A 138,658-nucleotide genomic window follows, 5' to 3' on the forward strand; every position below is an offset into this window, starting at 1 on the left:
TTTAATTTATTATTAAATTATATAATTTTAATTATTTTTTAATTATATTTTTAAATTCTGTAAAATAATAAAAACGAAGAAAATTCGTAGCTAATGTACGACCTCTTTACGTGGAAACCTTACGAGGAAATGACGAGAAACAGTTAACGAGTATTTTACGAGGAACCATTTACGAGGAAAAGTTTACGAGTATTTTAAGAGGAAATCATTTTGTGGTTGTTACGTGTATTTTGCGAGGAAACTCTTTCAAGGTATTTACGTGTAGGTTACGAGGAACTCATTTCGAGGTATTTACGAGGAATTATAGCGCCGTCCTTACGTGGAATATTGACGTGGTCTTTACGACGAATCGCCCTACTTCGTCTTTACGACGAAATATATTCCTCGCTAAGTTACGACGAATTAGCGAGGAAATATGTGTTACGACAGACGAGTAACGAGTAAACGCGCTTCCTCGTTAATTCGTCGTAAAGCCTCTTTTACGACGAAATAACGAGGAAAACCGCCCTCGTTAAGATTATGTTTTCTTGTAGTGAGTTACGAGGAATTACAAAGGCCCGCGTTGTACAATACGAGGAAATAGCGAGGCCCGCGTTTTACTATACGAGGAAATAGCGAGGCCTGCGTTTTCAGATTACGAGGTCTTTACGACGATTTTGCATTACGTGGAATTAACGAGTCATCCCTTTACGAGGAATTAGAGAGCCCCACTTTTCTATAAATACCCACAAGTTTCCTTCTCAAATCACACACAAACTCACAAATCCCACACTATCACAAATCACACACTATCTCAAATTAGAAAGATTTGAAAGAAAAAAAAGAGAGGAGAAGAAAGATATTGGAACACATGTGGGCTAGACTTACGTAGGTCTCGCCACATGTGATTCCAATATCTTTCTTCTCTTCTCTTTTTTTTTAAGGTTTTATTCTCCGAGGAATTAGCAAGGCCCGCGTTTTCCGATTACGAGGTATTTACGACGATTTCCTGTTAGGTGGAATTACCGAGCACCCAGTTCTTTATTTTTTATTTCGTCGTTATTTCCTCGTTAGCTTAAGAGTTGTTTACGACGATTTCTGCTTACGGGGAATTAACGAGTTCCGCGTTCTTTATTTTTAGGATTCGTCGTAAGTTCCTCGTTAGTATACGAGGAAATAATGAGGATTATGTTTAAATCCCTAAAATCCAAAACTCAAAACCCCAAACCCCATCTTCCTTATCTTATACTTCATATATTCCAAACCCCAAACCCATCTTCCCTTTAACCTCAATCTATTCTTTAACCTCAATCTATTCTTTCCATTCCAAACCCCTAATTCTAAAACCACAATTCCTTAACTTATAATCTCAATATATCTTATTTCTAAAACAAACACCCAATACCGTACAGAAAATCAAATACATCTATCGGATACATCGACATTCTTGTCATCACTAGAAACATCATCATTTTCATTAAACTCGTCTTCAACAGCTTCGTCTGTGGCATCGTCGGTAAGATCTTCGTACTCGTGATTATACGGATCAATGAGAAGGATGTCATCAATTTCTTGTTCAGGTTCCTCGACTTCATTTATCTGTTCTTCTTGCAGTGGTGGTTCTTCTCCACTGATGATTCGTCCTGGAGGTGTAACTTTGATCACGGCTAACCAATTTATACCCAAATCTCTCATCCGAGGGTATGGAAGGAAGCTAACTTGGTCTGCTTGTGAAGCTAAGATGAAAGGCTCGAATTTGTTGTACTTTCATCCACCGTTGACATCAACTACACCAAATTTGTTAAACCGAACACCTCTGTTGACGACGGGGTCGAACCATTCATATTTGAAGAGGACGCATTTCAGCTTCAATATCCCTGGGAATTCGACTTCAATAATTTCTGTCAAGATCCCGTAGAAATATGTTTCCCCTTTCACACATATTCCATAGTTACTGGTTGTCCGCTGTCTACCATACTCATATGCGTGAAAAGTATAGTCTCGTGTGAAATACATCTGTGATGTGCTGACTTTTACAAGTGGAGATTGAATTACTTCGTGTAACCACATAGGATAATCTGCATCGTCGTCATAATCAACCTGCAAAAATAAAGAGAACGTTGAAATACAGATCATGTATGAAAAAGAGTTTGAGTTAATACCTGATTTTTCAACCACTTAATAAAGTATTGATCTTTCCTTTTGTCTACGTCACTTGTGGATATACCAGAAAATGTTTCTTCGACTTGAGAAACAAATAGGTTGTAAAATCACATTTTATATTAATTAATATTTCGCAATTGTATACTTATATGTGTTTAGAAGTGTCCACATATGTTACCTTTCAAAATAACACATCAATGGATCCCGCAATTGAGTAGAATATAGGTGTGTGCACTATGAGCGTCTTGTTCACTCAACCACCAAATCTCTTTTGATTTCCCACCGAGTCGCCCAATCTGGCTAAAGATGTATGGAACACCAGCAACTGCATATGTTGGCGCAACACCACCATCATCATATCTTCTTGGAGCTCTTCTCCGGGTACGTACTTTTGACGCAAAGTAGTACGATGTGAAGTGAGAAACTTCTTCCGTCAAACTTCCAGCAATTATAGAACCTTCAACTTTGGCGAAGTTCTTTGCTTTTCCCTTCAAATATTTCATGGCTCGCTCATACTGATACATCCATCCGTAATGTACAGGTCCATGAAGCAATGCCTCATATGGGAGGTGGACAGCTAGATGCTCTTGACGTCAAAAAATCCCGAAGGAAATATCTTCTCCAAGTTGCACAATAAGATGGGAATGTTCTCCTGAAGCTGTTCTACAACTTCTTCTTTAAGAGTGTGTGTGCTCAGATCCCTGAAAAATGCTCCAATGCCTATTTTATATTCCAAAAAAAATTAAGCACATTATTAGTCATATATTATTGCAAACTAAACCATTATAAAATTACTGCGCTATAATATACTACCTGCAAGTGTTTCATGTACGTTTGTTGGAAGTAGCTCCGCAAATGCAAATGGCAGTAGTCGTTGCATAAAGACATGACAATCATAACTCTTCATCCCGGGGAACTTTTGACCCTTTTCAACACATCTAGAGAGATTTGAAACATACCCATCGGGAAACTTCACTTCTGATGCCACCCACTTGAACAACACCGATTTTTTTCTGAAGACAATCTGAATATCGGAACGGGAACTTGTCCATTGCTTTTTATAAGAAACTCACTTCTTGAGCAAATATCCGGTAAGTCAAACCTCGATTTTATGTTGTCTTTTTCTTCCATGGGACATTCAATATTGTATTCATGATGTTCTCAAAGAAATTCTTCTCTATATGCATCACATCGAGGTTGTGGCGGAGATGAAAATCCTTCCAATATGGCAACTCCCAAAATATACTCTTCTTGTGCCAGTTGTGATGAACACCGTAAGAATCAGGCATATTACGAGGGACATGCCAATTACCGCCGCAACGAACTGTTTCGTTAGCTCCGTAGTAGTCGATTTGCGCTTCAATTTGTTCTCCAATTAGATATGGAGGAGGAGTGTCTCTCACAACCCTTTTGTGCCTAAAAAAATTCTTGTTTCTTCGGTATGGATGGCCAATGGGAAGAAATCGACGGTGACAATCGAACCAACTTGTCTTCCTACCATTCTTCAGTTGAAACGCATATGTCGTTCCATTACAATATGGACAAGCTAATCTCCCATGTGTAGTTCATCCAGACAACATCCCATAGGCAGGAAAGTCACTTATGGTCCACAAAAGGATCGCTCGCATCATAAAATTCGTCTTCGTTGAGCAGTCATACGTCATCACCCCTGTTGACCACAAATCCTTCAACTCTTTTATCAGTGGTTGTAGGAAAACATCCAGAGACCTTTTTGGATGGTTCAGACCAGGTATTAATATGGTCAAGAATAGCAACTCCCGTTGCATGCACAGCTCTGGTGGCAGGTTGTATGGCGTAAGAAAGACTGGCCACAATGAATATTGTCTCCCTGACATTCCGAATGGACTAAATCCATCTGTGCATAATCCGAGATACACATTCCGACTATTGCTAGCGAAATCCAGATATACTTTGTTAAAATGTTTCCAGGCTCTTGCATCTGATGGATGAGTCATCTCACCATCCGTCTGAGTATGCTCGGCATGCCATCTCATCTTTCCAGTAGTCTCCTCTGATTGGTACAATCTTTTCAATCTGTCTGCAATTGGTAGGTACCACATCCTTTGGTATGGTACCCTATTACGTCCCCGTCCTTGCGGCTTGAATCGTGGCTTCTTGCAGAATCGACATTCTTCTAACTTTTCATCATCTCCCCAGTAGATCATGCAGTTGTCGATGCAAACATATATCATCTCCGAAGGCAACCCAAGACAATAAACCAGTTTCTGAATCTCATAATAAGAATCAGCAGACACATTGTCTTCCGGCAAATACTCTTTAAGCAAGTGTGTCCATTCATTCATGCAACTTTCAGGTAGATTGTGATCAGTTTTAATATTCATCATTCTAGCAGCCAACGACAATTTAGAGAGACCTTCTCTACAACCACTGTAAAGTGGCTGATTCGCCGCGTTTAACATTTCATAAAACTTTTTTAAATCTATATTAAGTTCTTCATCTTCATCATGAGCTACGAATGCATCAACTACCATATCATGAACCCTATCATAATCTACCATCTCCTCCTGATGGTAACTATGTTTATTATGCCAATGATGATCAACCGGTTCTTCCTGGAAATTGCTATTACTACTACTAGCTTCATTCTGATCATAAATATAACCTTCCCCATGTTGAAACCAGATATAGTAATTTGGCGTGAAACCTCTATTTATTAAATGCTTCCAAACATTTTCACGGTTTGCCAATTTCGAATTGTTGCATTTCCGACAAGGACAGAACATCTTACCACTTTCTTGGGCGAGCGGTGTCGAATCTGCTTGATGCATAAATGTCTCCATTTCCGCAAGGTATTCTTTCGTCACTCTCCCGTTAGCATCTCTATGCATATACAACCACTTCCGCAACTCGAAAATATTCCCGGAGCCCGCCATTTTTTCTTTCACGTTTTTGGTTTTTGGTGTGTTTAAAATGATGTTAAAACGTCCATATTTATAAGAAACTTTTGAATCTGGTAGTTGTAATTTTCTTAGGAATTTACGACGAAAATTAGTTAGGTGGCAAAAAAAACGTGTTACAACTAAAATTTCCTCGCTAAGTACACGTAAATTATTTTCTCGTAAAGAACACGCTAATTTTACGTCGAATTTACAAGGAAAGCGTATTTCCTCATAAAAGCCACGTCACTTTACACCGACTTTACGACGAAACGGTTTCATCGTTAATTTACGAGGAAATAACGCTGATTTTATTTTTCCACGTAATTTCCTCGTAGACTCGACGTAATTTTACGAGGATTACTTTTCCTCGTTAATTTCCGTCGTTAAGCTTGTGTTTTCTGGTAGTTAACCTGGAAATTCATATAACTTAACGTATCTATAACCACCTACGCATTGTGGTGATGACATGCATGTTTTAGATTGTTAGGCAATGATTGAGATATATTTGAAGTCTTCCACGATGATAATCGTTTGGGAGAATATGTGAGAGATTCTAGTTGCAATTGCAAGTGTGGAAAGTTTTTTGGAAGAAGATAACCGCCGGAATGATAAAGAGTTCTCCAATAATTCTATCTAACCATGCCTCATGTGTCACATAAGTGCTCGTTAATTAGTTTTCTCGCACAACTACAGAAGTTCTATTTAGTTTAGTTTAAATCATGGAAATTAGGTCTAGTTAATTTAGCCGTATCCCGTAATCTACACTTATTTCGATTTTTGAATGTAGTTTATAAAGTTGCTCTGTTTTGTATAAGTTTCCATTATAAATAAAAATGAAATATGCTTTTAATAAATATATTGGAATTAGTTAGAAACTTTCTAGATATTATAATACTCATCATACATAGGAGTATTTGGTTTTACATATCCCACTTGCTAATTGCTATAGTGGGTTTTTTTGGCAGGTTGATGAGAAAAAGTAATCGGTTACAGGTTTTCTTCTAACTACAATTAATATAGGTAATGACACCAATCACTAATTTTTCTGACCAAAAGTGTAATAGGTAATGTCTCCAATCAAGAATAAGCAATCCTGGTTACTACGTGCATGGGATATCTATGTTGTTCACAATTTGCTAGTTCTAAGGGCATCCACGATGGGAACTCTCGAGGGAGTCCTTAGGGAGTGTGGAGCCTATTTTCTTAGAATTTGTGTAAAAAATAATGCTTAAAATCTTTTGGTACGGATAGATCGTTACACTGTTCACGGGTTTCATTGACTATGTGGCGGTCTGTGAATTGTCATCTTTTTTTTTTTTTTTAAATTTAAAATATCCAGGATTAATCCGATGTTCTTGTCGCTAAAGACTCCAATGAGTCTAACCGCTGCGCATGGTCTAAAATGTTATGTTATTCCTGAAGATACTGTTTTAGCGTTTTTTATTTCTTATATAGACGAAAACACTATCTTGAAAAAAGCAAAATCATTCCTTTGAGATTAATATTATATTTGAAACAAATCTCAGCTTTTACTTTTGTCTTTGCATGGTGCTTTCAAAAGGATGGACTGATAATCTGCATTTCTTCTTATCTTTAACCCTTGGAACGTTCAAAGAACGATCAACTACTTTATGTCGGTCTCAAGTCTTGATTAAATAATGATATATAAGCTATAATCTAGCTCTTTTTAATCTACTGGAACGGGACAAAATTTCATATCTCGTCCAACTGTTGAATGGAATGTATTTTGGAATTACTTCAGTAATGTTGGTTCGATGGGAACTCATAGAACCATATCCTTAAGTAGTCAATGTGTGACATCCGGCCAGAGGATAAATCACAAGATACCTGTCGAGAATATCCAGGGACAGATGTAACGTGGTAGACTGGTAGGTAAATGATGATGCCATACAACATTAACATGGTCAATGCGATTTTGGGGAAGACATAAAAGGAGCCAAGGAGGTAACACTCGAAGATTCTCCGCACAAATTACAATGGGACCACAAAACTTAACATGGAATCGATCTCTTGGAATTGAGGGATATATCGCCTTAGCAATAGGCTAGATCGGTATTAATACAATCCGTTTCATAATACATATGTTGATCTTATGGGATTAGCAAGATAAAGTAAAGAAGGACAAGGAATTATCCTTTAATTCCAAAGGAGTTGATCGGTGAAAGTCTGGTGGAGCCTATTCTAAAGTGAGAATATAAATACCAAAAATACTCTTACGGCAGCGGAAAAAAATTGTAATAATTTACCCAGAAGTGGTAGCTCTATTGGTAAAGCTTTTTTCCCTCGTAGCCCATGAGCTACAAAAATACAACCCATAAGAAGTAAAAACAATGCTCGCAGAGTCGCAGTTGTGTAAACATAAAGTTAGCTCTCTCATGTGATCCAATTAGTTTTGTTGGTACTTGTTCTGCATGTTCGCAATTTATAAGTACAGATACAAATATACAATACTCTCGTTAACTGATCACCATTAATAATTATCCATTTTATACGAAACACACTTTATGGCAAACTTACAAAATAAGAAAAATTAGAAAATCACGAAAAAGACACGCACATATATCACAATACGTAGTTACGTACACGCTACATGTTATTATTCTATTATTAGCATCATCGTGGTAATATTTCAATCAACATATATATATATATATATATATACATGATCAAATTCAAGTGATCATGTGGGATTCGTCAGAAGATTCACTCATGCAAAATAGTTACCAATCTCTTCGAAATCGTCTTGATATTCATAGACCGGCGTCACCTCGACGTCATTGTTCACATCCTCCTGAAGAAACCTCGTAAGTTCATTCATGACATGTTGCTCATTCAGAAACCCTGGGAATCCGATATTATCAACACTACGGTACATTAAAGGATCGTTAACGGAGGAATCAGAGAACATGGATGGAGGCGACGTAGCGTTACCGTTATCATTAACGGTCATCTGGTTGAGAGGATACGAAGTTGGTGTGAAGGAAAAATTCATTGACTTATCTGATATAGAGTCAACGGTGACACTTGTAGTAGTAGTGAGTGGGCCACCACTTCCGATAATCTCCGAGAGAACACTCTGATTGATTTTCTTTCCAACCCTATTTGCTACCTTGTTCAAGAACCTAGCTGATGATAATCTTGACTTCTTGTCTTCATTCTTGACCTTCTCATTATTACCAAGATCATCGTTACTCGATATAGTTGTCTGAATAATGTTTTGATTATTCAGAATCTCCGGGAGGTTTTCTGATTTGCTGGTTTCGGAGATCAAACTCTTGTGTGTAACCGGGTCGACACCTTTCTTGATCAAACGTTTTTTTATATGAGTGTTCCAGTAGTTCTTGATTTCGTTATCGGTTCTTCCCGGTAATCCACGAGCTATATCAGACCATCTGATTTAACGCCATAAAATTGTACAATATATTAGTCATCGTCACATTATGTATAACATATAATTCTCAAAACATAAAGCTTTTATTTGCAAATCCTTTTGTTTAATCCTAGAAATAAGAAAATTATGAATTTTTTTTTGTAGTTTTTTTTATTCTATCAAGATTTCACTCCTGGGAATATAAACAATGGGAAAATATTCAAAACATTTTAAAAAGAGGACGAGTGAGACTAACTTGTTGCCGTGAAGGGCGTGAAGAGAGATGATAGAAAGTTCTTCATCTTCAGTGAACTCTCCTCTTTTGATGTCAGGTCTTAGATAATTGGCCCACCTCAGTCTGCAGCTTTTGCCACATCTCTTCAGTCCTATACCATGTAAGGAATTATGTATTATATTATTGATCAATAATGACCTGAAAAGACTTCAACTGATCAATATTCAAAATGACAGAATAAATAATATAAACAAAATATAAATACCAGCTTTTTCGGGTAGAGTTCGCCATCCACCTTCACCGTGATTGTTAAGGTAGGAGATAAGCTTCTGATCTTCCTCGGGAGTCCAAGCTCCTTTCTTTAACCCTAATTCAGGTTTGCAACATGGTGTCCGCACCATTCTTGATTCTTGATTCTTGATTCTTGATTCTTGATTCTTCACGGAGTCTTGGCTTTTTTTAATGTAATGATTTATCTTTGGTCGAATTCAAAAGAATTGTTCTCAAGTGAAAACAACAAATAGAAAAAAATTGAAAACCTGAGAGTTGAAACAAAGTGTGAAGAGGTACGTATGATCATAAAGATCGAGCACATGATCTTTTGATTAAAGCATTCAGACATCGGTAGATTCTTCTTATAGACATCTTGCTCTTTTGGGGTACTCGAGAATGTTTTGGCACTGAACAAGAAGAACACAAGGAGCAAGAGAGAGAGAGAGAAAGAGATATCTACTTGCTCTATGTTTTTTACCACAAGAGAAATAGAGAGAGATTTGATAGAGATAAGTTTAGTGTATTTTGGCTGAGAGTTGTTTGTTTCACTTGCGAAGTGAGAAAACCTTGTGGTGGAGGCACCATCTTTATTTATGCATGCTTGTGGCTGTATGGCTGCATCCAACGACATCGTTTTGTAGGTGATTTACACGTGGCTCGACATGAAATATTTTATTTGTATTTAATTTATTAGAAAGAAATGCCAACTTTCTCAGTGGAATTTCGAGATAGACGTCTGATCTTTTTCATAAGATAATTGTATTCTGGCTAAAATTTGGTGCAATTTTAACAATTTATTATTCCTATTGTCAACAAATATTCTGACCAAGATAGCTATTATATAGTATTTATCCCATGCATAAGACCGAAAATTATTTGATTATTTCCTCAGTTTTTTTTTAATAAATGTTTGAAAAAGCTTGTATTTGTTGTTATACAAAAAAAAAAAACTTGTATTTGTTTTGGCAAAAAAAACGTTTGTTTGTTCTACAAAACCAATTCAAATTTGTATATATAATGTACCTATTTTATTTTCTAACTTTTTGGCTAAATTCATTCTGTAACTTACATACCAATTTGATTTGATAAAATATAATTACATAATAGAATAACTGGTACACAGAATATGTTTAAAAATTCCAAAAAAGGATGGAGTATACATTTATTAAATGAATATATATATATATATATATATATATACATATACATTATATATATCATGAATTTTAAGTAAGCAAAAGAAAAAAAGACGATATGAATGTAACATTAACATTAGTTATCATGGGTGAATAGTTTAACCGAAAATTTAATTGCTACTAGTTTTTGTTTTTTCCTTGCCAATGCTAAGATCTGAAGTTATTCAACAATAATCTTTGGAATTTTTCTTTTGACTAAACAGGTCAGTCCAAGTAAATTAAATAGTATACTTTTAACTAATATACAATCTGATATTCTTATAAAGAATGAAAATTTATTTTCAGACTAGCAGAAAAAAAAAAGATAATATATTTGAGGAAATTTGAAAACAAAAAAAAAATTATTTCCATATGTTATATTTTATTTAAATTATTATTGATAATTTATCAATTACAATAGGGTGAATTAATCTAAATGTATAGCAATTCAATACACAATGAACTCTAAAACAACAAAAAAAATATATACACCACAAAATATATGATAATCAAAAATAATTTTACTATCAATATGGGTAACTGCCATGAATAGTTCTTTTCATATTTTGCTGATAACCTCTAATATATATGCTACGCTCTCTTCCAAAAGTTGCTAATAAACATTTTTCTAATGGTTTTGCAAACTTTGCCTAATCGAATTCGCAATATCAAATGAAAATATCAGTAAACTCTTAGCTAATTACTTCACCTGGGGATCAGAAAGTACTCATAAAAGAAGAAATAACAAATATGAAATTAGGATAGTAAGAAAAAAGTTAAAAGAAAAAGTTTCATGGGATGGGGAAACAAATAAAAAATGAAACCGCAAATATACGCCTCCTTGTCAGAATGCATTCAACTGTAAAAGATGGAGTGCGAGACTTGTCTAAATACGACTGACACCTTCACAATTTTGTTTACGTCAAATTCAAAATATATTAAAAATCATTAGGCGACAAATTCTTGTAGAGAAAATAGGCAGACGAACACAACATAATTGAAAATTCGAGGAAGGTAGTATATTATACACACGAAGTCGTCGTATTTGAATTAGATAAATTAACCAACAACTTGGTCACTCAAACACTGGACTTTGGACATATTCGAAATGGATGCCAAGAAAACTATAAGGAAAGGAACGAAGAAAGAGATAATTTCGATTTCGTAACAATTAATTTACATTATTTAATTTGGACAAAACCCATTAATTAGTCAAACATCGTGTTTCTGGCTCACTACGACTTTATCCATTTAGGCATTTGAAAAAATGTTGGTCTAGTGTTATTTATCAATCTAGTTCCCTACACTGTATAATGCTGTAGCGCCTATGGTTAACAATAATGGTCCTATATCCGGTCTCTGGCTTTGATACTAGAGCTTCTTCTGCTGAGGATTTATTAAATCCATGTCCAATTTAATATTGTTTGATTAGTACTATATTGTTCATTTTGGACTTTATGCAAACTCACATAGTTTTACTTTTGGTTTCTTTCCCAATTTCAAAACTCATTCTCATCTTAAATCTTCGGCAACCCGTGTATCATCTCTTGTGTCGCCATAAACCTTATAGTTTTGAAACTAATGTGTCCGAGCCTAGCATGCCATCTCCAAGTATCCTTTTCCATTCTCGTGAGCAAACAGGCTGGTCTACCAACTTCAAGTCGCAACTTGTACAGCCGGTTAGACGACCTTAACACTTTCGCCATTAGTCTTCCATTAGGGTCTTTCAGTGTTAGGTAGTTATCCATCATCCTAACATCACATCCTTGTTCAGTAGCTTGTCCTAATCTTAATATGTTGCTTCTCAGCTCTGAAATATAGTAGATGTCGGTCAAGAGTCCATGTTCCCATATCTTTGCTTCAAACAGTATCGACCTTTTGCCATTGATGTCGACACAAGAACCATCTCCAAATTTCACATTTCCTTTGATGTTTTCATTAAGTTTAGAGAAATATGATCTCTCGCCCGTCATATGGTTACTTGCTCCATTAACTAAGGACCACACTCATCTCGTGTGTTTCTTTCCTTTGAAAATGCACCTCCCACAACATCTCGGACCTTTGAGAATGTCATCACAGGTTCTATGATCATCTTAAATGTTTCTTCCGAACCTCTCTTATTCTTACTTAAAGGGTATTTTGGTCTTCTTGCAGATCTTCGGCAACCTGGATCTGATACCAATGTTTGGATTTATTAAATCTCATGTCCAATTCTATATTATCCGATTAGTACGATATTGTCCACTTTAAGCCTTAGAGACTGATCCGCATGAATTTACTTTTGATTTTTTTACCAAAAGACCTCGTACTAATTAGAGTTGAACATTTCTTTATATATTAGACTTTCCTTTGTCTAATTTTCAATGTTGAACTTTGTTTGATATTTCACATCTTATTCTTCAATTCTTGTGTTAGAAAACGTATTTTATGAATTCGTTTTGTTAAATATTTGTTCTACGGAAATTGAAATGTGGATAAATTTTGAGTGTGGCAAAGTATGATGGTAATATGGTATGGAACCAAAGCTTATGTCTAATCAGAGTGATGATATAATTCTGACAAAAGCTATACAAGATGTGAATAACTGGTTAAATATTACATAGCCTATACAAATGAAATCTTGTAACTGGTTAAATATTACATAGCCTATACAAGAGTGATGACTTAAACCTTTTTTCAACTTAAAAAATGACAAACAAATCAAACTGTCGAGACAATCACTGTGTTAACCATTAACTTTCCAACTTTTGAATGTTGTATTTCACATTTGGATGGAGTCAGCCGTCGAGAAGAAAAAACGACTGTTCTAAGTAAATAGGTATGGTATATTTGAACTAGATTCCTTTTTTCATTGGAGCTGAATAACCTAGTAGATGATCAATGTTTCATCCAAAACATTAATAACACTGAAAATAACCAAATAGAAAACTGTAAATGAATTCATAAGAGATTTATAAGTAAATTATTTAAAAAAAAATCTAAAATATATTGCAGAGATATTAGAATCAACACACATAAATTTTCTAAATGATTTCAAGATTTAAATTTTGAAAATTACAAAAATAATTGAATGAGTAAAACCAAATCTCAAAATGTTTAAACCATAAATTTCAAATACAATTTTTTAATAACACTGAATTTTAAAATATAATTAAGAACATTAATTTGATAACTGAATTATACTGAATTTAAATTCAATTAAAATCTGTCATTAAATAACATCCATGTAATATGTATGTTTTTAGTTAAAATTTTTGAGAGGTGGATTAAGAAGTAAAAATACACATAAACGGGCCCGAATATTTTGAAAGGTGGATTAAGCCCGATATTTTCAAAACAATTGCTAAAAAATAGTTTTAAAAAAAAGGAAAATCTTATAAACTGTTAAGATTTGAGAGAAGATTTGTGAGAATGTGTTGTATATTTCTTATTGCTTACACCACTATATATAGTGGTTCATACAAGGTGGAGTCAAATGGAGAATTGATTCCAAAGATACTCTACATAATGACATGGTCAAACTCATAAAGACATAAGGTTGAATGGATATTCCATGTGGCTGGATGTAAAACCCCCAATGGACTCTAGTCTTGAACTTGTATGGTCTAGGTTATAGACCATCCACTTCATGATTCATAACACTCCCCCTTGGATGCCATAACCATATAGGATTTGTAACATGCTAATGTTGCCTCATTAAAACCTCTCCCGGAAAACCCAAAACCCAATGTGGTAAAAATGGAAACCAGAGAAAGGAAAAAGAGTACAACACACATTACTCTCCCTGATTTAGACATCACTGAAGGTCCTTGAGTCTACGCGTGCCAATCTTGTTGCGTGAACTTCCTGAATGTGCAAGAGGGCAATGATTTGGTGAAGAGGTCGGCTGAGTTTTCAATAGACTGGATCTGAAGGACGTTGACCTCTCCAGCTTTCTGCAACTCATGGGTAAAGAAGAACTTGGGTAGAATATGTTTGGTTCGGTCACTTTTGATATACCCGTCTTTGAGTTGAGCAATGCAAGCTGCATTATCTTCATATATGATGGTCAGACCCGTTGGGTCGCATATGGACGCATAATGTAGTCCTATACCTTTTGTTCAAATATGAACTTCGATCTTATAGCTTATCTTTATGATAGCTTATTCATTCATACCACAGCTTGGTTGGTTCATGCTGACAATTCGACCAACCATAAGTATTACCAAAATTTGGGTAATTTGTGGTGATGGTCTATAACATTTTCTAAGGTTTAATGAATAACCATTTAACCTATCTTAGGCTGGTTAGTATAAAACACAAGGAATTTAAAATTCCTCTATGGACTGATTTGAATTGTTCTTATAGAACTCTTCACTTGCTTACATGTAGTAATTTAATTCAGTCCATGAACAACTTTAGGAAAATGCTGTTCAAGAGAACTTCTTTTCTCATCTTTTGATTCTGAGCTCAATACCGTTTGGTAAACCTTTTGGTACCAATAATATTATCATCATCATCCAGTGAGTCATATATAGCATACTACATCTTTTGAATTTCTTCCAGACATCATATGTAGTGAAATATGTAGTAGTATCCACCACATTGGATTATATAGACCTTTCCCGGTCTGTCTCACGATTTATCCTTCGTTCAGGATTTATATATTCACTGGGCATCATATGACGTTTACATATTCATGGCCAATACAATACGCCTTTTATATATCACTTTAAACCCCACGTTTCTTTCATTATTCATTATGAGTACTCTTGTGTGGGTTTATGATCCTCGATACATATCTTTGTATTCATGTGCTACATACTTGCGCATTTTCTATGAATGTATGTGTCGACACACTTATATATATATATGTAAATATATATATACAGTTCCTTTTAGTTCCAGACATGGTATAAATCAATTTGAGATTTCATTATCTAGGACCTTAATAACCTTATAACTTGGCGTCCCAAGCTATATGGTATGGTACCTAGTTGTTCAGCTGGCCAGCCTTATATATCAATGTTTGGAATGGTTTCCTTTAATAAAACTCGGATTTTATCTCATGCACCTTTCTTTCTTTCCGAGGTTCCTTAGAATTTATGGAACTTTATTTGGTCTATCTTATATAGACTTTGTAGCAACTTGGTTGTGTCTTTAAGACATCAAAACCGTGTGGTGATAAGCTGGGATGACATAGTCATTCTTTCTCTCTGGTCAATGTGTCTGGCATTTTATTTTGCTATCATTGTAGCATATGGATGTCTATAAATTATTTTCTAGTCCGAGGATCTTTGCCAAGACATTGATGGTTGATACCAGATGGTAGATACCATTCTTTATCATTCTTTATACCAGCTTATTACTTTTCTCCTTTCATTGTTGGATATTCGGATTCATAAAACTTATGTAATCCTTGTTCCTTGGTCTATAATTAGATCACCCATTTTGGCTCAAGGTTTCTTTTAAACTTATGGAGAAAGTATATTCATAATATATATCCAACATATATTCCCAATCCTCTTTATGAGATTCTAAGATCACATGATCTTAGATGGCACATATATTTGTGGTGGATTCTTTCATAATATCTTAAGATGATATATGTCTGGACTCATGACCCGTATAAGTCTGAGGTGAGAATATCTATGATCACTTATATGGCCTGATATAATTACTATGGCCTGATGCAGGTTCATTCTTTTATAACTCATGGTGTCCCCAAGCATATGGACTTTTAGAATTTGAACCTTATAGGTAATGGTCTTTATATCAAATTCAACCAATATGTAATATGGTTGTGGACCATGTTCACGGATTTTAGTATGGTCATGTATCATGGGATTTTTCCTCACTCCCCCTCATGAACATACTCAAATTCGTGGTGCTTGGGACAATAAATTCCCTTGTGCATAGATATATTGCACACACATGAGATCTTATGGGATAACATTTGTGCCCTTTTAAATATTTGCATCATAATCCGAATGGCTAAGTATGGTAATGCCATATAAGTGATAAAATTCGTGGGTTAATCAAACATGATTGCCCTGGCTATTTGCCTAATATCATATTGATCAATAGATCAATAGAGAATGTAGTCTCGACCACTTAGGCAATTTTAATTTAGGTACTTTTATTCCCTTTTGTCCATTGTTGGAAACTATTTTTTCTTCTTAATTCAATGGACCTTATAAGGTGAATATAATGCCATTTAGGCAAAGCCTTGGTCGAGCTTCTTTTCCTTTCTTTCAAGGAATGTCCAGTTGAGTTCAAGAGTATTTTATAACTGAGCCTGAATGGCAGAGCATGTCGTGCCATTTGTCAAAGGCTTCTTTGAACTCTTTGGAAAAGTGAGTTGGGGTATTAATCCTCAATCATATTTATCTTGGCACAATAAAGACATATAGATATAGTTTCTTATCAAACAACAGTTTGAATAAGATAATGATGAACTCAAAGTAATTCATTTTATTAATGAAGTCATGTATAAAGCAAAGTATCAAAGCAATTCATGAAACATAAACTCAGGAAACATGAAAATGAGAATGTCAAAAGACAATTTTATAATATGGCCTTCACAATGCATGTGTTGCCATATGGCGCTCAACTTCAGCTTCATCAGCTATAGGAGGCCTCATCTCATTATTCTTTAGCTCAATGTATCTTTTCTGAAGCTTGTCAAATCTGTTGATGGTATCTTTGATTTTCTGCTTTCTTTGTTCAGAAGCCAAAAGATATGACAAAAGGTCATTATAAGTGGTGAACTTCTTAGCCGTGTGTAGCAACAGCACATCCTTTGGATGGAATGTGGAGTAGGTTTTATATAATAAAGAATAATGTGTTATCCTTTCACCACATAGTTCAAGACTATAAGCAATATCCATCAGAGCAGAATTATATTTGTCCACGGATTCAAAATCCTGGAATCTGAGGATCTCCCATTCATGGTTGGTCTTTTGCCACGATACCGGTTTGAACATTTTCCTTAACTGTAACCAAAGGTCACAAGGATCCTCAACATGGAGATACGAGTCTCTTAATTCCTCAGTGAGATGATAACGAATAATCGTTATAGCTCTATGCCTTTCACTGTCAATGATATCATTGTACTCATTGATGCATTGTCCGAGTCCTCTGGATCTCAGAGCAACAAGAGTATTCTTTACCCATTCTATGTAATTATCTCCAAAGAGATTTAGGGCAGAGTAATCTGAGGGTTCAAATCTCGACATCTGAATATTTAACGAGTAATTCAAGCACTCAGAATTCTACGTAAGCAATAGAATAAATCAATGTATATGATTTCAATAAGGCTTTCCCCCAAATCATATAATCTATTTGCTTAAGCAATCTTAGTATGAGAATGATCAATTGATCATTGCATCTAGTAATCCTTTTAATTATAATTCAAATTGGATTGATTATATATATAGGGTATTAAGGCCCTTTAGAATTTGAATAAAGATCAATCATCATTTTATTAAATGAGATCAAGCAAGATGGATGAAATCAAGCAAATGCATGGTTCAAGAAATAGCTAAATGCATGTTCAGAACTAAGCATTGGACTTAAACAATCTATATGTGATTCATAATGCATGAGGTTATTTGGTTTTCAAAGATCATAAAGCAAAGACAGATTCCTTCCCCCTTTTACAGGGTAAACCAAGACAAGAAAATTTTATAATTTTCAGGATATGTCTAGAACAAATTCAATTAGATTTTCAATCAATCGGTTTCAAAGCTGGTTTATGTTTTCAAATTAAACAAAAATGCTTAACTTTAAAAATAACCGATTTAATCTAATTAGATGCAAGCAATATGAACCAATTTAGATTTTATTTTAAATGCCCCATGATTAGAATGATCTATTATATGTATGCATGCTCAGTTTTAATAAAACTATATGACAAGCGGATGCATGGAAATGATCAGTCCATGATATGTGTATGATCTAACAATTTACTAATCCATGTTTGATCTAATAGATGCTATCAGGTATGTATATATGATAAGTATATAATTCAATCATCACAAAATCAGTTTTCAAGGTTGGTTTTTAGATCAAGATAAATTTATATAATTTTTTCAAACTATAATGAACTGATTTCAAGGCCGGTTTAGATTTAGATAAATTTTGACAAACAACTATGTGATCAAATGATTTCAACTTACTATTTATTTTAGCCTATGTCATAACTATTTAAATCAAGACTATATGTTATAATATTTTGATAAATGATACCTAGTCAAAAATATGCATTTAAAACAATCATAAAAGTTTTAAATTTTGATCAGTTACAATATAAAACATCAATGGTCAAAGATATGCATTGATTAGGATTTAAGTTTTGATATCTTTGGGTTTGACTGAAAGATTATGACTGAAAAGATTGTGGCCGGAAAAGGTCATGGCCGGAAAAAAAAATCATGGCCGGATTTGGATTTAGGGGTTCAGCCGATTATTGCTTAGAGTTTAGGGGATTGATAAAAATCAAGAAAAAATGATTTAGGGAATTGATATGTATAATGGCCATCAAGATACATATCCGGTTATAAAACAAACAAGGGGATTTGAGAGTTTGATGTGGATAAGGGCCGATTTGGATCGGTAAGCACATCGAATGAGATTAAGATTTTGATGGCCAGCTTATTCATCCGGCTATACAGCCGGTAATACGACCAAACAAAGATTATGGGTTTCAATCCTTTAGTCAATCCGGATTTAAGGCCGGATCAAAATAGGAGAAAGGGGAACCGATTTTAAGGCTTGCTAGCTAAAAGGGGTTTATGATTTTCTCTAATACGTTTTATAATTTCAAATAGTTCTTAGAAACAAGATTCATATAGATCTTAGATTATTAATAAGTTTTATAAGTTTTTAGAGATTCTTAGATCTTTAGAGATTCAAATAATTTTAGAATCAAAATTCATATAGATCTTAGATTCAAGATTAATATTTGTGATAATTTTAGATCCATAAATTTTTATAAGTTTATGATTCAAATAGATCTAATAATCAGGATTCAGATATGTGGTGTTCTTACATTTTATGGATAGATTAGTTTACCTTTTTAGAAAACACCAAATTGATCTGAATGGACCACCGTGAGAGAGAGCTAATCCGCGGATGAGCTGGTTGAGAGAGAGGTGGAGGAGCTGGCCGAAAAACCGTGAGAGGGATAGACTTGGCCGGCGGAGCAAGGCTGAGGGCCGGAAGAAATGGCCGGAAAAGAGATGATCGCCGACGGATGAGATTGCTCAGGTGGAGAGAGTCTCGTGCTGATAACGTGTTAAGATTTGAGAGAAGATTTGTGAGAATGTGTTGTATATTTCTTATTGCTTACACCACTATATATAGTGATTCATACAAGGTGGAGTCAAACAGAGAATTGATTACAAAGATACTCTACATAATGACATGGTCAAACTCATAAAGACATAAGGTTGAATGGGTCTTTTATGTGACTGGATGTAAAACCTCCAATGGACTATAGTCTTGAACTTGTATGGTCTAGGTTATGGATCATCCACTTCATGATTCATAACATATAAACTAGATAAATATTAATGTATTAACAAAACCAATGAACTATACAATAATTATACATTTAAGTCTTTTTATTATAAGAAATAGTATAAATTTTAAGGCCTAAAATGTTTGTTACCCAATGGTCTAAATTACTGCTGGGCCGAGTTGATAAAGAAAATGAAAAAGCAACGATGTTTACCGTGCCACACTGTCACCAATATATCTTTTAAAAAGAAATAAAATAATGAAGGTGGGCCCTCAAAGCTAAATCATCGGGCTGACAAAGCAAATTTTGACCGTTACAAATACATTTTTCAAAAATATCTTTTTTTTTTCTATAATTTTTTTGTTGTCTATCTTCTTGGATCCAAAAACAAAGACTGAAAATACCAATTTTAGCATCATCTACACTTTCAAAGCTTCGGGGTTTTGACCAACACACTCCTTCACAGTCTAACCAAACAGCGATTCATCAGTCTCTCTAAAAGATCCCAAAAACACACTAGAGTGAAAAGAGAAAAGAGAAGGAAGAACAATGCCTGTATCGACCCGATCCAAGGCGATGATGAATCACGAGCAAAGCAGGAGGCAAGAATACACGAATCCACATCAAGGGCTCAAGGAAAAGATGAGAGCTTTGACTCTCTTGTACGAGCAGCAAAAGCGAGCCTCTTTCTCTCTCAGAAACAACCCTAACCATCTTCATCATTCCCCAAAACCCCAAGATCTGAGGTTTAAGCCTCACGACGTGCTCGATTCTTGCAAGAAAGGAGATAAAGATCCAAACTTTGCTTACGATGAGACCAAAGAGAACAACAATGTAGCTGACGCAGATCGGGTTTTTGGTACGAACACGGCCCCGGTTAAGTCTTCTACTGTGATAAGAAAGCTCTCGATGGGTAACGGAGCTGAGAAAGGTGAGAACTTTGAGGCTTGTGGTGGGAGTAGGATCATGGTGTTCGTTAGGCTTAGACCAATGGGGAAGAAGGAAAGAGAGAACGGGTCAAGATGCTGCGTCAAGGTTTTGAACAGAAGAGATGTTTATCTAACGGAGTTTACTAACGATAACGATTACTTAAGGCTTAAACGGCTCCGTGTTCGCCATTTCACTTTTGATTCTTCTTTTCCTGAGACAACAACACAACGAGAAGTCTACTCCACCACGTAAGTATATCTCAAACATAATGTCTATATGCTGCGAGTACTTAACGTTGTGTGTGTTTCCTTTACAGAACAGGAGATCTGTTGGAAGCAGTGGTTGAAGGAAGGAACGGTTCTGTGTTCTGCTACGGTGCTACGGGAGCAGGCAAGACTTATACAATGCTGGGGACTATGGAGAATCCAGGTGTGATGGTTTTAGCGATTAAAGATTTGTTTGCTAAGGTTAGAGAGAGGAGCTTAGATGGGAACCATACTGTTCATCTCTCTTATCTTGAAGTCTATAACGAAACCGTTAGAGATTTGCTTTCTCCTGGTAGACCTCTCATTCTCCGTGAAGATAAACAGGTACACATAAAAAACTTTAACTTATGTTTTTGATATATGAACACAATGGTTTCATTCATTAGCTTTGCTTTTCTTTGAATGTGATCAATAATTAGGGAATTGTGGCAGCTGGTCTCACTCAATATAGAGCTTATTCCACAGATGAGGTTTCATATTCTAATCTTTGAGAGTCAAATGCTAAGCAAAGCTTAAACTTTTTAAGTTATGGTTCATTGCAGGTTATGGCTTTGCTCCAAAGGGGAAACCAAAACAGAACCACTGAGCCTACTCGTTGCAATGAGACATCTTCACGCTCACACGCCATCCTTCAGGTTAATAATATCACATCTTCCTCAGATCTCACACTGCGCAAAATGATAGTATCTTAATGAATATAGCATCTTCTTTAGGTTGTAGTGGAGTATAAGACTAGAGATGGTTCCATGAATATCATCAGCCGAGTTGGGAAGCTATCCCTCATTGATCTCGCTGGATCAGAAAGAGCGATAGCTACTGATCAAAGGACGCTTAGATCTCTCGAAGGAGCCAACATAAACAGATCGCTTCTTGCGTTAAGCAGCTGCATTAACGCGCTTGTGGAAGGGAAGAAACATATTCCTTACAGAAACTCAAAGCTGACGCAGCTGCTGAAAGACTCGCTAGGCGGTTCGTGTAACACGGTGATGATTGCTAACATAAGTCCAAGCAATCATTCTTTCGGTGAGACGCAGAACACTCTCCATTGGGCAGATCGAGCCAAGGAGATTCGTGTGAAGGGATGTGAAGTGAATGAAGAGGTGGTGGTTCAAGTGAGTGAAGGGCCTGATCAGGCCAAGCTAGTGTTGGAGCTTCAGGAAGAGAACCGTGAGCTGCGTGTAAAGCTAGCGGAACAGCAGCAGAAGGTTTCGACTCTTGAAGCAGAGACCTTAGCAGATGCTAACAACAACATATCTCCAACACCTCCATCAATCTCATCTCTAATGACTCCACCATCAGCATTAACAGCGCAACAGAAGAAGAAACCGAGGCACTCGTTGTTGTCAGGAACATGCTTCACACCAGAATCATCCAAAAGGAGAAAAGCAGAAGATGCAGTGAAGGAGCTTCAGCTGACTGTCAAGGCGTTGAAGATGGAGATGGAGAGAATGAAGAGGGAACATGCGGTGCAGATGAAGAAGCAAAAGGAAGAGCTGATGAAAGAACTGTGTAGTAAAAAGAGCGAGAAAACTCCAGAGAGAGGCAAAGAGACAACAACAACAAGGAGGATTGTGACGAGAGGGAGCTTGAGACCAAAGGAGAGAGAGAAGGAGCTGATAAAAAGCCCTAGTCATAGGTTTGCATCTCCAGCTGCAGCAGCTAAAAAGAGAAGCTTTTGGGACATAACGGTAGCTAATAGTCCTTCGTTGGATAGAAGGAAAACGAGAAGCCATGTTCCTCCTGTTAATCAAGAAGCTCCTTCGATGCTGCTTCAGGTAACCTTTACTATAAAACTTGGTCAACAAGAATCTGTTATTCACTAATATATATTTGTTTTGGTGCAGCCGGGGTTTGCTCGTCCAAGGACAACAACAACAACACACATGAGGCATTAACACACGAGTTTAAAAGACTGATCAGATTCAGATGTTATCAGTGTTTTTGTGTTTCTTGTCTGTTTCATCCACTGTTTGCTTAGCATCTGTATTCTATAGAAGCATAATGACAAAAAAACACAATAATTTGTTTTTGTTTACTAATTTATTTTTACAATTCTTTTCATCAGTTGTACTTCATGATTCTCATTGTTATGTTTAGTCAAAAAAAAAAAAATGAAGAGATCATGTTTTGTTTGAGAGTCTGTCTGAGACTACTTGGGAGGGATGTGTGGCTTCCCCAACTTGAACATAAGCTTAACATAAAAAACCCATATTATATTATTAAACCCATATAAGGCCCATTAGATTTATTCTAAAACACAAATTAGGCCCATTAGGTTTTATTCGCTGCTTACCGTCTTTATATTTAAAAGCCATCTAGGGTTTACGCCTCTCTGAGAGTTTGTTTTGTCACAGAGAAAAAAAGAAGAGAGAAAAAGATGCCGGCGGCGAAGCAGAGGACCCCGAAAGTAAGCCGAAACCCTGATCTGATCAGGGGTGTAGGCAAATACTCTCGCTCGCAAATGTACCACAAGAGAGGTTTGTGGGCAATCAAGGCCAAGAACGGCGGCGTTTTCCCTCGTCACGATGCTAAGTCCAAGGTTGCAGCTCCCGTTGAGAAGCCGGCTAAGTTTTATCCGGCTGAAGACGTTAAGAAGCCGCTCGCTAACAGACGCAAACCTAAGCCTACCAAGCTCAAGTAAATTCATTTTCTTGCATTTAGTGTTTTTTAATTAAGTTCAAGGGGGAAATGTAAATGTTTTGGTTGGTTCCGACAGATTTTTTGAGTTAGAATTGATTTGTCGGTAAGGTTAGAGATGGTTTTGAATCAGTGGTAGCTAGTGTTTGTTGAAATGTAGGTTTCAAAGTTTGATACTTTATGCTATTCTGTTATTGATGGTGTTGTTTTGTATGTGCTTGCAGAGCAAGCATAACTCCAGGAACTGTGTTGATCATCCTTGCTGGTAGATTCAAGGGAAAGAGAGTTGTCTTCCTCAAGCAACTTGCTTCTGGTTTGCTTTTGGTTACAGGTGCGTAACAGTGTTTTGTTTGGATGTGTTTGGTTGTCCAAGTTCGAAATTTTGTTCATGTAGTCTTGTCTTTCTTTTTTGGCCTTCTTTTAGGACCATTCAAGATCAATGGTGTGCCATTGAGACGTGTTAACCAGTCGTATGTGATTGGAACCTCAACCAAGGTTGACATTTCTGGAGTCAGCATTGAGAAGTTCGATGACAAGTACTTCGGAAAGGTTGCTGAGAAGAAAACCAAGAAAGGAGAAGGAGAGTTCTTTGAAGCAGATAAAGAGGTATTTAACATCTCCTTAGCAAACATAAACACTCTTATGAATCTGAGTATCCTAACTTGCTCTAACCTTAAAATCAATGATGGGTATCTACAGGTGAAGAAAGAGATCCCACAGGAGAAGAAAGAAGACCAGAAAACTGTGGACGCAGCTTTGGTCAAAGCCATTGAAGCAGTGCCAGAGCTCAAGACTTACCTCGGCGCCAGGTTCTCATTGTCACAAGGAATGAAACCCCATGAGCTTGTTTTCTAGATTTCATCATCTTATCTTCTTGTTTCCCATCATATCACATTTCAAGAATCTGTTTTCCCCTGAGATTTTGTTCTCTTTTAAATTAAAAAGACTATTTTCTCTGATTTATATATCAATAGTCAACAATTATCAATTCTAAGAAACGAAAAAAAAAAAACATAAAGAAAATGGATCATCATGAATTAATCTTTAAACCGAAATATTCAACAGCAGATTTAGCCATAATTGAAGCGAATTCACCAAAGCTTATAACACCATCACCGTTTGTATCAGCTTCTTGGATCATCTCCCTTAGTTCTCTATACGTCAATGGTTGTCCCATCTTAGCCATGGCTCCAGCCAATTCAGCCGCGCTGATGAATCCATTACCATCTCTATCAAATGATTTGAAAATGTTCATTAACTGCTCGGAGTTGATAAGGACCTCTTCGTTCAGGTCAGGAAGAATGGCTCCTACAAGCTCATCAAACTCGACGAAACCGTTGCCGTTTGCGTCCATACTTGCTAACAAAAGGTGGATTTGGTCGCCTGAAGGTTTCAGACCAAGGGACCGGAGAAGCGCCGCGAGTTCTAAGATGGTTAGGCTTCCATCTCCGTCCATGTCGAACCGGTTGAATATGTCTTGTAATTGTCTTAGCTGACCTTCCATTGTTCTGTTTTTTCTTCGGGAACACAAACTCCAAATCGATCAATCAATTGTCCGGGAGAGAGGTTAATGATGATTAACGAGAGGAGATTAAAATCGATTTAAATTATGAAATTGTTTTGTATGTGTTAATGTTTCCTTTGTGGCATTAGTTAATTGTTACTGACTAAAAATAGGAAATAAAGAACCAAGAATTTCTTGTCCTAAGAAACCAAAAGATAATTAGAAATGTGACATGTTTAATACGTACTTGCGAACTGTGAATAAGTTCACGATGATAGGTTCGAAACAAACATTACATTGTCCTAAGAAACCAAAAGATAATTAACAACAAAACAAACAGAGAAAAGAAAACAAGACACAAATGAACATAAAGTGATCATGCAGAATCACTTTTCCTAGCTGTTTGATTGTTACGACGAGCACAGCAACCGCAAGAATAGACGGTGATGAGGAAGATGAGGAGACAGATGTTGAAAACAAGAAGATGCCTCCACTTCTCTCTTATGTTCGCCAACACACCCGCTTTGCATGCGTTGCAGTTAAAGCACAACTCCGTTTGCACGTTACTCCACGCACCGCAGTCGCCGTTATTGGTCGCAACCGCCGTTTCGTTTTTGGCCGGTGGTATCCAAAACGTCGCGTTTCTGAACGTAAAGTTGCAATCCGACGGTGGCTTACAACAACCCGACTGCGAGAAACATTGAGTATTAATACGAAAATGAAGGAGGTTTTGTTCATGTATTATGGTAATAAAATTACGTAAAACACTATTAAACAGAACGATGCATGTTCTTGGATAATTTTTTCTTTCAAAATGCTTGTTTTTAATTAAAAATATGCATTTTATTATACAATAATGATAAATTATAAATTTCAAAAAATTAATTAGTATTTATCAAATTTCTATTAGTTTAAAATTATGAAAAATAATTAATCACATAAAATAAAATGTTTAAAATCAAATTAAAATATTTTCTGAATTTGTATAAGAACTCTAACATTTCAAATAGAAAATATAAATGTATACTATATACCTGGATGGGAGACAAGTTCTTGTGATAAAACGCATCAGCGATCTGACTAACGCGACCATCACTCAAATCATCACAAACTCTAGCCTCAGCCAGACAAGACCTTATACCAACCCATCTCTTCCCCCCAACAAAACTGTTAAGCCAAGTCGAGAAATCAACCGTCTTGTATTCTCTATACCCTCGACCAGACACCACATGACCGGCTCCTTTGTTAGTCACAAAGAAGAGAAACACCGAGAAAACCATCAACGCAGCAATGCCCGCAAACAGTATGATCAAGTAAGAGACCATGGCGAGATTCTCCTTGAAGCAAGATCCTATCACTCCGATTAAAGACACAACAAAGAGGACGATTCCGGTCGTGAGGAGTGGTGCACGTATCGCTGATTCACAGTCAGTCACGTCTTGGTGAACGAACATGTAAATGGAGTAGCCTATGGCTGATACGCCCACTAACATCACCAACGTGTTGGCTAAACCCACCACGAAATTGCTTACTCTAAACATTTGTGATCTTCTTTTCTCCTAGAGAGGTTTTTTTTTTTGGAATTTGATAGTTATGTTCTGTAACGTTTTAGTCTGTGCGGAGTCGTGGTTATTATGGGACAGAGTAGTGAACGGTTGATTTTTGAGGTAGTGGGGGATATTGGTGGAGATTATTACTTTGTGCCATTGGCTGAAACTTGTAAATAAAGAAAGGAATACATGGAATAGAAAGGAATAGAGACTCCGATTGGTATGATTTATAATTCGATGTAATTCGCAGTAAAAATTATATGGTAAAAACTGTAAGGGGGGGGGGGTGTATTCAATTGAGAGTTTTAGGTGATTTGTTTCAAAATGACAAATCCACTGTTATTGAAACATGAATTTTAAAAACTCATTTAAAATCCAGTGTTATTGAACTTGACATTTTATAAATTACTCTGAAATCCATTGTTATTGAAAATATTTTAAGTTGTGGAGTTTTAAATTTTTCAAGTGATTTTAAAGTGTTTGGGTGGAGTTTCTTAGTTAAAAAAAATAAAACTCAAATCCCATGGTTTTAGGTAATATTCTAGAGTGGTTTAACAAAAATCATTTTATTCTCTGCAATTCCTTAAAATCATCTAAAACCTCATTAAAAGTTAAATCACCTCAAATTTTAGATTGAATACACCCCCCCTAAGTTTATGTGGTAAGTTTGCAGTAAAAATAAAAGTTATTATTTTATTAAAACTTTTATGACTCGTAACACTTTTGATGTATAAGTTGTAGTAAGGATTTTTAACAAAATAATTGAATATATAAACATATAAATAATGAAAATATTTATGATAAACAAATGAACCGTTAAGCTATTTTGAAATAAATAAATTAAAAAGTATATTTTAAATTAGTATAAAATTTTGAAAAAATATTTTTCAAAAATTATTATTTTCTAAATATTATCATCACTAATAATACTATTTATTATAATATCAATATTAAAATAAATTTATGAAATAAGAATAATAATATTAATAATAATAATATCATGAACTTTAAGCTAAAAATCTAGTAATAGCAAAAAATTATATATGTTCAATCCAAATCATGGTTGTAATTTCAAACAAAATAAACTTAGAGACATTACTATAATTGTGGAATTGTAACCATAAATAGTAATATTTAAAATTTACAAAGCAAAGAAATATGTACGTAACTAACTTGTCACGTCAGTTTTGAAACTCATTATTTTCCTTTTTATTTTTTGACAAAAAAATCAATTAATTTTGTAACTCAAACTTCTACAACATGGAATTTTGGTTGATGTTAGTTTAAGTTTTGAGTTAGCAATTTTATAAAGGATTTAAGTCAAAGTTGTAACTCAAACACAACACATGTTAAATCAAACTTAAAACCAAAAGGTTAAATTTTATACATGATTGGTAACAATTTTGAGTTATCAATGATTTTTATTCCTAAGTCAAAGTAAAACAACTATACCACATGTCACCAGTCAAAGCCATGAATGGAATGTAGTAGAAAAATGGAATGAATTCATTTCATTTATTACTTATCAAAATTGTTTTGGAATGTTTTGCTTTGTATTTTGATTAGTTTTTTTTGGAATTGATGGAATGAGCATTCTATTTCATTCATGTTAAATGGTAAATTTTTTTATGGAATTAATGGAATTATCATTCAAAAAATGGTCGATCCAGTTGGAGCCTAGAATTAGAGAACGTGTGGGGGTTAAGAAGATTATCTAGTTTAGAGAGGAGTTAATAGTGAATTAGATTTTGACAATGACTAATTGACTATCTAGAGACTATAGTATTGTTTAGTCTGTTAATATGCAAGTGGAACGGTAGATTATAGCTATATAAATTGGAACTATAAGGCTATTTTTGTTAAGTTTATGTTAATATTATTTTTGATATAGCTTAATTTGAGGCATTGTTGTTAGAATGCACACAAAAAAAAAAGAGAGAGAGAGACATGGTTATATTAATAAAATACATCTATTGAAAATACTAAAGTATGAATACATGATAATGTATCAAAATGGAAGATTAAGAATCAAGAATAAGAGCCACGATAATCATCGGGTTCATCGAACGTGTCAAGAATGAACTTGGCAATGACGAGGCTGAGACAAACGAGAAAGAGTGAAGGGTAAGCGAAGATGGAGAGATACTTCCATTGATGAACAATGGCTTTCAAGATGCTGAGCTGACAGCCTCTGCAACTAAGACAGTAATCGTAAGCACATTCTTCAGGGACTTTGTTCTCTACGTGTTGCCGTTTCCAACTCCATTCTCCTGGTGCACCGAACATTGTCATCTCTCCACATCCTGGTGGTTGCGCGCAGCAAAACTTCTGTAACATACATTTTGTTTTAATCATTAGAGTTTGATCTTTTATCATTTGTGCTATATAAAATGAATAAAAAGACCTTACCCAGACATTGCTGTTTAGGCTGGCGTTGAAGTTGCAATCATGATTATGAATGATACAGTCGGTGGCTCTAGCGAGTTTTTCTGCAGGGACTAAACGCCCTACCAACTGCTTGACGGTCCTGGTTTCCTGGGAAGGATTCTTGGCGATACCAAAAGTTGTGTTGTAGATGAAGCATTTTAAAGAGTAGCCACTAAGGACAATGAAGACGAACATCATCGCGTAGATGTAGAAGGTGAAGATACGTTTCGATCGAAGACAGATTGCATAAAGACCAAACTGAGGAAACACAAGCAAGAGCAGGCCAATGAAGACGAAACTGCCATCGCTTTCTCCGATGCATTTTGAGACTATTTTCTTGTGATATAAACCTGTTCCCGTCATCGTTAAACCTAGGCATATAAGAACTATCGTCGCCATTGTTAGGAATCCGGTTCGTAGCTCCGACATTTTCTTCTTTCCCTTGTTGTTCTCGAATCCGAATATGTAAAAAGATTCGCAAAGAAAGTTATGTTTCTGAGTCTCGATAAACCAAGAAGTTGTAACAAATAGAGAAACAAAATCCCAAAACAGAGGTGTCAGGTGCTTTTCAGTTTTAAGACCTTAGTTTAGTAAGGACAGGCGTCTTAGGACAGGTAATGTTTAAACTGTTAACCGTTGGGTTAGTTCTTATGCTAGCATGGTTATTTCTAAATATAGAGGTTTAAGTTATGTATTCAAAAAAAAAGGAAAAAGAGATTTAAGTTAGATAAATATTTTATAGTAAACAAACTCTTTCAGCAAAGATACTTCTTTAAAACAATATGCAAACTTTGAACTCTCGTTATTACCAAACTATGTACCTATACCAGAAAAGACTAACTCTGGTCTGACTCGATTTTGATTCAGGCAGGTACTTTGTTGTTTTGAGAAGGGATTTTTGTTGTGGAGTTCTCTTTGAAATCGAGCATCTTGTTCAGAGCTCCGACATAAGCTTTGACGCTCGAGACCACGATGTCCATTCCTGCTCCGGTTCCACTGCCAAAAGACAGTCTCGTTCCGTGTTATAAAAGAATCAGAAAGGCAATAAAAATAAGCTGGGTATAAGTTGAATTAGATATGAGGGAAGACGATTTTTTACCTAAAGGTCCTTTGAACTTCTTCACCAGTGATTGCGTTTGTAGTTGAGTAATTGTTGTTTCCTCGGATAAGAACTCTTGTGGTTGCAATGGCATCGATGCCTTCTGTTACTGCATTCATTGAGTACTCAAGCAGAGTCGCTGGTTCCTACAATGTGGAAAATGAAGTTTTTTTAAATAACCGATGATATAAAGGTGAAGTTATATGTATATGTAAGCCACAATTGTATAATACATTAATACCTTGACAACAAGATCGACTGCCTTATAAGCTGAATCGACAGGCCCGGTTCCCATAGAACAAGCAACATGCTCTTTGCCATCAGCGTCAGCAAGTTTCACGGTTGCTGTTGAAAGCCCCAAAGTCCCACAAGTTATCTGCATTCCAGTTTCAACTAAAATGAGAATTGACTAAAGACAATGAGTAAGAAAACGAGTAAAAGAAAGATCATCTTGATCCCAGTTTCACCTGAATGTCCAGGAGTTTCCACAGAGCTTCTGGCTGGAAAACCTCATCAGAAACCAAAGCTATTATATCTGCGTCGGTAACTCTCTGGATCATGAGAATAACACATACATCAGTTGGGATTGAAAACTATAAGTTTGAACGAATAACGCATATAAAACCAACTACCTTTTTCCGCTCAGCCACAGATTTGAAGCGCCAGAAAATGGAAATTAGTTGTTCATCATCTAGTACATAACCAAGCTGGTAATACAAAATACAAAAGGACATTAGTGTCTCCCACAAAGATGGCAATAGTGAGTATGTGTTTGGGTAAAGATTGATGTGTACCTCAGTCAAACGGTCTTTCAACGCATGACGCCCACTGCATATCCAAGCAAAACAGAAGCCAACAGTTAGACTTCAGGTTTCAAGTATATACGTAGTGTACACTAGCTTATGAATTGCTAAGTTGTCAAATAAAACCAAATGCCTAGTAGTGTCTGGAAATATTCAACGTCAAAAGCAAATTATCCTAACTGTAGAGTATATCCACCAGTTACAGGCATGTCGGCTTGTTGCATTGTCTATACAAGAAAAAGCTTTCATACCTAAGCTTCCCCAAAACAATGCCAGCATCATTAGATCGTTCAAGTCCAATTTCTTCGGGGCATATAATTTCATATGTGCCCTTGTGTTTGAGCATTCCATCCTAAAAGAAGTATGAACAGTCATTAGGCGAAACTGGAGAAACAATCATGTAGATAGTTGTACAAGAAAGAGTGAACATGCAAGTCAAAAGAGTATATAGCTTAAAGTTTACAGCCTACAAGGAAAGTTATACTTTGCAAAAAAGGGGGAAAGATAGATCATGTGAACAACCTTTAATATTTATCAAAAAGAGTAATCAAAATACGTATTACAACGATTTATTTCATCAGCTGACCTGATGAATACCACTTTCATGCGCAAAGGCATTCACTCCTACAATAGCCTTATGGGGCTGTGTTTGCATTCCTGTGTAATCTTCAACCTGATAAATCAAGCCACACGTTATGAGACACCTTATCTTAGCAAATCTACATACTCTTTTCCCCTTCTCAAGACAAGAAAACTAGTTTGTCTTCACAGCGTAAACAAAGTTTAAAAGTATACCATCTTGCTTGTCATAACAATGTGCCGAGTATCGATTCCAGTATACAGGCCTCCTAATACATGATCTCCACGGCATTTTATGGCCATCACAACCTAAACCGTTACAAAGACAATCTTTAGGTAATAAAATAAGTATTCAAATGCAACACTAGATGATCATGAATTGAATGCAACAAAATATAACCTCTTCTAGTGAAGCGTTTCCAGCTCTTTCGCCAATGCCATTGATAGTCACTTCCAGTTGCCTTGCACCCGAATGTGCACCCTGAATAACCAAAAACGATGTGACTGAGAACATTCTGAGAGCTAAGCTAATCTGATCTAAGCCGAAAGGAGAAAGAAAAGTTGACAAATACAGATAAAGTGTTGGCAGTGGAGAGCCCAAGATCATTCTGACAATGCGTTGAGATGATAACATTCTCGATCCCAGGAGTATTGGCTTTGATATCAGCAATCAACTGACCAAACTCACTAGGCAACGTTATACCAACAGTGTCAGGTATATTAAGCGTAGTCGCTCCAGCTTTTATCACTTCCCCAAGAATCTGATACAAAAACTCTCTCTCCGATCTAGAAAAATCCCAAAAAGAAAAAAAGAATCAAACAATAAGAAGATTCTCTTATTCACAAAAAGTAAAAAATCTCGAACCTTCCTGCATCTTCAGGACTAAACTCAACGTCCTCACACCCCAAGCTCCTCGCGAACTTTACCATATTCCTAGCGATCTCGATGACCTCGTCTCTGCTCTTCTTCAGCTTATACTCCAAGTGAATGTCACTCGTGGCGATGAACGTATGGATCCTCGGCCTTTTGGCGTACTTCACAGCCTCCCACGCCGTCTCGATATCTCTCTTGTTGCATCTCGAGAGTCCGCAGATGACGGGGACGTAACCGTCTCCGTCGACGGCGTTTCCCACGGTTTCGGCTATGGTTTTCACGGCTTCGAAGTCGTCCTTGGAGGCGGCGGGGAACCCGGCCTCGATTACGTCGACGCCCAGCTTCGCGAGCTGGCGCGCGATGTCGAGCTTCTCCTTGGAGGTGAGGGTGGCTCCGGGGGACTGTTCGCCGTCGCGGAGAGTGGTGTCGAAGACTCGGACGTAGTTGGGGTCGGAAATGCGGTTGGGGATGTACTCCGGGCGGCGGCGGCGGAGGGGAGGAGAGGGATCTGAGAGGGAGCACGAGAGGCGGAGGGATTTGATGCGGAGGGAGGAGCGGTGGTGGGAGGGTGGGAAGCGGAATGAGAGAGGTGAGGGTTTCGAGGAGAAGGAGGGAAGAGAAGGGGTGGTGATTGTTGTTGGTGATGAGAGCATAGGGTTTCTGAGAATCGAAGACGCCATTGTTGAAGGAAGAGTGGTAAACCTAAAGGGGGACGACGAGAGAGAAGAAGAAGAAGGTTTTATTAACGTGGCGGCGGTAACTTGATCCAGCTCTGTTTGATCGTCACTTTCTCTTTTTCCAAACAGTAAAAAGTTAAAACAAAATGGTCCCACCTGAAAGTTCCCTCCTTAAATAACTTCCTCTGTTATAATTTTAACAGCACTGTTACCAGGTAAAGTAAATAGAAAAAAAGTTATAAAAACTTTTGAGTTTGGACTTTCAAATTGAAGCCAAAAACTTATGTTAATAAAAAACAAAAACATTTAAAAATTAGAGAATTTTTTTTTCAAACACTAGTTAAAATTTATTTTAGTTTTAATTTGAAAGTTCTAGATTTTATTGGCAGTTTTCTCCGGGTAAATTAGTTTACAGGCCACTGTTAATTACGAGGAAGAAAGATCAGTAAAAACTGAAACCATGATAGCGATAGTACTATTTCACTATGATAAAGATACTTATGGTGGATTAGTTTTGCTGATGCATCAAAGCGTTATTGGGGATGTAAAGTAATCGCAGGTCACTAGCAAAGAATTGAATTTGAACTTGAGTACCATATCTCAATACCGACTTTTATGTACATTTATTAAACAGTTTCAATAGTTTATAATATAATCGTGTGAAGCAGACATGCACTGATGAAGGAGTATCTTTAACCCGAAACTGTATTTGACATCTTCTCCAGGAACAATGATACAAGAGTACTCTCTACTTGGCTACAAAACCGACTTGCAACAATCTAAACTTGAATAGTTGGACCCGTATACGATCCGGGACGCATGTGAAGCTCATCGGGTGTGTCTATCTGCACAAGCCAAGCGTACTCGTCTTCCTTTCCTTCCACGCTCTTCACACCTTCCTCCAGTGCTGTAAACCAAAGAGAATTACCCATCGGCCAAAGAAAAACAGAGTAAACATAATGTCCTTCTGAAGAAGGAGAAAGTTTGCATACCGAAAGTGGAGAAAGGATAGTCCATGTAGTAACTGCAAGACCTGCCAGCGTTTTCGTTGTAAGGAGGTGTGAGAATGTCGAGCACCGCACATGGAGTCAGCGCAGTGAAACAATGGAGATTGCCTCCAGTCTTTGGGTACAACACTGGTAGTTCAGACTGAGGCGTTATCACTTTGTCGGTAACCAGTTTCGCCAACCGTGCTGCTACAAGCAATTGCAAAGAAATCTTTATATTATCAATCACACAAATGAACCAAAACTAGACACCGAGATGAGAAGAAAATAAAAATCGATAACCTTGTGATTTGTCATGTGTGATAATACATGGAGGTTCGACCCAGTCGTAAGCTTTAACATGAAGTGATCCATAGAGGATTTTGCTAAAGACAGTCATCTCTGGATGGTCATGCAATGGAATCACTGAGGATGTTGGGAAGCAAAAAACACACATCTGAAGAAACAAACATATAATTTAGATTTCATGATTGTATCACCAGTATCAAAATCTCAAAGACACTTACTGTAAAGGTATCACATTCATGAATGTCTAAGAATGTGATCGGCTGAGCCCATCTTCCTACTCTGTTGACGCGGCTAACCCCAGAAACTCCATAGCCTCTATCATCATCTTGAGCTTCCTCTTCAAGCCCAACATCTCCAGGACTCACTGAATCTGCATGATGACCAAAAACCCAAATCACATCTCTGCTTGTAAACGCAAAACATTCACAAAGTTTCTACCTTTAACCACCAATTCACCACAACGAGCCCTAAAATTCAACCCTGATTCGATAAAATGTTACACTGATTCGATCAAACCCAGACGAAATTGCAAACCCTAACGCCGAAATGAAGCAGAGAGAAAGGGAGAAAACGAATATACCCAAGAGAGAGCATAGTTTTTGGACAGGCGTGGAACCAGGAGAAGGAGCTTTCCCAGTGAAAGTGGATTTGCAGAGCTCGTAAAGCTCTTGCACTTTGGGAGGATTCTCTGTATTGCTCGACGCCATGTGAAAGTCTTTCTTGTTAACAAGATTGGACAGAACCTTCTCACCAGCCTTGAACAACCTCGACAACATTCTTCTTCTTTCTTTTGTGTGTTGGTATTTGTTCGAATGTTCTTATCCGGGACTAGTGTGATTAACATTAACATATGTGTTAAAGATGCTCTTAAGTCTCAAACCATTAACGTTTTTTTTTATTGAAGCAAATGGATTCCCTAACATTGACCCAAAAACAAAAAGAAGGATTCGGTCAAAAAGATATACTCCATTAGTTTCAAATTAAAATAAAATATGTTTAGGAATTTTCACATAAATATATTCAATTTTAATATAGATTTATTATTTTATGATTAACTAGGATTCAGACCCCGCGAATTCGCGGAGAAGCTATATATTAAATTTTATATATAAAGTGAGATATTTTAAAATAAACTATAATTGATACTAAAATTAGATACTAAAATTAGATAGATAACAAAATACAACACAATTTTTTAATAATATAAAATTTTATTAAAATTAAAATTCTAATAATTCTTTCAAAAATTAGTTTAATGCTATAAAGAATATATAAATATTCTTAAAAATCAAATATTTTGTCATCGTTTTCCATTGCACTATTATCAACACTGAATTGCTTAGAGTGGTTATATGTGAAAATATATAAACTAAAAATGATGATAAAATACATAGTTTTATAACATTCAACTACAGAAGGAAAAATTGTAAAATAAAATATAGTGAAAATACATGAAAAGTAATATATATGATCATAAAACTATTAAAGTGATCATAAAACTATTAAAGTAAAAACGTATATAACAAAAATTGGTGAAACAATAATATTTATATAAAAGAGACAAGTGTTAAAAGATGTTACCCCAACAGATGAATTTGTTAGAATGAATATATTCATGCGAATATTATATTGGATAAACATAATTGTAGGGTACGCTGCTGGCTTTTGTTTCGTACATGTTCGGTTGAAAATTGAACATATGTAAAAAAATTGATTACTAGGCTTTGATTGGTAACATGTGGTATCATTGATTTAGTTTGACTTAAAAGTCTAACTCATAGATAACTCAAAAATGTCACCAATCATGCATTAAATTTAGTTTTTGGATTTTACTTTTGAGTTATCATGTATTATGATTGAGTTACAATTTTGAGTTATGCCCTTTGTAAAATTGTTAAATCAAAACTTAATGCAACATCATTCCTAATCTCATGTTTTAGAGTTGAGGTACAGCCATAATTAAAGTTTCTATCAAAATTACAAGTGAACATAATAAATTCCAAACACACCACATAAAAAAAAGCTTTCATGTTCAATGTTTTGGAATTTTTTGTTTGTAAATAAAATGTTATTTATATTTCTAAAACCACCATGGCAATATCTTATTCTTATTTCTAGAAATATTTTGGGAAAATTGTTTTTTTTTAAAGCAAAAAAAAAATAACTATGTCCTTTTAAACTAATATCTATTTTGTGTCATTTTTATCTATAATATCCTTTAATATTTTTGAAAATAAATTTAATAAATAGTTTTACGAACAAAAAAATTTGGAAAAATAGTAACTATTGATAAAATACCTATATGAACTTAGTGGTATTTTTTCAGTTTTAAAAATGTTTAAATCATAATTTTCAGATTATGTTCTAAATAAAGTAGAAATGACATTCTACGAAGTAGAAAACGAAATCCATTTTTTTCATTGAATGTACAATGTTTAGAATACGTGATCTACGTAAATAAGAGTATTCTAAAAATATTTAGAATACACATTCCGCGCTTAACCTACCTATTTAAAATCTTTAGAAATCAAAATCTACACATTAATATAAATCTAAAACACGTAGAAACTGACTTCTACAGATTTACTGTAAATCTAAAACATGTAGAAATCAAAATCTACACATTAAACCTATAGAAACCGATTTCTACATATTAGATGTATTCTACGGATAAGAAATCAGTTCCTAAAAATATGGAAACAAAATATTTGGAAATATTCACTTTCTTATTTTGAAAAAATCGATCTTTTTTTTTAAAAAACGAAAAAAATGGTAATCTTCTTCTCACGCCGTCTTCTATATTCCATTAATTGTTCACAAAATTTTCACATTAATTCTACCATGATTCATATCTATACTTCCACTAATCGATCGGTCTATAATTCGAGATCGGTCGATCCGTATGAAATGGACCTTTGCCGATCGAGTGAAATTGACCAGGTCGATCAGTACATGCTCCGCGTTTTTTTTGTTCTGCATAATGATCAGGATCAATCGATCAGTTCGACCTTGTAATTTCGGATCGATCGATCCCGCTTGATCGAACTCATTATTTATTATATTTAAAATTATAATTTTAAGGGAATTATTGCCATTTTGAAAATAATTAGCCTAATGAGACATAAAGTATATGAGATTAGTCTAAAGGGACATAGTTATCATTTTTTTTGCTTTTAAAAAAAAAATCCAAATATTTTTAACAATATTATACAACTTCACCTAATTTTGTGTTAGTCAAAGATTTTTTATTCTATTCCTTTTTCTTATTTTTGTATTATTAACTTCTTCTTTTTAATTATTATTTTACAAAATCTTATTAGTTGTAAATTTTATTTGTAATAGAAATTTATAAATTATTTTGTTATTGATAAATATTATAATCCGTAAGTATAGTTCTTAGAAAAATATATACTGCAACATAATTTTTGTTAAAATTTATTTTTATTATTTATTTATTTTTAATAGGTTAATGTTTTTCTTGTTATTAATAATAATTCATTGTCTTATGTTTATATTTATTTGATTAAACACCATACTTTAAATTGTAACTTTTATTTTTACTGCAACCTTACCACGTAAAGTTACAGTTTTTACCACATGATTTTTACTGCAAGTTACATCGAATTGTAATACATATTGCAACTCGATTTTAATACTACATGTCACCAATCGGAACCTTAATATTTTTACTCATACATAATATCTTTATAACTCTTCATAAAATAATTGGTTATAGTCACAAAACTATATGATGATTATAAGAATTTTTTTTTATTTTCAGTTTCAAGATTCAAACCCATGATTTTTTTCATAAAATTGTTGATTGAAATTAAAAAGCTTACTTTCCTAGAATTTCATGTATTTTGCAAAATCCAGTATGATCATTAATCACCATACTTTCTATGAAATTATAATTTTATAGTGAACTAATTTGAAAAATAAAATAGGCAATTGATCTGGTGTATCCAAAGTGATGCTACTTTCTTGGCATGTTTTCCACTCTTCACTTATTTCACATATCTATACTATTAAAACACAATTTTTACTAAAATTATGTCCTTATTTTTCAACTTATTTACAAGATTATGTCATTTCATTATTTAATTTTTAATTTTTAATTAAAACTGTATGGGTAACACCCACGATTTAATCTCTTTATTTTTTTTACTTTTTGTTATTAACTTTTAAAAAATAGTTGAACCTATGGCTTTTTTTCACTCATCGTTCATAAACTAATTGTAACTATAATATTATTCATTTTTATACACAAATATATGGTAACATAATTCACACATGATTTATTCTGAAACACACTAAATGTCAATACGTATTATATTTTCTAAATTCTTGATATTACCCAATACACAACCCTAAACCATATTTACAAAATCTATACTATTATGTCTAATAGCCGACTGCAAAAAATATCATTATTGTAAAACTCTCTACAAAAAGTATCATTATTGTAAAACCCTAAATTCTTGATATTACCCAATAACGTTACCAAACCACTAATATTCTTTGTAGAGAGTTTTACAATAATGATATTTTTGCAGTCGGCTATTAGACATAATAATATAGATTTTGTAACCAAATGAAAATACAATCTACTATTTATTAATTGAAGGAATCGAGTAAGGGATGAAGTCATTGATCTTAAACAATTCTTAACAAAATAAAGTAACTTCCATTGTAGTTAAGAATAACTTAGGAAACAATATAATCCATTAACTACAATATCTATAATATTTAATTCGTTGGATTCAAATCCCCATACTTCAGAAACTTAATACGATGTTAAGCCGTGTAAGAGAAGTTCGGGAAAACACCGTCATGTTAGCCAAGGTTAGAGATAATGAGAAAATGCCTCGCCCAACAAAGCTTGTTTAGGTTTTAGAATAATAACATCCAAAGCTGCATGTTTCCTACGCATGAAACATTTAGCTTAAGCTAAATATGTTGCTTGTAACACAAGTAACAAGAAGATAACACTTAGCTGCTACACGGCTTGGACTACGGTTGATGATGGTGGCTGGCTCAAACTCGGTGATCAAGAAACGACTCTCAGGTGACATGGCTTTCCCCTCCTATGTCTCACGGTTAACGATGGTGGTGGTTGGTGTTTAACGCCGCAACTCCAATTTAGATCGTGCCTCCTCCGCATCTCTCGGTTATGATCACGGCTACGTCGAGAGTTGATAAAGGCTCCGGCGGCACGGCAAGGATCTCGGACCCTCCTCCGATGAGATGATGACTTGGTGATCGGCACCGGAAGTGCTCTACGTGATGGCTCCGCGTACGTGCGTCTCTTCTCTACATCGAAGCCTCTCGGATCCGATGCACAGCGACCATAAGAGAGAGGCGATGGATCTCTAACGGCAAGGCTTGTCTCCAGCACCGTGTTGCATCTCCTTCAGTCATATACTGAACTTGATGACAATATATAGAACTGGTTTTTTGAATTTGATGTTATTGGGAGAGTTGGTAAGTTATTGGACTGGTCATTCTCCTTCAGTCATATACTTTCACACATGATGTTGCAGAGGGAGGATCCCTTCCAGAGTTTTGGAGAAGTTAGTTTGTAGTAAGTTGCTTTTCGGATCATATAACAAGACACCGCAGCGTATAAACAATTCACTTACTTCTTCTCCTCTTTGGTCTGGAGTTTCAGGGTATCTAATCGAGCAAGCAATTAGGGATTAATCTTTGACATTGCCTTGCCTTGTAATAATGTGAACACAGCAAACTAATGAGCTTTAGGTATAATCCATTGCAACCTTTCACCAACCTCATTTATCAAGGAACCTTCAATATCAACTACGTGTCTGTTAAACGGGAGAGACTGGTGCGGCAGTAAAGAATGTTGGACAAAATAAAGAGAACAAAATACATTTGGAAAATTTATCTTTTATTGTTGACACTTTTTACATAAGACAACATGACTTACATAGATTTCTTAAGTAACCGTAGAGAAAACTACTTGTGACTCTTCCAACAAGTCACGACTTTACAAACATGAAACTAAAAAATATAATCACAACTTTTTATGAACTCATCGTTGGTTTCTTTCTTCATCTGTTTTTACAGTGTTTCTTTCTGAGGAACAGAACAACACAACTATATGAAATCTTTTAATCACTCAAAACTCAAAAGCATAAAATTTACATTAATACGTACCTTCTATTATGAATAGATTATGCTTGTATTTATAAATTAATGATTTGTGACATCATAAAGATCAGGTTCCCATAGAAACGCACGGTTGGAGTCTCTCTACTTCTTTTCCAACTCCAAACTTCTCCACTTCAAGGCACACGAGTGAGTGATGCACTTATGGATGTTATTAAGGCTGTGCTGGACCATACGAGTAAAAATACATTTTAATCAACTGCAGTAAGAAATACTTGGGAATTTTCCAATTTCAGAGACAAAATAAGTCGAAATCTATAAGTAATCTGAGAACATAGATTGTTCTTCGGCCAAAAAGAATACGTGATTCACTCCATCTCCTCCCACGCAGTACCAAACAGTTAAATTTTTTTTGAAAATCTGTCCCTTTAAATAAAACAACGAACACTGGATTGATTTATTTCCAGATAATAAACGAAGTAAAAAAACCAAAGACAAATACATGTACTACGATGGTGATGAACTGTATGAGAGAAATTCTTACATCTAAAACTGGATGAGGATGATGGACAATGTAAATGGACAGAATGATGATGGAATATGCAAAGGGATAAGAAATCTGAAACTTCAATATATAGATAGATTTTAGAGACGGGTTGAATCCGAAAGGAGGCAAATGAGGTGTCCTTTGCAAAGAGGATGTATAAGGGGTGCTCGTTCAGAGAGCAGTTGATTGAGACGCCTTTTGGTGAAAGAGATTGATGACGTCGGATCTTATAAATAAGAGATGATCATGTCCGTTAGATTACAAAATATTGTTAAACTAAACCGTTAGATTTAAATTTTATTTTCCTATAAAAAAATGATTAGGTCATCTAGCATCAAAATTGAGTTTGCTATTATATATAGATTATTTTTCATAATTTTTATTCAGTTGAATTTAATAAACATAATTAATTTTAAAATTTATAATTTATCATTATTACCAAATAAAAATACCTAAAAATGTAAATATATTTTTTAAACGAGTTTTATATAAAGATCATTTTGAAACGAAAAGTATTAAATGTATAATTTGTTTTCTTTGTGTTTTGAAACTTATTAAAATACCTATATATTATCTTTTTATTATTGTCATAATTAAAGTTTGCTTTTTCGTTTGTTATTCTTCCATCATTTTTGTTAATGCATATGATATGTAATTCAGATGTTGATTGTTTTCAGTTTTTGAAAGAGATATTTATTTTGAAATCAGTTTTTACACTTCATTACATAGTAAAATACGATGTGCTATTTGGATACTTTCAGAAGGTCAAAGATCATGTTGATCTTGAAAATGCAGAACTATGAAGCTTTTTCTCATTACTTTATATACGCAAAATAGTTGAATCGAGCTGAAAAGTATAAAAACAATATAAAAACATTATTTAATAGGTGCTGCTTTAGACTTGTAATACTATCTTCAAGCTATACATCAATGAAAGACACAAGATAAACTAGACACGAGCTTCGGACCTCCCAGTCCCAACCATATCTTCTCAACATACTCCTTCACTTTCTTCTCATCATCTCCAAACACATTGCACATCGCCTCTACATATTGAGATGGGAATTTTCCGGTGATCCTCACATGGAACATGACTGAACGAGCCATGTCTCTGCATATCATTTCCGCAAGAGTGATAAATCTTGATGCCGTTTTGGTTTCGAGTGAAGAGCTAGGTGGTTGCGACCTGTCGATGTTTCTTCTTATGCAAGTTTCATGGGAAGGGGCAGCAGAGATGGCGACGAAGGTCGCAAAGAAGAGGACAACGATGATGCTTATGGAAACCTTCATCGCTTCTGTCTTCTCTTGCTGTTTCTATGAGGATAAGAAGTGCATAGACAGTTTATATATAGTGAAGTATAATATGAGAGACTTGAAACTTGTTTCGCATTAAAAGAAGGTTTCAGTTTACTATGTAATAAATTAAATTTGGGGTTCCAATGTTCCATCAGTTTCAAGTAAAAGCTTACCATTAACATGTATGACATGATCTATCACAAATAAGTAACGAACATAAAGAAGAAAAGTTTATATTCACAGGTTGTACTCAACTAGTCTTTGGTTGATGCACATGTTCTAAATGATCTTTGGAAAATCAATACAGAGCAGTTTAACCAGTTCCACAACAGAGAAGCTTCAGACAAGAGGCAAAATCATCAACTAACCAATTTTTTATTTTCTTTTTTGAATACCGGGTGGTTCGGGGCCCTAGGCCCGAAACCACAAAATGTAATATTAGTTTCTGTACTTTTTTTTTAGCCATTAGCCAAATTTTATCAGCTTTCAGGAGAGAGCAAAGCTTTGTCATAGCATTATAAATTCCTTCTTACACAGAGTTGCGTAGATGTTTCGGTACAAGAACTAAGTTCTGCTGATCTGTCTTTACCGACTTGATTTATATAGAGCACCACTGCACCAGTTACCAGTAGTCTCCACAAGAACAGAACCCATTCTTGAAATGATGAAATCTTTTGTTGTCCCTCACAACTATCTCCCTTTCCATAACCTTTGAGATTAACTTAGCCGCATTGTGGCAATCCACACAAATCCTTAGGTTCTTGTAAACTCTAAGAGTTGTTCCTTCCGAAGTTCTGATCAACCCGTAGGTAATGGCAAGCTTCTCGCTGTGTCCCCTCAACTGTTCAGTCTTCTCCTCTTCACTTAGATCATGTTGTACCGAACTTGTGTCTGGTCTGTATCCCATCTTCCCTATCTCTCTCTCCAGTACACTCCAAATTCTTTTGATTTCTTCAAAACCATCCAAGGAACTTTCACCAGCAACAAAGCTAAAAACCTTCCCGTTTAGTTCAATCCAGGAGCATCCAGCGTCCTTTCTCAAACTCATCTCTTTCATTCTCTGCCTCACTTTCTTCACCTCATCCCATTTCCCTGATCCTGCATATAGGTTGGAAAGCAGCACATAGTTCTCAGGCTTTTCTGGTTCTAACACGAATAACTTAGCAGCAATTTTCTCTCCCATCTCCAGATTCTTATGGATTCTGCACGAGCTTAGCAGAGAGTTCCAAATCCCAACGTCAGGCTCCTCAGACATCTCTTCAGTGGCAATCTTTAACGCCTCGTCTAGCTTCCCAGCTCGGCCTAACATGTCGATGACACAAGCATAATGCTTCAAAGTGGGATTCATCCCAAAAGAGTGCTTCATCTGATCCAGATACCTCAGCCCTTCATGGACCAGACCGCTGTGGTTACAAGCCGTTAGAACACCCAAGAATGTTAACTCATCAGGACTATGACCTGTTCTCTGCATCTCTTCAAAGAGTTGGATAGCTTCTTTTGCTCTCCCATGTATTCCATATCCCATTACCATAGCATTCCATGACGCCACACTTCTCTCCTTCAAACCGTTAAAAACCTTAAACGATTGCGTTACAGAACCGTTCTTGGCGTACATATCAATGACTGAACATGCGATAAACGCATTGTCCTCGAGGAGGCGCTTCAAAGCGTAACCATGCGCTTCTCTCCCCAGCCGAAGAGACGGTAGAAGCGAACAAGCACCAAACACGCTCATCATAGAGATCTCACAAGGTTGGACTCCGTACAAAACCATTTGTCTGAAGAGACTCAAAGCTCTCTCAGAAAACCCGTTCTGAAGGTAACCATTGACCATAGTGTTCCAAGATACTAAGGTTTTATCTTCCATTGCGTCAAATAACACATGTGCAGTGCTTAACTCCCCACAGTGAATATAAAGTGAGAGTAACGATATATAAACAAACGAATCTCTTTCTAACCAGTTTCGGATTATAAGCCCATGCACTTCCTTTCCCAACTTTAAGGATTTTATCTGAGAACAAGCTGAAAGAAGACTACAAACAGTGAACAAATCAGGCAACAATCCAGAACTTTTCATCTGAAAATATGCATCCAAGGACAGCCTAGGATCACTGCTCTGAGAGTAGCCGCCAATCAAAGCATTCCAAGAGTTCACTGTTTTACTCCTTATGCTACAAAACACACGGTGTGCATAACTCAGCGAGCCACACTTTGCGTAAGAAGCAACAAAGGCATTGGCTACTAACTCATTATTATGTACAAACTCTTGTTTCAAGGAGTAACAATGAAGTTCCTTTAAGTTCGGTAAGACTGATTCTTCGAAACAAACTGGTACTGCGTTTAGAATGGTTACTTCATCTGCTCTGAGATCTCCACCTCCTGCCAGCATCTGTCTGAGAAGATCAAAAGTCTTATGAATATCCCCCGCTGCTGAGAAACCTCCCACCATTGTATTCCAAGAAACCACATTCTTGTTATTGTTCAGTTTAAAGATAACTTGTGCATCGTTTATGCAACCACATTTGGAGTACATGTCCATTAAGGCGTTGTTAACGACAACTTCTTTGTCCAAACTCAGTTTCATTGCCAGCCCATGAACACCTTTTCCTACTCCTATCTCTCTATCCCTAGCACAAACCGGTAACACAGTAGCGAGTGTAGCAACATCCGGCGTAAACGCAATTTCATCATCTTTCTCCATCATTTCTCCAAGAAGCAAGAAACATTCTTCCGAGAGACCGTTGTCAGAGAACACTCGAATCATTGAGTTCCATGACACCAAGTTTCTCTCAGGCATTATTTTAAAGACTCTCAACGCGTCAGAAACAGAACCGTGTGTTCCATAGAAAGACACCAACGCATTACTTACGAAAACGTCTTCTACCAATCTGGTTTTCACTACCAACCCATGAACCGCAAGCCCGACCTGGACTTCCGAAACCCCAGCACAAGCCTTAACCACACAAGGGAAAGTGAAGTTATCCGGTAAAAGACCACTCTCTGTGATCATCTTCACAAACATCTCTAGAACGTTGTGGTAAAGCTCGTTTCTTGAGTAAGAGCTGATGACAGCGTTCCACTGGAAGAGATTCTTCTTCCGCAAGGCATCAAACACAGACCGAGAATCATCAGGAGAACCGCACATGGAGTACATGGTGATGACACGTGTGCAGAGAACATCGTCATTGCTTAACCGAGCCGACTCAGAAACAAGCTGGTGGATCTTTCTCCCTAGTTGAATGTCTTTTCTCCTTCCGGAAGCTTGTAGGAGAAGCCCGAGAGCTTCTCGGAGAAGAAGAAACGCATCAGATGATGATTTCTCCTCTCTGTCGAACTCCTCGATGACCTGAAAGGACTCGTGGAGGTTTCCGGTTTCACATAAACCGGAAACCCGACGAAGGAGATGCTCACCGTTGGTTGAAGTGGAAGAAACGGCGACGGCGCGAGGAATGGTCGACTTTTTATGGCTCCGGCGAGAGTCGAACAAAGTGGACAGCTGTGGGAGTGGCTGGAGAAGATAAGCCATCAGATAAGTTTCCTTATCCGAACTGAACACGTGTGTAGTTTACATTACTTGTCTGAGAGTGACTGATTAGTGATTACGTTACTTACCTCACACGCCAAGAATGAAGTCGAATCACTCTTTTGAGTCAAAGAGACATCAAAACAATAAGAGACCCTTAGCAAATGTATTGAATCAGATACAATATTTGAACAAATACTTCCCTATAATTGCTACAAACATTGTGAGAAACAATCATCTAAACAGAGATTATGACTTCAAGGTCTTTAAGCTTTGACTTCAACTTGCGTAGTGACATGTTCAACTGGTACCAGCAACCCGAGACCCGTTTTACTCTCAGGAACCAACTGAGAATTCGGATTCTCCTTGTACAAGGGATTCGACGTCACAATCCGCACACCAGAGTCCTTACGGATCTCCAAAACCTCAGGCAACCCATCAGAACATCCCTTGGACATACCAACATCAATCCTAATAGCCTTATCACCACAAACACCATTGATACCAGCCTCCTGGATCGTATGTCCCATGATCATCCTCTTAACCCCAGGAATAGTGGAAAGAGCATGTTCAAGAGCTGCACAGTCACATCTGTGAGGCCTCTCATCGGAAAATTTCCTCAACCAAACCACAGAGTTCCCTCCTCTACAATACCCAGGTGCGTATCTCCCACCTCTAAACCCGTTAATCCAACTAGTAACCTCCTCGTTCATCCTCTCAAGTCCATACTCAACATGCTCAGCTAAAAGACCACCGTGAACAAACACGGAGTCTCCAACAACAGCAACTGTCTGGTTCTTGGACAAGAACCTCTTCGCAATCGGACCTTCTGGTCTCAATGCAGCAATCCTAGCTCTCATTCCTTCGAAACATTCCTCTCTAGCACGAGGGAAGCTCATAGGAATCCCTTCGTAAAGATCTTTAACTTTATCAAGACCATGACACAATCTCTTCATCTTGTTCCCTAGAGAATACCAATCCGACCAAACTCGAAACTCCTCTAAACCCTCCTTAGTAACAAACCTAAAGTCACCTTCAACGTTCATAATCTCATGGTTCCCGTTCATAGTCACAACCTTACCTCCTTCCCTCTCCGCCTCTCGCTTCAGCCTTTCGAGGAAAAAAACAGTATCTTTAGCTCGTCTCCGCCTCGGTCGAGCACGTCTCCCACTTGAACAACCACCGTGGATCCGCCCGTCCATCGGTCCGACGAATCGATCAATCCGGCGATGCGGAACGCTTCCTTGGACTTCTCGAGATCGCCGTGGAGGTCGCCGATGGCGACGAGACGGTCCGGTTTCTCGAAACGCGTTTGGGGAGTGTCGTTGAGTGGAGTGGGATGGTGCGGAGAGAAGATGCCGGAGAAGGAGTAGTCGACGAAGGCGTCGACGAAGGAAGAGATGAGATTCGGAACGTTTTTGCAGATTCCGTTGTGGTTTTCTCTGGTTGACATTTCACTGTGGCGGCCAAGAACAATGCGCTTTGTTTCCATAACTAACTACTTCATTTAAAAATATATAAATCTACATTATAATAGGGCACTTGCATCAGTATGTGATGCGAACCCGGTTTATTGAAATCTAAACAACAACATTTATACCACTGAGTTAAATGATTCTTTATACATTAATGACTGAAACAAATATATATTTATGAAGGTCGGAAACCTTTGCTTCTTCAGTTTTCTCTGTGGAACCCACACTTATTTATTTTATCTAATGATTTAATAAATACTTTATAACTCACGTTTTGAAATGGGATTCGTTAAAAAGAAAAGTCAATAAACCTCTTTGGTCTGTAAGCGTTCTCTTCAATGGAAGTTTAGGGCTTTCAATTTTTAATCATCGGTTCATGACTCATCTAAGAAACACAGATTGCCTCTTGAGTTTCATGAATGAGTCTTTCTTCTTTAGTCTCTACATCTCCCCATCTTTAATAAATTCATCATCGATTTTTTTATTTTGCCTGATAAATCATAATTGTGTGGTTTTAATTTTCTTTGGTCATCCTTAGCTTGCACCTTTTGATCTAACCAAAAAGAAAAAGAAGACATTTGTCGTTCATGATGCCATCGAGGACTCAGCTGAGTCACACGGGAGACATACTATCTGTTGCCTGATAGTTCAAGAAGAGTTTATGTGCTGTGAAACATATTTGTTTCTTTTCATCAGTTGCTTTGTTTAATCTTTTTTCCTGCAAATAATGATGGCTTTGACTGTTCATTCACGGGAGCCAAGAAGTAAAAGAAGAAGAAGCCAGTGAGTGTTTGACATTTTCTGTCTTCCTGAGTTTTTTTTTCCATTCATTAAACTTGGATTTTGAAGATTATGCGACTCACATTCTTTTTATTTTGATGGTTGTTAGGTTGAATGAAGATCATTGAATAAAGAAAATGTCGATGCTCTTGAAGATTTGGAGGGTACTTTATATTTATTTCTCTGATAATTCTAGCGACATAAATTTGAACCTTACAAAGGGTATATTGCATAGCATCCTAATGATGAGGAAGAGGTGGAGGGAATTGATCTGCACCAGCAACGTTACCCGTGGGAGGGAAGTGACATGGATTACTTATATGACGAGGTAAGCATATTATTAGATGATTTTCGGTCCATCTTTGAGAGCCGTCGATTGTAAGTGTCTATCGTTTTGAAGTTTTACGACACTAAGATGTAAAGAATTACTAATCACGATTACCTTACTAAAAGAGTTTTTTTGCACAGCTATTGTCAATGAAATTAACACTGGAAATTGATGGTGCTATATTTCATTTTCCAAATGCTAACGCAAGCTCCAATGTTGATTCTCAGCTTTAACATGCCAAAATCACAATGCAGTGGGTGTTGTAAGGTAATTCAGTAGACACAAATGTTCAGTTGAAAAAAATTCTAAACTGTATTTATGCATCAAACTTATCATCCGTAACATAATAATATGTTTTTTCTGTGCTAGGAACCGTTTGTAAATAAATGTCTCAGATGTATATGACTGCTTAGTTTATTGCTTTTGACAGTGAAATCACTAAGCTTGCAATGTGTCAGGACAGCAAAAGCATCTCAGCTGATGGTTAGCTTTACAATTTCGTTGGTTTCTTTTTCCTATTATGTTGGATGAATTATTTTAGCTAACAAATATCGCAACAGAGTGCTGGCAATAACTCTAATAGATTTATATATACATTTAGAATTGGAAGTTTGGTGAGAACAGGAACAAGTACTTCTGTCACGCTATTGGACAGTTATACGCTATTTCAAGAGAATTGATTTCTTATATTTCCCATAATCAATAAGATTTTAACTGTTTTGTCTACTTTGCATTCATACCTCATTCTCCATCTAACTTCTCGGTGCTACTATATAATGATTAAGTCATTTTCTGCACAAATATGCAAGTGGGGATGTTACGTTGGGTGCTTGGTTTATTGGGTTTGGCTATACAAAGTCTGTTGTGACTCTAAAACTTTTACCTCATTTAAAATTGATTCTGGTTCTTGGGAGAATTGCAGATTGTGAATGAAAGGCACAAGCAGGGAACATATGTGTAGCTGCGTTCGACTCGACATGTAGTGGTATATGCAGATCCGCTGATCCCATTGTGGAGGTTAACATGCAATGTGTTGACCTGGAAATCATTATTTGGAAGCTACATTTCGAGGCATTTCCTCAACATATAAATAGACCATAGACAGAGTTTGATATTTATAATACTGATATTTATAATACTCAGTGATCATGGAGTCTGCAGAAAAGAGTCCTTTTGCATATTCTATATGGAACCAAGAGATATGTCCTTTGTTTGATGATTGTATTATGATAGCTACTAACATAGGAGATGACTAGAGAAAGAGAAATGAGTATGAAACTCTTATATGGGTAGCTTTTGTAAACATATTTGGGTTTATTAACAGTTGTGACAAGCAATTATGTTTATAGTAAAGGAAATCTGCCGCAGTGTCAATAATAAATGCGCCTGTTTTTTGGTCTTATGGGGTTTCTAAATCAATATAATTGATTTGACTAAAGTTATCTTGGATGACAAAAAGAAGGATTGCAAGTTTAATAACTTCTACTTTAGACTTTAATTTCAACTAAATTATAATCAGTCTTTTATCCATATCATCTTAGTTATAATCGTAAGGATTTATTAGAATAAATAAACAATTTCAACAATATTTAATATGTGATTTAATAAACAAAAGAACATGTAGGATTTTTAGAATTTAAATAGATTGGAGACAATAGTTAATGAATATGAAAAAAATACGAAGCTGATGATGAAAAATGATTCGAGCAAATTAGTGGCAACACAGAGCTAAGCGAGATAAAAAATATCAATCAATAAAGAATTAAAGAAGAATAAGCAGGGTTAAGTTATTACATAAGCCAAAACTAAGACAAATCAAATGACAGAACGTGAAAACAAATGTAAACAAGACAAGAGGAGATGGTGAAGATAAAATGCATTGAAAAACTGAATGCTAGATTAGTAAGCAAGAGACAAAAATAGATTAAAATGCAAAAACTCCGCGCCGTAACTATTCCTACTTAAATTAAAGAGACAGGCTAAGCTAACATGTAATTATGTATTTTGTTGGGCTATGTATCTTGATTCATTTAGGAACTGGGCTTGTATTGTTTTGGGCTTATACTTGTGAGGTTTTCCTTTGTTATCAACTTTGTATGGGGTCGACTATCAGGTTTACAAACGACTTGACAGTTGGGTATGTTTTTGTCAGTATGTTGGAGTAGTTTTCTGGAACGAGCAAACTCTTTAAATAGAGAATATATTAGTTCGTAAACCACCACACATGTTTATTATGAATATTGATATCGTTTTATATGAACTTTTGAGATGTTTATAGCAAAAGTTAGACGACCATAGAGCAAACTACTTATGATTTGCTTAAAGTAATTGTCAACTTAATTCACTTTGTTTTATGCTAAATATTAAACATATGACATATCGTATAATAACCTCCAAAATATGTAAGGAGACTAGTAGTTTGTATGTTTTGCCTTCTTAATAGAAAATCCGTTTTGTCAAGAAAAAAAGAAGTATGGAGAACTTCGTACTTCGTTCTCTTCGTACTTAAGACGTCACCTATTCGCCAATATAAGTTGTGTCAGTATTACCGCGACCATGCCTTTAATATTTCTGGCACCATCAACGTTACATTGCTATTAGTACTTGTTAATCTTCAATATTGTTGTAGTATTAATTTATTCTCAGTTTGTAGATCATGCATTTACATGTTTTAAGACGTTTCCTGCTACATACATTTATTTGTAACTAGTGAGATTCAATGTAATTTATTTACCCCATATATGTAGAAAGAGATACTAGAAAGCTACAATTCTAATAAGTCAAATGCAATTTTACTGTTTCATAAGTCGCAGTCACGAAAATATCGAGATTATGATAAGTCACGACTTCCCAAGCATTACGTATTCGGAACACACTTGGTTTTAAATTAAACAACTGTTTGTAATTTTTAAAAGACTCCTTACTTTTAACAAAGAGAAAAAGCCAAAAATAGCAATAAATCAAGTTTTTGTTCTCAAAATAGCACTCAAGATCAAAAGTCACAAAAATATCACTTAATGTTTTATCGAAAGTCACAAACTTATGGTTTAGAGTTAAAGGGTGAGGTTTATGATTTAGGGTTTAGGGTTTAGGGTTTAGAGTTTAGGGTTTAGGGTTTAGAATTTAGGGTTTAGGGTCTAGGGTTTAGGGTTTAGGGTTTAGGGTTTATAGTTTAGGGTTTAGGATTTAGGGTTTAGAGTTTAGGGTTTAGGGTTTAGAGTTGAGAAATGAGGTTTTAGGGATAAGATTTCAAATTTTGAAAAATAAAAAAATTAAAATTTTCAAAGGATAAACTTAGAAAGGTGCTATTTTGGTCATTTTAGTTTTGGAGTGATATTTTTGTGATATAAACTTAGAAATGTGCTATTTTGGAGATTTGCCCTTTAACAAATTATAAACATGTGGTTGTAGATTCCTTAATTACTTTTGATGTGTTTTATAAGAACATGAGATTATCAGAATCATTTAAAAAACGATATTGAGGTTACCTAACTTGACATTAAGCTCTTGTTTCCCATTAAATCCGAGCGGCCCAGTACGATATGAAAGATATTTATTACGTAATTAGTTAACGAAAGTGATGGTAAGTGCGTTTGCGTTTCAATAATGGCGTCCAAGCAAAGCTAAAAATAATGATTTTGTTTGTTTCTTTCGTTAGCAAACAAAAATAAAAATAAACTGCGGTTCAAATGGTGACCTAGAGTTTTCTTTAATATAAAAATATTTTAGGTTATGTAATAAAATATATCAATAAATTAAGAGAAAAAGACAAAAATAGCACTAAATCAAGTTTTTGTTCCCAAACTAGCATTCAAAGTCAAAAGTCACAAAAATAGCACTTAATGTTTTATCAAAAGTCACAAACTTAGGGTTTAGAGTTAAAGGGTGGAGTTTATGATTTAGGGTTTAGGGTTTAGGGTTTAGAGTTTAGGGTTTAGGGTTTTGAGTTTAGCGTTTAGGGTTTAGAGTTTAGGGTTTAGGGTTTAGAGTTGAGAAATGAAGTTTTGGGATAAGATTTCAAATTTTGAAAAATAAAAAAATTAAAATTTTCAAATGATAAACTTAGAAAGGTGCTATTTTGGTCATTTTAGTTTTTGAGTGCTATTTTTGTGATATAAACTTAGAAATATGCTATTTTGGAGATTTGCCCATAAATTAATATAATTTGGTGTTATATATTATCTAATTTTATAATAATATTCATGTGGCGTATAATATTATTTCTATAAAATTTATAAATTTTGCATTTTTGTAACAAAAATGGAATTTGAAACATTATTATGTAACAATACTGATTTACATAGTTTTTATTTTATTTCTAAATTTGAAATGTATGTGAAAATTAAATTAAGTTGAACCTACATAATAGAGAACTTGTTATATAGTGATTAATTAAACCAATTTAGTATAGTTGTTTAAATAATAAACCAAATTGGTTTTTAACTCAGGGGAATACACAGACGTTAATAACAGTAGACTAAAGTCTTATATATATGATATGAATAAAAATCAAATATTTCATATACGAAAGGAGGTGTAAACTAATTGTATTACATGGTAAAAGCATATAAAGGTATGACTTCTAATTAATGGTCTAGATTAAAAAAAAAAAATCACATATGAAATAAGTTGTAATTTATGTGCTAAATAGATAATATATTTTTATTTTTAAATTAGAAATAGAAATGAATATTTTTTTTTAAATTTCAAGATTTATATTTTTTTTTTAAAATTTCAAGATTTTTCTTAAATTTAATTTTGAAAATTAAATCAATTTAAAATTGTTATTATCATTAAAATATTATTAAAAGTATTTTATATCATCATTAATTTTTGTTTACAATCAAAACTAAACTAAAATTATTTTTTAACTATACTTTGTGACAATTATAATTTTAATTAACTAATTTTGAAAATATATTTTTAAAAAAACTATAAAAGATATTTGAAAGATTTTGTTAGACATTTCTTTAAGATATTTATTAATATTTCAAATAAAAATAAATATATTAAAAGATATTTATCATTAAGTTATGTAACATTTTAAAAAAATTATAGAGATTGTCCAAATAAAAAATCATACATAAAAAAAGTCATGACTTCTATTTTAATAGTATATAGATAGTCAATTTCTAATCATTCCTTAAAAATTATACTATATAAGGAAAATTTTTGGTGGATTTGATTCCTTGTCAAGATTTTAAGAAATTATGGAAGAAAAACTATCCTTATCAAAATTGATATGGAACAAAAATCAAAATTGATATGGAATAAAATGAAGAAATATTTATTTTGATTCCTTTTATTTTGTTCTATTCATTGCTTTCTATTCTTATTTAGAGCCGACTAACATAGTAACAGAGAGGAAGGAGAAGAAGCAGAGGGGGTCCATCAATAACGTTGAAGCAGCTTCTCGAATGGCGTTTTCTCCAATAACTTTACTTTAGAAACAGAGACATAAAAGAGAACAGAGATGGATTCAAAGGCAAAAACTTTTCGTTAGAGAGACAAAAAAGAGAGAGAGAGAGAGATGAGTTGTAGGAGAGTGCTGAAGTCGATACAAGCCTTGGCTGCTCATAGCTTACTCTTCTCTTTCACGCTCTTGCTCGCTCTTAAGCTCGATCACACCCTCTCCTGCTCATGGTGGTTAGTCTCTATCTCATGAGTCTCTCAATTGGGTGCATGAATCATTTTCGTTTTGTTGGGTATCTGATTGGTTCGATTTCGATTTTCATTCTCAAAGGTCCTGCTTTGACATTTGAAGCGAGAGGTCGTCTCTCTCGAATAAAAATAAGGTTTTTCTTTTGTGGTTCACTCTAGGGAAAGTTTCAGTTTTTTTTTTTGTTGTTCACATGTGTAGCAGTTTCTTTGAGAGGTTTGAAAACAGTTTCAGATTCCTTGTCTTTATTCGCCCTTAAAGAGAAAAAAAAACAAACAAACAAAAGAAGCAATCACATCAAATAATTTATACTGAATAAAGTCATTGTTTGGAAACTCATGTATGTACATACCCTCTAGAGGTATGCGTTTGCTAATGACTCACTGAGTTTATCTCAAGAGACCATACAAAACTTGATTTATAAGTTTCTGTGGGTTATGTAGGATGGTGTTTTTCCCACTGTGGGCCTTTCATGCTGTTGTTGCAAGAGGAAGGTTCTCCCTTCCTGCTCCTATTGCTCCTCGTAACCGTCATGTATATCCTTCTTACCTCTTTCAGCAAACTATTACTCAAACAGTCTTTTGTATCTACATTTCCAGTATGTTTATGATTCCTTTTGGTGTACAGTGGGCTCCATGCCATGCTGTTGTCGCCACGCCCTTGCTTGTAGCGTTCGAGTTACTCCTCTGTATATACCTCGAGAGTTCTGACGGTAAATAACCTCTCCTTCAAATGCCAAAATGATGGCTCTGATTCTCATAGTTTGGTCTTGCTACCGTTTGAGTTTGGAGAATGCAGTTTAAGTTGGAGAACATTAACAAAAGTAGTTTGATTCTGTATGAAGGATTGTTTTTCGTTTTCTCCCATTTGATCGGATTAAGACCTATTTTATCTTAAATGGCAGCTAGCTGGCCACCAGCTGTGAGTTTGAGGATTGCATCCCTACCGTTACTGGCGTTTGAAGTAACGATACTGATAGACAATTTGAGGTATTGAAACTTAATATGTTTGATACTTTGATTACTTAGCTTCAACAAATTCTCAACCAAAGACATTCTTTTCATGTGACTTTTTAACACATATCAAACTGAATTGGTATAAAGTTATTAATTGCTGTTACCTTTATCTTCAGAATGTGTCGAGCATTGATGCCAGGAGACGACGACAGCATAAATGATGAAGCAATATGGGAGGCACTTCCTGTAAGTCACTCCACATGTGTTACGTAAATATTTTAAGGCTTGATCGTACAGTTAATGGAGATTGGTTCAGCTGCTTTAGGCTTGTTGCTCTTTTAATATGCAATTTGTTTTAGTGTTTAGGTAAAGATCTATCTGTTACATATGAATGGCAAACGGTCTCTAATTTTCCAATAACACAAGTACACAACATATTAGTACTGAGATTATCAATTCAATGAAGTGAGAACGAAGAATCTTATGAACATTTAAGATGATTTTTGCCTTGTTGCCTGCAGCATTTCTGGGTTGCTATTTCCATGGTGTTCACGTTGGCTGCTACGTTCTTTGCCCTCCTAAAGCTTACTGGTAATATTGTGTTTCTTGAATACTTGCCTAGATAGTTTTCTTACTTGGTCTCTTTCTACTGGAATCCTATCTTCCCAAGATGATGTGATTGATGGAGTTACTGTTTCATTCCTTTCTTATCAGTCGCTCGTTGTTTTATTTGTGATACACAGGTGATGTAGCTGCTCTCAGCTGGTGGGACTTATTTATAAATGTTGGGTATGCATTGTCTTTCTTTGCTTAAGACGTAGTTATCATGAAGGTAATATGTGTGAAAATGTATTGCCTGCAGAATTGCCGAGTGCTTTGCTTTTCTCGTTTGTACAAAATGGTCCAACCCAGTGATCCATAGAAGCTCACGCCCTCGTGAAACGGGGTCATCTTCTACCCCAATTAGATATCTTGACTGGAACAGTGGGCTCGTAGTTACTCCAGAACAGGATAATCACCAAGACAGATACTGTGGTCTACAAGATATTGGTGGTCACTTGTTGAAAATCCCCGTCATTGTATTTCAAGTTGTCCTTTGCATGCATTTAGAGGTAACCACCACATGTCTCTCTATACTTACCACATTGTCTTTGGACAAAAACCAAAAATTCTGATGGTTTGGACTTTCAGGGGACTCCTGAAAGAGCTAAGGATATATCTATCCCAGTCCTGTTTTCTCCGATATTCCTGTTGCAAGGCCTTGGTGTTCTCTTTGCTTCATCTAAACTAATAGAGAAGATCGTCGTTTTACTACAAGGGGAAGCTGGTACAGGATTGTATTTTAGAGTTTCATCAAGGGCACATGATTGCTTGGGTTTCTTGCACCATGGTTCCAGGTGACAATCAAGTTTGTCTATTTCCCCAAAAGAGTTTGGTTCACAATAGTAAACGATGCTCTTATTTGCTCAGGCTATTAGGTTGGTGGTCGATTGATGAAGGAAGCCGGGAGGAACAAGCTCGACTGTATTTTGATCAAGAATCTGGGTGAGTTAGTATAATCCAAACTTATGTGGTCTAACAAAAAATTGTTACTGGACCTACTGAAGATACATGATAATATGCGTGTGCAGTTACAATACCTTCAGTGGTCACCCGCCTGAGATAGTCAAGAAAATGCCAAAGGAAGATCTTGCTGAAGAGGTAACTTTTACTCCTCGAGTATTGTGTCTTCTAGTTTCAGTACTACTTAACTGTTGATAATTGATACCCTCTAGGTGTGGAGACTTCAAGCTGCTCTTGGTGAACAAACCGAAATCACAAAATTCAGCCAGCAAGAATATGAAAGACTGCAAAATGTAAACTTTCTCCTATCCTCCATGGGCTTGTGTATCCATTGTTTCCTCTATTGGTATTTTTTTTTACTCTTTGGCTTAATCCTGCTCCAAATGTGTCTGTACTATAGGAGAAAGTGCTGTGTAGGGTTTGCTTTGAAAAAGAAATCAGTCTGGTACTGCTTCCATGTAGACACCGTGTTCTCTGCAGGTATAATCCAATATTATACTTGCACAAGTTTGATTTATCACTTGATTCGTCTGGAAATAGTATATGAATAAACTAGGAATCTACATAATGGACAGACTAAGAAGTTTGAAAAGTCTATCCGGCCATAGCTGACTCAGTTCTCATGTTCATGTATTATTTATGTGCCATTTTTGTTGTTGCAGAATCTGCTCAGACAAGTGTACAAAGTGTCCGATATGTCGTGTAGCCATTGAAGAACGATTACTTGTATACGACGTTTGAATGTATCCAACTTTGGCCCATGCTCGAGATTAGGATTTGAGGTTGATGTTCTAAACAATCCTTCCTTTTCTTACCATACTTTTGATCTGTTTTTGCTGAATCTTTTTTTATTTGTCTGGATCAGCATTAATACATACAATCTCTTACGTACTTTAGCAATAGCATGCCAAGTTTGTATAAATATCTGTCTCACTTTTTGTATTATATTTCTTTTGGGTGAAATAACTTCAGTTCATCAGGTTCTGTTTCCATGAGTCCACGACTTCCATGTGTTTCCATTGCCTTTTATCCACCACTAGATAGTTTTCTAATAGATAGCGCTTAAAAACTGAAATGTTGTTGATGTGACGATGTCTAACACGCAATGAAGATAAGGTGAAAAGTAGCAAGAACAACAATGATAAACCATTAAAAGTAACACATCCGCTTAGTTTTCAAGTTTTGTTCTTCTCAGGTTCAACAGATTCAGAAGCTGTTTTAAGGGCACTTTCTCTGAATGTACGAAGCGCCATGTTCCTCGTACCTTCATGTGTGTCACCAGAGAAATTAAAAATCAGTTTCTAGTTTGAGAGTCTGCGATCAGTGGGACGAAGCAAAACAGGAGGGAGGGACTTACTCAGATTTGGAGAACCACATCTGTTGGAATGAGCCCAGTGATGCCAATATACTCCCTCCTATCCATACACTGCACATATATAACATCACATTTTCAACGTTTATCAGATCCAAAATCTTAATGGTCAGTAAAATTGCAGGAGATTAAGTTCGCAGTAAGGATCAATCAATGATCTGGTAACACTCATAGAATTGAATTAAACAATAAAATGCAGAGGAAGAAGTGAAACTATAAATCCAACCTGAATCTTCTTTCTGTTGTGTTACCGCTCGCCAACACTTTAACTCGAGCCGAGTGAGGAGATTCCTGAAACGAACGAAAGAGAGCAGATGATGAACCATTTTCGAAATCAAGGAATGTTAACAAGCGAGCACAAAAGAGAGAGGGAGAACACAATACTTCTATCAAGTCCTTTTCGAGGCGTTCTTTCAATTGTTGCATCGATGATGTGCCACCAGCAAGCTGCCATAACACAAAGAAGAAAAGTACTGAATATCATCGAAGAAAGCTAAAGGGACTTGAGAGTTGATATTGATTTTTATGTTACCAGTATGCTACTATACAACTCTCTCCGGATATCCACATCACATTTGTTGATGCTCTCCATGACCTGTACAATTTAATAAAATGGAGAGCGGAGTTAGAGACAGTAAAGAAGCGAAAGCTGTAATGACTAGAGAGTAGAGACTGTGCGTATATACCATGTGTGGCAACCCACGAACAGTAGGAATCATGTCTCCATACTTCTCCATCCCAGGAATTGTCTGGCAGATTCCAGTAAACACAGAGAGTCACTTTATAATATCTTTGAATAGCAATTTGAGGCTCAAAAGAGCTCAAGAGAAGACACAATCCGTAGTTTAAACGGTGCCGGGTTTTGGTACCTGAACTATTGACGGGTTGAACATCACATCAGGAATCTTGAACCTATCAGCACCGATCTCGAGCGTCCTGCAGTGGACATGCTTATTAAAATATTGAAAATGACTAAGAAACGCAATGGTTGAGCTTCCAATCTTCATCAAAGCTTTTGCCCTTTGATAGATCTAACTTAATTCTTAATTATTACATTAGATTCAGATTCCATGCAGGTTTCCAAAAGCAATGTCTGACTCTTCAAAACTTTTATTCCAATGGTTTAACGACTCAGATCCAGCTCAGGACTTTATTTCAGATTAAACAAGGTTCAACCACGAATCTTAACTTATATATGGAAAGAAAAAGCAACTGCAGCATATAAAGAAACCACAATAAGCATATAAACTGGAGCTTACTGGCCATCAGGAAGCTCGTATGACGTAGTTGGGATGTTTGCATACGATTTGTCTGCAGATAAAATCATCACATCAGGTAATCTATGGCTACAAGACCATTGAACATTTAAAGATACAAAAGTACTTAACATTCAACTCTTAAACCACTCTAAACTTTGAAGAAAAACAAATTTACCAAGAAAGACATAACATACCGTCATAAGGAGTATCAGGAACACGACAAATAGAATCCTTGATATCACCCACTATCATCCTCTGTTTAATAAAAACCCACTAAGTTAAAATACAACAAAAAAATTCAAACGAGGTGTCATTATCAATTACGGACCTGACAGAAGAGCTTGTAGCTATCCGTGGTGTCAGGAACACCTACATCCTCAACCTGCAAGGATCCGAGGGGATGGAAATAAGACAATATTACACTCCAACGATAAGAAAAAAAGCTCTAAGGAATTTGCTAGTGTCAACTATCCTAATTGAAAATGAGTCAAACCCTACAGTTGCTTTGCCATTGCCAACTAAAAACATCAAATGTACTATGTCAAGAGCACAAAATCAATGTTCAAATCCCTCTCTCTCGTTTTCTCTCTCAATAAATGAATAATACTCATATAGTAGCTTCATCCACTGATCCACATACGAACCTGGAATTCCCCTGGTCGTACTTCCTTTCTCTTGAAAGAGTATCTAGGTCTTATCTGCAAAAGAAATGACCAGCAAAACTCAGGTAAAATGGCTCCAAAGATATACAACAGTGTAAAAATAGTTTTAACTTACTTTGATTCCTTTACTCTCCAAGCTTTTCAGTAGGCAGTCAGTGAGAAACTCCCCTCCAATTGGAGCAGATACAACCGCCTGCGATATAAAGCATGGTCAACAATCGGATCATATGAAAGCAGTTCTACAATCTACATAAATGCTGTAAAAGTAAAACTAGTTATCATGCACATGGATGCAAATTTATATTAGCTAGAGAATGACACTTTTGAACCCAAATATAAGAAACTCTCTCTTGCAGCAGAAAATTTAAACCAAAGGAAACAGCATCACAAAGCTTGAAATCTTAATAAACTGAGAAATGCATATACCTTTTGAAGGACATAACCTTCATGAACCGGTGATATAGTTGTGGATCCTCCACCGCTGGAACACATCAAACAGAAACAAGGTAAACTTTCACAGCAGATACGACAGAAGTGGAAGCTCACACATACTATTGAAAAGTTCAATAATTTTTAATAAGTACAGAAGTCTGACCAGTCCACAACCAATGAAGTAGCACGCCCAGTAGCAAAAGACGTGAGAACCTAGCAACCAAAAAACGCCAAAAGTCATGTACATAATTAGAGATCTGGTTTCACAAGAGGGAAACATAAGACCAATGACCCAAGGTAGAGGTAATATACAGGATTCTTAGCCATAAACAAAGCTGGAACTTTGTATTTTTCAAACATTAGCTCTGCCGCCCTGTTAAATAAAATGATTTGAGAAAATCAGTAACACACTCCAAGATACATCAATATAGAAAAAAAGAATATCTATAAAGCAGATAAATCAGACTTCTCTCTCTGCTGTTGGGTGTTTAAAGGAGGCTCAGCTAGCAGCATGGGGTGCTCCTTAGGATCAATCATCAGACAACCCCTTCAGATCATAAACAATATTTTAGAGATAACATCAAACAACAACTAAGAGAAAACTAAACGCTCAACACCGTTACCTGAAAGCATGTTCCCATATATTGTCCACCAAATCCCAATCAGAAACTATGCCATCTTTGATGGGTGACAATATCTGTTGACAGAGAATACAACTCATAGTTCACTAACCACTTCACAATGTTAACATTAATCAAAAGAGGAGAAAGCAAATAACCTCCATATGATCCCGGCGGTAATTCAAGGCCTGAGATCCCACATACAGCTTACGTTTCCCCTTTTCTTTGTCAGACTCGTTGGTCTTCGAATCCTCAGAGTTCGAATTGTTCTTCGCAGAATCAGCATCCACATCCATCGCCTCAACTCCATCTACCGCCCCAACAACCTTATAAACAACACATGCGAAAAAAAAAAAAAACCTAAGTTGTAATTCATATCCCAAATCGACCGTAAGAGACATGAGGCTCATAGAAGCGGGAAAGATGGAAAAAAGGAGGGAGCTTTACGGAAGGGAAGACGGCCTTGGGAGCATCTTCGCCGGCGTAACCAGCCTTGCAAGTGTGCGAGCCCAAGTCAACCACTATAGCTGACACTTCATCTGTGGAACAAACCCAACACGGAAAAATTCAAACTTGAACCCCAGAGATGGGGCAAGAGCCGAACGAGAAAGCAATTTTAGGGTTCGGAGAGAAGAAACTCACCTCCCCCGTACATGGCTGCCGGAGAGCTCGTCGGAGGGTTTAAACACGGGCTGTGTTCTCTGCTATCTAGGGGTCAAACCGAAAGGAGTCAGAGATTTGAGTACTGAGCTCAATTTTTTTGTCGAGACTAGTCACTAGAGAAAATAGAATCGAGTCGAATCTGCTCACTGGAGAACTTTCGTAAGGTAAAATATAAATAAATTGCATAATTATACTACACCACAATTTTATTTTGTTTTTTCTTAGACAAAGGTTCCTCCACTTTTGGATGAGATAATTTTATTATTTTAATTTTATTATAATCAACAGCAAATTTTATAGACATAATTATTTGTTGTACATTATTAATTATAGTATTTACCAATATTTTAAAACACAACAGTTTTATATGCAATCATTTAATTTATTTATTTTATATTTTCAATGATAGCATATTTTAAATCATGTGATACAAAATTCTAAACCGAAAAATCTTATTTGTTAAGGATCAAAAATTTATTGAAAAATATTATATTAAATTTAATATCGTAAATCAATACAAAATTGTACATGAATTTAGTTATAATTACAAAATTAATTAGATATCTACGAAGTTTGTTTTAGTTAAAATGAAATATAAATTTAATTTTAAAATAAACACAACATTAACTAAATATTTAAAAGTTTTTTTTAAGTGAAAAATGAAACATACAGTTATTTTAAATAAATACAAAATACTTAAATATTTAAAAGGTATATTTTAATAAAAAATGAAATATATATTGATATTGTAAAAAAAAGATATGAAATGTTTTTATTTAGATATAATTTTAGAGTAAATATAGGAATATCTATTTGATTTGTTTTTTAGAATCATTTAAATATCTATACAAAAATTAAATGAAACAACTTTAGAGTGGTCCAAATTAAAAAATCACACATGAATTAAGTTCTAACTTCTGTTCTAATAGAATATATTTAAATTTTATTATAATCAAGAGCAAATTATGTCAAAGCTAATAAATTTGTTTTTCTTCTGATATAGTACAATTTGCTCAAATGAAATATGAATTGAGATTTTCTAATAATGAATCGGCCTGGAAACTCTGTAGTTATGTGATGGAACAATCTCTCTTCCTCTCTCTTTTTCAACTGAGTTGTTGCATAGATTTTTGAGTGTTGACAAAGGTTGCACTTTTGTTGAAGCCTTCAAGCAACATGATCCTTATAGCCTCTAACCCTGTTTGAAATGTATAATCCAACTGCAAAGACCAGAAACAATCTTTACTTCCTTTTATCTTATCTAAAACGTTGCGGTAAGTGTTGGGATTAGTCTATACCTCTTCCTGTTCTTGTTTATTAAACTGGCGAAGAACATAATTGGCTGTATCCATCTTCCCTGGAGGCCGTCCAATCCCTGAAACATGAAACATGAAACATAAACCGATTTGCAAAACTAAGAAGAGAACAGAGACATTGGCTATATCTTGAAGTGAAGGAAGATGAAAAACTTTACCTATTCTTAGACGAGGAAAATCACGGCTCCCTTTTAGGCGATCTATAATGCTTCTCATCCTGCAAGTAAATGATCAGATCAGTTTCATCAATGTTCTCTTCTTTGAGAGGTTGAAAGGTTTCTATTCTCTATGATTTTTCTTTTATAAGTGAAAACAATCAAAGTCATCCATCTATATTGCTTCTTAAGACAAGTAAAAACATCTTCCTTTTTCTTGGTCAAAAGTAAAAACATCCTTAAGCAGGTAAAGATATAGAGAAAAAGGCTCATGTACCCATTGTGCCCCCCATGGCCACCTTTTGGCAGTAAACGCAGTTTACCAAAGGGCAAGTCTAAATCATCGTAAATCTGTACAAAGACGCAGAAAGTTCTTTTAGACCGCAGATGCACTCTAAATCCAGTCGGAGAGAGTGGGAGAGAAGATAATGTATACCACAAGTACTTGCTTTAGCGGGATCTTGTAAAAGGAAACAATTTGTCCAACCTTCAAACAATTCCAGCAATCACAATAAATACATAAAAAATTAAAAAGAGATAATAAGTAGAGAGGTTGTTGGTTCATTATATAAAGTAAAGTTCTTCCTCTGAGCTTCACTTACAGACTCACCACTGGCGTTCATGAAAGTTTGAGGTTTCGCCAGCATAATCGGTATGTTTCCAATAACGCCTATGATAGACAAAACCAATAACCAAAGTTAGAAACGACCCAAGCACAGAAGAAAGGCTGTTTCAATCACTCTGCTAAAACAATTGCAGAAGTGTATAACTAGGAAGCTAATAGTTATGTACTATCAAATAGGATTCTGAAAATACAGTTAACTACTTAGCATGGTTTCAATTCAATTCATCAACAAAAATTCACTTTGACAAAAGAAAAGATGATAACTTCAAAATGGAGGATGAAAGAGAGAACCTTTGCCAAACAAGGCCTTGAAGTTAACGGTGTTCATGGATATCCCTTCGGCTTCAGCCAAAGCGTCCACCATCTCAAACCCAACCTGCCATAAACACAAAAAAAACGTTAGCAAGCCCAAAAAGGAGAACATTAAGGGATGCTGCAGCTTAGAGAAAGATAGATATATACGTTGTGGCGAGTGCCCTGATACTTTTTCCCGGGATTGCCCAAACCGACTATGAGCCATGGGAGCTGCGGCGGCGGAGACTTCGGCTTCGGAGAAGGTAACTGAACCTGAGGTAACTCCGATTCCGATTGAGAGGAGAATGAATTCGATAGAGACGAAAACGATTGAGAAGATGACGAAGACTGAGACATCAATCCTCCACTACCCCTTATTCCTCTTGCCAGCTTCCGACAAGGAGTTGTAGAAAACGAGGAAGACAATGCGGGAGGTGATCGGAAGAATAGTGCGCAACGGTGGCCAGAAGGGAGGCCTAGGCTTGCGATTTTAGAGGGAAAGACGGCAGCTTTCATTGTTTGTTTTTATTCTGCTGTGAATTAGGGTTTAGTTCATCTCTCCGACAGGATTGGATTCGTTCTCTTTGTCTCAAGTGTCAAACTAAAGATAACTGAAAAGTAAAGAAAAGTCGCGGGGCCAAAACATAAAAATTCCATAAATAAGGGGACACATATTCAAAAAGGAATAAAAATGCGCCGTTGCCGGGGATCGAACCCGGGTCACCCGCGTGACAGGCGGGAATACTTACCACTATACTACAACGACTTAGTTGCTCTTCAAACCAAGGAGTATAATTTTATTTAAACAATAAAACAAACGGCAAGCCATTGAGTGGAGGTTTCGTTTACACACGCACTCAGGCAACAACAGCCTCTTTGAAATTCGCAATCTCACACAGCTCATCGTACGCATTCACCAGATTCTCCAGCCTCGCGACGAACTCAATCAGCAGCGAAGCGAACGTAGCTAGAGACAGAGCACTCGCGCTCCTGTACATCTTCGCCGCCTCATCATCTCCCGGTGCAATCAACATACTTCCCGGCGTCAGAGAGATCCGACTAGGCCACGACGGCTGTACCTGTATCCCCGTCCTCGATTGCTGGCTCTGGATCGTCGCCAGCGTCGCGGGATTCGGATTCTTCGAAGTGGTTGTTACAACGTCCCAGTTCTTAGGCGGACGGATCGTGGCTTCGCTCTGTGACTTATGCGCCAGGATCCGACTCACGTCCTCGTCGAGGTTTTTGAGATCGTCGGTAAGATCTTTCGATCGATTCCCGATCTCCCAGGTCTCGGCGTTCACGAGGAGGTACGATTTCTTGTCGATTTTGCTCTGGAGTTCCTCAGCCGCTTGGTGAATCTCGTGGAGGATGTCTTCTATAGGGTTTAGTCTCTCCATCATCTTTAGCTTTTCTCCGATGGATCTCAGTACTTTAGCTCCTTCCACGCCGACTCTTTGTAGCTCGTTACGAAACACGCTTCGTTTATCCTCTGCAGCCTGCGTTCCAATGAGTACTCTTAGGTCTGTAGTTCTTAGTAGGGAATTAAAGCTAATGTACCTGAATCTCTGAGAGAATGCATCCGTGTAATGCCATAACCATGAAAGCACAGTGCCTCAATGCGCCACCTACTTTCACGTACGCCTTCCATGGGTATCTGAAGGATCTGTATGGACCGTGTGGTGGCTCCCACGAAGCAAACCCCATCTTCAACCAAAATAAGAGATGACAATCTGAAGTAAGTTATGTGTTTGATAAGTGAAGAGAATCCTACCAGAGTGTCTTCTTGGCTTGTTGATTGGACGGCTGATCTGTAACCACTGTACACTGGATCGTCCGTGACTGCTTCATAGACCAGCATCTTCGATGGGATCGTATCATATGCTACGCAGTTGAGATATGCGTTCACACATCCTGCATAAAGGAATTGGCTTTGACAGAGATTTTGACTAAGCTTTTTTCAACTAGAGTCAGAGAGGGGGGAGAGAGAGAGAGAGTGTAATGAACCTTCCAAAGAAGTGGCGACATTCACAAAGTTCTTTGCGATCAAGTTGTGGAGATCATCCCCTGCCCATATGGGGTAAATGCAAGTGTTGACAAGGAGGCCAATGCCACCACCAAGGGCTATCATAAGGAACCTTGAGACAGCTGTTTCCATGAATTCTCCTGTTCTGTATCCCGACACTATTACGTAGCAATAGGTCAGTAAGAACACCCGGAATCCGTACTCATACGGCTTCATCGTTGGGTATAGTTTTGCATAAGTCCCAAAAAAGGCTGATACAAGAGCAGGCAGGCGACTATTGTTAGAAATCAGAATGAGTTTCAACGGTGTGGAAGGTTTCTGGTAGATCAGATGATCCATGTATATATATATATACCTACTACGAAGATGCTAACAGAGTTGAAAACCTCTGCCCACTGTCCAGTCAATGCGGATATCTCAGCCATGCCAAGCGCCAACGCTCCTGCGGATAACGTTCCTAGTCCCCGGTTACAGCCTTTGCTAAATGTGGCTCCTACACAAAGAAGAGATGGTTTCACATCAGGTATTGAATTTGTTAGAATGTTGTTAACTCTGTTGCATTTACCTATGCTGAACTCGAAGACAACAACTATTGTCAGAATTGCCCAGAGATAGTGGTTGCTGAGCTCTGATCCTGGGAGCTTAAAGAAGACGAGAATGGAGACGAGTGTCAGAGCCAAACCCATCTTAGCTGAGAATATAATCTTCCTCGGGTCAGATGTTCCCATCTCCCAAGCCGTAACAAAAACATCCTGTGATTTCGTCACAAACCCAGTGATCTTGTCGGAGAAGTACCTGCAAACACCACCCATGGCATTTCAAGTCAAACCATTCTCAACTGTTGTTACACGACTCAGATTTTGGTTCCAAGAGGCATCAGATTCGATAAAAGGGGTTCCACAAAATTTGGTCAACATAGTTTCTGGAGAGAAAGAGAGATTGTATGTAGATGATATATAACCTGTAGGAGCAGCAACGGACGGGAGTTTTGTCCTCACCGGGATAGAAAGAGTCTCTGGTCGGATGTGGGAGAAGCCTATCCTTTATGCTTTGTCTAAACGAACCATCGAACATACTACTTCGCCTGAAAGATACGTCAAACATGCTGCCCCTCCTGAAAGATTCCAGCTTTGGTGCCGCCATTTTCTGGTTCGTGATTCTGATGATCTCTCAAGAGAGGAACAGGGACGGGAGGTTTTCGAAGAAGAGGTTATATTGCTTGTGCATTGTGGTTTTAAAGACGCCTAACACATGATTTGTATCATTACACGATGATGGCATCATGAATAAAAACCCCAGATTCCAAAAGTGGAACTTTCCGATATTTGTAAAGAAATGGTTTGCAAATCTTGTATAGTTGGTATGCACGTCTTTGAACACGTTGTCGTGTTTAATTACAGTTATTATCCACACATAATCTCAATAATGTTTATTATAATACCAAAAAAATAAACAGTCAAAACGGTCAAATTTATAACAGCAACGACCTCACCCTTTAAAGGTTACAACATGAAGAACTTCAAGTGTTGCACAGAACACATATTTTGCATGATATATAAGTTTCAGTTGCACAATAAACCCATCGAATCCAACCTTAAATACTGCTCTTCTTCTATGAACCCTAGCACTCTCCATCGTTACAGAGAGAGAAATAAGAAACTTATTTTCCAAGTAATTGTTAAGACAATAAATTTCAAAAATGGCATCTTCAAGTGTCTTTATCACTGTCTTAATTTCCTTGGTTCCAGTCTTCCTCCAACCAGGTCTTGCTCAAGGTCAGAGTCCTCCAGCTTCTTGTGCTTCTCTTCTGCTAGCTCTGGCTCCATGTGGCCCATTCGTGCAGGGATTTGTCCAGTTCCCCGCTCAGCCATGCTGCAGCAGCCTGAGCCAGATCTACAGCCAACAACCGACCTGCCTCTGTCTCTTCCTCAACAACAACTCCACTCTATCATCTGCTTTTCCCATCAATCAAACCCTCGCGCTGCAACTGCCCCAGCTTTGTAGCGTTCCAGCCAATTCATCTGTTTGCTCCTCAGGTTTGTAAATCCTCCAGTCGCTTCTTACACACACAAATAAAACTCAATGTATAGATTTTGTGAAACTCATAAGAAAATTTGTTTTCTTGCTGGAAGGAGCTTCCACTGCTTCTCCACCATCTACTAACTCAACCGGCTCTCAAGTATCTATGGGTGCAAAGAACAATTCTGTTGCTGCAGGTAAGTCAATTATTAATTTTCAGGCCTAAGCTGAACCACAAACATTAACTATGAGGAATGGAATACATGAACCATATTATAAGAAAAAGTGTGAAACCTTCATTTGGTAAATAAAGATGTTCTGTGTCATAAGGACTCTTAACGTACCATTTTTCCTTTTCAGCAACTCCAGTGGCTCAAGTGGCACCAAAACCAAGCAATATGATGGGATTAGGTGATGGTCTTAGATCATCTGGTCCAAAGTCTAAGATTCAGGTGACAATCTTTGTGATCGCAGCAATTCTAGCCGGCACACTCTTCCTCGTCTAACTTCACCTGCGTAATAACCACTATGATCTTCCGCCTAGTTTACAGTATCCTCTTTTTTGCTTTTCTTACTGAACTCGGGACAACTACAAAATTTCTATAACTTGGCGAATGAAGTTATTGTAATGTTTCTTGGAACCAAAACAGAACAAAGAAACAAATGTCTCTTTCAAAGTTTCAATGCCCTTGTTACCGTCTTTGTTTGGTAAAGTGTATCACACTTACTTGCTTAAGAGAGACCTTGTAAAACAATTGTCCAACCTTCAAAAAAATAACAATCAGAAAGGGTCAAGTTATTGAACAAAAAAAAAATGAAATGAAAGATTCACACTTCGAGAAAAAAATCATAAAAAGATGTGGACACGTTTGAGAGACTGAAAATAGCAAGTTTCCCCAAGCAGGACGTACTTGCCGTTGGAGTTAACGGTTTTAATGGATGGAGTATCCCGTTCCCGTCCACTATCTCACAGCTAACCTGCAAGTCAACTCTGGTGGAGAAGGACTGAAAACTAAATAAGTTCTAATTAAATCTAAAATCCCAAAAAGCTTTTGAAACTCTCAATCCAGTAAGCTCCCCTAAAATACAAAGTTAAGGGACTAGAGTTTAACCGACATTAACAAATCGAATTGAATAATCCGAATAAATAGTCTGTAACATACATGTCAAAATGTTAAGAAATTCATTCAGTTTTGTATAATAAAAGTTTGGCATGAACATTTATAAATGAACCTAAAATCCAGACTGAAAAATCTTAATCAGCATTCTAATCCGTAAAATTACTCGAATGAAAAATTTAGAGTTGTATTCGATTTAAATCCGCCAAGAAGACCCCCTTTCACCATATATCTTCATTCTATGTGGAGAAGTTCTCTCGGGGTTGTGTAACCGAGCACAAGAAAATGGAGAAATGACGGGGGTTCGAGTGGCTCGGGGAAGCCCACAAGTAAACCACCTCCTCTTCGCGGATGATACGATGTTCTTCACTAGAGCAAACGAGGAGAGCGCATCAGCACTAAAAACCATCCTGAACCGGTATGAAACTGCATCGGGCCAGTCCATAAACACAGAAAAGTCGTCGGTTACTTTCTCCCGCAAGACTCCGGTCACACTGAAGACAAAGATGAAAGCGATATTGAATATCCAGAAGGTGGGGGCTTAGGAAAGTACCTCGGTCTATCCGAACATTTTGGAAGGAAGAAGAAGGACCTATTCTCCTCGATAGTAGACAGAATACAAGTTAAAGCGAGCGGATGGTCGAACAGGTATCTTTCACCAGCCGGGAAGATGGTCATGCTCCACAGTGTGCTGACCCCTATCCCTTCCTACTCCATGACCTATTTCAAGCTACCGTCTCACTATGCCAACGGATACAATCTGCGCTGACACGCTTTTGGTGGGGGGGATAAGGATGAAAATAGGAAAATGGCTTGGGTCTCTTGGGATAAAATGACCCAACCAAAGGTCAAAGGAGGCTTGAATTTTAAGGATTTCCAGAGCTTCAATGATGCTTTTCTAGCAAAGCTCAGCTGGAGATTAATCCACAACCCATCATGCCTTTTGAGTCGGGTTCTGATGGGAAAATATTGCCCAGAAACCTCTTTCCTGCAGGCCACACACAAATCAGTGGAGTCTCACGGCTTGCGGGGACTTTTAATTGGCAGAGACCTTATCTACAACAACTCGGGATGGGCCGTGGGCAATGGCAAGTCAATAAAAATCTGGAGCGATGCATGGCTAAGCTACACAGACCAAGCTATACCTATGGGACCAGCGCCGGCAAATAAATTGGACCTCACAGTAGACTGCCTCCTCTTACCCGATGGGTCCGACTGGAACAGAGAGGCTATAAGAAGCTTGTTACCGCACGAAGAGAGCAGAATCCTAAGCTTAAAGCCGAGCAGAACCGGTGCCCCAGACAAGCTCATCTGGTTGGGAACTGAATCAGGAGAGTACACGACCAAGTCAGGATACCAAAAGGCACTAGAGAACTCAGCAGACCCGGAAGAGGTACAACCTGCAGAGACGTTTGACTGGAACTCTGGAGTTTGGAAACTGCATATAGCACCGAAGATCAAGATGTTTCTATGGAAAATTTTCCGTGGAGCTTTACCTGTAGGAGAAAGCTTGGCAATATGCAACATAACTAGCGCCCTCAACTGTAAGAGATGTAACACCCCAGAATCTACCAATCATCTGTTCCTTCACTGCGGGATAGCACAAAAGGCATGGAAGCTAGCCTCATTCTCAAACTGCATTGACACTAGAGGAATGGTAGATTTAGCTGGTGCTTGGCCTACGCTTTGCAAAGAGACCTGCCTTCCGCCTACAGGCATAACATCAGGCCAACTGGCCCCTTGGATACTTTGCTTTATTTGGTTGGCAAGGAATGATCATGTCTTTAACAACAAGGACACAACCCCGGAGGCAATCATCACCAAGGCTACAGTAGCGGCTCGAGAATGGCTGACAGAACAGAGCCCAACCCAAGGGGATCAAACCAAAGGAGCTCCCACTCCAACAAGTCACTCTGCTCTCAACCGTAACGCCAGCTCAACCCGAATCCAATCTGATGCTGCTTGGCCCCAGGATCTACAACTAGCGGGACTAGGCTGGGTGATGGATAGGGGTGAGAATAGAAGCTCATTCCTAGCTCATTGCCATTATGTTAATTCCCCACTGATAGCCGAGGCATTGGCCCTTCGAGAAGCTCTAATATGCTGCATTGAAAAGGGAATCCTTCATGTATACTGCGAGTCAGACTCCCTCAAACTGGTTAAAACGCTCAACAAAGAACCTCCGACGGTGGAACTGTATGGCATTGTTGCTGATATACTCTATTTATCAGAAGCCTTTGAATCTATTTCTTTTGTTTGGATCAAACGTTGTAAGAATAGAGATGCTGATGCTCTGGCAAAGCAGGCTCTCTGGAATGAATCCTCTGTAATGGCTCCCCTGAATTTTGGAGTTTAAGTTTTAATGAAAAGTTTGTGTTACAAAAAAAGAATATTATCCGAACTAATATCTAAAGAAAACCAGAAAAAATCAATTTGAAAATTGGCCCTAATATCTAAACAAGTATTTGAAACATAAATAACTATCTAAAAAACGTCATGAGTTTTGTTATAATATTTGATTTATTTAAATCAAAATATTATTATATCACAATACTAAAAGGGGGATTTCCTCAAAATCTAGCCATGCCACGTCATCATAAATAATCATCCAATCACAACATTTCATTTTCGGGTTTGGACTTAAAATTTGTTCTGAATGGACTTAGTGTGTGGGTTTCGTTTAATTTGGGTTTGGGCTTCTTCGATTATCTAAACCTAGATCTACGAAGATGAAGTCGCGAGTCTCTTCTCCTCTCCCACTTCCACTTCCACTTCCACTTCGTCTTCTCCCCTTGAAACCGTAGCATCTGACTTTTGATCATCCCCTTCTTCACAATCAATTCTCCACAATCAATTTCCTCTCCATTTGTATATTAAATCTCTTCTCTTAGCTTATGCGTTGATTAAAATTGAAAAGCTTCTCTCAGACAATCATCCGGATGGAACCCAAAGGAAACTCTTCAATCTCCAGCGATGGCAAGACTAACAAGATGACCGTCGCCTCCTCCGCGACTGCGAAACCAGACCAAATGGGAAGTCCACCGCTTCCTCTGCCATTGTGATGAAACCTAACGGGAAGTCTGCTGTTTCATCTGCCATTCTGATGAAACCAAACGCTTCTACCGCTCTCTCCTCCGCGCATGGCAATCAAGTGATGTTCTTCAGAGCTGTTTCACTCCTCCCACGATTCGTCATTGAAAGCTTCCTCAATAACTTTCTTTCTATGAATCTTTGATTATAAATACATAAATCACATCCTGTGAAATTCGTCATTTCGATCCAAAGGCTTTTAGAACTTTGGGAGATGATTTCGTTTTCGTTTGTTGATTTTGTTTATGTTTGTTGGTGTATCGCAGGCCACAATCGTGGAAGCTACCGTTACCGTACAATGTTTCACCGTCACCGTCAAGCTGATTGTTTAGAATCGTCAGCTGCAGCTTTGGTCATTCAGGCGTTGAAAGAGCCAGAGAGAGACCGTAAAAAAATTAAGAACTTTACTATGATGAGATTGATATTCCATTTGATTATTTCATTGAGATTGCTAGGATGAGGCATAAATATATTGCTAGAAAGCTGAGTTAGCCATATTCTGGAAACATGTGTCGGTGTTGGATTCACCGTTGATGAAAAGGATCCGAAGTATCCTAGACAGTATATTCAAGGTGAGTTCGATATTCATGATTACCAAACGCACACAGAAAAATATTTAATGGGAATTGAAAGATGTTGTCTTCTCTTTTTCATTTTTTTCCAGGGTGAGCTGCTATGTTTCTTCTCTTAGAATGACTCAGGTTTTGATTAATGTTGGGTTGCGTTCTTCTGTTTAACAATCCCAATCGTTTACCAATCTCAATATTATTTCTGATTTTGTTGAGGTAAAAGAAACAGAAAGTTACATAGATTTCTTGTATATCATTGTTTTCTATTCCTCTCATATTTAACCCTTCTCCAGTAATGATGCTATTATTTGCTTTCTCCACTATTATGATCTACGGCGAGGTGAATCGTTATTTCTTCTCCTCTTCTTTATCTGGATCCTAATTTATATACGATCTTTGATGCCCATCAAAATACTTTGGGTTACATTTTTGCTTTTCTGCCTTTTTTTTTTGTTTTCTAGGAACTGACCAATTTGTCTTGATTTGGTTTTTGTGTAGAGCTTTTGTAAACTGGGAAAACGCTGACGTTGTTCGAGAAAAAGAGTAGCAGGGCTAAGGGTCTGACCTTCCACCTCGAAAGACCAAGGAATCACGCCACTTTTCACAGAGGTTTCATCCAGCTCTGGTATTATCAATGGGTTCGTTCGTTCACTCCACAACTTATCTTCCTCTAGAAGGTAAGATAGGAAATCTATGTATATGTAAAAAAGTTCACACTACAGAGATTTAATGGATTTTTCATTACCCATGAGTTTAGATGTTCTATAGTCTCCATAACTTCCACTCATATATCTTTGTAAATATTATGTTTACGTTCGTATGTATGTGTTGAATATATGAATAGTCTTCTAGATTCACAAAGTTGTTGAGATACATAATCAGTTCACATATAGATTCTAATTTTGTTCATGATCCATGCTGTTCTTGATGAACATATACAAATATGATAATGTTGATGAAGAAATGTGGATCAGTAACTATTTTAAAACCTCAGGAGAGTTTGGAGCACCCTAGGATGAAAAGAGAAGCAACCACATACATAAAGAAATTGATTGTTGTGCTTAAAGATGTTTACATATCTTTGTTTCTTTTTGCTTCTTCATTCTATTTAATAACAAACTTTGAATTTCAGAGAACCATATTGTCTTCAATCAATTCCAACTTTGTAAGTTATTCAGCTGATTTTCTCACTACATGTTCTTGTTTAACGAAAACTCTTGCGCACCAAGCATCCTGTAGTTTAGTACAAACCATTTTTTTATGCTGGCTTCTATTCATTTTTCCAGGAACATAAGAACTTTCCAAAGCCAAAATCTGATAATGTGCATTGTTGGTTTATACAAATAGAGAGAACTGTTTTACTACTCTCAGTAAAACATAAAGAATGTGGAGATAATCATAACTACTTTAACGTTATGTTCCATTTTTGTTATTGTGAAAAAAATATTGAAATATAACGTGCAGTTGAATGGTGGGCACAAGTCTCAAAGATAATATATAAGGTGTGGAGAAACTGGAAGATCGAACATAACATAAAAGAGTAACTATTTCATTCAAAATTTGAAATGTTGGAAGACAGGAAATATAATATGGATTTAAGCTGTAAACATATTGCGAAGAAAGAAAAAAAAAAGCTTTATCTACATGAAACAAAGTAATATCAAACAAGTAGTAAAATGAGGATATAAGCCTTAGATAGAGTGTCCACGTAGCAGAAAATAATCGGCCAATGAGAAACTATATTTTTGCCATGTCACCTACTCTAATTGGAGAAAGAAAACAAACAAAAATCAACTGAAGACTTTAAAGGTATATGAAACAAAAATTGGAAATAACAATTCTCTGCAATTAAAGAATAAGACAATAAAATTGTAAAAATACAAAATAAAACAAAAAATATACACAAAAAGAAAGATTTAGTAAAATAAAATCATAATATAATTTTCACAATTGATAGTATTCAGTTACACTAAAAAGTCTAAATTTACAACATACACAGTTTTATCCACAATAATAAGTCTTGGACAATTTTTTTGTGAAAATGTATGTATAGCCAAAAAAGAACCATACCTAAAATCGGGTCAAGTTTTAATTGTTCAAAGGGATTCTGTAGTAATAAGTTTACATCTTTAAACCTATTATGTAATTAAAATGATTCTAAAAAAGTGCCAGCATGAAGAGTTAGAAAATATACGATAAAATATAATACACTAGTGGTTTTCCGGCGCTACGTGCCGGTTTTTCTAATATTATTATGGTTTTGTTTTGGTTTTATAATTCAGAACATTTTTCAATATTATTTGAGAAAATAAAGTATGTATAGATGATATAGAAATCAATTAATTTATTATATTTGATTGTAATCTCTGCATAGTTGATTTTGAAGTTATTATAAAATAAATTTAAGTTTTAATATATGCATATGACACTTTAAATCTAAATATATGCATGACAATCTAAGTTTAAACATATGCTTGACAATTTGAAAGTGTAATAGCTGAATTGCTTATTGTTTGATTGAAAATAATTAATTTTAATTATGTATAAGATTAATTTTAAAATATGGACTTCATTCTTTATTTATTCTTTATTTTGCTTATTTTGCATCATCATTTGGAAATAGATGAATTCTTTTTTTATTTTTTCATTTTTCATACTTATCAGCTTTCTTTTGTTAGCCACAAATATTTTTCCGTATCCTCTTCTTTTTAGTATCATAAATTTTTACAGCATATTAGTAACCTATTAGCCTTATGCGGTTACAAAATTTGTTGAGACATGGATTAGATGTTCCTAAGCATGAAACAAACTATAATGCATCTTGTTGTGAAGATAAGTAACAAATATCGTACATTGTTCTTTTAAACTAATACGTTTTTCTACTTTTGGTTTGTTAATCCTAACTTTAAAAAAAAACTTATTTCATTATTGTTAGTGTTGTATACAGGTCATCCAATCAGTTTTTTTTTTCTTTTTGAGAAAGGGCCTTCATATCATCAAATCAGTTAATTTCTTTTATTCTTCGCAACATTGACTTGCCTCTGTTCCAAAAAGAAAACATTTGCAAGTTAAATTGTTTTTAAAACTGATTAATATATGTGTGGGTGCTGGGTGTATTGGTCACTTTTTCAATGAAGACCAACACACCGGCCACGTTTTAGCTTATAATTCATTATAACTTTGCATATATCTAGGTTTATAGATTTCTTGATGGGAAGTAATTGACCTGTAACAGAAGCTTCTTGTAAGATAAAGATATTCTAGCTTCAAGTTCAATATAAATGTACTGATAATGTAAAGAGGCATAAACATAAAATGTAAAGAGCCATAGACATGCGTTTAGATGTTTTCATGTTGAGTGGTACCCTTCTTCACAAGTATACTGTAAACTCAGTGCACTTTGGTCGGATCAATCTTCAACAGGCTGTATGCATCCAACTTTTTCGTCATATTCCCTTTGAATATCTCATTGTAGATCATTTGCTGCATTCTACAGATGCTTCTCCTGGAAAAACAAATAAACAACTCATCTTTCAGTTACAACACAAAACTCATCTCACATTTGTTCCACGTATTTAGTGTCTCAAACACTTACAACTGTGAGACAGCAGCAGCAACTCCATGAAATCTATCAGGTCCAAATCATTCACATAGCTTGAAAAGGCTTGAGGTGTAGACCCCATTTCCCTTTGTTCTCTCGCTTCCTATTCTTCCCCATATACCTCTCTGCTTCAGCCATCGAACAACAATCTGCCACTTAAGCTCCATGCTCCACCCAATCCTATATCCTGTCACATCCAAACAACCAAACATATAGATAGTAGCAATGTCTTTACCATGAAATACTTGAGCCGTTTGACCATGTAGCACACACCCACAACACTTAGGAGTAGCTCATCATGGTCTTCTTTTGAATGACCAAAGACTTACTAATTTTCTACTACAACATCAGTGTGCAAACCATGCGAAAGTAAGATCATTTAGTCACAAGCAAGTAAGCAAGAAGGACGTTTCTTACTTAAGCTTGAAAAGCGTACCCAATAATGAACAAACTCACTAATATGACTATCAAGAAGGTTTTGGTTTTAACAAAATGATGGAAAGACATAAATATGTTATCAAAATCCATCCAGTTATATCAATCAAAAGCATTAAAAAACTAAGCTCACCATAAAGAGCTTATCCAGAAAAAGTTGAAAACGTTGCAATTGGGCTTTTATAAAATATAACAAATAACTGATAATTTGTATTCAAATCCATGAAAGAGAACCAAACCCATTGAATTAGCTAGAAAATAACACACACACGATGCAGGAGCTGAAAAGTTTGAACCTTTAAAGAGTGGAGATAGTAACTTACACGAACACGGTCAGCGAAAATAGGCTAGATCAATTTGAACATAAGGGCTTCAGACCGAAGTTTGTCGGTAGTTGCCTGATCGAAGAGAAGCTGTTGTTCACCTTCTAGTTTTGCTTTCCTTAGCTCCATCTATGTCGAATCAAGAAAAGAACATATCAACGTAAGCAAAAGAAAATATGATTCAAGAGAAGATGAGATCTGATAGGAGGTTACCTTCTTCTGCGTTCCACCTCCGAATTTGGCAGGTATAGAGGATGGCAGAGGAACTTTTTGCCTGCATCAGCAAGAGAAACCATTATCAGATCATTAAAGAAAAATATCAGTAGCGGCGATAACATGGAAGTAGCAACAAGTACCTAAAGAGAACGTTTTGTAAATAGTAACAAAAGACTGCATACTCGACTTTAATATACGGAAAAAGTAATGAGGCTGCAACGTTTTTGATTGAAACCGAATCGATGTAAATGCTTGATTTTAATGCGACAGAACAATGATGAATGTAGCTGTTACTCAAGCTTGGCCGGAGCCGATGTTATCTCAAGAGGCACGACTTTTCTGCAACAAATCTCCACCAACGACTGATGATTAAAACCCTAAAGATTAATGGATCTGTCTGCATACTTTGTGAGGGGCTCATGTAAAAGCCCAAGCGTAATTTATCCATATTAAAAACAAAAGGCCCAACTCAGACAAAAGCACACAATCGTCGAAGTCAGAATTTTTTTTACATGGCAAAAAACGCCCCACCCTCTGCGGTGACGTGGAACACTGAGGTGAGAGAAAACTATGTTTTATTATTATAGATAGATAACGTTAAAAATGCATTATCACTGATCACTAAAAAATCATGTTAGTAGTAATAAAAATGAAATGACAAACACATTTATTAAAACCATAGAACGGCACGGAACAAGGTGTTATTAAATATACAAACTACAAATTAAATATGCCTAACGCAAACACACATAAAAATGAGACATCATATTTGGATATTTTAAATAAATAGTTTTAAATATATTATATTCTTGATAATTTTAAAATTGCTTAAAAAGAAACTAAATTATTAAAAAATTAATATACAAATAAAACTAAAGCAATATTTTGTAACGTCAAAATAATAAATGAATAAAAAATATATTATGTTAATAAAATAGATTTTAGATTTTAAAGGCTTCTAATTCATGTAATATTACAAAATTCAAAATTTGTTTATAACAATTAATATTTTACCATTAGATATATTAAAATAATATTCTAGATCGATATTCAATTGTCAGTTTTCAACTATTACACGTAAAAAAATATTATTAAATACACTTTTTTTTTTGAAAATGGGGTTTTACATTTTAAGTAGGTTATTGAAGTAATTTTTTCTTTTCGTGAATTTATTCGAGATGAGATTCCGATCTTTTAAACTAAGAAATTTATGTTATATACATAATTATACTTTTTTTTTACATAACTCTAAAATCTCGGACTTGATTCTTCATATTTTGTTAGTTAATTGTGTTACATATAATAAAAATACTTACTTCAAACTAAAAATATAAAAAAAAACAAATTAAAAAAATTAGTTATATATAATTTAATATACAAAAATTCACATACAAATAAAAATGATAAAGGTAACAAATTTAAATATATTATCCGTGCTACGCGCGGAAAAATGATCTAGTAAATTTAAAATGAATTCGAATCCAAAATAAATGTTAACACAATTATTAATTTAAATAAATCCTGATTAATTTGCACAAAAAAACCTCTGCCTAGACATATCCGAATTAGAAAAATGTAAATAGGCAGATCTGTAATAAACAGAAATGTAATGGTTTTGTTTAAGTGAGATTTAAAATAAAGACCCGACTAGCCCGGACTTGACCCGAACGGACCCGGTATATAGTTAACGATCGGAGGAGAAAGAGGGATACTCGCGCTTCTTCCTACATTCGCGCTACAGCAACAGCAACAACAAAAATAGAGTCACAAAACTCTTTGACGTGACTAATCAAATCAATCCCACGTTTCCTTCTCCGTCTCTATGTTTTCTCGCAGGTTAGACTTCCCCCTTTCCCGATAAAGACATCTCCTCAGAAAATTGCTTCTTTTTTTTTTTTTCCTTGCCATGATCCGATTTTCTGATCGTGAATTTCTTTCTACTTATGTGTGTGTTTTGACTTAGATTCCTCAATGCCGTTCTTCTCGTGTTGCACCAAAGCGAGTCTCTGCTACTCTCCAGGTAGGTTCGTCTCTAACAGCTGTTTTCTTCATTTTTATTCGCATTGTCGGAACTTGGAACATGGTGGTTACGTCGTTGTATTTCTCCAGAGATTTGATTAGTAATTAGATCCAACTTCATTGCTTTAGATCATTTTCGTGATTTAATTTACAGATTGAAAAACGAATAGATAGAACTTAAATATACAATATATTATCATGATCGATCGGTTGATATGCGATCCTGGTGATTAGACGTTACACATATATAGTAGCTAGATCGAGCTTTAACATTAAATGTATAATGATGCTAAGCACGTAATGTGGTCTTAATGGCTCAATTAACTATGAAACACAATGGATTGTTTCAGGCGTTGTTGATAGAGAATGAAGGATCGTTCATAAGTTTGGTTTCGACCCATCCATGCGATTGATGATGAATTCTCTCACTGATCAATCAGGCAGCTCTCGTGGAGACTCCACTCCTCGTAGTCCCTTCTCTCCATCTTCTCCTTATGAAAGGCGCAAAGCTTATGCGGCGGATTCCAAGTTTCAACGTCCCCAAGCCACTTCTTCTTCCCCACTGGGTACATTTATTTTTATTTTATTTTCTCTCTTCACATATATAGTTATTCTTTAATGGTTTATTTTTTAAACCCACAGATCCATCATCCCCTGCATCAATGCTCCATGGAGGCCACAAGTTCCACGAGGCTTTCCAAATGAAACAAGGCCGTTTTGATCTCCAAGCCGCAAAGATCTCGGAGATGATGAAATCTAATAATTTAGATGTATTTTTCTGTATATCCTACACTCTGGTTTTGTTTCTTTTGTAATAGTAGTTTCTTTTCAACGTCATTTACTACTGGATGCAGAATGCTCCCACGCAGTCACTTTTAAGTATTGCAACTGGAATTCTTGATGACAGTATTGAGAGAAACAATGGTGAAGTCCCTCAGGTACTTTGACTCTTAACAATTCTCATCATACTTTTTAGATGGATGCTTCTTTGCTTAAATGGTTTACTGCAAAAGCAAATGCACACACTTGGGAAACCTTCTGACCTAATCAGTAATGATCAGCGTGTAGCATGTCTGTTGAGAAAAGTCGTGCTGGAAATTGAGCGACGCATTTCAACTCAATCTGAGCATCTACGAACGGTATTTCTTGTTTTTCATTGACAATATAGTAAACTGTGTTTTAAGTTTTAAAAACTGTGTTTTAAGTTTTAACATGATTACCAAAAAAAAAAAAATCTATATAGTAAACTGTGTTCAACTGATTTATGTTCTGATATTTCTTTGTGCAGCAAAACAGTGTGTTTAAAGCTCGTGAGGAGAAGTATCAATCGAGGATCAAAGTTCTTGAAACCTTAGCTTCAGGAACTAGTGAAGAAAATGAGGTATCATTAAAAAAAAAACTTGTGCCCTGAGAATTCTTTTTTGTTTCATGAAACTTATATATTACTCTTCTGTTTAACTTATATCTTACCAGATTGCTACGAAACAACTTCGACGGATAAAGGTAATGCTTTTTGCATCTGTCCACTGCAATCATGTAAAATTACTTACTGCGATTTGGCCGTGATAAACTTGACTTTGGTAAGATCTTTAATTTGCTTGAGATGACTATAATAGACAGAAAAGTCAAAGCTGGAAGAAAAGAAGAAAACCAAAGAGGAGGATATGGTTAAGCTAGAGAAAGAAAATGGTCAATATAATCATGAAATTTCCACTTTAAGGCGAGAACTAGAGACAGCCAAGAAAGCGTATGAACAACAAGGCTTGCAAACGGAAAGCCATACAAAGCTGGAAGAAGAGAAGAAAAACAAAGAGGAGGATATGGTTAGGCTAGAGAAAGCAAATGGTGAATATAATCTTGAAATTTCCACTTTAAGGCGAGAACTGGAGACAGCCAAGAAAGCGTATGAACAACAATGCTTGCAAATGGAAAACCAGACAAAGCTGGAAGAAAAGAAGAAAAACATAGATGAGGATATGGTTAGGCTAGAGAAGGCAAATGGTGAATATAATCATGAAATTTCCACTTTAAGGCGAGAACTGGAGACAACCAAGAAAGCGTATGAACAACAATGCTTGCGGATGGAAAGCCAGACACAGGTCGCCACAACGGGTATTGTGGACAGGGTGAAGGAGCTTGAACAAATGACAAAAGATGCAAGCGTTTCAAAAATTGCCCTTGAGGAGAGGATTAAGGAGCTTGAAAAGATTGGAAAAGAAGCCAATGCTGCTAAGACTGCTCTTGAGGAAAAGGTAAAAGAGCTTCAACAATTCAAATTAGAGATAGTGACTGTTAACACAAGCCTTGAAGCCAAAAACCAAGATCTTGAAAAAATGGGGAAAGAAGCATATGCTGCCAAAACGACCCTTGAGGAAACGGTGAAGGAGCTTCAACAATTCAAAAAAGAGACAGTGGCTGTTAATACAAGCCTTGAAGCCAAAAACCGAGAGCTTGAAAAGATGGGGGAAGAAGCAATTGCTGCTAAAACGATTCTTGAGGAAAAGGTGAAGGAGCTGCAACAATTTAGAATAGAGACAATAACTGTTAATACAAGCCTTGAAGCAAAGAATCGAGAGCTTGAACATAATCTAGCCCAGTGGAAGAGTAAAGCCAAAGAAATGGAAGAAAATTCAGACTTGAAGAATCGGAGTTGGAGTCAGAAAGAACTTTCATATAGAAGATTTATCAACTTCCAGTTCCAGTCACTTCAGGTATGCTCACATCTTGAATTAGTTATTGTTTTATAGTCACCAAGGCCTGCTAAATTTTCCAGGAGTTGAGGCTCTATTCTAAGTCCATTAAACAAGAAATATTAAAAGTTCAAGACAGCTATAAAGGAGAGTTTAGTCAATTAGGTGAGTAAGTTCGGACATATATATTTTGCGTTAATAATAACTCATTATTATGTTTTGTGACTTTGTAAGTTTGATTTGGCTCTGCAGGGAAGAAGTTACTTGAACTTGGAGAAGCTGCCGAAAACTATCACGCTGTCCTAGCTGAAAACCAAAAGCTCTTCAATGAACTTCAGGAGCTAAAAGGTAACGTGGATCATGTATAACATATTCGTGCTTTTACAACTCTCCAGATTTAGAAAAAAAATCATGTTGTATGCAACTTATATGTTTTCAAGTTATGGCTTGCAGGAAACATTAGAGTGTATTGCCGGGTAAGGCCTTTCTTGCCAGGGCAAGGTGCATCAAACACTGTGGTGGAACACATTGGTGAGCATGGGGAGTTGGTAGTTCTCAATCCCACAAAACCTGGGAAAGATGGTCTTCGTAAATTTAGGTTCAATAAGGTCTACAGTCCAGCCTCTACTCAAGGTGTTCTTTTGTTAGCCGCTTGACCTCTATTCTAAGGACTCTTTTTATAATTCCATCTAAAGTTTCTTTTTGATTCATCTTCTTAATCAAGTTAAAAGCTATCAGAATTTTCTGTTGTATTTTTCCTATTCTTTCAGCTGAGGTATTTTCGGATATAAAACCGCTTGTTCGATCGGTTCTGGATGGTTACAATGTTTGTATCTTTGCGTATGGTCAGACAGGATCAGGCAAAACTTACACAATGGTATTCACTCACTATCATTTTCCAATAAATATGTCATTTTGTTGCATTTTTTTTACCATCATTATTGTTTTGTACAGACCGGTCCAGATGGAGCAAGTGAGGAAGAATGGGGAGTAAACTATCGTGCTCTAAATGACCTCTTTAAAATCTCCCAGTCTCGAAAAAGCAACATAGCCTATGAAGTCGGTGTGCAGATGGTGGAGATATACAATGAACAAGTGCGCGATTTACTCTCTGGTGACAGTTCTCAAAAGAGATATCCTTTTTTATCTGCTCTTACTTGGTTTTCTACATCTCTTTCAAACTTTCTACTGCAATTTAGATGTCCTCCTACTTTGTGCTTGTGTGCAAGTCTTTTGTTCTCCTTGACTTTCACACTTTAGGTATTCTCTCTACAGCCCAACAAAACGGTCTTGCTGTACCTGATGCAAGCATGTATCCCGTGACATCGACCTCAGATGTTCTTGAACTAATGAACATCGGGCTAGATAACCGAGTCGTTAGCTCAACAGCCTTGAATGAAAGAAGTAGCCGCTCTCATAGGTTCGCCTAAGATCTCTGAAACAAACACTTTTTGTCTTTTGTCCATTATCTAGATAGTTTGGTCTCTTAACTTGGCTAACGATTCCTTATGCAGTATCGTCACTGTTCATGTTCGTGGGAAGGACTTGAAGACCGGTTCTGCCTTGTACGGGAATCTACATTTGGTAGATCTGGCGGGTAGTGAGAGAGTTGATCGTTCTGAAGTTACAGGAGATAGACTTAAAGAAGCACAACATATAAACAAGTCACTCTCAGCTTTAGGAGATGTGATATTCTCTCTTGCTTCAAAGAATTCTCATGTACCATATAGAAACAGCAAACTAACTCAGCTTCTCCAAAGCTCTCTAGGTTAAGTTAAAACTTGGTGTACTGTTTTTTACATCATGAAACGAACCGATATTATCTAACTTTTCTCCATGTGATTTAACACATTTCAGGTGGGCGAGCAAAGACATTGATGTTTGTGCAACTCAATCCTGATGTTATTTCATATTCAGAGTCAATGAGTACTTTGAAATTCGCAGAGCGTGTCTCTGGAGTTGAGTTAGGTGCTGCAAAGAGCAGTAAAGATGGTAGAGATGTTAGAGACTTAATGGAGCAGTTAGGGTCCCTTAAGGACACAATAGCAAGAAAAGACGACGAGATAGAGAGACTACATTTGCTTAAGGACATTAATTACCCACAGAGACTGCAGAGAAAGAGCTTAGGACATTCCGATGAGTTTAACTCAGAAGAGTCACAGCTGTCTATAGAAGAAGATTCAAGATCCCAACAAGATCATCTCAGACAATCACGACACTCTATCATAGACGGGGAGGCCTTAGCTTCCTCCATTGATTCAGAGTATGAAGAGAGGTTCGATGATGGAACAGAAGGTTCCATCGATGTTTCTCGTGCAGCAGAAGGGAGAAAACAATTGAAGATGTCAGACAAGTAACGTTTTTGTTTTCTCACTTGCATATAAAATGAAAACTAGTTGCAATTGAACTTTTTTTAAAGATTTCTTAATCCGAACATTGCAGAACGTCTAAGCCAGTGACGCCAAGGGCTTCTACCAAGACAACACGACCACTTGATAAACTTAAGGTCGCTACGAGGGCTGTAAAGGCCACGTCAGGTTTGATGTCACCAAGTAAACCCACGTCAACTTTGATGTCACCAAGCAAGCCTACCGCAGGTTTGATGTCACCAAGTAAGCCCACATCAAGTTTGATGTCACCAAGTAAGCCATCAAACAAATATAATTTGTAGCTTCTAACTCGAAGAGATTAATTATTCTTTCGTATAAGTTCTCATGATGTATTATTGCTTGTTTCTCAAGGCATAAAGAAGACACGAAGTACTTCTAATTTGGTCAAGTCACCAAAACGGTGGTCGTAAAGAAAAACTCTTTTGTCTTTAGCCGGTTTATTTTAAAAAAAACTACTTTATATTTTTTTCCTTCCATCTCTATTGAATCCATTGGCTTCAACTGGGACTTAACTTTGTAATTTTATTTGGTTTAAATATGTACAAAATTTTGTAAATATACGAATCTTACTATTCTCAGGAATTATTTCTTATATTTACAATAAATGTTTCATCATATATAATCTTACAATTCATGGTGTGAAATTAACTTATAATGATTCACTACGATAAGAAAACACAATATTAACTACGGCCAAATTCGTAGTAACTTCGTCGTAAAAGATACTTTAAGGAAACACGTTTCGTCGTTATTCGTTCGTCGTAACGCATATTTCCTCGTCAATTCGTTGTAAATTAGCGAGGAAAAAATTCGTCGTAAAAACCACGTAAGGAGGACGCTACATTTCCTCGTAAATACCTCGCAACCATTTCCTCGTAAATACCTCGCAACCGTTTCCTCGTAAATACCACGCAACTCTTTCCCCGTAAATTCAACGTAAATCTTTCTACGTAAAATACTCGTTACACTTTCCTCGTAGTGTTGATATTTCCAGAATTAAAAAATATAATAAAAATTATTTATTACTTCCTCGTAACTTTTCGACGTAACTTTTCTCGTAGTGTTGATATTTCTAGAATTAAAAAATATAATAAAAATTATTTATTACTTCCTCGTAACTTTTCGACGTAAAGTAGTCGTAATTTAGCTACGAATTTACTTCGATTTTGATATTTCCAGAATTAAAAAATATAATAAAAATTATTTGATTTTTTAATAAAAATCTAATTTAAAAATAAAAATAAATACGAAAATATTTTATACATAAATAAGTTTTGAATATAATACAACCAACGAAAAGTAAAAAAAAAAACTACGGGTCGTTTATCGCCCGGTAGAATTCGTCACTCCTCCTCTCTACATCCGCGTCGGCATGTGTGTCGAATGATGACTCGCCTGGAATGAGATTTTGTCGTCGCATGTTCCTCAACAAAGACTCCCATTCCGGATTTGTGGCCGCTATAACGTCCAAGAAGCCCTCGACTCCACTCACACGAGCTGTGAACGCAGTTCGCGTCGAGTCCAACTCGTTACGCAGCTGAGTGACTTCATCTTCCCGTCTTTGACCATAAGACAATGTCGCTCTCGGAACATCATTGACGGAACCAATCCCCAATGTACGTCCATTTTTCTTAGGGACAAACTTAAAAACAAAAAAATAAATATTGTTAGTACAATGTTAAAGTTATAAATTAAATGAATAATAAAAAAATTTAAAATTTCAAAAAATTTACCTCTTCGTAAATCTTATCCACTTCAAGTGTGGATAAGGTGACGGGTAATCTGTTGGTGGACTGCTGGGTCAGCTGGGTTTGGCGGTCTTCAACGTGACCAACCAAGTCGTTGAAGATCTGCTCGGACCTAGCATCCAGAAATTGGTCCGCCTTGTTCTTGTAGGTCCTCTCGTAAAGTTGCAAAAGATACAGGAGTTCTCCCGTCTCTTTGGCCTAAAAAACATTTAGAAAAGTTAGAATATATATATATATATATATATAATTAATTAAATTAAATATTTAATTATCATTTCCAGACGGACACCGACGTGGGATTTTTGACCCGTAGAGTGAAGCATTGGCCCGTGGCCGTGCTCATCTACCGTCTGACGGGAGGCGGAAAAAGATTCCGCGACTCAAATGGCGTCAGGATCCCGCCAATAACGGATGAGACCATCTCACACATCCGTGGTGATCTTAGGGGGTTTGCCACGCTCATACCCCTTCGGCCCTTCACGATCCAGTCACCCTTCCAGTTGGAGAGCGTGTCCAACAAGCGTTTTTGCGCCTTCGCGTTAAACGCTTTCTTCACCCTCTCATTAACCCCCATGGACCAATGGTATTTTTGCTGTAACACGAAAAAAATAAATTAAGAATTAGTTTTAAAAAAATTAAAATTTTAAATCATAAAAAAAATTAAAGTATATATAATTAATCAATAGTAACTTACAGCTAAAATTTTGAACCACGTCTTTCTGACGTGGATCGGCGACTTTTTCCTGTTCGGATGTGGCTCGGAGAAGTAACCTTTGATCGTCTCGGTTACGTTCCGAGCAACACATCCGTCAACCCTAAACCTGAATTTTTTTTAAAAAATTTAATGTATAAATGATTTATTATTGTTATAAAAGAACTTTAAAAGAATTTAAAAATAAAATGTAACGTACCACAAAGTTCCGTCCGGTCGGTCGGGGTCTAAGACTGGTAACCCTTCTCTGCCTGGCTGAGCGAGAAGGTTTTCGACAGTGTACTGCGAGTAAGGAGCACTCGGCGGCACCATCAAATCGGGATGAATCCCGGCCGGCATCGGAGGAGCCATCGGAGGAGGCACATGATCATGAGGAGGCGGTGGTGCAACGAATCGAGGAGCCGATGGTGCACCAGAAGGAGGGGACCAAGAGACTCTCTGAGAAGACTGAGTCTCGGGGACAGTCTCCGGACCCGAAGAACCGGAAGCTGAAGAAGAACCGGGAGCTGAAGAAGACGGGTCTAAACGACTACCAGGCTCACCGAACATCTCTCTGTAATGGGGAGTAACTCTGTTCTTTCGAACCGTCCGAAAAAAATTTAATTTTAAAATTAACATCAACAATAATTAACAAATTCTATTATTAACCACCTAATCAACACTAACTAACATAAAATCCGTAAACCTATCTAAATTCCCTACACTAACCACCTAATCTACCCTAAACTAAACAAATTAGAGAGGAAATAGAGAGAGTATACCATTGCTACGAAAGAGAGAGGAAGTTGAGACGAAATAGAAGTGAGAAGCTCGCGTGTATATATAGAAAATTAGGAATCATCGTAAATTCGTCGTAAAGTTACGAGGAACTCGCGAGGCCCGTGTTTTGTTTACGAGGAATTAGCGAGTCCCGCGTTTGGTTTCCTCGTAATGTCCTCGTTCATTTACGAGGAATTAGCGAGGCCCTCTTTTTTATTTACGAGGAATGAGATGAAGCTAATTGGTCGTAAAACCTTTCGAAATTTCCTATAAATACTCACCAGTTTGCTTCTCAAATCAAAGATAAACTCACCAATTTGCTTCTCAAATCAGAGATAATTACTCAGCAGTTTGCTTCTCAAATTAGAAAGATTTGAAAAAAAGAAGGAGAAAAAAGATACTGGAACACATGTGGGCAGAGACAAGGCTAGACTTACGTAGGTCTCGCCTTGTTTCTTCCCACCTGTGATTCCAGTATCTTTCTTCTCTTATTTTTTCAAATATTACAACGGTAGTCCCTAATTGGTCGTTAATTTACGAGGAATTATCGAGGCCCGCTTTTTAATTTGCGAGGAATGAGCGAGGCCCGCATTTTCATATTATGAGTTTCTTACAAAAAATACGGCTTACGTGGAATTAACGAGCCCCACGTTCTTTATTTTTAAAAATCGTCGTATGTTTAAATCCCTAAAATCCGAAACCCCAAATCCCATATTCCTTATCTTCTACTTCATATATATTCAAAACCCCAACCACATCCTCCCTTTAACCTCAAATCCATTCCAAACCCCAAATTCTAAAACCACAATTCCTTAACTTATAATCTCAATCTCTTTTTCTAATTCAAACCCCCCATTACCTTACACAAAATCAATGATATTAAAAACAAATACATCAATCGGATACATCAACATTCTCGTCATCACTAGAAACATCATCATTTTCATTAAACTCATCTTTAACAGTTTCGTCCGTGGCATCGTCGGTAAGATCTTCGTACTCATGATTATGCGGATCAATGAGAAGGATGTCATCAATTTGTTGTTCAGGTTCCTCGACTTTATTTATTTGTTCTTCTTGCAATGGTGGTTCTTCTCCACTGATGATTCATCCACGAGGTGTAACTTTGATCACGGCAAACCAATTTATTCCCGATTCTCTCATCCGAGAGTATGGAAGAAAGCTAACTTGGACTGCTTGTGAAGCTAAGATGAAAGGTTCGAATTTGTTGTACCTGCAAAAATAAAGACAACGTAGAAATTAATCATACAGATCATGTATGCCAAAAAAAAAAATTTGATGTACCTTCGTCCACCATTGACATCAACTACACCAAATTTGTTAAACCGAACACCTCTGTTGACGACGGGGTCGAACCATTCACATTTGAAGATGACGCATTTCAGCTTCAATAACCCTGGGAATTCCACTTCAATAATCTCCTGCAAGATCCCGTAGAAATCTGTCTCGCCTTTCACACATATTCCATAGTTACTGGTCGTCCGCTGTCTACCATACTCATATGTGTGAAAAGTATAGCCTCGTGTGAAATACATTTGTGATGTGGTGACCTTTTCAAGTGGAGCTTGAATGACTTCGTGAAACCACGTAGGGTAATCTACGTCGTCGTTAAAATCAACCTGCGAAAATAAAGAGAACGTTGAAATACAGATCATGTATGAAAGAGTTTGATCGATCAACCTGCAAATGGTGATGATAAGAGTTTGTGTTAATACCTGATTCTTCAACCACTTAATAAAGTGTTGATCTTTCCTTCTGTCTACGTCACTTGTGGATATTTCTGGGAATGTTTATTTGATTTGAGAAACAAATAGGCTGTAAAATCATATTTTATATTAATTAATATTTAGAAATTATATTTCTTATACTTATATGTGTTTAGAAGTTTTCATAAAATATGTTATTGTTTAAAATAACGCATTAATGGATCCTCGCAATTGAGTAGAATATAGGTGTGTGCACTATGAGCGTCTTCTTCACTCGACCACCAAATCTCTTTCGATTTCCCACCGATTCACCCAATATGGCTAAAGATGTCTGGAACACCAGCAACTGCATATGTTGGCGCGACACCACCATCATCACATCTTCTTGGAGCTCTTTTCCGGGTACGTACTTTTGACGCAAAGTAGTACGATGTGAAGTGAGAAGTTTCTTCCGTCAAACTTTCAGCAATTATAGAACCTTCAACTTTTGCGAGGTTTTTGCTTTTCCCTTCAAATATTTCATGGCACGCTCATACTGATACATCCATCCGTAATGTATAGGTCCACGAAGAAATGCCTCATATGGGAGGTGGATAGATAGATGATCCATGACGTCAAAAAATATCGGAGGAAATATCTTCTCCAAGTTGCACAATAAGATGGGGATGTTCTCGTGAAGTTGTTCCAAAACTTCTTCTTTAAGAGTGTATGTGCTCAGATCCCTGAAAAATGCTCCAATGCCTTGTATATTCCAAAAACAATTAAACACATTAGTAGTCATATATTATTGCAAACTAAACCATTAATTATAAAATTAATGCGCTATAATATACTACCTACAAGTGCTTTATGTACGTTTGTTGGAAGTAGCTCCGCAAATGCAAAGGGAAGTAGTCGTTGCATAAAGACATGACAATCATGACTCCTCATCCCGGAGAACTTTTGACCCTTTCAACACATCTAGAGAGATTTGAAACACACCCATCGGAAAACTTCACTTCTGATGCCACCCAGTTGAACAACACCGACTTTTTTTCTGAAGACAATCTGAATATCGAAACGGGAACTTGTCCATTGCTTTTTATATGTAACTCACTTCTTGAGAAAATATCCGGCAAGTCCAACCTCGATTTGATGTTGTCTTTTGTCTTCCCTGGGACATTCAATATTGTATTCATGATGTTCTCGAAGAAATTCTTCTCTATATACATCACATCGAGGTTGTGGCGCTGAAGAAGATCCTTCCAATATGGCAACTCCCAAAATATACTCTTCTTGTGCCAATTGTGCCGAACACCGTAAAAATCAGGCATATTACCGGGGACATGCCAATTACCACCACAACGAACTGTTTCGTTAGCTCCGTAGTAGTCGATTTGCACTTCAATTTGTTCTCCAGTTAGATATGGAGGAGGAGTGTTTCTCACAACCCTTTTGTGGCTAAACAATTTCTTGTTTCTTCGGTACGGATGGCCAATGGGAAGAAATCGACGGTGATAATAGAACCAAGTTGTCTTCCTATCATTCTTCGGTTGAAACGCATCTGTCGTTCCATTACAATATGGACAAGCTAATCTCCCATGTGAGTCCATCTAGACAACATCCCATAGGCAGGAAAGTCACTTATTGTCCACAAAAGCATCGCTCGCATCGTAAAATTCGTCTTCATTGAGCAGTCATACGTCCTCACCCCTGTTGACCATAATTCATTCAACTCTTTTATCAGTGGTTATAGGGAAACATCCAGAGATATTTTTGGATGGTTCAGACCAGGTATTAATATGGTCAAGAATAGCAACTCCCGTTGCATGCACATCTCCTGCGGCAGGTTGTATGGCGTAAGAAAGACTGGCCACAATGAATATTGTCTCCCTGACATTCCGAATGGACTAAATCCATATGTGCATAATCCAAGATACCAGAGGCAGACCCACTGAAGTAAAAGGTGGGTCAGATGACACAAGTTAATCTCAAATACATTGTGTTTTGATTTAAAACAATATAAATTCAGCGGCGCAATCGGTATTTGTGCATGGAAATGACACACCTTATCCCGGGTTCGAGTCTCCATTTGACATTTTGTTATAATTTTTCAAAAAATTATATATTATGACACATGTAAAAATAAATGATGGGTCCGCCACTGCAAGATACACATTCCGGCTATTGCTAGAAAATTCCAGATGTACTTTGTTAAAATGTTTCCAGACTCTTGCATCTGATGGATGAGTCATCTCACCATCCGTCTGAGTATGCTCGGCATGCCATCTCATACCTCCGGCTGTCTGCTCAGATTGATAAAATCTTTTCAATCTGTCTGTAATTGGTAGGTATCACATCCTTTGGTACGGTACCCTATTACGTCCTCGTCCTTGCGGCTTGAATCGTGGCTTCTTGCAGAATCGACATTCTTTTAACTTCTCATCATCTCCCCAGTAGATCATGCAATTGTCGATGCAAACGTCTATCATCTCCGAAGGTAACCCAAGACTATAAACCAGTTTCTGAATCTCATAATAAGAATCAACACACATTGTCTTCCGGCAAATACTCTTTAAACAAGTCTGCCCATTCATTCATGCAACTTTCAGGTAGATTGTGATCAGTTTTAATATTCATCATTCTAGCAACCAACGACAATTTAGAGAGACCTTGTCTACAACCACTGTAAAGTGTCTGATTCGCAGCATCTAACATTTCATAAAACTTTTTTGCATCTATGTTAGGTTCTTCATCTTCATCATGAGCTACGAATGCATCAGCTACCATATCATGAACCCTATCATAATCTACCATATGCTCCTCCTGATGGTAACTATGTTCATTATGCAAATGATGATCAACCGGTTCTTCTTGAAAATTGTTATTACTACTACTAGCTTCATTCTCATAATTATAACCTTCTCAATGTTGAAACCAGATATAGTAATTTGGCATGAAACCTCTATTTATTAAATGCTTCCAAACATTTTCATGATTTGCCAATTTCGAATTGTTGCATTTCCGACCAGGACAGAACATCTTACCGCTTTCTTGGGCGAGCGGTGTGAAATCTGCTTGATGCATAAATGTCTCCAGCCCTTCGAGGTATTCTTTCGTCACTCTCCCGTTAGCATCTCTGTGCATATTCATCCATCTCCGCAACTCGAAAATATTCCTGTAGCCCGGCATTTTTTTTCTTTTACGTTATTATTTTTTTCCTTGTTGGTGCGTTTAAAGTAATGTTCAAACGTCCATATTTATAGGAAATTTTCGAATATTGAAATTTTACTACGAATTTACGACGAAATTTAGTTAGGTAGCCGAAACAAAAAATGTGTTACAACTACAAAGTGGGTGGACTCGCAATTTTCTCGTTATGTAAACGTAAAATATTTCTTCATAAAGTAGTCGCTACTTTTACGTCGAACTTACGAGAAAACCATCTTTCCTCGTAAAAACAACGTTATGTTACGTCGTTTTTACGACGAAATCGTTTCCTTGTTATTTTACGACGAATTAACGTTGTTTTAAACTTTCTCGTAAGATTCTCGTAAAGTCGACGTAAATTTACGAGGATTAATTTTCCTCGTTAAATTTCGTCGCTATAGTGGTGTTTTCTTGTAGTGATTATTCTCATGCTGTAAAATATTTATGTAAATCAAGATACCAGGTATTATACCAAGATACTTATTATAATTGTACGTGGAAATTGATTTCTTATAAAATGTGACTGAGATTTGAGATGTTGACATAGAAACAAGAGCTAGTAGCTCCATAGTAAATCTACTTACAATATATTGGTGGGCAGTCCCCACAGTGTTATTTTGCATACTTGAATTTAGCCCATATTTTGTTTTTCCTCCCACCAAACTGATGATGTGATCACCAAATCTATTTCTGGAATATTTTGGGGGCCCAATGATTTCATGACTTATTGTAAACCCCCAATTATGTCCTCTTCAGCATCTTATACCTATATAATACATGACGATTCATGAACAATAATATGCTGTTTTTCTTTTGGCGAGATATTAACAGACGCATTTACTTGTACTTGAACAAAACAAAAGATTAAGTTCAGGTTCTGTTTGATTAGTGTGGCATGAAGAAATGGCGCTTTTAACCAATTTTGCATATCACTACATTTTAAGATGATAGTAGTTATATGATAGTGGATAGACACTCTCTGACATTTGCTTTCTTGCCCACTGCACAAATATTAATCAAAGGAGGAAAACAACAAATAGATCATTGGCCTTAAAGGAGACAAAAGAAGATAGACTTTAGATCACAAAATAGGCAAAATTATAATAAAAAAAATATAAAAGACAATATACAATATTAAACAAAAAGAATAAGGAAAAATAAACCAGATGCGTAGAAACAAGTTGCCTGTATAAAAGGAATAATTAAAAATATAACGTGGCCCCTGATTTATACCCTATTTGTTGTAATTAGGGCCTAGTTGTAATATATATATCTTTTCACATCACTATAAAACGTTTAAAAACTGAAACCATGCCAATTTTTTTTTTTTTGAGAAATGAAACCATGCCCATTTGTGATGCTTTAATTATGAAAACGAGCATTTTCAAGTCTGAGTACTTCTAATTTTATTTCTTTTTTCCTTAAAATAGAAACGAGAAAGTAAATATCAAATCCCACATTGATCACCCTTTTAACGTATGGTGCATTTCAAGCTGTCCTTACTTACTCATTGGATGCATGCATCTCTTCTTTTTTTCTTCTATTAATTCTGGAAGTAGCTAGCTAGTAAGTAGTTTAATTGCATTCTGGCAATTCGTTTGTAATGCCCTAAAGCTACTCCTTCTACGGCATTTCTAGTTTAATTTGGAGTTTTCTCTTTTACGCGAACATTGGACTACGTACTTAATTTCTTATTTGTCCAATTATAATAAAAAATAAATAGGAAGTTTAATGCATGCGATACATGCATAATATAGCCAAATGTGTTTTATGTGTTCATCATAATCCACAATCACCATAATAAGTAAAAAAAAAAAATAGATACTGAGTGATCCGGTGGCCACACGCTCCGTGTTTATATAGGTTAGCAGCAGATTCAAACTCGGATTTCTTAATGTATTTATGTGTTCATCATAAGCCACAACCACCATAATAAGTGAAAAAAAAGTAGTGGGTGATCCGGTGGCCACGCACCGTGTTTATCTGGGATAACAGAATATTCGAATTCTGATCTTTCAGAAATCCACGGAACGCCTTGTGCCAGCCGACCATTGACATGTGGTTCCATAATAAGTAATCTCGAGTGAATTGTGTGAAACTTGATTTAACAAGATAGAACTTATCTAAGAAAAAAAACAAGATAGAACTTATACCCCAACTTGACTAACATCTATAATATTTAAACTGAATTACCACGTTGCAACTTGCAAAGCTTTGCCTATTTTCTTAAAGCATCCAAACAAAATAAAATTATATTTCACGTACAAAAATGAGAAATGTACACACTGAGTTAGACATTTTACATTAGGAAAACAAAAGGTAATTTCGATCGAGCATGTCATAATACATATATAATGAAATTTCAAAACGAACTATTTATGTTGTATATGCTCAGATACACACTACAAGAAAACAGCGATATTCTGACGGACATTCCGACGGAAAATGAAATCCTCGGAATATACCGAGGAAAACACAAAATTGGGTTTCCTCGGAATTTCCTCGGAATATTCCGACGGACTGTAGTTTCCTCGGAATTCCGTCGGTATATTCCGAGGAAATTACAGTCCGTCGGAATATTCCGAGGAAATTCCGAGGAAAACTGTGTTCCTCGGAAAAAACCGATGAATTCCGAGGAAATATTATAGCCGTTGGAGAGCCGTTGGGGGATTTTACAAATTTCCGAGGAAATTCCGACGAACTAGTTTTGTCCGTCGGAATTCCGTCGGAATTTCCTCCGTATGTCGGCAGGATTTAAACTATAAATACAAGCACTCCTCTTCCTCTTCATTCACTTCATATCTTCATCCTCCCTCTTACTCTATTTACACACGAATTTGATTCATAAAAAATATGTCTTCTTCAAATTATTTTCGTTCTTGGATCGATCGACCTCATTTGGATCCGAACACGAGATTGCTTACGGAAGAATACCAACGAGGTATAACTGAATTCATGGGGTTAGTTCACCGACAACCGGAAGCAAAAACAGGTATGTTAAGATGTTCTTGCTCTAATTGTAAAAATAGAAAGGTTATTAAAGAGTGGGATGTTTGGACTCATCTATATTTGAGTGGGTTTACACGAAGTTACAAAATTTGGTATCATCATGGGGAAACTGATTATGAACATGGTAGTACTAGTGAACCTTAGCCAGCGGTTAGATTAGAAGAACCAATTAGAACGGATGTAGATTATGGTGTAGGTACTGAGCAGATGGTAAATGATCATTTTAGAGGGGAAGATTTACCCAATGCAGAAGCTAGGAGATTTTATGATATGTTGGATGCTGGAAAGCAACCATTGTACGAAGGTTGCAGAGATGGTCATTCAGCTTTATCATCTGCTACAAGATTGATGGGCATTAAAACAGATTATAATTTGGCTGAAGACTGTGTGGATGCGATTGCTGATTTTGTAAAAGGTATTCTACCCGAGGATAATGTAGCTCCTGGTTCATACTACGAGGTTCAGAAACTCGTAGCTGGTCTTGGTTTACCGTATCAGGTAATAGATGTATGCAGCGACAACTGCATGATTTATTGGAGGGCGGATGAACAGCGGGTTACATGCAAATTTTGTGGAAAGCCTCGTTATAAAGATACGAGTGGAAGAGTTCCAGTGCCATATAAAAGGATGTGGTATTTACCTTTGACGGAAAGGTTGCAGAGGTTGTATCTGTCTGAACGCACAGCGCAACCAATGAGATGGCATGCAGAGCACTCAACAGATGGTGAGATCAGACATCCTTCAGATGCAAAAGCGTGGAAGCATTTCCAATCAAAGTATCCCGACTTTGCGTATGAGAAAAGAAATGTCTACCTTGGATTATGTACTGATGGTTTCAGTCCGTTTGGCAAGAGTGGAAGACAATATTCTCTATGGCCCGTCATTCTTACACCATACAACCTCCCCCCAAACTTGTGCTTGCGACGAGAGTTTTTGTTTCTCTCGATTCTCGTTCCCGGACCAGAGCATCCTAAGAGATCACTTGATGTGTTTCTTCAGCCACTAATATATGAGTTGCAACAACTATGGGCTCAAGGTGCTGAAACATACGATGTTTCGTGTAAAGAAAACTTTCAAATGCGGGCAGTACTAATGTGGACAATAAGTGATTTTCCAGCATATGGTATGTTGTCTGGATGGACAACGCATGGAAGGCTATCATGTCCATATTGTCAAGATAACACTGATGCTTTCCAACTAAAGCACGGAAGGAAAACGTGTTGGTTTGACTGTCACAGGAGATTCCTACCACCTGATCATCCATATCGTAGGAGTAGGAATTTGTTTACGAAGAACAAGAGGGTGTTTGACAGTCCACCTCCGGAAATTTGTGGGAAAGATTTGAAGATACAACTAAGAGATTTTGGTGCAGAAAGGACGCCAGAAGTCGGTGGACATGAGCGTTTTCCGGTAGATGCTGTTGGAGAACTACATAACTGGCACAAAAAAAATATTTTCTGGGATCTGCCATACTGGGAGGATCATCTGCTAAGGCATAATTTAGATGTCATGCATATTGAGAAGAACTTTTTTGACAATCTCATGAACACGATCCTTAATGTTCAAGGTAAAACAAAGGATAATTTGAAGTCAAGACTGGATTTAGTCGATATATGTGCTCGTTCAGAACTTCATGTTGATGAGAATGGTAGGGCTCCTTTTCCCATATACCGACTTGATGCAGCGGGAAAAGATGCGTTCTTTGATTGGATTTCAAACGATGTGGAATTTCCAGACGGTTACGCATCAAATTTGCGTAACTGTATCGACAGAAAGGAAGGAAAGTTTACTGGCTTGAAAAGCCACGATTGCCATGTAATGATGCAGCGCCTCCTTCCGTTCGCCTTCAAGGAACTATTACCACGAAAGGTTCATGAAGCAATTGCAGGGATAAGTGGTTTCTTCCGCGATTTATGCACGAGATCAGTGACTCTTGAAGGTATTGAAAATTTGAAGACTAACATAGCCGTGATTCAGTGCAACCTTGAGAAGATATTTCCTCCCTCATTTTTTGATGTTATGGAGCATCTTGTTATTCACCTGGCAAGAGAATTGGAACTTGGTGGTCCTGTGCAGTATAGATGGATGTATCTGTATGAGCGGTATATGTTCCATTTGAAGAAGATGGTGAAAAATTTAAGTAGGGTGGAAGGTTCTATAGTCGCACAGATGATCAATGAAGAAACTTCAAACTTTGCCGAGTACTACTTTCCAGCAGAAGTTCAGACCAAAAACAGAAGACCTGCTCGGCATGATGATAGAGGCGAACGGGCAACATATCATGTTACGGTTCCAGACATTTTCACAGACGTTGGACGACTTAGCGGAAAACCAAAGGACCGTCGACTTACTGAGCAGGAGCGCAGTCATTTGCAAACATATTTGCTCACCAAGTGCGAAGACGTTCTTCAATATGAGAGGTAAATAAATGAGCTTACAAATTTTTATTTTAACAAGTTGAAATTTAAATCTTAAATAATTACATTATTGTCATCATATACAGGATTTTCATGGCAGAAAAGCGGTTCGAGTATAGATACGCCACAGAGGACGAACTAGAAGAAATGAAGCAGAGAGAATTTACTGGATGGATGTTTACTTATGTGAGTGCTTTAAACAAATTAAAATATATTTTATCACATATTTATACTAATTCACATTTATTGATATAATATATATATATGTGCTATTAATAGGTGTCTGCTGGTTTGGCCAGAGGTGAAACATTTGACGATTGGATACGTGAGATGGTCGTTGGACCAAACTTTGTTGTGAAGTCATATCCGAGATTTTGTACTCGAGGATATGCATTCACAACTCAGAAGAGGAGACGTTCGAGTACGACTTATGATGCTGGCGTTTGTTCTGCATCAGGAGATGATGTATACTACGGACACATACATGAGATTTTGGAAATCAAGTATTTGGGCATGGTTGGATTGCGCTGTACTGTTTTCTATTGTGATTGGCACGACAACACCCCAGATCGAGGTGTGAGAACAGATGCATTTGGTGTTACATCAGTAAATTCGAGGCGAAAGCTGCAATATTATGATCCTTTCATTCTTGCTTCCCAGGCCGATCAGGTAATTAAATGTTAATTATTCAGAATGATTCATCATCATGTGTATTAATTTATAATTTTTCTAAATGTTACAGGTTTGTTATATCAAGTACCCCCGGGTAAGGAACAGAGATGATCCATGGGTTACTGTTACAAGACTCAACCCGAGAGGCCGAGTTCAGGGAAGTTCTGAGCTGGAAGACCCACTACAACCAAGCACATCCGGCAACTGTAGTGCAGCAGAAGATTTAGCTGGAGTTGGCCTTGTAGTCGATTTAACCGACTTTGGAGAGGAAGCCGTCGTTCACGTAGAGGATGAACCAGTGATTGGAGAGTTTCACCAAGATCCAGATTCAGATTCATCTGGTGATGATGACTCGGAAACAGACTACCATTGAACTTTTTTTTTTTTTTTTTTAAGAAATACCGAGGAAATTCCGAGGAACACTTGATATAACCTCTTTCCTCGGATAATAGTTATTTGGTTTATCTAGCAAGGCAAAGCTGAATACGAATTAAAAGCTACACAAAACACAACCAAATAAAACAAAGAAACCATGTAAAAGAAATACGAACTCATAATTAAGAAACCTAAAAAAAACTCAGTTCAAAATTAACAGAAAATAAGACCATAAAACGTTAGAATAGAAAAAAAAATAAAATAGCCGGTGATAGCTCCTACTCCTCGTCTCCTGCTCCAGATGTTCCTGCATCGTTGGGTCTCTTGGACCTCTTTCTTACCCTGTGTGTACCACTCGAACCCGAACCAGAGCTGGATGGAGAGTTGTCCCGATGAACTACATCATCCTTTTGGCAACGACACGGCCTGATACGTGAAATGGCAGCCCAGATCTTGTGTAGCATGTCGTTGTTTGTCTTTATGCTCTGATCTCTCCAATGTTGTTGCTGGCGCGAAGTGGCGTTCGGTGGAAGCTCTTGCAGCTTGTACTGGCTGGAGTCTGATGGGAGTAGCTGATGGGGTTGTGAATCATCTGGAATGGCTTGTGCAGCCTCATCTTGTCCTTCTTCATCAACCACGCCCTTGCCCTTGGTCTGATTATATTTTTCACTAGATCGATCAATGCGTTTTTGAACAAAAACGCATCGATCGATCCGTTTTTTTTTTAAAATATAGCGAGGGACATTTCCCTCGGAATTTTCCGAGGGAAAACTCCCTCGGAAAATTCCGAGGAACGGATCCCTCGGAATATACCGAGGGAACAGTTCCTCGGAATAAACCGAGGAAAAAGTCCGTCGGTAAACTCCTATCGATCGATGTATATATGTCCAAACACGCCTCGATCGATGAACTTCCGAGGAATTATCCCGACGAAGTTCTACCTCGGTATATTCCGAGGACTTTTCCGACAAACAAGGGATCCTCGGAATTTCCTCGGAAATTTATTTCCTCGGAATTCCGTCGGAAAATTCCGAGGGATTTCAGAGGAAAAAAGAAATTCCGAGGAATTATTTCCGACGACGTGTTTCGTCGGAATTTCGTCGGAATAACGATATTCCGACGAAATTCCGACGATTTTTTCCCTCAGAATCCTTGATGTTTTCTTGTAGTGACGACCTGCCCAATGGAATGAAAATGTTATCTAATTGTATATATATATATATATATGTGTGTGTGTGTGTGTACAAAAATTTAGAAACATAGAGAATAACAGAGACACAAATGTCGTATTTTATAATTTTATATGCAAATATATACTGAAATATCTGAATTGTACACCTCAATCATGAAGATTATGAATGGGCAACATCGTTTGATTCTGTGAACCGTCTCTATTGCAATCAATATATGAAGAAATGAATAAATACAAGAGATGTGATAAGAGAGAGCACCACAAAAAGAGAAGAAAATCTCAAAAAAATTTGGTTGTTCGTCTTAAAAACACGTCCATTGGCTTTGCATCGCAATTTAACTATTTTGTCTTTGTGATTGGTTTGGGAGACACACATCAATGTCTTAGGTAGGCCTGGGCGTTCGGGTACCCATTGGCGTTCGGATCGGGTTTTTCGGGTTTTCGGGTTTTCGGGTTTTCGGGTTTACGCTCCTAGGTCCCATATTAAAATTTTATTAGTACGGGCCGGGTTCGGATAATAACACTTCGGGTTCGGTTCAAAATTGTATTGCGTCCTAAAATCCATAAAGTAATCATATATCGTACGGATTCGGGTTATATCGGTTCGGTTCGGATATAATCGAAATAAAAAACAAAATTTTTGAAGCAAAACATAAAGAAAAACATCTAAATTAAATAAAAATTCATCTATCACACATAAAATTGATAAAATAACAATAAAATATTAAATCAAGCATGAAAACAAACATCATTTGTAAACAATATGTATTGTCTTATAGAGAGTAGACTTTTTATTTCAATGAGCAAATTATAAAATAGTTATTTATAACTAATTGTGTACTTAAAACATTTATTAAAATTTTAATATTCATTAGTATATATCATATTACCACAAATATTGAATTTAATAATTGAAATACTTATATATATTTCAAAATATTTATATTGACTATTAATTTCGGATTTTTCGGGTTACTCGTTCGGGTTCGGTTAATAACACTTCGGGTTCGGATATTTTTTGTACCACCTTACAAGACCCGTTCGGGTATTTTTACATTTCGGGTCGGATAACGGGTTGGGTTTTTCGGTTCGGGTTCGGTTCGGATTTCGGGTTCTGGATTTTATGCTCATGCCTAGTCTTAGGAAAGCTACGGAATGTGAAGGGTGCTTTTGTCTTTTCGTTCCGACAAAGTATTTTGGTTCCATACTTACAATTCTCTTCTCCGTTTCTGAACCTTTCAAGTTGCAACTTGCCTCTCCCACCCTATCGTATCGCTATGTGTATGTGTGACTACGCCTATCTCGCTGTTTGACTTGGTCAAACCTATTTTTTGGTTTTGGTATTTATCCACCTTTTGTTTTCGAGAAGGAAAAAGAATCTTAGGCCATGATTACCTTAACTTAGGGTAAGAGACGGTTCTTAACTTTTAACTAAGAAAAGCAAAGTTTTGAAAACCAGACCGGACCGGCCGGTCGGACCGGTTCGACCGTGACTCGTTAAGTAAGCCGAGTCCGGTGCGGTTCAAAACCCGGATTAGATAAAAACCAGAAAAATCGGTTCAGAACCGGCGAAACCGGTAACCCGGGTCGACACTAAAACCTGGTTCTGGTACATTTTAAATTTTAATTAGGGTTTTATATTAGACTAATCCTTGATAATCTATATTATTAAAAGAGAAGTACTCATTTGAAAATGTTCTTACTTCATTAATTAAACTCCTTTTTTTGCTTGTATTTTTCAGTTGCATTTATGAAATATCATAAAACGAATAAAACTGCCTAATTTATTACTTGTCTTTTCAGTTAGATTAATGAAATATGCTTAAATGAATTTAAACTTCTTATTTTATTGTTTGTCTTTTTCAGTTACTATCCTTAAATAAATTTGGACATAATGTCATTTAATCAACAAAAAACACTCATGCGTTATCCTTACGTGCATAATTTTAATAATTGAAATTTTTAAAAACGTGCATCATTAAAATGTTACCTAAAACATGCAGCACTAATATATAACATGAATCAATAAAACTAGAATTTGACTCACACAATTGTACGGATATTATTTTCAGTTGATTATATTTAAAAATAATTATTTATTCAAAAAATATTTAAGAATGGCTATGTTTTAAAAAATTATATGGTATTATTTGCTCATAACTCATTTGTCATTTGATAAATTGTTAGAAAGAAAATTTTAGCATAATATAACACAGTTTTCATTTGCTAAATTTATGGTTTTTATTTATATTTTTTATTATTTAATTATAATATTTTCATTTTATATTTGAAAGATGAATGAATTTTCTTTCAAACAATATTTTTGTAAACGTATTTTTTTAAAAAATAATCAATTAAAATTGTTATTATCATTAAATATCATTATTTTTTACATAATTTGAGTTTTCGATTACATCAAAACTTATCATATTTTAGGATAATTTTAATTTAAAATGTAATTTTCATATTTTTCAAACAAATTCTAAAAATATTTTTTAAATATTTTGTTATAATTGTTAAAAAAAAATATTGAGTTGCATTTCAAATAAAAAGGTAAAGAAATTAAAAATATTCTAATTAAAATATGTAAAATTTAATATATTTTTAAGGAAATGGTCAAAATAAAAAAAATTACACATAAAATAATCATGATTTTTGTTAACTGGGCGGATAATTATTTATATGATATCGCATACAAAAAAAAAATTTATGTTTTTAAAATTATCTAATTAACTCTATACTCATTTTTTTATATGATATCACACATTCGTAAAAAAATAGATATATAGTTTAAGATGCAAAAAAAATATATTTACTTAATGAATATAATATGAACAAATATTACAATTACATCATTTAATAAAATAAATAATTAAAAACTGAAAATTCATATCCGCCCTCGCGCGCAGGTCAGGGTCTAGTATATATTAATTGAGAAGCATTTGAAAAAATAGAACCTTAATTTTGTATTAATTAAAAAAAACCTCAAATCCTAGGTGGCACTCTAAATGCCTTCTAAATTCCATTTCAAAGAATTCTAGAACATCTAATATAAAGTATAGTTTAATCTAATGGTGTCAAATTATTCCATAATTATATAACACTACAGAACATTATATTAACCTAAAATATATGAAGTGTGTATTCTTTTCTTAAATAAAAGCTACAGAATTACCTAATAAAGATTTGATAACAATTTTTGCATCCTTCTTCATTTTTGTTTAAATTTATATTATTAAAAAAACTTAAACAATCACATTAACCATATAATAAAAAAATTAGATTTTTTTTCTTACATGTTATATTTTGAATTTTTTAAAATGACTTTAAATTACAAAAAATGAGGAAACATTTATATGTTATATATTTTTTTTAAACGACTTTAAAATACAAAAAATGAGGACACCTTATATGTTATATTTTTCTTATATGTTAGAATTTTCTTATATGTTATATTTTGAATTTTTTTAAAACGATTTTAAATTACAAAAATGTAAGTTTTCCTTAAGTAAACGACTAAAAACATTAAAATGACATGTATCAATTCGATGGTTGATTTGAAAGCTTTCAAAACCATATGGAAGATAAAAGTCAAAATAATTCAACTGTAAAAACAATACTGTTCACTTTTTTCAAGAATGTGTTCGCTGAAAAAAATAAGGTTTTTATGTCATAATTTGTTTAATGTCCACTAGAGAACATTATATTAACCTAAAATATAAGAAGTGTGTATTCTTTACTTAAATAAAAGCTACAGAATTACCTAATATGATTTACATATATATGACAATTAATGATTATGAATAATAAAGATTTGATAACAATTTTTTCATCCTTCTTCATTTTTGTTTAATTTTATATTATTAAAAAAATAAACAATCACATTAACCATATAATAAAAAATTAGATTTTTTCTTATATGTTATATTTTGAATTTTTTAAAATGACTTTAAATTACAAAAATGAGGAAACTTTATATGTTATTTTTTTAAAAAATATGACTTTAAAATACAAAAATGAGGACACCTTATATGTTTGATTTTTTCTAATATGTTATATTTTAAATTTTTTAAAACAACTTTAAATTACAAAAATGTAAGTTTTCCTTATGTATACGACTAAAAACATTAAAATGACATGTATCAGTTCAATGATTGATTTGAAAGCTTTCAAAACAATATGTAAGTTAAAAGTCAAAATAATTCAACTGTAAAAACAATACTATTCACTTTTTCAAAATTGTGTTTGAGGAAAAAATAAGGTTTTTATGTCATAATTTGTTTAATGTTCACTAGAGAACATTATATTAACCTAAAATATAAGAAGTGTGTATTCTTTCCCTAAATAAAAGCTACAAAATTACCTAATATGATTTACATATATATGGCAATTAATGATTATGAATAATAAAGATTTGATAACAATTTTTGCATCCTTCTTCATTTTGTTTAATTTTATATTATTAAAAAAATAAACAATCACATTAACCATATAATAAAAAATTAGATTTTTTCTTATATGTTATATTTTGAATTTTTTAAAATGACTTTAAAATACAAAAATGACGACACCTTATATGTTAGATTTTTCTTATATGTTAGATTTTTTCTTAGATGTTATATTTTGAATTTTTTTAACCAATTTTAAATTACAAAAATGTAAGTTTTCCTTAAATATACGACTAAAAACATTAAAATGACATGTATCAATTCGATGGTTGGTTTGAAAGTTTTCAAAACCATATGGAAGATAAAAGTCAAAATAATTCAACTGTGAAAACAATACTGTTCACTTTTTTCAAGAATGTGTTCGATGGAAAAAATAAGGTTTTTATGTCATAATTTGTTTAATGTCCAATCCGATCAACCCATGATGTATTAATTATAGTTTTGTTCTATTATTTTTAATAAAAATTAATCTGATCTATCGGAAAGAAATTATATAATAACAACAAAAAATATTTTATATATATAAATAAAATGATCACATATATAAAAAACCTATCGATAATATATACAAATAAACTCACCATGCGCAAAGCGCAGGTCTTATCCTAGTAATACTTAATAGCCGTCGTTTTTTAATAATTTCTCCAAAAAAAGAAACCCAACGTCTTCTCTTTGTCTCTCGTACACCATCCTCTCATCATCTGAATTTTCCATGGTTACAAGATTTGGGACTGCACAATTGTAAGAAAAAGTAAATATCATTTGATTCACTGATTCTCTTTAACCACAAGATTTGATATAACAATATTAATGTATTATTCTTTTGTTCAACGTTCAGTACATCGGAAAGATGACATAGCTTGGAGATATGTAACAGAACGCACTGAGCAGAATGGAAAGAGAACTTTGATTTGTGACTTTTGTCGGAAAGAGAGCGGAGGTGGAGGCATTAAGATGAAATGATACCACTGAATAAGTTTGAAATATTTTATCATTCTTCAACAGATTTTTTTAAATTTAATTTGTCATGTTTTCATTTAGTTCATTATGTATTCAAGATTCAATTGTTATATTTCTATTTTTGATACTATTTATAGATATTATTCATTAGATGATTTATATATATGATTATATATATATATATATATAATAAATAAAAAAACCCGGCTCGACCGGTTGAACCGGACCGACCAGTCAACCAGTGAGTACGCCGAGTCGGTATCCGGTCCGGTTTTTAAAACATTGAAGAAAAGTTAAGAACTGTCTCTTAAATAAGTGATATAAGAGACGTCTCTTAACCGAAAAGTGTTAAAAAAGTGTCAAATCATGAGTTAAGAACCCCAAATAAGAGACCATGATTAATCACGCTCTTAGGCCATGATTAAACTCGGTCTCTTAACTGCGGTTCTTAGCTTCGGCTAACAGACGGTTCTTAGCTTTGGCTAACAGACGGTTCTTAGCTTTGGCTAACAGACGGTTCTTAGCTTTTAACTAAGAAAAACTAAGAATCGTCTCTTAAATAAGAGATATAAAAGACGTCTCTTAGCCGAAAAGTGTAAAAAAAATGTCAACATGAATTAAAAATCTCAAATAAGTAACCGAGGTTAATCATGCAGTAAATGGGTTCTTACCTAGTTTCTTATAGATGAAAGATAATAAAAAGAATAAAAGTTGGAGAGAGAAAGAATGAAAGTATCTTATCTTACACATTATTAGAAACTCATCTAAACCTTATTATCGAGATGGCACTTTTGTGGTGGAAGCCTCCTTAGTCCAGTGGTTTGACTAAAGGTTCATTAATGCTTCTAGACCAGGAGATCTGGGGTTCAAACCTCAGAAAACGTAAATTATGCAGATCGTAGAGAAAAAGAGTTACAAGAGGTGTTCAGCATGGTGCAAGGGCGTATCATCGAACATTGATCTCATAGGGCGGCTCGGAGCGATGCAGTCAAACATGCATTCTCATATGATGGTAGAATTATCGGTTGTAGAATCGTCTATGTAATATTTCTCATCGTTGTAATAGCATAATCAATCAGATGTTAAAAAAAAAAGTAATTAAGTTTGATTTAAAAAAAATTGTATTTTGTTGTTTTAAGGACTCATGTGGGGTTTTGCCGATAATGATGCTCTTACATTGTGATTTTTATTTATTACTCGTATTATCTAGTGTACTCTTCTAGTAATGGACCGAAAATTAGTTTCCAAGGTTACATTATGATAACTATTAAGGCCATCTCCAATTATTTCTATTAATTTTCTCCTCAAAATAATGCAAATTCTATGAGTTTATGATTTGCTCCACTGCTTTTTTTTATTTTTCATTTCAATATCTAATATATTCATTTCTCAACTTCTTATATATTGTAAATAACACCTTTTATTTGATAGAATTCAAAATTATGTCCATTTATTTTTAAATAAAATTTATTTTTATTAAAATAAAATATTATTGTATTGATAAAGTTACATAACCACATAAAATATAAGGGTTTTTGCAAATATGACTCAAAACTTGAAGTTAAACACAAAATTAACCCATGTTTTTTTTGGAACTTTGATTTGCCTCTTTCATCCCCAAAGTGATGATTCACGAAAATGCCATCACTTTTTTTTTTCGAAAATGCATATTTTACTCTATCACCCTCATCTTCCTCAAGTTTTACAATATTGTCATTATCATTAGTACACCAACCACGATGAACAACTAATTTGAAGCAATTAATGCACCTAAAAATTGATTTGAAGTCTTTCTTTCTCAATTCTTATGAACTAAAAACAACATATCTTTCACTTTCTCTCCATATTCATCCAAAAAACCAAAGATTTTGATTCTAAAATTTTTATGGTTCATAGAGCCATTGAAACTTACGATTCATGGTGGGTCACTTTTGTTTGAGATTCTGGGTGCTTGGAAAAGACTTATGTGTGTTAAACAAGTTATCTCACTGGTTGAAACTAAGAAATCAGTTTTTTTTTTTCAGATCTGTTCGTCCAGATAACTTACAGGTAAGTCGTCAGGCTGTAGACAACTTACATAGAAGTCTTCTGGTCGAAGCAGAGGTTAGTTTTGCAATTGACTTTTGAATATGTTTTTATAGACGACTTACATGGAAGTCATCCATCTTTGTTTGTTAAAAAAAAATTCGAGACGACTTCCATGTAAGTCGTCTAGGGTAAACGGGTTAGTTTTGCATTTGACCAGATTGTGTCAGAAATTTGACTTTTCCTGGACGACTTACACGTAAGTCATCCAGAAGAAAATAAAAAAATCAATATTTTGTTATACCTAGAGGACTTACATGGAAGTCGTCTCAGGTTAGTTTTGCTATTAAAAAATAAAACAAAAAAAATTACTTTTTTCTAGACGACTTATACACGGAAGTTGTCCGTCCGACGACTTACATTGAAGTCCATGATTGTATTCCGAGATTCTGGTCAAACCTTGCTTATCTTGGACGACTTCCATGTAAGTCATCGGACATACAACTTCCGTATAAGTCGTCTAGAAAAAAAATTTTGTTTTATTTTTCAATTGCAAAACTAACCTGAGACGACTTACATGGAAGTCATCTAGGTATAACAAAATATTGATTTTTTAATTTTATATTGGACGACTTACGTGTAAGTCGTCCAAGAAAAGTCAAATTTCTAACACAATCCGGTCAAATGCAAAACTAACATGTTTTCCCGAGACGCCTTACATGTAAGTCGTCACGAGTTTTTTTTTTAACAAACAAAGATGGACGACTTACAGAGTTTTTTTTTTAACAAACAAAGATAGACGACTTCCATGTAAGTCGTCTAGCTTAAAAGTCAATTGCAAAACTAACCTAAATGGACGACTTCCTAGAAGTCTACCAGACGACCTCCGTAGAAGTCGTATGCGTCAATGTTTAATAAACTTTCATTTTCTCTAAAACTATAAAGACTTTTTAATTTTTGTTTTGTTAATTCATGTATATTAGTCAATATTGGGGATACTGAATGAAATTTATAACTTAATTGGTGATATTTATGAGGTTACCAACATTCATGCTTAGTAAAGTTTTTAGCTAATTGAGAAGACTTCCGTGGAAGTCTTCTACGTTAGTATTTGTAAATTTGTTAAGTAACTTTAAGATATGTTTATTTAATTTTCAAAAGTGTTAAGTAACTTCAAGAATATCAAGTAACATGGTTTAATGTGTCTTTTCAGATCATAAGATATACAATACTTTTACTTATGTAATGAAAGTGTTCTAGCTTTGAACTTATGTAATGTTTTATCTTTTGTGAATTTGACTAAGTTTTCTTGAGAATTATTCTCCCTTAGTTGTAATAAATTTGATTAATTTTTTGTGTTATTGTGTTTTGCTATTGAAGTTGTATCAATAATTTCAATTATGTCAAGTAATTTTGGCAAGATAATATTGTGGAAAATGAACATATTTACCAAACTTTTTCATTAATATCTCTTCAAATTTACAAAAAAGTCACAACTAAAGGAGTACACATGCAAATCACAAAACAGACCACAAACAAAACTATTATAGATCATTCCTCTACAAAGACAAGCTTAGACTCCACTTGATATGGAAGAAGACCCAGTCAGAAGACTTCCTGAAAGTCGTCTCGAAGACTTCTTTGAAGTCGTCTAGAAGATTTCCTGCAAGTCTTCTAGCGCATTATATTTTATAAGAATTTTGAGAAGACTTCCCATAGGTGTTCCAAAGTCTGATCCAGATCTGAAAAACATGTATATCAAACCCAAATCTGAAAAACCTGCATATCATATCAAAAAAACGTTCAAATGGCTTAAAAACAGAGAAAATGAGTGAAAAATTAGATAGACATACTTTTATAGAACACACAAAGTACATATCCAAGTGGAAGATGAGAACCATCTGATTAAAAACCTGTAACAAAAAGATAGATTAGTGAGAAAGACATGAGACAAAAAAAATGAAAAATTCATATAAAGTTTAGTGTTTTCAAGTCAAAGAGATTATTAGAGTGGGTTTGGAGAGCCATAGTTTGGGAAAAAAAGTATGAACTTTATGCAACAAGAGGTTACCAAATGAAGAAAAATCATACATACAAACTTACCAAAACGCTCAGATCTATTATGAAAGGGAGATATGGGAGAAGACTCCGTCAGAAAACTTCCTGGAAGTCAGCTGGAAGACTTCATGGAAGTCGTATGGAAGTCTTCCAGCCCAGAAGTCTTCCAGATTTGAAAAACCTGCATATCCAAATCCAGATCTGAAAAACTCGCATCTCCAAAAACGTTCAAATGGCTTAAAAACAGAGAAAATGAATGAAAGATTAAATAGATCTACTTTTATAGAACACACAAAATACATATCTAAAATTAATAAATCTACCTTTCAATGAGTGGAAGATGCGAACTATGTGATGAAAAACTTGCAAAACAAGATAAACTAGTGAGAAAGACATGAGACAAAAACAAGAAATTGATATAAAGTGTGGTGTTTATAAGTTCAAAGAGATTAGAGAGAGGTTAGAGAGTTTAAGAATGAGGAACATACCATTTTTGCTGCAGCCATTTGAGAGGAGCACAGAGAATGTGTAAATTTTTCTTTATATATGGAGACAAAAAATTCAATAAGGTTAAATATTTTCGATCAGAAGACTTACTATGACTTCAATATTTTTAGCGGAAAACTAAAATATTTTTAGCGGGAAACTAAAATATTTTTAGCGGGAGTTAGAAGACTTTCAGAGAAGTCTTCTAATCGCCATACGACTTACATGTTAGTCGTCTAGACTCTAAACATAACCCCTAAACTAAATTAAATAATTAAACACTTCATAAAATCAAATTAAACTTGAAAAGTGTTTATTATACAAAGAAATAATCACATGTAAGTAAAAATTTAATTTTTCAAAAAAAAATTTAAGCTTTCCAAAATCTAACCCTAAAAATACATACAATATTACAACATATGTTGCCAAACCTAGACCAAAGAATATCATGATTCACTACTTTCACTCATCTATGTTGAAAACAATTCAATTTTATTATATCTTAATTTATATCACTTAAAAACTATTTATAATTACATGATTTTAATTTTTCGCTTCTCAAAATATTTTTTACAAAATTTATAAATTATTTTTAAGATCAACTATAACAGACGACTTCCGTGGACGTTGTCCAGAAGACTTAACAGAATCTCAGAAGACTCAGAAGACTTAGCGGGGCTATATTCGTAAAAATGAATTCTGTTTTTTTGTTTGATCACAATTGGCTGACTATAATTTCACAAGGTTTTTGGGTTACTTTTGCATTTGATTCAAGTTTGGGTATATTTTTGCAATCAAAATTAAGTTTTGAGTCATATTTGATAAATTTCCCTAAAATATAATAATATAAATTTATTTAAACAGTCCTGCTACTATATTTTTCGTACAAATAATAAATAAAAACATGTTCTATGTTGCATTAGGTTTGTACTTTTAAAATTTTGTATTAGATATATTTTAATTTTACTGTTTATTATTTATTATATCATTATTAAAATTCAAGTTAAAAAGTTTAATCAGTGTGTATACATATTAAACAAATAATTTAAACGTAATAATTTGTGTAAATATATTATTTATACATAAAATAAAGTCTTTATCAAAAATAGAAGAATTATTATATTCAAATGAAAAGTTTAATATCAAAATGAGTTGTGAATAATATTCTCTTAAATATGATATAATATTACTCATATATTCATTTTCTCCTCTAAATGATGGGTGTAACTGGTTACCAATTTAAGAAATATCATGAATAAATGGAATTAAAAAAAAATGAAACGTAGATGAATGGAATAAAGGAAGTTATGGAATAAAAAAAAATTGAATTCAATTCCACTCATTCCACGTATTCATGAGTTTTTTTTAATTATGAATGTTTTATAACTACATTTCATTTTTTCCAGACATTTCAAAAGGAATCATTGGAATGAGATTTATTTTTTGTTCCATTCAAATGGTAAAAAAAATTTGGAATCTACGTGAATAAATCATTCCAAACAATTTCATTCCAAAAACTTGTATCCAGTTGCATCCGATGTGTTATTGGAGAGATGCTTTCTTTATTTTAATGTTTTTTTTTCATTTTGATATAACATCGGAGATGTCCTTAACATGTTTAACGGTAAACCAAGTAACCAACTAATAACTTGAATGGTAAACGAAGTTTTTAGCTTAACCTATCGCTTTCAAAACTCTTCTACTTAATTTTTAGTGTTTTAAAAAAAATTAATCTATCAATTCTTAAGGTAGAAGTCACACTATATACAAAATCTACTTGCATAAATATTCATATATATATATATAGTGTTATCCTGTAGCAAGTATATAGTGTTATGCTGTAGCAAGTAGCCCAAAACAGTTATATATGTGGGAAAATTGTCTCTTAATAGAATTAATCATTACACAAACTAATCTCATCTAATATATGTTGGAAACTGAACTCGAAAGTCACATGCCTGAATGATTTAGCAAATAGAGAATAGATTTTCCATAAGAAGGATAAATCTTAGAAAAAAATATAAAATAGTATAAGAATTCTATGATAGAAGTGAATTTGATCCCGTGTGTGTTTATATAATAAAATTCCCTATAGGAAATATATATATATATATATATATATATATATTATTTTATTTATAAATTTAGAAACATAAATAATATTATATATCCTTTAAAATATAATAATTATAGTTAAAAGTACATTGGAGTAAAAATTGTACATCTATAATAGTTTTATTATAGAAGAAAATATAATATGGATTGGAGGTGGTGTTAAATATTAAGTGATGACACTGATCAAGTGATTATTCACTTAGTTATGACTTTGGGTAGTTATTCACAAAAACAAAATGATATATTGTACTTTTGTAAGATAACAAGACAAGAATGAGAATTGAGACATTTACATGAGAACAGCCAGTATAACTGTATAAGCCACCAACAAATTTATAATTTCTAAATTACAAGTATATAGATTACAAATACTATCCCAAGTTGGGTCATATAAACATATTACATTCAAATGAATATAAGAATATTTTCGGGAAAATATTAAAAATAAGAAAAGGGGAAAACAGAAGTCAAAGGGACCATGCTGATAAATGGAGGACAGGGTTCCCATCTCTTGTTTGTCTCCCCATCTCCACTGCCTCACGAGCCTTTGCTCTCTGCCAATTGTATTCCATTCAAATTCAGTACTTAGAGAAATAAGTAACTAATCACATTAGAGAATAGCTGTCACAGCAAACTACTATAACTTAAAGTCTTCACTACAAGAAAACAGCGGTATTCTGACGGACATTCCGACGGAAAATGAAATCCTCAGAATTTCCCGAGGAAATTCCGAGGAAATTCCGAGGAAACCCAAAATTTGGGTTTCCTCGGAATTTCCTCGGAATATACCGACGGAATTCCGAGGAAACATCAATCCGTCGGAATATTCCGAGGAAATTCCGAGGAAAAATGTATTCCTCGGAAAAAACCGACGGAATTCCGAGGAAACATCAATCCGTCGGAATATTCCGAGGAAATTCCGAGGAAATATTATAGGGATTTTACAAAATTCCGAGGAAATTCCGACGAACTAGTGATCGATCGATGCGTTTTTGGACATATACCCATCGATCGATCACATTGTTACGCTTTGGTCCATCTTAGTGATCGATCGATGCGTTTTTGGACATAAATCCATCGATCGATCCGTTTATAACAAAACATTCGAGATTTTGAAACCCCAAACACTAGTTCCTCGGAATTTCCTCGGAATATTCCGAGGAAATTCCGAGGAACACTTGATATCCTCAATCGATCGATGGGATAATCTCATCGATCGATCACATTCTTACGGCCCGGTGCATCTACGTGATCGATCGATGCGTTTTTGAATATATATACATCGATCGATGCGTTTATAAAAAAAAATTGACGTTTTGAAACCCCAAACACTAGTTCCTCGGAATTTCGTCGGAATATTCCGAGGAAATTCCGAGGAAGAAGAGGGTTTCCTCGGAATTCCCTCGGAATATTCCGAGGAAATTCCGAGGAAATAGGGTTTTTAAACCGAAAACAACGTTTTGCGGTTTGAATAACACCTATATAACCCTTATTAAGGGTCTTACGTTCATTATGAAGTCAAAAATTTGTTCCTTACGCTATAATAAACACTTTTCCGATTGTATGAACGAAATCCCCACAACATAAGAGAAACACTTATACACTTTAATGAACGGTAAAGGGAATACTTACAATTCGTTTTGAAATTTTTTATTTCATGGTTTATGCTCATCTATACAAAGAATCCTCAATGGTATGCATTACAATTGTATAATAAATGAAATACGGCAAAAAAAAATTGATGTTTTGAAACCCCAAACACTAGTTCCTCGGTATTTCCTCGGAATATTCCGAGGAAATTCCGAGGAACACTTGATATCCTCAATCGATCGATGGGATAATCTCATCGATCGATCACATTCTTACGGCCCGGTGCATCTACGTGATCGATCGATGCGTTTTTGAATATATATACATCGATCGATGCGTTTATAAAAAATAAATTGACGTTTTGAAACCCCAAACACTAGTTCCTCGGAATTTCCTCGGAATATTCCGAGGAAATTCCGAGGAACAATATAAATTAATAGAAATACATGCACAGGATATTTTTTTCCTCGAATTAATGAAAAAATGCCGAGGAAATTCCGACGGATATTTAAGTGGCCGTCGGAATTTCCTCGGAATATTTTCATTTAACCGGGCAAACAAGCCGCCAAATATTTCGCGAAAATTGAAATTGAAATACTGAGGGAATTCCGACGGAAAATATCCGTCGGACCCAAGGTTTTATAAACTTGAAACGCATCTTCTTCCCCATTTCTCTCTTCTTCCCATTTCTCTCTTCTTCCTCTCCGGCGATCTCTCTCTCCTTCCGGCGTTCTCCACCTTCTCTCGCGACGATCTCTCCGGCGAATCCTTTCCATTCCCTTGCAAATCATGTAAGGACCCTATCCCACTCTCTTAGGTCCTATTTGTTAGGTTTTTAAGTAGATTTGATGATTTTAGAAGGTTTTTGATAGATTTTTGTTAGGGTGATTGGTTAGGATTGTGATTTGTTGTGTAATAGGTTTAGAATTGTGATTTGGTTGTGTTGAATTGATTTAGAACTTTTTTTTATAAATTGTTCATTATTTTTGTATTTACAAAACGTTTTTTCTATATAAATTCGATTTTACAAAACGTTTTTTGTATATAAATTCGATTTTTGGATTTATAAAAGATGATTTCATATTTATTAAAATATTTATATTTATTAAAACTAATTTTGTATTTATAAAACATTTTTTTGATTTATAAACACTATTGTTTTTATTTTTGTATTTATAAAAACTATTTTTAAATATACAAACCGTTCTTTGTATATAAATTCGATTTTTGGATTTATAAAAGATGATTTCATATTTTAAAATTAATTTTGTATTTATAAAATATTTTTTTTGATTTAAAAACACTATTTTATTGTTTTTTGTATTTATAAAAACTATTTTGTATTTATAAAAAGATGATTTCATATCTATAAAAATATTTATATTTATAAAACTAATTTTGTATTTATAAAACATTTTTTGATTTATAAACACTCTTTTATTATTTTTTGTATTTATAAAAACTATTTTGTATTTATAAAAAGATGATTTCATATTTATTAAAACTAATTTTGTATTTATAAAACATTTTTTTATTTATAAAAACTATTTTATTATTTTTTGTATTTTAAATATGTTTTCTATTTCAATTTTAATTTTATATTTTCGAATTTCAATTTAAAAAAATAAATTTATAATTTTTTTTTTAATTTTAGAAATATTCCGAGGAAGTTTATCCCTCGGAATATTCCGACGACATCTTCCTCGGAATATTCCGAGGAATTTCCGACGAACTTGTGGTCCTCGGAAATTCCGAGGAAATAGGGTTTCCTCGGAATTCCGTCGGAAATTTCCGAGGGATTTCCGAGGAAATATGAATTTCCGAGGAGTTATTTCCGAGGATTTTTTTCGTCGGTATGTCGTCGGAATAGCGTTATTCCGACGACATACCGACGATTTTTTCCCTCAGTATGCCGTTGTTTTCTTGTAGTGCTTGATTTAAGATCAATTACGCAAAGGCCGCACCGGACCAGATCGGAATTGTCAAACAGTCAATTTTCACTGTGGGTTAATTAGTATGCATGATGATAATTTACTAAGCCGAACCGAAATCATAAACATAAAACATATACTTGAATAAAGTTCACGAGAACCGATTTTATCAAACACATACTGGACCACGGCCACTAATAATCTGTTTGTACCTGCATGGAATCAACAGCATCGGTCTCTGAGTTGAAGTCATAAAACGAGCTTGCAGCAGTGAGTTTCATCGAGAGAAGCTGAATCCACATACAACAAAAACAAGAATGAGTAAAAGTTTAACCTAAATCATTACATATTAACTAAAGATTTTTTGATTAGTAACCTCGACTTGATTTTGTAGAGACTGGACATAATTTATAATCTCGTCAAGCATCGTAGCCATTCCCATACTCTGCAGAAACATGTATGCACACTCTCATTGTCACCAAACAAAAAAAACTCGATATAAAAATTACATTTGGATTTACTCATATTTGTTCCATTCATTACCTTATAACATCCGGGAACAATATCTTGCAAGCATCTCAATCTCTCGTTAATTTTCCCTCGCCGAACCTGAAAATTTGTTATTAATGAATAAACCACGGACGTTTATTTTTGTATATAACAAACTAATAATAATTAAGCAGCTTTACCCTCTCTGCTAAGCTGTGGCTATCAGTGGCTTGACCTCTTCTGGCTCTCACATGAACAACTTCTCTCTCTTTCTCTTCTTCTTGATTCTTCTTCTTCAACCTTTTCCATCTTCTCGAACAACCCTAAAAATTTTGATGAGAAAAAACAAAAATCATTAAAATGAAAGCGTTAACAGAACAAAAAATAATAAAAAAATAAAATTAGGGTTTTGAGATTAATCACAGTTTCGGTGGTATTGATATTCAGCTGATCAGAGACGCTACTATTCTCCGATGAAGACAAAGGTTGCAACAAAGCTTTTCTCTTCTTGGTCTCGTCGACGTTGTTGTGACTGGAATGATACAAAGTTGAAGTCGCGGAGAGATTATTATCACTGCCTGGATATTTCCCGGGAAGATCATGTAGTTGTTGTGGATGACGATGATGAAGGAAGAGAGAGTCGAGGCTAGTGGAGAAAGGAGGAAACGTTTGAAACTGAAGGTTACTGCTAATGTTGTTGTTATTATTTAGATCTGCAGCTTGAGTCATGGAAGAATATATATCCATGGCTATTGTCTGAAACTCGGAAGATAGGTTCTCGAAATTCGCCATTTTGATATAATGAATTGAGATATCAGTTTGAATTGGTTTATGATACAAAGCTTAAGACATTTATATTGATCATTTGGAGTTTTTTTAATTTTGTTTTATAGTTATTTTGATTTAATAATGGAGAAAAAGAAATGTGGAATGAGACTAAAGAAATAAAGGGAGAGACACGTGGGCAAGTGAACCTTCTGGGATTTGTGTGTCGGGAAGATATGGCCAAACAAGAGAAGTGGGTCCATTGTTTTGGTTGTGGGTCCTACAAGGCTTCTCTCTTTGCAAGGGGGAAGAACTAAACATATTTATTTATAGTTTGGTTGTAAGGTTAAGAAATAGTTTGGTTGTCTTTTAATTAATTTTTAATATTTTGGGAAGCCAATGAAATGGATGTAGTCAAACTAAGTTCATGTCAAAGCTTAGCTTAATAAAAATGTTAAAATATTTTTATAGGGAGGGTTTTATGTTGGCATATTGGGTAAAACATCACATCCATTTGCCAACTTATGCTTCCAAATGGCTAATGCCAAGAAATCGACAGAACTTAAAAAAGTATATGTATATGAGATAGAAGGAAAAGAACTTGTGGAATATGGAGACGAGTGAAAACATGTAGTAAGAAGTTGGAGTTGTGTATTGAGTAAAAAACAGGGATTCTGGTATTTCTTTTTAATATAAAACCGAAGTTGACGATATATATAGTTTTGTATCTTTATATATTTATGTAAATTTTGTCAGTTACCAAATAATATATCTAGGTAAGAAAATAATTTATCGACATTTGTTGAGTTTTTGTCCTTTTTGATGATCAAACACTAAGTTATAGGGAAGAGTTAGGTTGCAACAAAGGTCAGTATTTAGTTGGGTCATTGCTTCAATTATGAGTGGTGGAGGGATATGATTGACATGCAATTACATCCATTCAAGACGACTTACCCTCTAACTTGTTCATTATTAGAAGTAGCAAAGCATCTACTCCCTCAACTGGTGTGCTTTAATTAGGAAATTTTGGAAGCAAAAAGTTAGGCTTCAAACTCGTAATATATATATATAGTTTGTGACGTTTTTGAATTTCAGTGATCGATCATCCTTGGTTGATTATTAACATTGATTTGATGCCATTATATGATTAAAAATGAAAACATATATATTTTTTTAATAAATTTTAAATTTTATTCATCAAAAAGCCTGTTTACAACTTTTGTGAACCTGATTTTTACAAAACCTCAAACTTCATAAACTTCTTAATTACTTTTAAACTCTTGTTTGAAACCAAAATTGAAGAGCACCATCCATGTCCCTTCCTCCTTTCATTCTTAACAGGCTAAGTTTGTTTCTAACGGCTTTATCCGTGAGTTTCTTAAGTGTAGACATAGGCATTGGCCTTTTCCCATGCATGATCCTATTTCTTTCTCTCCTTATTGCATAGACAGCAGCTTGAAATGAAAACATATTATATCAATATTCAGCGAAATAAATAACCATGACGTTAAAAAACTTTATTTATCTAAACCTAAAAGATGGTGAAATGACTATTATTATGGCAGCATTCCATGCTTGATACAATTTTCTGGATTATTTTTCTACCCGAGTCTCCAAGATGGCTGGTTAGTCATATGAATCATTATACATCTCTGTAGACTGTAGTTAGTTCACCAATTTTCTGTAATTAAAGAAAATGAAAACTTTGTATGTAATTTTTTTTGTTATTCTGCATACTTTAATTTTGTGAGTAGTAAAATCATGCAAAATAACTGATTTAATTACTCCAGTAGCTAATATGGAAATGAGCCTTTACAAAGTTAAATTTGAACATGTGCTAGTCTACATAGTACATAGGCATAGTTGAATGTTCTAAACAAGAGCATGGATCTATCAACAGTGGAGACTGTATTTATTTATGAAACTCAGATCATATATACATTCCCAAAAAGTATCATCTATTACATAACACAAACACCAATCTCTAACTGTTCAGTTAACAAGTTTAAGCATTAATAGACATACAAATGTTAGTGTCCGTGTGACTAATTTACTTACTGTCCCATTTCACCATTACACTATTAGGAGACTGTACAACCAACGGTCCACTCTTATCCCCATTTGAATCACCATCCATATTCGAACCAAACCCATTGTTTTCTATCTTCGTCAACGTCTCCATCACGTGCGACATACACGGCCTAAGATCTTTATCCGACTGCAAGCATTGAAACGCAAGCTCAGCTACTGCGATCACTGTCTCTTTCACCCTTGTATCCCTGTCGAACCCGAGTGAAGGATCCACCATTTCGTGGAGTTTGTGGCTCTGTATTTTAACTACTGCCATATTCGAGAGGTTGATCTCTTGGCGCGTTCTCGTGATGTCTACAGCTGGAAGCGAGGAGATAAGCTCCATCAACACTACCGCGAAGCTGTACACGTCGCTTTTCTTGGAGAGTTGATAGCATAGGTGGTAATCTGGATCGACATAGCCTGGAGTTCCTTGTGGAGCGGTTGATACGTGTGTTTTATCCATTGGAAACAGTCTCGAAAGTCCAAAATCCGCAACCTAAATGTCGAGAAACAAGCAAAAATATGTTAAAGAAGTTAACGTTGGAAAGTTTATGATCAGACCAAATCTTTGAATCACTTTGGTCCCGATTAGACCGGTAGAGTTGGTCCACTAGACATAGCAGTGTTCCAAAATACGTATATATGCGGCGCATATGTGGTAGTCTACGATGGCGTTTTAACCTTATACAGTTTTAATTTTATACGGATTTATATAATTTGATTGAATAATAGTGTTTCAGATATTATAAGATCTAGACAATTAGACGGATTTTAAGCATACTTAAAATCTAAACTATTGATATTATTATGTAACTTTAAAATGTTAGTATTTATTAACAATTGTTACTTATTTTATATATTTATATGATTATAGTTACTTGTTTGCAGAATAATTTTAAACTTATCATTTAATATATTTAAAATGTTTTTCATTTTTATATTTTAAAAACCACTTGTATATGTTAAAATGTATGTTATACATAAATTTTGTATTTCAAGAATTTTATGTTCATATTTTAAAAACTAATGTATATATTAATTTTATATTTATATTCCATATGAAAATATATTTCTGTTTAGGCTCGTTTAGATAGGCTTTAGAGGTTTTCATGCCGCTTAAAGAGACGCACATTTTAGAACACTACTTATAAGTAATAGCTAGAATGTGAGTTACTGACCTTAACATTGAAGTTTTGGTCGAGTAGGATGTTATTGGACTTAACATCACGGTGGATGATCTTGGAGGCGTGGAGATATTTCAAAGCAGAGGCGGTTTCAACAGCGATCTTGAGCCGAGTAGACCAAGGAAGTAAACTCGGGTTAGCCTGTGGACCATGTAGATGATCAGCTAACGTGCCGTTTGCGACATACTCGTACACTAGCAATAACTCCCGACTTTGTTTCGAGGAGCATCCAAAGAGAGACACGAGGTTCGGATGTCGTAACCCTGTTAAGATCTCAACTTCGTTCCTGAACTGCTCTGCTCTTTTGATGTTGTTATCGTATAACCGTTTCACAGCTACGCTTCGTCCATCTTTAAGCTTACCGTAGTAGACAGTACCAAAGCCTCCATCGCCTAGCTCTTTAGATGGGTCGAAGTTACTAGTGGCTTCTTCGAGTTCTTCGTAAGAGAAAAGACGAACACCAACTAACATATCCTCTGCTTTTTCAACGTCTGATGACTTTGAAGAAGGTTCTGAGGATTTGTTTCTTGGAAGCAGTGTTGAAGAAGTTCTGTAACTTTTGGTTTTTCTACGATGGTACACAAACCAACCTATGCTCGCTATCGCTAGTCCCACGGTTACTGCGACAACACCTGCGTGGGACAAAAGCATATGTTTTGTAATTTGTGAGACTTGAAAGACAGAATATAGAAGAAAAGGTTTTGGGCTTTATTATAAATGCAATCGGTTTTGATGGTTTTAATTTTAAGGTGCAAACCATATTACACCCTATGAATGTTGACTATATAGGGGTGTTCAATCCGGATATCGGTTCGGTTTCGGTTCGGTTTTTTCGGTTTTTCGGTATTTCGGTTAGTAAAATATAACTACCATTCTAAATCCATATTTACTTCGGTTCGGTTCGGTTTATATACCGTCGGTTTTCGGTTTATTCGGTTTTATACCAAAAAACATAATTCTTTATTTTGGGATCATATTATATGAATTTTAGAGTCTTGTTGTCAACACATTCATTTATTAAAAAATATTATAAGTTTAAATAAAAGAACAAAAATAAAAAATGTTTATATCATCTAATAAAATAATCAAATCTATAATTAAAATCAAAGCTCAAAATTTTGATAATAAAAATAAAAAACAAAAAATAAAACAGAAGCACGAAGCACAAAAAATAAGTTATTATATTCTTTCATATTTTGCGTTCATTAAAATCATGTTTATTATATTAAACACGAAACTCTATTCGTTTATAGATAAAAAAGAAAATTGTGAAGAATTTCCACTAATTGTTATCATCAAATTTATAATCTTAATTTCAATTTAGTCAATGCTAAATTAAAGCAAAAAGATCAAAAGAAGACTAAAAAAATAAGAAGCATGTTTGCGATGAATTGTTATTTAATTATAGTCCAAGTGTTTTACAAATCAGGACTATTTTATTACTGTAAAAAATATGGTAATAGTTATTAGCAAAAAAATTAACTTATGATTTTCATACGTTGTTATAAAATATATACATATTTACATGTTTCTATTTTTAAATCGGTTTTATTCGATTTTATCGGTTATATACCGAACCATATCCAAATCCTACGGTTTTTTTAAAATCAAATCCATTCGGTTTGTATGGTATATACCAAATCCAAACCATATTATCTATTTCGGTTCGGTTCGGTTCGGTACGGTTCGGTTTTGCCATATTGAACAGCCCTAACTATATTACAAAGAACAACCCCTGATGTGAATATACCCTGCGTGGATAGTTATATTCACCTCACTTTTTGTAACCAACCAAAGTGCCATGTAGGATTAGTTAAAAAAGGCAATAATTTTTTTAAAAAAAAATAGCTGAAAAAACAACACCAACTTTAATACCATTTAAAAAAATCCGAGATTCTAAAAAATCTAAAATCTAAACCCTAAACCTCAAATCCTAAACTCTAAACCCAAATCCTAAACCCTAAATCCTAAACTTTAAACTCAAATCCTAAACCCTAAAATCTAAACCCAAAATCCTAAGCTCTAAATCCAAAAATCTAAACAATAAACCCTAAACCATCAATTCTAACCCCTAAACTCTAAACCTTGAATTTTAAACCCTAAACCCAGAACTCTAAACCATAAACCCGAACTATGATCAAGTAATGCGTTTAGGGTTTAATTTAGGGTTGTGTTTAGGGTTTAGGATTTAGGATTTAGGGTTAGAGTTTAGGGTTTAGGGTTTAGAATTTTGGGTTTAGAGTTTTTAGGGTTTAGAATTTTGAGTTTACGATTTAGAGTTTTGGGTTTAGGGTTTAGGATTTGGGGTTTAAAGTTTAAAGTTTAGATTTTAGGTTTTGGGTTTAGATTTTTGATTTTTAGAGTTTCAGATTTTGCAGACGGTTTTAACGTTGGTGTTGTTTTTCTCAGCCATTTATTTTTTAATTTTATTACCTTTTTAACTAATCCTACGTGGTATTTTGGTTGGATATAAATGGTGAGGTGAATTTAAGCATTCACCCTAGGGGTGAACCTAAGTATTGTTCTATTACAAATACAGAAAAAAAAATTAGAACGTGGAAATATACTTACTTATGACAATCTTCAACTTCCAGTCGATACCACCTGAAATACAAATAAACAAACCAATACAACCTTAATCAGATTTGAGCATTCTCTAGAACACAAAACTGATGCATGACTAGATATTTTAACAACCAACTTGAGATTAAACAAAGGCTAATATAAGGGTTGTTATTAATAGAACTAAAGCATAGAATATATGTCAGAGAATCAATTAGACGTCGATGCACTGGTTACCCTTCCTGCAAGTATTATGAATGTTAGGTCCATCAGGACACAAGCAAACGAACTCCTTATCATCAGTCCCACATCGCCCGCCACTGCTATTGCAGCGGACGCAGCTGTGTGCAGTCCAATTCAGAACAAAACCTATCTTCAAGATCTCGGCAAAAGACATTCTTGACAACAGGTCCACATCAGACTTGTCACTAGCTGAAACAGGAACATCAACTTATTTCTCACACGACCCGGATGCAAAAGAAATCTCTTTCCCCGGAGTTTTCTTCTGGAAGACCCCAAAAGATGGAAGACTCGTGTTGCCGGAACAAGTAAGAGGGTATGTCTTAAAATCCTCCAACAGGCTGCCAGAGCAATGGTAAAGTATGGAGAAATTGATATTAGAGGGGATCACTGAGAAAGGAGTCCTATGGAGGGTAAGATTATGCATAGGGCTAGGACATGGATCACGAGACACCCTTGAGTTGACGACATGTAGCGACTGATTCGAGTAAGATATGTTCTTGATGATGTACTCCTCACCGGAGATCCCGAGAAGAGGAAGCTCTTGCTCATCGTCACAAGTGAGTTCGAAACTGGGATAGCCGCAAAAGGGTTCTTGCTTGCGTGATAGGTAGAACGGAAAGGAGATCTTGGGACCTGTGCCACATGATTGTGGCTCACAGGCTTCAAACTTTGGATCAAGAGAGAAGGTTTGAGTAGCTAATAATATGAAGTGTAAGATGAAAGTGAAGAAGAGTTTGTGAAGGGATGTGTAGCAGAAACGTGGAGGAATCATGTTGAGGATGAGAACAAGAAAATGAGATAACAACAAGAAGAAGAGAACAAAAGAGAGAAACAAACTAAAAAAGGGTTTTCAAAGGAGTGGGTGAGAGAGTTAGAGTTTGTTCAACTAGTGTGTGTAAAGAGTATAAAATTAATTTATTTTAATAAAGAAAACAAAGACTACAATTTGACTTGAAACTAATAATTCTGGCAGGTCGAAGATGACCCACAATTTTTTTACAAATGGGAGTGCTCTTAGTTCTAAAATTAGAAGAGTCATGGTAATGGTAGGCAATAATGGAAAGAGATCTTTTTTTTTTTTTGGGTAGAGCGGGTCGGTTAGGGTCGTCGGTCTCCTCGCAGAAACTTCAACCACAAGGAAAATTCTGCATACTTTCATTAAATACGGACTACGAAAAAAACAAACGGGCCCAAAATAACTGAGAAATGAGTTTCTCAGTTAGTGAGTCTTCCGTTCTCAAACCTACTTTCTGTTGATTCAGGAGATCTGGCCGGTTGAGCGCTTTCTAGCAGCACCAAATACCAGCCCATTAAAAACCCAAGAATTGATTGTCTGGGTCGACGAAAGACCAGCTGTTATATCGTCTTTCTGGATCGAAGACGATTATATTTCAATATATATATGAATAAAAAGATATGTGAAAATCGGGAAATTTGCACCCACAAAAAACGAGTCACGTTGGAAAAAGTCAAGTGGGCATTAAAAAAGGTTGGGTCAAAAACGACTACAATTCTCTATCGACTGGTCAAAGTATACGTTCTATGTGCAGAAACGGACTCACCTTTGTCGTCATTACAGGATCGATTGTGAGGCTTGTCTGAACACAGACACTGGAAGTTTCCCGACTCTGACTCCGAGCCACAAATCCCACTGGAATTAAAACAACCTTGGCAAACTCTGTCGTCTATATTGTACCTCAATTCGAACCCTTCTTCCATATGAATCGTCAAATTCGTGTCATCGTACTGAAGAAGAGCGTTCTTAGCAGACGCAGATATCGGAATCTCTCCAACCTTGCTACAGTTGTGGGTATAATTAGACGATCCAAAGAAATGATATGTAACCGTCTCCGTATAGTTTTTTTGGCAAGTAATTGTTGACAGCGCGTGGACCGGGTCACCTGAAGAGCAATCGAATAGATCGATGGTCTCGGTGTTATGGCTTAAAGAGAACCAATCATCCCCCGTGAAGTTCAACATCTTTGGGCAGCGACCTTCGAACACACTCTCATCGGCTACGGTGATTGTCTTATTATCCAGATTCGCAGAAACAACGCGAAATCTGAGATCCTTAATCTCTATGTTTAGGTTTTGTCTCTCCGTACAGGTAAGCTCGAACTCTGTATTGCCGCAGAATTTTGGTCTGCCGATTTCTTGTCCCCAAAATGGGTAAGTGATGTTGTTCTGGAACACCGACGATCCAGATACGCATCTCAGAGGTAATCGACACTCCTCGTACTGTCTATCGGCGGAGAAGCAAGACAGGAAGGAAGCAACGGAGAAGAGGAAGAAGGTGAGGAGGTGAAGAGAGATGGACATTGGTTATGTCTTGACGAAGACTAATAAAATAAGCTTTCTGCGTTTGTTGTGTCTTGTGTGGCTTTGCGGGTTTTAATGGAAGATTGGTCAAAACGATCAGTGACGGTGATGATGACGTTTCTAACTTTTTAATCACTAGTTAATTACAAATCGTCATTATGTTTATAATGTTTGTTTGACTCATTATCTTTTAGTCTAAGATTTTCTATAAAAAATAATGGACAATTGAATCAATGTTTACTTCGAACCAATGTGAAGCGAATATTTTTGGTATGCCTTCTAAAAGGGCAAGTGATCCAATTGTCGACGTAACTGTAGAACTAAAAGACACACTAGAACTTATATCTTTTTCTAAAGATTAAATTGATTCAACTAACGGTTTACACATGATTTTGGAACCTTAGACGAGTTCCATCGGTTGCTTTTTGATAGGGTTCTTAAAAAAATTAAATATTAAAATAATAGCATAAAGAGAAAGACTGTTTGAAAAGGTTCTTTGCAAAGAATTTTTAGAAACGGTTTTACAACACAAGTTGTCATATGTCATGGTATAAATGGCTTATCATTTACAAACAAAATAAAAGCTAATCAGAAATTTTATTATGTTGTAATATTAATATTTAATGGTTAATATACTGATTTTTAGAACTTCACTGATGGTGATGCTCTTCAAGCCACATAACTTCTGGAGACTGAGCCAGAGGATGAAAGAGTAATCCTTGGAGACAACATTAACTAGCGAACATCATATATAAGTTTCGAGAGCCAAAGATAAATACTGACTGTTTGATTGGTAGATGCTCAAGTTTTGGATTTTCTTTTGCTTTAAATTATGAGTTGTAGAATTTGTGGCTTTAGATTTAAATTTTACTGCTTTAGAGTTATTTCAAAATTTAAAAAACACTAAACATAAAGTTGTAGAAAAATTAATTTTTAAAGCTAATATATTTTGGGATGTAGCTTTAGATTATTTTATTAAAACTTGATTGATTTGATTTTATTGATGTAGAAAAAACTGAAGTTGTGTAAAGTACTCACAGACCATCACCAATCACTCTTTTAAAGTTAAGATTATACAAAATTTAAAACAAATCCAACAACACAATACACTAAAACAATTGAACATTAAACGGGCAAAGAAGGAAAAGAATGACAAAACAATCACATATCGAACTTATTGATGGAGTTCAAGGCTACTCTTTATAAAGTTTCCCTCTGTGAAATTCCAAAAGATGCCCAAGTAACAGGGTATGTGGTAAAATCCTTCACAGTTTGTTAGAGCAATTGTAAAGTATGGAGGAGTTAATACTAGAGGGGCTCTTTCGGAAAGGAATTCTATGGAGTGTAAGAGCGTAATTACCGCTGAGTTTTATGGCACGGTTTCTTAAGAATTTTTTTTTTATTTTTATTTTTATTTTTTTTTGTCTAAAAAAAAAATTTTAAATCGAACCAATTGGGCCGCCACGTGTCAGTGGGGTCCGCGAACAGTGCAAGAAACACTCCAAAATCGGTCTTTATTTCATTACTTCTGTAACAAATTCTTACTCTTTTTGTGGGATCCACGCCATTAGAAACCCAATAACCATCTGCGATAATGGTGGCCTAAGACTATGCATAGGACTCGGATATGGATCATACGAGACACAATTGAGTTGACCACATGTAACGACTGATTCGAGTAAGATATAATCCTCACCGGCGATCCCAAGAACATGAAGCTCTTGGCATCGTCACAAGTGGAAAACGATTCCAACGTGTCTTGTCTTACAAGAAGACCACGTTCAAAAAGTCAAGTGGGCATTAACTAAAAATATTAGTTAAAGGTTACAATTCTCTATTTACTAGTCAAAGTATGTTGGATATCAAATAAAGTTCCTGGAAGTTTAGATAAGAAGTGTCTAATATATAAAAAGTTTTTATCTCTAATTAGTACGATGTCTTTTCAAAAGAAACCAAAACAAATCCATGTAGCCAGCATCTTATGCTAAAATGGACAATATCGTACTAATCAGACAATACATAATTGGATTCCTATGAGATAACACAAAGCCAAAAAATTGGTATAAGAGCCAGGTTTGATGAAGATACCATTCAAGTATGAATAGAGACCCTTCAAAACTAGTACAGAACATCATGGAACATGTGTTCTTGAGTAGTCTATGTGTAGAATCAATCGTTCTATGGAACTAATCTTAAATGTAATGGTGGCAACTATCTAAACGCAATCTAAAACAAATATTGTCAACGAAAAAATAAACCTAATCTAAAATAAAACAAAACAAAACAAAGGACTAAACTAACCTTCGTCCTTGCAGGAGGACTTGTGAGGCCTGTCTGGACACAGACACCGGAATTTTCCGGACGTTGAATCCGAACCACAAACCCCAGTGGAATTGGTACAATCTCTGCAAACTTGATCGTCTATGATGTACCTCAATTCGAAACCTCCTTGCAAAGCTTCCATCAGAGTTGTTTCGAAGTCGTGAAGAGCGTTTTTAGCGGATTTAAGCACCGGGATTTCTCCAGCCTTCTTATAACCATGATCAGAAACATTTGGTGGAAGGAAAAGATATGTTATCTTATACCCGTCGCTTCCTGTGCAAGTAATATTTGGCAGAGATGTTGTTGATATGTTGGGATCGGAGCAAGTGTGTAGATCCATCTTCTCGGTGTTAGGGTTTAATGTGAACTGATCGTCCCCGTTGAAGTCCCAAGTCTTTGGGCAACCACCATCCTCGAACAAACTCTCATCTGCTACGGTGATTGTATTATTCTCCTGTTTCGTGGAAACAACTCGAAGCATAAGATCAGCGATCTCTAAGGTTAGAGTTTGATAATCATCATTACAGGAGAGTTCGAACGGTGGTCGGCCGCAGTAAACGGGTTTGTCGATGTCAGCTCCCCAGAACGGGTACGTGATGTTGTTTGAGAACACCGACGGTTTATGTCCGCATCTCAGAGGAGATGATAAGCACTTCTCGTACCGTTGATCGACGGAGAAGCACAAAGGGAGGCCAACGACAAAGAAGAAGACGATGGTGGTGATGAGAAGAATAGAGATGGACATTGCGTTTTGACGATAGACTAAACAACAAGAAGTTAATGCCTTTTTGTTTGTTTTTGAGTGGTTTTTGAAGACTTTATGGAGTTTTGGTCAAATATGATCGTGTCGACTTCTTGTTACTTACGATGATTTAGATCGTTTGTGAGTGATCACAGAGAAGATAAATATTTTTCAATATATAAGCGGCCAGGTATTCCATTCACATCTTTAATGGTTATTTGACTTGTTTCATGACATAGGTAAGTGAAGGCGACATGATAGTCGTTACTTGTTACCCATTGTATTCATTTGTCTTGCAAAACTCACTTTTACCTCTGGAAGCACTGTGGCCTAGTGGTCAAGGTTTAAAAGTTTTTACACCCAGGTCTGAGGTTCAAACCCCAGATAACGCAATTTCTACAGGAAGAGGTCTGAGTTTCAATTCCCGGAAAAGGTGAATTATGCAGAAAATTAGAGAAAATGCTTACAAGAGATCTTCAGCATGGCGCAAAGAGTACCGTCAGGAATGGATCTCATAGAGCTACTCAGGGTGATGCAGTCAGGCGTGAATCCTCATAAGGCAGGTAAAATTGTCGGCTGTAATATCGTCTATGTAATGTTTCTCATCATTTGTAATAGCATAATTAACCAGACAAAAAAAAAATCTCAATTTTATTTTTTTTTAATGGAGAATTAATATATAAATATATATTTTCATCAATTTATGTGAATATTGTCTTTAAACACCAATGAACTTAGAGCTGGCATAATATCCGCACCCGAAGTACTGACACAGAGCTGGCTTGAAAATCAAGGTGTCGAAACTGATTGGATATTTAGACAAAGATCAGCATGTGTCGAACCTTCACTCAAAAATAACATTCTCGCTCCTTTGAAGTGATCAACCACTTTCCAACATCCATCTTTCAACAACTATTCTCCATACAATGCATGTAACTGACGCATCATCTGAAAAAGTCAAAATAAAACACATTAGCAAACATAAAACAAAGAAAACGAAAGTTTATTAAAGATCGACGCGGACGACTTCAATCTAAGTCTTCATCAATTTATGTGAATATTGTTTTTAAACACCAATCAACTTAGCGCTGGCATAATATCCGCACCCGAAGTATTGACACGGAGGTGGCTTGAAAATCAAGGTGTCGAAACTGATTGGATATTTAGACAAAGATCAGCATGTGTCGAACCTTCACTCAAAAATAACATTCTCGCTCCTTTGAAATGATCAACCACAAAATTTCAACATACATCTTTCAACAACTATTCTTCATACACTGCATGTAACTGACGCATCATCTGAAAATGTCAAAATAAAACACATTAGCAAATATAGAACAAAGAAAACGAAAGTTTATTAAAGATCGACGCGGACGACTTCAATCTAAGTATTTCAGACGACTAAAATATAAGTCGTCTGGTCAACGCAGATGTTATTTTTGCAATTGACTTTGAAATCTGTTATCTGAGACGACTTAAAAATAAGTCGTCTACTTTTGTTTGGTAAAAAAAAACTCCAAAAAAGCTAGACGACTTACATTTCAGTCGTCATAGGTTAGTTTTTCATTTGACTGGATTATTTCAGAAGTTTGACTTTCCTGGACGACTTACATTTCAGTCGTCTGGTGAAAAATTGAAATATCAATATTTTATTAAAACTCGACGACTTACAATTAAGTCGTCATAGGTTAGTTTTGCAATTGAAAAATAAAACTTCAATATTTAATTATATATAGACGACTTACAATTCAGTCGTACGTCCGACGACTTACATGTAAGTCGTCCAGGATTTACGAGGTTTGACCAGAATCTCGGAATAAAATCATGGACGACTTACATGTAAGTCGTCGGGCGGACGACTGAATTGTGAGTTGTCTGGGTATAATTAAATATTGAAGTTTTTTTTTCAATGGCAAAACTAACCTACGACGACTTACATGTATGTCGTCAGGTTTTAATAAAATATTGATATTTCAATTTTCCACCAGACGACTGAAAAATAAGTCGTCCAGGAAAGTCAAAATTCCGACAAAATCCAGTCAAATGCAAAACTAACATATGACGACTTACATGTAAGTCGTCTAGGTTCTTTGGAGATTTTTTTGTAACCAAACAAAAGCAGATGACTTATATTTCAGTCGTCTCAGAAAACAGATTTCAAAGTCAATTGCAAAAATAACCTCTGCATTGACCAAACGACTTCCAGGTAAGTCGTCTACAGCCAAACGACTTCCAGGTAAGTCGTCTACAGCCAAACGACTTACCTGGGAAGTCGTCTGGACGAACAGATCTGGAAAAAAAACTTGATTTCATACCTTAAATTGGTGAGATTCCTTAGCACACATAAGGCTTCTCCAAGCACACAGAATCTCAAACGAAAGTGACCCACCCAAAATCGTTAGTTTCTATGACTCTATGAACCATAAAAATGTAGAATCAAAATCTTGGTTTTTTTTAGCTGAATGTGGAGAGAAAGTTAGAGAGATGTTGTGTTTAGTTCATAAGAATGGAGAAAGAAGAAGGGTAAATCGATTTTGGGAGCATTAAGAGCTTCAAATTGGTTGTTCATGGTGGTTGGGGTATTAATGACAATGGCAATATTGTAATTACTTGAAGATGATGAGAGTGAGAGAGTAAAAATGTCATTTTCGAAAAGAAAATAAAATTGATGGCATTTTCGTGAATTATATGAACACGTGGGGTGAATAAGGCAAAACTAATTTCCAAAAAAAAAGAGATGTTAGTTTTGTGTTTGACTTTGAGTTTTAGGTAATTTTGCAAAAAGCCCAAAGATTTTTTTTCAAAATCTGAAAAACCAAAATTGAATCTGATCTGCACTAAGAACCGGATAAGTATCCGAACATATCCAAACATATATAAATATATACATATGTTATTTATAATCATATTTGTAATGATATTAATCCATAAAATTAAATTTATAAATCAGATATATTAATAATTTTGAGGATTTATAGATAGAAATGGATACTTTGGATACAAAATACCCATATAACATTGTATTCATGGTTATTTTCGGACAAAAATAACCAATTTAAACTATATATTAGGCATCTTGATTTTTAATTATTTTTTGATACGTTTGAATATAAAATATCAAAGTCAAATCGGGTAGTTTGGTTATGGTTGAAAATCAAATCCACCTCCGACTCAAACCCAACCCAATTTTTGGTAATATTCCAATGGAACCATTTTTAAAACCTGAAAAAATTGTTACCCGAATGAGTCATGCCCATATCTGAAAAAGGAAAAAATTACGGCCAGAGACACAGTTTCACTTTTCAATTACACTCTAACGCACATAGTGTTCGAAGAGCACTACATAGTGTTCGAAGAGCACTACATAGTGCTTGAAAAGCACTTTCTGAAGATGCTTTTGCGACCATACCTTTAACCAATTTGATCTCTTTCTATGTAAGAAAACAATTTGTTTCATTTATTGTTTTTTCTCTCTTTCTTATCCATCTAAAGCATATCTATCTCGTTGTGAACTAATTGTTTTTTTTTTTCAGAACTTTAATTTTTTCATTTTCCAATTCATATTCCATTGTGAAATCTTTGTCCATATTAATCCAAAGTGTTAGTTGTAAATTTCTTGTTTTTCTTGTTTCCAGATTATCTAATCAGGTTTAACATATGCTGAAGAATCAAACACGCAAAAAAAAAAAGAACCGGTTCAATCAAGTTTTGTGAGAAACATGGAGGATGCCATCTCTACTGCTTCTGCCACCGTAGAAGCCGCTGCAGCAAGTAGTTCCTAAGATTTCTGAGTTGTTAGTCACTTCAATCTCTTTGATGATGATGAAGATAGATCTTGTGGAGGCTGTGGCGGTTATGGAGGAGGTGGTTACGGAGATGAAAAACGTGAGGGTAGATACAAGAGACTCGAGGATACGATTTGGTGGATGTGGTTATTCGAAAGGTGGAGTTGGTGGTGGTACGGTGGATGTGGCTGTGGATATCGGAGTGGAGGTTGTGGTGGTTGTGGTGGTTATGTATACGAAGGTGGTAGTGGATACAGAGGTTGTTACGTTTGGAAACTTTGTTGATGAAACTTCGTTCACAAACCTCGTTCACACAATCTCATCCATGGAACTCTGTTAAAAAAAATTTAGTTACAATTTTTTGGTCCATTTGAAATTAGTTATCGTCTTTTTGATGATAAATTTACTATATATGAAAGAAAAACTTGATCATCTTTTTATGAAAATGATGAACTTATAACCCACTAAAACCATCCACAAGACTTTGTCCACGAAATATCGTCTACGAAACCTTTTGTAAGATTAAAAACCTCGTCCACGAAAAAATCGTACACGAAACCTCGTCCACACGTTCACATATCTCCCATCCACGACTGCACCATCCATAATATATATATATATATATATACATATATATTATAAATTTTACAAAAAATATATACATTATCGATATCCAAACGTACAAGAGAAAAAATCATAATTTGTTTTACGCATAAATATAAAATTTTATATATTATAATTTGCAATAGTGACCAATAAATATGTTGGGGAATACAAAACCAATTAATACGTCAACTAAACTAATAAACTACATTTATGCTTTTTTTTACGGCCAATCTTGTTTTCTCAGCATAAGGGTATTATGGTTTCAATATTATATTGAAACTAGCAATTGTGTTCTACAAACATAAAGTATTTAATTGAATAATAAGAAAGACAAATGCGTCTAAATATGTAATTATCTCCTGAAAAAGTACATGAATGTACAGCCTGATTGAACTAAATAAACAGATTTTGTAGCATATACCTTTTGAGTTCGAGTTTTTGACCAAGGAAGATGGGAATAGTGTCCTCGTATCATATATATTTCTTGATTGTGTCATATACCTTTCAAAAAGGGTATCATATATATTTCTTTACTGTGTCGGTAATTTATTTATTCATTTGATGTAGTCGACACTTCATATAAATTTTCACCTAAAGTTGCTATAAAAATAAAGGAAACATACAGACATGGTTGCATATATTTCGAAATCTCAGGCAAAGATATTGACTTCATAGCTCGACAATTGCAAATTGCAGTGTGGGAGTTTTCTACATAAGGGAAGCATGACGAAGGCGTGTAAACTCGTATACTAGTATTATATACGCCGAATTTGATAGTACATAGTATAGCGCCCATTAACTCCTCGCTTTATTGATAGTCACCGCTTGATCTGCAAACTAATAATTAAATATTTAGAGCGTGGAAAACACATAAGCGATAGAGGACCGTTTAATTAATTAAAAGAGAAATTGCACTGTATGACGTCCAAAAAAATTATAATTAACTCAGTCACCGATTGTCCTATTATATTTATGTCTATTATGTAATAATGTTTTTTTACCCTTATATACAACCGGTGTAACCTGCTGAAAGAAAATAAATAGAAATTATTTTTTGTTTATTCTAGAGAAGTAAACGGGTCTTTTTTTTTGACACAAATTGTAAATGATAATAATTGTGAAAGCTCAATGCTTTCTTCTCCATTTGTCCGCCAAGGAAATCACCGAGTATATTACCGCGACGTTTGTGGAGTACCAGCCCGATTGTGACGCCTTTGTTGGAGATGGGAGACAAAGGATTCACGGCTTCTGAACTCGAAAGTCGCGACAATCGTAACGTCTCTGTGAGTAATTTCTCGCTTCGAGATTCAACAATTCGTGAAGACCATACCTAAACGCTTGTAAATTTCGATTTTGGAGCTGGTAGTTGTACTGCTTTAGTTGATCGGAGAAGATAAACATTTCTTCTAACATTATGTTTTATTCTATTTATATGCATATGGAATAGAAATATAAATCAATATGTATTATAAGTGTTTTGTTCATGTTATATAATGTGAATTAGTCTGTTACTATTTTTTTTACCATGTATCTTTTTATTTGAGCATTCATAAAGAATGTATTATTTTGTTCCCCAATATGTACTAACCATTCTATTTGGGTTTAGGGTTTAGGGTTTATACTTGGATTTAGGGTTTAGTGATTAAAATTTAGGGTTTAGTATTTGGAAGATGGGGGTTGAGGTTTGGGTTTAGTGACTCTATCATGTATCCATTTGACGATTAATAAATAATATACTATTTCGTTTTCGATATGTACTCACTACAAGAAAACACGCCGAATTCCGACGGAGGTTCCGACGGACATCAATGTCGTCGGACATTTGTGACGGATTACTGACCAATTTACGACCAAATCCAAAACAATGAAGTCGTCGGAATTCCGTCGGCCATTTCCGACGGAATTCCGACGAAACAAGGGTCGTCGGAATTTTCCGACGACTTTTCGACGACATTCCGATAAAAAATGTAACCGTTGTAGTCGTCGGAAGTTCGTCGGTATATTCCGACGAATTTCCGACGACATTCCGATTAACAGTAAAGTCGTCGGAATTCCGTCGGTATTTTCCGACGAATTTCCGACGAACCATGTGACCGTTGCCGACAAATATATATGACCGTTGTATAGCCGTTTGAGATTGGACAATACCGACGGAATTCCGATGGACTGCTTTACATCCGTCGGAATTTCGTCGGAAAGTCGTCGGAGGGCCATAAGCAATTTCCTATAAATACAACTCCTCCTCATTCAACTCATTCACACTTCATTCTCTCTTCATTCTCTTTAGTCATAAAAATTCCGTGAAAATCATGTCTTCAGAAGTTTATTATCGTTCGTGGATGGATAAACCTCATTTGGATCCGAACACCAAATTGCTTACGGAAGAATACGTTCAAGGGATTGGAGAATTCATGAGGCTTGTTCAACAGCAACCGGATGCAAAAAGTGGTATGTTAAGATGTCCCTGCTCTTCTTGCAATAATAATAAGGTTATAAAAGAATTTGATGTTTGGACTCATTTGTACATGAAAGAGTTTTCACGTAATTATAAAGTTTGGTACCTTCATGGGGAAACTGGTTATGAATATGGTAGTACTAGCGAACCTCAGCCTGTTAGTGAACTTCAGCCTGATATTAGGTTAGAAAAATCTAGAACGGATATAGATTATGGTGTAGGTACTGAGCAGATGGTACATGATCATTATAGAGGGGAAGAACCAAATCCCGAATCTAGGAGATTTTTTGACATGTTGGATGCAGGAAAACAACCTTTGTATCAAAATTGTAGAGATGGTCATTCAGTCTTATCATCTGCAACTAGATTAATGGGTATTAAGACAGACTATAATTTGGCTGAAGAATGTATGGATGCGATTACTGATTTTGTCAAAGGTATTCTACCTGAGGATAACCTTGCACCGGGTTCATACTACGAGGTTCAGAAACTTGTTGCAGGTCTTCAACTACCGTATGAAGTGATAGATGTATGTATTGACAACTGCATGATCTACTGGAGAGCGGATGAGACACGGAATGTATGCAAATTTTGTGGGAAACCTCGTTATCAGGAGACGAGGGGAAGAGTTCCGATCCCATTCAAAAGAATGTGGTATTTGCCTTTGACGGAAAGATTGAAGAGGTTGTATCAGTGTGAGCGCACAGCAAAAGCAATGAGATGGCATGCAGAACATTCCACAAATGGTGAGATTAGACATCCTTCAGATGCGAAGGCTTGGAAACATTTCCAGTCAACATATCCAGAATTTGCGGAAGAGAGAAGAAATGTTTATCTTGGATTATCTACTGATGGTTTCAGCCCATTTGGAAAGCATGGAAGACAGTATTCTCTATGGCCAGTTATTGTGACACCGTACAACTTACGGCCGAGCTTGTGCATGCGACGAGAGTTTTGTTTCTCTCAATTCTCGTCCCCGGGCCAGATCATCCTAAAAGATCACTAGATGTGTTTCTTCAATCACTAATATATGAGTTGCAACAATGGTTTTGAGACATACGATGTTTCGTGCAAAGAAAACTTTCAGATGCGGGCAGTACTTATGTGGACAATAAGTGACTTTCCATCATATGGTATGTTATCTGGATGGACAACACATGGGAAGCTATCATGTCCATATTGTCAAGATGACACAGATGCTTTCCAACTAAAGAACGGAAGGAAAACGTGTTGGTTTGACTGTCACAGATGATTTCTACCACCTGATCATCCATACCGCAGGAGTAAGACTTCGTTTACGAAGAACAAGCAGGTGTTTGATGGTCCACCTGAGGAAGTTAGTGGGAAAGATTTGTTGAAGCAATTTAGGTATTTTGATGCAGAAAGGACGCCAGATGTAGGTGGACATGAAAACATTCGAGTCAATGCGGTTGGAGAGCTACATAACTGGCACAAAAAGAGTATTTTCTGGGATCTGCCATATTGGGAGAGTCATCTATTGCGGCATAATTTAGATGTCATGCATATTGAGAAGAACTTCTTCGATAATCTGATGAACACAGTCCTTAACATCCAAGGTAAAACGAAGGATAATTTGAAGTCAAGGTTTGATTTAGTCGATATTTGTGATCGTTCTGAACTTCACGTTGATGAGAATGGTACGGTCCCTTTTCCCATTTATCGGCTGGATGGTGCTAGAAAAGAAGAGTTCTTTGATTGGATTACAGATAAAGTGAAATTTCCTGACGGATATGCATCAAATTTGGGGAACTACGTCGATAGAAGCGAAGGAAAGTTTACTAGCTTGAAGAGTCATGATTGTCATGTAATTATGCAGCGCCTCCTTCCGTTTGCTTTTTCAGCATTATTGCAACGTAATGTTCATGAAGCAATTGCAGGTATATTATATTTTTACAATTTAATTTATTTTTATATTTAACAATTATGCTTATAAAAACTTAATACTTACGAAAATTATGTCTTTTATCTATGTAAGGATTACTGTTTTCTTCTGCGACTTATGCAGCAGAGTAGTGACTGAAGAGGGTATTAATAATTTGAAGACAAACGCACCAGTCAGCATGTGCAACCTTGAGAAGATATTTCCTCCATCACTCTTTGATGTAATGGAACATCTTGCTATTCATCTCGCAAGAGAATTGGAACTTGGTGGTCCTGTGCAGTACAGATGGATGTATATTTTTGAGCGTTATATGCATCATCTGAAGAAGATGGTCAAAAATCAAAGCAGGGTGGAAGGATCTATAGTGGCACAGGTGATCAATGAAGAAACTGCAATCTTTGCTGAAAATTATTTTCCACCAGAAGTGCATACAAAACACCGAAGACCTGCTCGGCATGATGATAGAGGGGAGAGAGCAACATATCATGTTACTGTCCCAAGCATGTTCAAGGAAATAGGACGACTTAGTGGAAAATTCACGAAGCGGAGACTTACGGACACTGAGCACGCTCATTTGCAAACATATTTGCTCACCAACTGTGAAGATGTTCTACAATATGAGAGGTAAAAATATTTATTCATTTATTGTTAGATTAATATTCAATAAATTTATTTCATATTGATAATATTTTTGTATATAGTGTATATATGGCGGAGTTGCGTATGACTCACAGGCATGCAACAGAAGATGAGCTTCGACAACTTAGAGATAACGGATTTGCTGCGTGGCTTCGTAGTTATGTGAGTCATATATCATATTACCCTATGCAAATGATTAGTTTAAATTTAATATATATAAACTAATTAACTTTTCAATCATATATGTTTTTAATTTATAGGTGAATGATGGTTTGGCCAGAGGTCTTGTGTTCGATGATTGGATACGCGAATTTGTGCAGGGACCAAACTATGTGGTCAAATCATATCCTAAATTTTGTACGCGAGGATATGCATTCACAAGGAATGGTCATTCTAAGACAACATATGATGCTGGTGTTTCATCTTCTTCTGGTGACGATGTCTACTACGGCAACATAAAAGAAATATTGGAAATCCAATTTCCTGGAATGGTTGGATTGCGTTGTGTAGTATTCTATTGTGATTGGTATGACACCACCCCAGATAGAGGAGTGAAGATTGATGCGTTTGGTGTTACATCAGTTCATTCGCGGCGAAAACTTCAATATTATGATCCTTTCATTCTTGGTTCGCAAGCTGATCAGGTATGTCAATCTATTCATAAATTTTTACCAATATAATTAATTAATGTTATATATTTTACTAATACTTGTATAATTGATATGTATAGG

At 35.5% G+C, this 138,658-nt stretch overlaps 18 protein-coding genes, 3 long non-coding RNA genes, 1 other non-coding gene and 1 pseudogene across 28 annotated transcripts; 8 read left to right on the plus strand and 15 right to left on the minus strand.

Moving 5' to 3' along the window:
• Positions 1–7,545: 7,545 nt before the first annotated feature.
• On the minus strand, positions 7,546–9,530 carry LOC106427091 (transcription factor MYB51-like). The gene is made up of 3 exons (XM_013867827.3): positions 8,955–9,530; positions 8,711–8,840; positions 7,546–8,476 (listed from the first exon to the last, which is right to left on the minus strand). The coding sequence occupies exons 1-3, from the start codon at positions 9,088–9,090 to the stop codon at positions 7,792–7,794; spliced, it is 951 nt and encodes a 316-aa protein (XP_013723281.2). The 5' UTR covers positions 9,091–9,530; the 3' UTR covers positions 7,546–7,791.
• A 10,473-nt stretch (positions 9,531–20,003) lies between these two features.
• Positions 20,004–22,896, plus strand: LOC106427092 (kinesin-like protein KIN-8A). The gene is made up of 6 exons (XM_013867829.3): positions 20,004–20,817; positions 20,886–21,159; positions 21,255–21,305; positions 21,378–21,470; positions 21,549–22,610; positions 22,680–22,896. The coding sequence occupies exons 1-6, from the start codon at positions 20,189–20,191 to the stop codon at positions 22,728–22,730; spliced, it is 2,160 nt and encodes a 719-aa protein (XP_013723283.2). The 5' UTR covers positions 20,004–20,188; the 3' UTR covers positions 22,731–22,896.
• Positions 22,897–23,148: 252 nt separating this feature from the next.
• Positions 23,149–24,435, plus strand: LOC106427170 (60S ribosomal protein L6-1-like). Its single transcript, XM_013867908.3, has 4 exons — positions 23,149–23,472; positions 23,697–23,803; positions 23,897–24,078; positions 24,172–24,435. The coding sequence occupies exons 1-4, from the start codon at positions 23,213–23,215 to the stop codon at positions 24,325–24,327; spliced, it is 705 nt and encodes a 234-aa protein (XP_013723362.2). The 5' UTR covers positions 23,149–23,212; the 3' UTR covers positions 24,328–24,435.
• A 44-nt stretch (positions 24,436–24,479) lies between these two features.
• Positions 24,480–27,578, minus strand: LOC106427169 (tetraspanin-11). Its single transcript, XM_013867906.3, has 3 exons — positions 26,011–27,578; positions 25,361–25,664; positions 24,480–24,984 (listed from the first exon to the last, which is right to left on the minus strand). Exons 1-3 carry the CDS (start codon positions 26,515–26,517, stop codon positions 24,503–24,505), a joined length of 1,293 nt encoding a protein of 430 aa, XP_013723360.2. The 5' UTR covers positions 26,518–27,578; the 3' UTR covers positions 24,480–24,502.
• A 638-nt stretch (positions 27,579–28,216) lies between these two features.
• LOC106427154 (tetraspanin-16) lies at positions 28,217–29,395 on the minus strand. The gene is made up of 2 exons (XM_013867887.3): positions 28,936–29,395; positions 28,217–28,854 (listed from the first exon to the last, which is right to left on the minus strand). The coding sequence occupies exons 1-2, from the start codon at positions 29,380–29,382 to the stop codon at positions 28,555–28,557; spliced, it is 747 nt and encodes a 248-aa protein (XP_013723341.1). The 5' UTR covers positions 29,383–29,395; the 3' UTR covers positions 28,217–28,554.
• Positions 29,396–29,628: 233 nt separating this feature from the next.
• LOC106427153 (2-isopropylmalate synthase 1, chloroplastic) lies at positions 29,629–33,075 on the minus strand. The gene is made up of 12 exons (XM_048758222.1): positions 32,300–33,075; positions 32,007–32,220; positions 31,835–31,915; positions 31,651–31,743; positions 31,442–31,528; positions 31,107–31,207; positions 30,847–30,880; positions 30,685–30,759; positions 30,520–30,603; positions 30,294–30,428; positions 30,053–30,198; positions 29,629–29,949 (listed from the first exon to the last, which is right to left on the minus strand). The coding sequence occupies exons 1-12, from the start codon at positions 32,986–32,988 to the stop codon at positions 29,817–29,819; spliced, it is 1,872 nt and encodes a 623-aa protein (XP_048614179.1). The 5' UTR covers positions 32,989–33,075; the 3' UTR covers positions 29,629–29,816.
• A 484-nt stretch (positions 33,076–33,559) lies between these two features.
• On the minus strand, positions 33,560–35,136 carry LOC106427083 (plant cysteine oxidase 3). 4 transcript variants are annotated; one of them, XM_013867813.3, is made up of 6 exons: positions 34,861–35,136; positions 34,719–34,760; positions 34,499–34,650; positions 34,275–34,428; positions 33,978–34,181; positions 33,560–33,892 (listed from the first exon to the last, which is right to left on the minus strand). In XM_013867813.3, exons 1-6 carry the CDS (start codon positions 35,054–35,056, stop codon positions 33,765–33,767), a joined length of 876 nt encoding a protein of 291 aa, XP_013723267.2. In that variant the 5' UTR covers positions 35,057–35,136; the 3' UTR covers positions 33,560–33,764. The 4 variants fall into 4 exon arrangements, with proteins under 4 accessions (XP_013723267.2, XP_013723268.2, XP_013723270.1 ...); XM_013867814.3 differs by having other exon boundaries at positions 33,978–34,178; positions 34,861–35,134; XM_013867816.3 differs by lacking the exon at positions 34,719–34,760 and having other exon boundaries at positions 33,978–34,178; positions 34,861–35,132.
• Positions 35,137–40,297: 5,161 nt separating this feature from the next.
• LOC125587516 lies at positions 40,298–41,035 on the minus strand. The gene is made up of 2 exons (XR_007323790.1): positions 40,458–41,035; positions 40,298–40,376 (listed from the first exon to the last, which is right to left on the minus strand). It is a non-coding gene; the product is annotated as an uncharacterized LOC125587516 (long non-coding RNA).
• A 778-nt stretch (positions 41,036–41,813) lies between these two features.
• Positions 41,814–42,647, minus strand: LOC106427128. Its single transcript, XM_013867857.3, has one exon. The coding sequence runs from the start codon at positions 42,244–42,246 to the stop codon at positions 41,884–41,886; it is 363 nt and encodes a 120-aa protein (XP_013723311.2). The 5' UTR covers positions 42,247–42,647; the 3' UTR covers positions 41,814–41,883.
• A 98-nt stretch (positions 42,648–42,745) lies between these two features.
• LOC106427139 (pentatricopeptide repeat-containing protein At1g18485-like) lies at positions 42,746–45,788 on the minus strand. The gene has a single exon (XM_013867868.3). The coding sequence runs from the start codon at positions 45,776–45,778 to the stop codon at positions 42,875–42,877; it is 2,904 nt and encodes a 967-aa protein (XP_013723322.2). The 5' UTR covers positions 45,779–45,788; the 3' UTR covers positions 42,746–42,874.
• A 121-nt stretch (positions 45,789–45,909) lies between these two features.
• On the minus strand, positions 45,910–47,285 carry LOC106427140 (annotated as a pseudogene).
• Positions 47,286–48,263: 978 nt separating this feature from the next.
• On the plus strand, positions 48,264–49,638 carry LOC125587517. The gene is made up of 2 exons (XR_007323791.1): positions 48,264–48,358; positions 48,586–49,638. It is a non-coding gene; the product is annotated as an uncharacterized LOC125587517 (long non-coding RNA).
• A 4,069-nt stretch (positions 49,639–53,707) lies between these two features.
• LOC106427088 lies at positions 53,708–57,515 on the plus strand. Its single transcript, XM_013867823.3, has 14 exons — positions 53,708–54,004; positions 54,461–54,551; positions 54,645–54,729; positions 54,922–55,006; positions 55,150–55,219; positions 55,495–55,564; positions 55,717–55,762; positions 55,836–56,085; positions 56,165–56,370; positions 56,444–56,518; positions 56,605–56,674; positions 56,749–56,829; positions 56,937–57,016; positions 57,199–57,515. The coding sequence occupies exons 1-14, from the start codon at positions 53,889–53,891 to the stop codon at positions 57,275–57,277; spliced, it is 1,404 nt and encodes a 467-aa protein (XP_013723277.2). The 5' UTR covers positions 53,708–53,888; the 3' UTR covers positions 57,278–57,515.
• A 70-nt stretch (positions 57,516–57,585) lies between these two features.
• LOC106427180 (actin-related protein 4) lies at positions 57,586–61,736 on the minus strand. Of its 2 annotated transcripts, XM_013867920.3 has the most exons (20): positions 61,524–61,736; positions 61,329–61,420; positions 61,040–61,207; positions 60,885–60,958; positions 60,728–60,808; positions 60,574–60,634; positions 60,425–60,474; positions 60,256–60,310; positions 59,945–60,022; positions 59,812–59,865; positions 59,496–59,549; positions 59,362–59,422; positions 59,168–59,219; positions 58,778–58,844; positions 58,595–58,657; positions 58,441–58,503; positions 58,293–58,355; positions 58,135–58,199; positions 57,894–57,962; positions 57,586–57,800 (listed from the first exon to the last, which is right to left on the minus strand). In XM_013867920.3, exons 1-20 carry the CDS (start codon positions 61,534–61,536, stop codon positions 57,755–57,757), a joined length of 1,329 nt encoding a protein of 442 aa, XP_013723374.2. In that variant the 5' UTR covers positions 61,537–61,736; the 3' UTR covers positions 57,586–57,754. The 2 variants fall into 2 exon arrangements, with proteins under 2 accessions (XP_013723374.2, XP_048614180.1); XM_048758223.1 differs by having other exon boundaries at positions 58,135–58,355.
• A 711-nt stretch (positions 61,737–62,447) lies between these two features.
• Positions 62,448–64,560, minus strand: LOC106427176 (peptidyl-tRNA hydrolase, chloroplastic-like). The gene is made up of 8 exons (XM_048758225.1): positions 64,103–64,560; positions 63,932–64,016; positions 63,618–63,685; positions 63,452–63,502; positions 63,293–63,366; positions 63,019–63,077; positions 62,843–62,919; positions 62,448–62,764 (listed from the first exon to the last, which is right to left on the minus strand). The coding sequence occupies exons 1-8, from the start codon at positions 64,448–64,450 to the stop codon at positions 62,651–62,653; spliced, it is 876 nt and encodes a 291-aa protein (XP_048614182.1). The 5' UTR covers positions 64,451–64,560; the 3' UTR covers positions 62,448–62,650.
• Positions 64,561–64,576: 16 nt separating this feature from the next.
• On the minus strand, positions 64,577–67,142 carry LOC106427098 (putative aluminum-activated malate transporter 3). The gene is made up of 7 exons (XM_022703694.2): positions 66,919–67,142; positions 66,523–66,752; positions 66,313–66,450; positions 65,939–66,208; positions 65,706–65,845; positions 65,492–65,638; positions 64,577–65,430 (listed from the first exon to the last, which is right to left on the minus strand). The coding sequence occupies exons 1-7, from the start codon at positions 67,098–67,100 to the stop codon at positions 64,792–64,794; spliced, it is 1,746 nt and encodes a 581-aa protein (XP_022559415.2). The 5' UTR covers positions 67,101–67,142; the 3' UTR covers positions 64,577–64,791.
• Positions 64,629–64,700, minus strand: TRNAD-GUC. Its single transcript has one exon. It is a non-coding gene; the product is annotated as a tRNA-Asp (tRNA).
• Positions 67,143–67,656: 514 nt separating the features above from the next.
• LOC106427129 (non-specific lipid transfer protein GPI-anchored 10) lies at positions 67,657–68,599 on the plus strand. The gene is made up of 3 exons (XM_013867858.3): positions 67,657–67,993; positions 68,090–68,173; positions 68,337–68,599. Exons 1-3 carry the CDS (start codon positions 67,657–67,659, stop codon positions 68,480–68,482), a joined length of 567 nt encoding a protein of 188 aa, XP_013723312.2. The 3' UTR covers positions 68,483–68,599.
• Positions 68,600–69,902: 1,303 nt separating this feature from the next.
• On the plus strand, positions 69,903–71,450 carry LOC125587057. The gene has a single exon (XM_048757185.1). It carries the CDS (start codon positions 69,903–69,905, stop codon positions 71,448–71,450), a length of 1,548 nt encoding a protein of 515 aa, XP_048613142.1.
• A 318-nt stretch (positions 71,451–71,768) lies between these two features.
• LOC106427113 lies at positions 71,769–73,610 on the plus strand. The gene is made up of 2 exons (XR_002658905.2): positions 71,769–72,756; positions 72,849–73,610. It is a non-coding gene; the product is annotated as an uncharacterized LOC106427113 (long non-coding RNA).
• Positions 73,611–79,030: 5,420 nt separating this feature from the next.
• On the plus strand, positions 79,031–84,870 carry LOC106427118 (kinesin-like protein KIN-14O). Of its 2 annotated transcripts, none has more exons than XM_022702963.2 (19): positions 79,031–79,164; positions 79,292–79,348; positions 79,788–79,913; positions 79,990–80,117; positions 80,202–80,285; positions 80,409–80,486; positions 80,636–80,728; positions 80,821–80,850; positions 80,964–82,058; positions 82,121–82,202; positions 82,290–82,385; positions 82,491–82,670; positions 82,808–82,914; positions 82,992–83,170; positions 83,293–83,457; positions 83,552–83,805; positions 83,895–84,390; positions 84,480–84,679; positions 84,779–84,870. In XM_022702963.2, exons 2-19 carry the CDS (start codon positions 79,300–79,302, stop codon positions 84,835–84,837), a joined length of 3,501 nt encoding a protein of 1,166 aa, XP_022558684.2. In that variant the 5' UTR covers positions 79,031–79,164; positions 79,292–79,299; the 3' UTR covers positions 84,838–84,870. The 2 variants fall into 2 exon arrangements, with proteins under 2 accessions (XP_022558684.2, XP_013723303.2); XM_013867849.3 differs by having other exon boundaries at positions 79,078–79,164; positions 79,698–79,913.
• A 27,764-nt stretch (positions 84,871–112,634) lies between these two features.
• LOC106427111 (transcription factor BEE 1-like) lies at positions 112,635–117,205 on the minus strand. Its single transcript, XM_013867844.3, has 6 exons — positions 116,753–117,205; positions 116,530–116,652; positions 116,384–116,449; positions 116,217–116,285; positions 116,053–116,130; positions 112,635–112,873 (listed from the first exon to the last, which is right to left on the minus strand). Exons 1-6 carry the CDS (start codon positions 117,119–117,121, stop codon positions 112,787–112,789), a joined length of 792 nt encoding a protein of 263 aa, XP_013723298.3. The 5' UTR covers positions 117,122–117,205; the 3' UTR covers positions 112,635–112,786.
• A 1,774-nt stretch (positions 117,206–118,979) lies between these two features.
• Positions 118,980–128,557, minus strand: LOC106427162 (LEAF RUST 10 DISEASE-RESISTANCE LOCUS RECEPTOR-LIKE PROTEIN KINASE-like 1.2). Of its 2 annotated transcripts, none has more exons than XM_048758226.1 (4): positions 127,777–128,557; positions 122,923–122,955; positions 120,346–120,983; positions 118,980–119,663 (listed from the first exon to the last, which is right to left on the minus strand). In XM_048758226.1, the coding sequence occupies exons 1-4, from the start codon at positions 128,540–128,542 to the stop codon at positions 119,145–119,147; spliced, it is 1,956 nt and encodes a 651-aa protein (XP_048614183.1). In that variant the 5' UTR covers positions 128,543–128,557; the 3' UTR covers positions 118,980–119,144. The 2 variants fall into 2 exon arrangements, with proteins under 2 accessions (XP_048614183.1, XP_048614184.1); XM_048758227.1 differs by lacking the exon at positions 127,777–128,557 and adding an exon at positions 124,719–125,747.
• Between the last annotated feature and the right edge of the window lie 10,101 nt (positions 128,558–138,658).

Source organism: Brassica napus, chromosome C5, assembly GCF_020379485.1.
Source record: "Brassica napus cultivar Da-Ae chromosome C5, Da-Ae, whole genome shotgun sequence".
NCBI classification, from domain to species: domain Eukaryota; kingdom Viridiplantae; phylum Streptophyta; class Magnoliopsida; order Brassicales; family Brassicaceae; genus Brassica; species Brassica napus.

Excerpts from the sequence above, each read along its gene's own strand:
- LOC106427091 (XM_013867827.3), bottom strand. The coding sequence starts at position 9,090 with ATGGTGCGGACACCATGTTGCAAACCTGAATTAGGGTTAAAGAAAGGA. Across the intron at positions 8,841-8,954 it reads AACTCTACCCGAAAAAGCTG|GACTGAAGAGATGTGGCAAA; the intron begins GTATTTATATTT and ends TACATGGTATAG. Across the intron at positions 8,477-8,710 it reads CACGCCCTTCACGGCAACAA|ATGGTCTGATATAGCTCGTG; the intron begins GTTAGTCTCACT and ends GCGTTAAATCAG.
- LOC106427092 (XM_013867829.3), top strand. The coding sequence starts at position 20,189 with ATGCCTGTATCGACCCGATCCAAGGCGATGATGAATCACGAGCAAAGC. Across the intron at positions 20,818-20,885 it reads CGAGAAGTCTACTCCACCAC|AACAGGAGATCTGTTGGAAG; the intron begins GTAAGTATATCT and ends TTTCCTTTACAG. Across the intron at positions 21,471-21,548 it reads GCTCACACGCCATCCTTCAG|GTTGTAGTGGAGTATAAGAC; the intron begins GTTAATAATATC and ends CATCTTCTTTAG.
- LOC106427170 (XM_013867908.3), top strand. The coding sequence starts at position 23,213 with ATGCCGGCGGCGAAGCAGAGGACCCCGAAAGTAAGCCGAAACCCTGAT. Across the intron at positions 23,473-23,696 it reads CCTAAGCCTACCAAGCTCAA|AGCAAGCATAACTCCAGGAA; the intron begins GTAAATTCATTT and ends ATGTGCTTGCAG. Across the intron at positions 23,804-23,896 it reads TGGTTTGCTTTTGGTTACAG|GACCATTCAAGATCAATGGT; the intron begins GTGCGTAACAGT and ends GCCTTCTTTTAG.
- LOC106427169 (XM_013867906.3), bottom strand. The coding sequence starts at position 26,517 with ATGTTTAGAGTAAGCAATTTCGTGGTGGGTTTAGCCAACACGTTGGTG. Across the intron at positions 25,665-26,010 it reads AGAACTTGTCTCCCATCCAG|TCGGGTTGTTGTAAGCCACC; the intron begins GTATATAGTATA and ends TGTTTCTCGCAG. Across the intron at positions 24,985-25,360 it reads AACAGCTAGGAAAAGTGATT|ACAGAACAATGGAAGGTCAG; the intron begins CTGCATGATCAC and ends CCCGAAGAAAAA.
- LOC106427154 (XM_013867887.3), bottom strand. The coding sequence starts at position 29,382 with ATGTCGGAGCTACGAACCGGATTCCTAACAATGGCGACGATAGTTCTT. Across the intron at positions 28,855-28,935 it reads GCCTAAACAGCAATGTCTGG|AAGTTTTGCTGCGCGCAACC; the intron begins GTAAGGTCTTTT and ends TGTATGTTACAG.
- LOC106427153 (XM_048758222.1), bottom strand. The coding sequence starts at position 32,988 with ATGGCGTCTTCGATTCTCAGAAACCCTATGCTCTCATCACCAACAACA. Across the intron at positions 30,760-30,846 it reads TGAAAGACCGTTTGACTGAG|CTTGGTTATGTACTAGATGA; the intron begins GTACACATCAAT and ends TTGTATTACCAG. Across the intron at positions 30,199-30,293 it reads CAGTCGATCTTGTTGTCAAG|GAACCAGCGACTCTGCTTGA; the intron begins GTATTAATGTAT and ends TCCACATTGTAG.
- LOC106427083 (XM_013867813.3), bottom strand. The coding sequence starts at position 35,056 with ATGTTGTCGAGGTTGTTCAAGGCTGGTGAGAAGGTTCTGTCCAATCTT. Across the intron at positions 34,651-34,718 it reads TGGTGAATTGGTGGTTAAAG|ATTCAGTGAGTCCTGGAGAT; the intron begins GTAGAAACTTTG and ends GTCATCATGCAG. Across the intron at positions 34,429-34,498 it reads ATGAATGTGATACCTTTACA|ATGTGTGTTTTTTGCTTCCC; the intron begins GTAAGTGTCTTT and ends TTGTTTCTTCAG.
- LOC106427128 (XM_013867857.3), bottom strand. The coding sequence starts at position 42,246 with ATGAAGGTTTCCATAAGCATCATCGTTGTCCTCTTCTTTGCGACCTTC.
- LOC106427139 (XM_013867868.3), bottom strand. The coding sequence starts at position 45,778 with ATGGCTTATCTTCTCCAGCCACTCCCACAGCTGTCCACTTTGTTCGAC.
- LOC106427088 (XM_013867823.3), top strand. The coding sequence starts at position 53,889 with ATGAGTTGTAGGAGAGTGCTGAAGTCGATACAAGCCTTGGCTGCTCAT. Across the intron at positions 54,005-54,460 it reads ACCCTCTCCTGCTCATGGTG|GATGGTGTTTTTCCCACTGT; the intron begins GTTAGTCTCTAT and ends TGGGTTATGTAG. Across the intron at positions 54,552-54,644 it reads TTGCTCCTCGTAACCGTCAT|TGGGCTCCATGCCATGCTGT; the intron begins GTATATCCTTCT and ends TTTGGTGTACAG.
- LOC106427180 (XM_048758223.1), bottom strand. Across the intron at positions 60,475-60,573 it reads TGTTTATGGCTAAGAATCCT|GTTCTCACGTCTTTTGCTAC; the intron begins GTATATTACCTC and ends TTTGGTTGCTAG. Across the intron at positions 58,845-59,167 it reads TACGAGCTTCCTGATGGCCA|GACGCTCGAGATCGGTGCTG; the intron begins GTAAGCTCCAGT and ends TGTCCACTGCAG.
- LOC106427176 (XM_048758225.1), bottom strand. The coding sequence starts at position 64,450 with ATGAAAGCTGCCGTCTTTCCCTCTAAAATCGCAAGCCTAGGCCTCCCT. Across the intron at positions 63,686-63,931 it reads CAAGGCCTTGTTTGGCAAAG|GCGTTATTGGAAACATACCG; the intron begins GTTCTCTCTTTC and ends TGTCTATCATAG. Across the intron at positions 62,920-63,018 it reads TTTTCCTCGTCTAAGAATAG|GGATTGGACGGCCTCCAGGG; the intron begins GTAAAGTTTTTC and ends TTCATGTTTCAG.
- LOC106427098 (XM_022703694.2), bottom strand. The coding sequence starts at position 67,100 with ATGGCGGCACCAAAGCTGGAATCTTTCAGGAGGGGCAGCATGTTTGAC. Across the intron at positions 66,451-66,522 it reads TGTCTTCGAGTTCAGCATAG|GAGCCACATTTAGCAAAGGC; the intron begins GTAAATGCAACA and ends TTCTTTGTGTAG. Across the intron at positions 65,846-65,938 it reads TGTCGCCACTTCTTTGGAAG|GATGTGTGAACGCATATCTC; the intron begins GTTCATTACACT and ends TCCTTTATGCAG.
- LOC106427129 (XM_013867858.3), top strand. The coding sequence starts at position 67,657 with ATGGCATCTTCAAGTGTCTTTATCACTGTCTTAATTTCCTTGGTTCCA. Across the intron at positions 67,994-68,089 it reads TTCATCTGTTTGCTCCTCAG|GAGCTTCCACTGCTTCTCCA; the intron begins GTTTGTAAATCC and ends TCTTGCTGGAAG. Across the intron at positions 68,174-68,336 it reads GAACAATTCTGTTGCTGCAG|CAACTCCAGTGGCTCAAGTG; the intron begins GTAAGTCAATTA and ends TTTCCTTTTCAG.
- LOC125587057 (XM_048757185.1), top strand. The coding sequence starts at position 69,903 with ATGGCTTGGGTCTCTTGGGATAAAATGACCCAACCAAAGGTCAAAGGA.
- LOC106427118 (XM_022702963.2), top strand. The coding sequence starts at position 79,300 with ATGCCGTTCTTCTCGTGTTGCACCAAAGCGAGTCTCTGCTACTCTCCA. Across the intron at positions 80,118-80,201 it reads TGAAATCTAATAATTTAGAT|AATGCTCCCACGCAGTCACT; the intron begins GTATTTTTCTGT and ends TACTGGATGCAG. Across the intron at positions 80,851-80,963 it reads AACAACTTCGACGGATAAAG|ACAGAAAAGTCAAAGCTGGA; the intron begins GTAATGCTTTTT and ends TGACTATAATAG.
- LOC106427111 (XM_013867844.3), bottom strand. The coding sequence starts at position 117,121 with ATGGCGAATTTCGAGAACCTATCTTCCGAGTTTCAGACAATAGCCATG. Across the intron at positions 116,450-116,529 it reads GCCACAGCTTAGCAGAGAGG|GTTCGGCGAGGGAAAATTAA; the intron begins GTAAAGCTGCTT and ends ACAAATTTTCAG. Across the intron at positions 112,874-116,052 it reads ATGCTGTTGATTCCATGCAG|AGAGCAAAGGCTCGTGAGGC; the intron begins GTACAAACAGAT and ends TACAATTGGCAG.
- LOC106427162 (XM_048758226.1), bottom strand. The coding sequence starts at position 128,542 with ATGTCCATCTCTATTCTTCTCATCACCACCATCGTCTTCTTCTTTGTC. Across the intron at positions 122,956-127,776 it reads GTCCTCCTGCAAGGACGAAG|GTGGTATCGACTGGAAGTTG; the intron begins GTTAGTTTAGTC and ends TTTGTATTTCAG. Across the intron at positions 119,664-120,345 it reads ACCAAAACTTCAATGTTAAG|GTTGCGGATTTTGGACTTTC; the intron begins GTCAGTAACTCA and ends CTCGACATTTAG.